Genomic DNA, 103,632 nt, shown 5'->3' with positions numbered 1-103,632 from the left:
TCACACATATCGAGGCTCTGGGCATGTCGGTAAATTGGGAGAAGAGCTTGTTGCGTCCTACGCAGCAGACCACCTTCATCGGCCTGTCCCTCGATTCCGTGTCAATGCAGGCACGCCTTACTGCAGAGCGGGCACAGCGGATTCAGGACCTGCTACGGTCCTTCCGCCTCGGGATGAGGTTGCCCGTCCACGCATGGCTCCGACTGCTGGGGATGCTGTCGGCGGCCTCAGCTGTGACACCTCTGGGGCTGCTGCACCTGCGCCCCCTGCAGATGTGGTTCAACAGCCTCCAGATGGACCCTCGCCTTCACAGGTGGGTCAAGGTCAAGGTTACCCACCAGTGCCTTATTCATCTCCACCGGTGGCGGGACAGCACCTTTCTATTGCACGGTGTTCCTCTCGGCTCAGTCCCTTCGAGGCGAGAGGTGGTGACAACAGATGCCTCACCTCAGGGTTGGGGTGCGGTATGGCAGAAGAGGTCAGTCCAGGGGATTTGGGGCCCTCTGTGGCGGGGACGGCACATCAATGTCCTAGAACTCCGGACTGTCTACTTGGCGCTGAGGCACTTCTTGCCCTTTCTCAGGGGCAAGCATGTCCTCGTCCGGACAGACAACACTTCGACAGTGTTTCATGTCAACCACCAGGGGGGAACCAGGTCGCTGGACTCCCTGAACGAGGCCCGGAGGTTGTGGATGTGGGCTCATCCTCAATTGGCCTCCTTGAGGGCAATGCACCTCCCTGGCAGAGCCAACGTGGTGGCGGATTCCCTCTCACGCCGGCAGCTGCCCCCAGGGGACTGGCGGTTGCACCCCCAGGTGGTGCGAATGATTTGGGATCGATACGGGGAAGCCCGTGTGGATCTGTTCGCCTCGGAGTGTACGACTCATTGTCCACTGTGGTTCTCCTTGGCAGAGACCAGTGCCCCGCTCGGGATGGACGCTCTCGCCAACATTTGGCCGAGAGGCCTCCTTTATGCGTTCCCTCCGATTCCCCTGGTGATGCCCACGCTTCACAGGGTGAGATTATCGGGTCACAGGGTCCTCCTGGTGGCGCCCAAGTGGCCCTCGAGGATTTGGTTCTCCACGCTCCTCAGCCTGTTGGACGGGGAGCCTTGGCAGCTCCCAGTACGGTCGGACCTCCTGTCCCAGCTGGGCGGGGAGGTATGGCATCCTTCTCCGAGCCTCCTTCAACTCTGGGCCTGGCCGTTGAGAGGGAAGGGTCATTCTTGACGCACCTTGAGCCCTCGGTATGTGAGACCTTGCAGAATGCTAGAGCTCCTTCCACAAGAAGGGTGTATTCGCATTGCTGGGCCGCTTTCTCCTCCTGGTGCAGGGACGGGGGTTTTGACCCGATCTCCTGTCCGTTACAAATTGTACTGCGGTACCTGCAGTATCTGTTTGAGGCGGGCCGGGCGGCCTCGACCTTGAAGGTGCACGTAGCGGCTATTTCTGTCCACCATGGCCACATCGATGGTAGACCAGTTGGTGCGCATTACTGGGTGGCACAGTTTCTGCGGGGTGCCAGGAGACTGCGCCCCCCCAGAGTGCAGCGTGCAGCAGCATGGGACCTGCCGCTGGTCCTGCAGGCCTTGGGCGAGGCCCCCTTTGAGCCTATGGCAGGGGGGTCCTTGAGGACGACGTCATGGAAGACCGCCTTTCTGTTGGCTGTTACGTCTGCCAAACGTGTGAGCGAGCTCCACGCCCTTTCAGTCAGTCCTACGTGCCTTCGGTGGAAGGCAGACAGCTCAGGAGTGACCCTGTGGCCAAATGTCGCTTTCCTGCCAAAGGTGTTACCCCCTGACCATGCCAATCAGGCCATAGAGTTGGCAGCATACCATCCTCCCCCGTTTGAGTCCCGGCTGGAGGAGCGGGCTAATTTGCTGTGCCCAGTCCGGGCGTTGCGGCTCTACCTTCAGGCAACACAGAGCTTTCGACGCTCTGAGCAATTGTTTGTGTGCTACAGGGGGGCGCACAAGGGCCGTGCCCTGTCGAAGCAACGTCTCTCCCACTGGATTGTTGAAGCAATCAAACAGGCTTATGACGTGGCAGGTAGACCTGCCCCTTCAGGCGTTGTCTGTCATTTCACCAGGGGTGTGGCCACTTCCTGGGCGGCAATGAGAGGGGTACCGTTGTCTGAGATCTGTGCAGCGGCATCCTGGACGGTGCCGTGCACCTTCTCCAGGTTCTATCGCCTTAACGTGGCCTCTGGGTCCACGCTGGCTTCGGCCGTTCTGCCTTTGGCTTCTACGGCTGACCACTAGGTGGGTGTTGTTCCTCGTGACAGTGCTGGTATGAGTCATCCACTCTGTTTACTGCCACTGGCAGTCTGGAAGGAATGAAACAGAACGTAAGTTACGGATGTAACTATGGTTCTGTGAATTCCTGGATGACTGCCAGTCACACCGGTCACTCCGAACTTCCTGCGAGAAGATTCTGGGAGGCCGGATGTAGTCTACCGGGCGGTATTTATAGACGCACAGGTAGCCTACACGTCACTCACGTGACACTGTTGTTATTAAATCTCGACCTGCGCGGAGCGCGAGGAGACATATCCACTCTGTTTACTGCCACTGGCAGTCATCCAGGAATTCACAGAACCATAGTTACATCCGTAACTTACGTTATAATTAAAGACATTTGACGATATGTCATTGGATGTTTGCACATATGCAGAGAATGAGGCAAACTATAAACAACAAGGGTTATATACAACATTTAAAGTATATATATATATATATATATATATATATATATATATATATATATATATATATATATATATAAGCAAGATTCTTCAAGTTAAAGTTTGGATGGACAACTGAATTTGAATTTTACATTGAGGGGACAAGTTATATTTTTTTTAAAAAAAAGTAGATTGCGATAGTATCATAATCAAATTGTTTGGAAATTATTATTTTTATCCCTTTCCAGGTTGGAAAAGCAGCAAAGTGCCAAAACATCAGCTTAAACAGAGATGTCCACATCTGCGGATAATCACTTCATTAGAGGTTTATGATTGGCTGTAGCAATAGATTGTAAAAAAACAAAGCTGCAAATTACTCTTGTGTAAACTGTGATAACAGTTACAGTCTATATGGTTATCTTTTTCTACTTTTTCTACAGGCAAAGAAAGAAATAAAAACAGAACGTGACCGTGAGTGTAAGGACCGAGTGTCTCCAGGTGGGGGCAGCATCGCCACCTTTAGGACGGAGACGGTCATTAAACCAGCGAACGAGAAAACCTGGTTTGTCCCTCCGCGGCGTCCGTACCGTTAGTTTGAATATTTGGCGCGTCCACGCTGCGTGCTTGAGTTTGTTGTGACGGCGAAGATTGAAGAAACTGGTAAAGATTATTCTGAATAAATAATGATCATGTTTAGGGTTTTGTTTATTATTAAAGCCGAGTTTTATGTAACGTGTCGAGCCAATCTGGCGTTAGTGTCACAGCTCTCCGGTGAAATAGTTTGTTCGTGTTAGTTTGGTTTACAGTCTTCGCCGTTGGCTTTATGTTTATGTAACATAAAGGAGTTTATGTAACATAAATTATGTTAGTGTTATATTGATGACATATTTGTGATATAATTGTTTTTGAAGCTTCAAAATATTGACACAATTTTTTCATTTAACGATAAATACTCATCGTTTCTCCCTTGGTGTGCCAGCCTTTAGTCAAAGATATGTATTTGACTAAAATATACACAGTAATAAGCAATTGTTGAAATTGTAGTTACTCACTTAAGCATGGGATGTTTTACATCTTGATTCGGCATCTCAGTGACCAGAGGTGTCAAAAGTATTCACATTCATTACTCAGGTAGAAGTATAGATACTACAGTTTAAAAATACTCCTGTTGAAGTATCAACTCAAGTAAAAGTATAAAAGTACTGGTTTCAAAACTACTTCAAGTATAAAAGTAAAAGTAATGTAAGGGGGAAAAAGCCATTAAGGACAAAAGCCATTGAAAATGAATGCATCTTAGTATAATGCAAATATATTAAAGAACCATATATGTGTACTATTGAGCATTAACATGTGTTTCAGAGAGCAGAAGATATGATGACTAGTTGCCTATAAGTATTGTAATGGTGCAAAAAGTCAAACTTCAGAGGCATGTTATCATTTATCCTAACCTTTATTGGAATGTACTTCCAAGTTTAGTTGCAGGAATCTGAGGGAACGGATGTAAGAACAAAACTGGACAAGAACATCTGAAACAACCACAACCAAATTCACTCTATCCGGATGGAGCAATTTAACTGGATAGTTGTTTTTTTTAAGGCCGAAATGAAATAGAGTAACGAGGCTGTTTTTAAAATGTAAGGAGTAAAAAGTAGAGATAATTGCGTGAAAATGTAAGGAGTAAAAGTAAAAAGTCGTCTGAAAAATAATTACTCCAGTGAAGTATAGATAACCAAAATTTCTACTTAAGTAAGGTAACGAAGTATTTGTACTTCGTTACTTGACACCTCTGTCAGTGACCATCAGTGTGGTGACCTCTTCTGACCTTATGCGTCACATTAACGCTCATCCCAGGTCACCTTTGTACAGACTCATTACTCCGGCACTTTAAAACCAACATGTTGTACATTTTTTCTTTTAATATTATTTGTTCTTTGGTATTGCTCCAATCACCACAGCAAATTCCTTGTGTGTGTGTTAAACTACTTGGCAATAAACTTCTTTCTGATTCTGATTCTGTTGTGTAGACAGGATGGCCTCCTCCTCCTCCAGCACCGATGAAGGAGCCTTCAAAACGCCTAAGAGTGTCCGAGTGAGGAGCTCCGGCAGCAGCGGGGCGGGGACGCCCATCACCATCCCCGCCTCGCCCTTCATGAAGAAGCTGGGCTGCGGGACCGGGGTCAGCGTTTACCTCATGAGCAGGTGGGTTTTCCTCCTCCAGTCAGGTTTCCCTTCAAATGGACACTTCATGCTCTTGTCATTTCTGCTTATTTATTTATTTATTTTTGAAATGTAATAGTTTCTTTATGCGGTTCTCTTGTTTATTGAAATAATATTGTACATATCTTGAGTACCTGTCCTATACTAAATATATATTTAGCTTTAACGTATTAAAACACTACAGACAATTTGAGGATCTCATTTTTGGCTTTAGCTCACCCTACGGTGCACATATTACTTATTGCACCTTCTAATAACCACGTGATAAAGGAAGTAATCTCAAATGTTTTAGTTAAAATTTAAAATAATTATATTTTTTAGTTACAGTTAGAGTGCATTAACATTTGAATATGCTTTTAAAATTAACGGCCATAATGAAGGACAATAAATCATTATGCTGTAAATCTATCTACAGTCAACTTTCCTTTTTACAAGCTGCAACATATGCAAAGTTTGTTTTTTTTTATCTCTGTACATGTAATAACAAAACTAAACACACAGTGTTTTCTTCTATATTTCACTTAGAATGGAAAAGCTAAATGCGTCACCGTGGGCCGTAAAGAAGATCAACACCAAATGTGCATCCAAACAGATGGCCGTTTTCCAGAAGCGTCTTAATGAAGAGGCGGAAATCCTGAAAGGAATCAGTCACCCAAACATTGTTGGTAAGACGAGCAGGAAGCACAGGCGTGTCTTATGGTGCTTGAACATATATTACTGCAGATATTTCTGTCAAAAATGAAACAGAAGATTGTGTGGAGTGTCCTGATAAGAGGCTTGTACCACAAGAGGAGCACATTTCTGTCAACAAAACAAACATTGTCAGAACTGGAGTTTCTAAAGCTGGATGGAGTTTAAACTGGGATAGCTGCAGCTACATTTATTGCTGCAGTTATATTTATTTAAAGTTACAGCAATAGTCATATTCCATACAGGGAGATTTAAAGAAGCAAGAAGAGAAATGTGGAAACTATTTAGGAGCTTCAGTGGTCAAACTACTTAATCTTCATCCTCAGAATATTCTTTTTATGTAAATTCAGGATTTAAACTCATACCCTTTTTATTTTTTGAATTATTGTATTTTACTTACAACTAAGGGGGTGTGAGGGCTGCTTACAGAAAAGGGGGCCCAGATAAGGCTCTGTCTCCATTTCTCCTTGAAGTCGGGAGCTTTGTTGAGAAGATGGAAACTTATGCAGTCTTTAGGACACAAAAGAGCTCAGACATTATGGACTTTACATATGAGATGGGGAGTCAAAACAAATCTTCTCTTTTCGGCTTTTCCCTTCAGGGGTCGCCACAGCGAATCAGTTGCCTCCATCTGAGCCTGTCTTCTGCATCCTCTTCTCTTACCCCAACTACCTTCATGTCCTCTTTCACTACATCTATAAACTCCTCTTTGGTTCCTCTGGGCCTCCTGCCTGGCAGTTCAAAACTCAGCATCCTCTACCAATATATTCACTATCTCTCCTCTGGACGTGTCTGAACCATCTCAGTCTGGCCTCCCTGACTTTATCTCCAAAGCCTCTAACATGTGCTGTCCCTCTGATGTTCTCATTCCTGATCCTATCCAGCCTGGCCACTCCCATAGAGAACCTCAGCATCTTCATCTCTGCTCCCTCCAGCTCTGCCTCCTGTCTTTTCCTCAGTGACACTGTCTCTAGACCAAACAACATCCCTGCTCTCACCACAGTTTTGTTCACCTTTCCTTTCCTTTTAGCTGAAACTCTTTTATCACACATCACACCTGGCACTTTTCTCCACCCTCTCCATCCCACTTGCACACGTTTCTTCACCTCTTTTTCACACTCTCCATTGCTCTGAACTGTTGACCCCAAGTACTTAAAATCCTCCACCTTCTCTATCTCTTCTCCCTGTAACCTCACTCTTCCACTTGGGTTCTTCTCATTCACACACATATACTCCGTCTTGCTGCGACTAAGAATCATTCCTCTCCTCTGAGTTAAAACAAATCAATTATTTATAATTCAATCACATTTTATTTATATAGCGTCTATTACAACACAAGTTGTCTCAAAGTGCTTTCCAGAGACTTAGAACATGACCCTCGAGCAATTATTACATAAACATAACGTAAACACTGGCATGTAAAAACTCCCCTAGTGGGAGGAAAACCTTAAGCCAAACAGTGGCAAAGAAAAACTCCAATTTAGGAGGGAAGAAAGCTTGAGCAGGACCTGGATCATAAGAGGGGGACCCTCCTGCCCGCTGGGCAGAGCAGGAAAAGAGAAAACAGACAGAGAATGAAGAACAGAGAAAGGAGAGAAACAAACACAATGGTACTACAGAGATACAGCAGACACTGAGGTTGTCCGAGGATGGACTGCAGGTTAGGAAGCAGCTCCTGAGGCTTAGGCCTGCAAACACACACAGAAGAGAAAAGGATGGACCAGCACAACAAACTACACGAACAATAATAATAGGAATCCAGTGGAAAAAAAGCTAAAATTGGAGAAATGTGATCCTTCCTGTCAAGTTTTCCTTGGAGCTGTTGCTGGCATGTTTTGGTTCAGTCAGAAGCTTTTTGGACACATTCTTTATAGAAAAGAAACATTCTTTTTTTCTTCTCATTCTTGCTTATTTTTACTTTTTATTTCATACAATGTGTTCCAAAAACTCATAATTGCTGCCAAGTGAAACGAGCTGTGTGTGATGCTTACATTGGAAGTGTAAACATATTATAGATCAGAAACTTTTTTTTTTTGGCTCATTTATACCTTTTATTTCATACATTGTGTTCCAAAATCTCAATTGCTGCCAAGTGAAACGAGCATCAACTCCCACAGTGAATCTGACCAACCGTCACAAGTGTCAGGGAGTTCGTCTGAATGTTGAATGTTTATATTTCAGAGGATTCAATGGAGGAGAGTTTTGATGAGGATGGGCTTGTACATTGATCTGAATCTGTAATTTGGGGAATATTATGTTAAAGTTACAGTTTATGCTGGTCATGTTAAAGATTAATGCAAAAACATCAATGTGAAACGTTATCCTCCAAGCACATGCATGTGGTGTTACAAGTCTGGAGCTTGTTGGAGTAGTCAAGTTGTCTGGCAGTCAGTTAAGTGTGGATTAATTGCTCTCTCTGTGCCATTGTCAAGGTTTCCGTGCCTTCGCCACAGCGAACGATGGTTCCAAGTGTCTGGCGATGGAATACGGAGGAGAGCAGTCCCTCAATGACCTCATAGAGGAGAGGAAGAACGGCGGTCTGGGAGCTTTTCCTGCTGCTCACATAGAGAAAGTGGCGCTGCATGTTGCTCGTGGCCTGCAGGTAAATCGTGCACGCAGACCTCGTTTCTGTTTGGTGTTACTGTCACCGTCACACCTGGACCAGATCCAGTTACAGCCGGGTTGATTTGTGTCCCTGAAGACCAGTTAAACTGGATCTTGTATTACTTCATTCACTCCTGCTTTATAAAAAAAAAAAATGGTCTTAGTAAGAGAGCAATGTTCATAGTAAACTTTGGTGTCCATGTAAAACACCAAGCCTCTCCAAATAACAGTTTTTTTTCTTGAATCATATTTGTCTCCTCAACATCAGCCAACTTTGGGGTTAGTGTAAGAAATTGGGGTTGTTTAACAAAATATGAACATATTATACTGTATGGTTGCATCGTGAGAGTTTAATTTGGAGTCTTTAATTTCTTTGCAGTATCTTCACAATGAGAAGAAGCTGCTCCACGGTGACATGAAGTCCTGTAATGTGGTCATCAAAGGTGACTTTGAGACTGTGAAGATCTGTGACGTTGGAGTTTCTCTGGAGCTCGATGAAAACATGAGAGGTAAATATTTACCGCCATCGTCAAAGCAACCAAGCAGCTTTGATGCGAGTACAGCTCTCCACACTGTTAGTATGTGGCTCCAGAAATGATATAACGAGGGCCGAAGAACATGACCTCCTATCTGCAAAATTGTCTGACTGGTGTTTTTCACTTTAGATGACATCACAAGGTGGGCTGCACCTAATCAGCCTGTCTGTACGTTATTTCCACACATATGTATAGAGGTATCCTTAAAAAAAATGGCATTCTACAACAACACAACACAGTTTTTTGTGTTTTCCCAAAAAAGTGAAATTTTCAGATAGGAGGCTATGTTCTTCGACCCTCGATAACATGAATTTGTTCATGGTTTTATTTCCATAATTCTGTAAAGTCTGAAACTGATAAGTAAAAACTGCTACAGTGTCTTCCACTTCTTTAATTGTTTTTTTTTTTTGTTTTTTTGTTCCTTCCTATCATATCTTTGTAATCTATACCTATTGTCAGGGAGCTTTGTTTGTATTTTACAACCATACTTTTAACTGTTGATGCTGATGTGGATGTGTAATGCTGCTGCTGATGCCAGTAAGGTTGCTGTGATTTGCATAATGGAAAGCTTTTCCTTTCTAGTCAAAACAAGTTGGAGTGGTAATTCAGACTGAAACTTTTATTTCAGGCTGCTCCATCTTTTGTTATAAGTACCAACCAGAGTTATTATAGTTAATGAAAACAAAGACTACGTTCACACTGCAGTTCAGATCTGATTTGTTTATGAACAGCACAAGTCACATGGAATCTGATCTTTTCAAATCAGATTCACGTCGCTTCCATATGTGGTTCTAAATCGGATAGAGGTCTGATGATTTGCAATGCGACCTCAGTGTGAACAGCCAGGTCGGAATTAATGCGACTTTGACGTCACTTGAGAGCGGGAGTCACTCGGAAAAGATGTTCATCACATCATGATCCCACCACTCCTGACTCCGAATCCGCATCTACACACACCTCTCTACAGACGAGGCAGCCATCGCTCCACAAAAAGCCATTATTAAAAATGCGGCTTTCTTTCTCCTCCTTCTCCTCTTCATTAACACTTGCTCACAGTTTCGTCGGCTTCCACCACACAACAACTTCAAAATATACCCATGTACGCTCACTCCTGTTGCCTCCAAGTTTACCGCCGTATGACGGCGTGCTGCGTGTGACGTCTTTGTTAATGTTCCTCTGCGCATGCTGATCAGTTCAGGGCCGTGATGCGTTCACACTCGAGTCTGATATAGGACACATTTTAAAAGATAATGTGAACAGCCACACAAAAAAATCAGATATGGGAAACAATCTGAATTGAGCATTAAGGCCTGCAGTGTGAACGTAGTCTAAGACCTTTACTGAAACTCTGAAAAATGTATCACGTTAACTGATAGTTTTCTAACATTTTTTCCTCAGACAAAAACTGAAATTAACGATGCAAAACCAACTAAAACGAAATAGAATCGTGTGTATATCTAACTTTTGTTTTCATTTTAGTTTCAAGCCTCGTTTTGTTTCTGGGTTTTTTAATATTACCGTATTCAAATTAAAGAATCAAGGATTTTAGTTCTGTATGACATTGTTGATAAGAGTCTTCAATCTAAATCCCTTAAAAACTAAAACTGCTGGTGCATTTGTTAAACTAAGTAAAACTAAACTGAGAAACAAAATAAAAATGGAAACTACTAAAAAATGAAAAACTATTAAAAACTCTGGCACCAACGTGGATTTCTAAGCAGTAAAACAAAACTGCAATCAGACAAATGGCATTGTCTTCATTTTTGTCACGCAATGTTCCTCTTGTGGTTCATTTTACTGCGTTGTTTTCCTGTTGATCATGCAGAGGGAGAGAGTGTTTACTTCATTTTTTTTCTTCCACAGAGTTCATCAGCCTCCCTCTAGACTCTTCCACATTTTATTGATCTATTGGATCATACTGCTGTAGTAAATCAAAATGTGTTTGTTTTGGACTGAAAAATGTTCTTTCCTCAGTGTCTGACCCAGACGCCGATTACATCGGCACAGAGCCGTGGAATCCGAAGGAAGCTTTCGAAGGAGAGGACGGAGAGAGAGGAGAGATCACCGACAAGGCGGACATCTTTGCGTACGGTCTGACTTTGTGGGAGATGATGACTCTGGCCATGCCTCACCTGGACATCTCGGAGGGGGACGATGATGATGATGATGAAGGTGAGATGTGGCCACATGAACTTTGCTCGAATGTATACTTACTCATAGGCCTGTGTTGAAAAAAATCGATTTCCCAATTCTAAATTGATTCTTATATTAATTCCTAAAAATCGATTCATATGTCTAAAGATCGATTTTTATTTTTTTAGGGTTTTTTTTTTAATTTTTTTCTTTTATTTATTTATGTATATATTTTTTTTCATCATTAAATTACAACTTTTGGTTATTTTTTTGTTTATCCCCAAAAAAGGAATGTTTTGTTGGACACGAGAATAACTGGTGCCATGTTTTTGCCTTTAAATATGTTTAAAGGTATGAAAACATTAAAGTGTTAGGTTATAATTGCATAAATTGTCTATATTTCATTACTTTATATACTGTCTTGGGGTTACATTTGCAAAAAATGCTAAAAACCAAATGCTCAAAAATTAAAAACCAAAATAGACCGAAAATGGAACAAATAAAAACGGAATGTGGGAAAAAATAAAACGATTTCATCCGTCTCTGTTTCCTCCCTGGATCTGTTTGGTAATTCTGCCCCACGATGTTTCTGAAAGCAGTTCTATCAGCATTCTGGGAGCTGATTGGTCCTTACAGCATCATTAGCTGCCAATACTTGCTGTTTAATCTCAATATAATACTAGTATTAATATTTTGCACAACTACAGTCATATAATTCATGCAACAGCTCAAAAAACAGTTTTAATAACACTAACCCAAATCATTATCTGAATCGAATTGGATCGAATCAAATCTTGATAATCGATTCTTGACATTGGAATCGATCCCCAGCCCTACTCACCTACGGAAGAAATTAAGAATCAGATACAGGTTTTCACATTTGGAGACTCGTTTGTTTTTAAATTGTTTTACAGTAAGTTGTTTTTCTTTTCCTTTAACAAGCATACATATAACTGTGTGTGATGCTTACATTGGAAGTGTAAACATATTATAGATCAGAAACTTTTTTTTTTGGCTCATTTCTACCTTTTATTTCATACATTGTGTTCCAAAATCTCAATTGCTGCCAAGTGAAACGAGCATCAACTCCCACAGTGAATCTGACCAACCGTCAAGTGTCAGGGAGTTCGTCTGAATGTTGAATGTTTGTGTTTCAGAGGATTCAATGGAGGAGAGTTTTGACGAGGATGCCTACTATGAGCGTCTGGGGACGCGGCCGGTTCTGGACGCTGAAGCTCTGGGAAGTTCGTACCGGAGGGCGGTGGAGCTCTTCTATCTCTGCACGGAGGAAGAGCCCAAGAAGAGACCGTCAGCAGCTCAGATCGTGCAGGCGTTGGAGAGCAACGCCCCGCTGGATAAGCCATCCTGCGATGTGATTGTTATCGACTGAGTTATTCCTTTGTGCATTTTCACTTTAGGAATGTTTTACAGTATTTAGTCTGCAAAATATAAAACATTAAGTAAATCATTATTTATATTCAAATTTGCAGAAATGACCCAAATCCAATGACGGTTCGAGTTTCACAAACTGAAACTAAACTTCAAGAAATGTTCAGGTTTAGCTTCCGTGGAAAAACTCATTTATTGGTTAAATTCTTCTCAGTTTGTTTGTCTCTATTATATATTCTTCCCACTATAATTGTTTTTTTTACTCGTTTGTAAAATGTTCTTGTCTTGTAGTTTGTATTTTCAACCCTGCAACTGTAAACCTTTTTTCCAGATATGAAATTAATGATTGAGACAAAACTATTTCTAAAGTCAAAATTAAAGTCTTCTTGTGACATCACATGATCTGGGCAACTTTTCTGACAGCTGAGTATATTTTACCTGGTTATTGCATCTAAATGGTTCATCTTTGGTTGCAACTTATGCGTATCAATTCAATTTTATTTATATAGCACCTATTACATAATACAAGTTTGTCTAGGTATTTTCCAGAGACCCAATGTGACCCCAGAGCAATTATTACAAACAATGGCAGGTAAAACTCCTTTAGGAGGGAAGAAACCTTGAGCATCACAAGATCATGTGCTGCAATGTTAACCAATTGGTATTGAAACATTACATGTAGGGATTTCTTTTTAATTCAGAAACTGAAACGTGTAGTAACCCAGATAACAATGAACCATTTCACACTTGCAGTAAAAGCTGAACAGGTGATGCCACTTGCAAATGAAAAGAATCTGAAAGACCAATACAACTTGTGCGCAAAAAAAAAAAAAGTTTATTAAAATTATGTACAAAAGTGGCATTTGCTTTTTAACAGGTCAGTTTTTCATCAATGTTAAAGATAAAAATTATGAACAGATGATATAAACTGGCTCAGCAACCACTAAAATTCATTTCAGCTTCTCAGGTCGCAAACACTTTTATAGGATGTAACGATGAAACAGGCAGCACTGAATATAAATACTGAATGAAGCATCATCTTTAAAAAACTCCATCTTGAACACAGACTGGCTGTATAATTATAACTACGGATGCACAGAACGACAACCTGAACAGCTCTGCTTATGAAACCAATGCTCAGCAGTTGCATCAGTGCTGCATCTTAAATCAACCTCTGAAATGTTTCCACATCTCACGCAACAAAGTTGTAAACGAGGAAGGTTGGCGTGTTGCAGTATTTGGTGGCAAACAGCTTTCCATCAACCGTTGGATCAGAGAAGGCGATTTCCTCCTTGGTTAGATGACTGCCGTACAAAAACGTGTTCCTGGAATTAAATAGGAATCAACATTTAATGCACAGCAATACAATTTAGATTGACTTGACCTCTTTGGAACATTGTTGCAAACTTTGAATCAAGGTGCTTTTGTAAAGAGGAAATACACAATCTGGAGATGAACTTCCTCCACATGAACGAATAACAGGCTGTACTCACATTAAAGCCACAAATCCAACTCTTAAACCATGCTAATATTACACTCTTAAGAGAAAGGGGGATGTTTGTGCATTTTGGTAAGGTGCACGTTTGAGTTTCAGTTACCATGACAACCACTGTAGCTTATGGAAAGATTGCACGTCTTGGTTATTACAGGCAGTAACTAAACCTGACCCTTATTTATATGAAAGAACAGTATCTCTTTACTGCTTTTATAGGATTTAAAGGAAAGTTTCAGCCAGGTGGTAATGATGAATTGATCATTAGTAGATGTGCAGATCTTTTTACAATTTACTGGTCTGGAGAATTCAGTATTTGATATAAAACTCACACATTGGAAATGCTGGAAATGCTATGGAAACCATTTCCAAACTATTTGGAGTTCAACATTGTAGGTTGAGAAAGAAGGGGAAAAAAAAAAAAAGCACAAGACACCGGCCTGTCTTCCCCGGAGTGGATATCCCAGGACATTTACCCCATGGTCACACCACACCAAATCACAAACCCAAGAGCTACAAATCAGACCCTGCAGGCGTCACTGAACATGTTAAATTATTAAAGTCCATGACAGCACCACTGAAAGACTGAACAAGTACTGCGTTTTTCTTGGGAGGATCGTCAAAATAAAAACCTCCATTTGTCTGAAAAGAACACGGAAGCACAACTGACGTCTGTTAACTTAAAAGAAAAATAATAATTAAAAAAAGAACCAGCATTGCAGCAGAAACTCCTCAGGACAAAGACTGGGGGTGCAGGGAGTTCATACAGTCACACCACCACAGTCACCTTGCAAGTGTCAACCACAAACTCCTTTATAGACCAGAATCCTCTGCAACAGGACAATGACCCGAAACACACGAGCAAATCTTAATAATGGCTGGGTAAAAAATACAAGTTTTGTCATGGCCTGGTCCAAGTCCAGACTGCAGGCCAGTTGAAACGGCAGAACCTCAGGAGAGATTTGCATAAGCGAATCAAGAATTGAGGGCTGAAATTTCTCCTTAATATCAAAGACTGATGCTCAAACAGGAAACAACTACTTCATATTTGACATCTTTTTTTTTTTTTAACCTTGTCTGCACATATATTAATGGTTAATACATGCTGGTAAGAACCTAAAGCGCATGCATATAATATATATATATATATATGTTTGCATTTCTGATAGAAAAATATATTTTTAAATATGTTGCATATATATATATATATATATATATGACATCTTTTTTGTTAAATAAAATGTCTATTTGAAGTTGTATTTGTCGAATATGAAAACCCAAAATTATCACGATTTTCCATTGTTTTTATTCCCCCCAAAACAAAAACACCACATGAATAAATGAGGGGATAACTAACTTTCGAACACAACAGTAGTAACAGTAAAGGTCTTTCTCCCTACCTGATTGTGTCTATCATGCGGGTAGCGATGCCTGTCCGTCTGGCCAGGCTAAAGACCCAGATCCGACTGATCCCACACAGAGCTTGTTCTGGGACGGTGGAGCAGCACCAGGCTCGGTGTCGCTCCATGAAGTTGTCTTTTGTCATGTCCTTGTGTTGATCCGGCTGTTCAAGGACCCTGTAAGCCTGAGAGACACACAAGACGTCAGCGAGAACAGTCTTCTTAAACTGAATGCATACGTCCCGGCAAAAACGCACACATGCCTACCTGTCGTATGGGTTCAGCAACGAGGCACCCCACCACCAGACGCTCTGCATTTATGAACAGGTAGGTTTTAGCCTGCGTTGGTTTGCTCAAAGTCATCTGCTGGAAGCCCAGCTCGTTGTCAGCAATTCGGCGCACATCCTCAGCCTGAAACCAAGCAGCAGAAGCCGTGAACACCAGGGTTCAATAACCGGACACACAATGACAGAGTAGGGCTGGGCGATATATCGAGATTATAATATATATCGATATATTTTTTAAACGCGATATGGTACGAGACAATATCGTTTATATCGATTTTTTTTTTAATGATTTTGATATAGCTTATTTTGTGACAAATTGACTTGAATGTTTTATTTGAGATTTGCACAAATGTTTTGTTATTTGCACAACTGTCAACCTCAGTGGAAAAGTCTGCCTGTTACTGTGTACATTGTATTAATTGCAGTGTATTTTAATTTAATTGTTATGCAGGAAAGGGATATCTGTTTTATTTTATTCAAGAAGCATTTTTATTCTATATATGCAGGCAGTTTATTTTTATTTCATTTGTTTTCTACATTTTGATATTGTGCAGACTTTTGTTAATAAAGTAACCTGTGTGACATTTGGCATGAAGTTTTGTATTAAAACTGACTGTTTTTTTAAGAGTTTGCCTCAGAATAATGAAGCTAACAGAGATGCTATGCTATAATGCTTTGGGGGAAACTCCAATTATGGCACAGAAAAAATATCGACATATATCGAGTATCGCCATTTAGCTAGAAAATATCGAGATATGACTTTTGGTCCATATCGCCCAGCCCTATGACAGAGCTACACTGCATCCACCTTTTTAACTGCGTATCTGGGATCATCTGGCAAGACCAGGAGAATTTTTCCATCCCAGAACTCGGCCACGACCCGCTCCTTCTTCCACCCCTGGAAACACGAGAAGAAGAAACAACAAAACAGCAGTTACAGGACAACAGCTTCACCTGCCAAACTTCTGTCAATAACTTCAAAGCAACTCCAGTGTCAGTAAATTTAAGTGCAGACACTTGAATAAAAACACTAAAACAATCATTTGTTAAACACTTAAGATGGTAAAATTTAAGATATTACATTTTTGATAGTGCTCTGACCAAGCTGTTCTCAAAAGTCCAACTACCTTCATCCTTGATTCAGCTCATTAAGATCAGGAAAAATGAACGGAGTAGATTCCCTAATGTACACGAAGACCCAACACTCTCTCAATCTCACATAATCAATTATAATAATATAAATATAAAAACAGCGTACTGAAAGTTAACACCTTCAAAAAACTTGCTCTTATCGGCCGACAACTTGACACAGACTTGAATAAAACCACAGCTAAGAATTTACTCTGCTTTATCAGATATTTGTCTTTATGTGTAGTGAGTAAAGAATGCCAGAAAAATAAGTACGACTGAGCACAAAGACCCTCCAGAGCTCCATAAACGTGTACGTGTGGAGAGTTAAAAGAGACGGGAGGAAGAGGGGAAGTCTCACCACAAATTTGATGGAGTTGATGAACCTCTGGTGGAACTGGGTGTGCTGGAAATTGTCCTCTGGGTTGTCTGCGCTGTAAACCATCCCACATGAGCTGCAGGTCGTGGCTCCGAACTGCTTCTGACCAGCATCCTGAAGAATATACACCAGTCAGATAAAACAGGAAAATGTCATCCCTAATCTCCTTTCAACCTTTTTTCCTTTCCCTCCCCTTTCTTAAATACATCAGTGATGCTGACTGGTGGGATAAATTACACCACGTGCCTCGTAAGAATACTGTCATGTCTGTCTGGTATCTGAAATCAGACGACAACCAGCGTAATAAAATATCGAGGAAAGAAATTCCAAGGTTGTCAAGACGATGACCGCATTTGTAATTTGATCATTTTATTGATGTGTCCAGTTTGAGTATTTTTGTGAAATAGCTGTAGTGTAAAAAGTTATATATATATATATATATATATATATATATATATATATATATATATATTAAAAAACACTGCACCATATATAAAAAAAAAAGTAGTAGTAAAGATGATATTTATGTGTCCGCCCCACATGAACAAAAAAACACAGAAAGAAGATTAACTTACAATGATGAGCTGGTCGTCGTCCTGCTTCTCTTTCTTCCTGCGAACGCTCCTCTCCTTCGTTGCTGGAGGAGTCGGTTGTGGCGCTGCAGAGCCAGGCGAGGTGCTGCAGGACACTGGGGGCTGCAGAGGTGGATTCTTTAACCTGTAGGACACGGAAAAATCTAATTAAAAGATCTAGAATACAATATTTCTTTGTTTTAGTTATTGTGAAATAACTAAAGAAGTCTTCTTGGTGCATCTTAAAGCATTCACTTCTCTTCCATGTAGTTGTTACAGGATAAAAATTATATTTTCAGCATCTTCATCTCAACTAATGCTGGATATGCAGCACATACTACACACATGAAATCCTATGTCACATTAAAATAAGTCCTAAAACTCACCTTTTGGAGGCCGAACCAAATATAGGATACACCGCAGCAGATTCTTGACAAAAATATAAAAGTAGACATTAGGATGAGTTAAAAAGAAGGCTGAATTTAGCATATGTATATATGTATGTATGTAAAATTATTTTTTATAGTTTACATTATTCAAATAATTTCCCTTTAGCGATCAAGAGCGTTATTCAACTGTATCTGGACTGAAACCGCGAGTAGGTAAACACACTGACCTTTCAGGGTGTTGGTGGGGCTTCTGTCTCTCAGGGTAAAGACCGACTCATCTCCTGTCAGACAATCATCCTGGACAAAAAAAAAAAAGAAAATCTTTAAAATGTAACATAAACCTAGAAAAGTCAATATACTTGTTTTTAAGCTACAAATACATGTGTTAGGATTACACTTAAAATATATGTTTTAAATGCGATTGTTTTGGAAAGAAATTGACATCAAACCCAAGACTTAATGGGATTCAAACCAACACAACTACAGGCCATCAAGTTACCTACAAACTATTATTATTAGTAAATTAATGATAATAAATAAATAAATAAATAAATAAATACATAAATACATTTCATAAGATCAGCAATGAAACCTGTGAAGAGTGTACCTGAGGACTGAAGAGGGAAGCAGCAGGTTCCACCCGTGTCGGGGTCCGGGTTAACACAATCCTAACCTCCCTGGTAACTTTATTTTTTGTCAATTCTTTAGGGGAGCTGAGGAACAGACAGGTTGGTCTTAAATCAACAGTTTGGTCACACAAAGCAAAGCTGTTCATCTCAGCATCACAAATCAAAAGACAGACAGCTACAGAAGTTGGGAAACATTTTTCTAAGAAAGTTTAAAACTACTAAAGTGAACTTCTAGTCAAGTACCTTGAAGGCTGAGGAGTCTGAGGCTCTTCCTCGTCAATCCAGTCAGTGGGATCAAACACTGTTCTCTGCTTGCTGCTCACTTCCTTCTCCACCTTCCTGATTTGCTGTGAAAAAGCAGGACAAAATATTTACATCGAACAGGATGTTGCATCAAAATCGAAAGTAGAAAACAGCATTGAGTTAATCAGAATAAGGAAACTGGAAAGATGCACAACAGACCACACACACAACAATTTCAGACATTACATATAAATTTAGCACAAAAGGTAGGACATTTGTGTTTGGTAGATTTCTTTGTTGTTGATACATCTTAAACCGTTGGGAAGCCTGTTTTTCCTCTTTTAAATGTTGCCACATTTGTAAGGAACGTGTATTTGAAGGATGAGCAGCAGAGCTGAGTATATGGGTCGTGTCCATGAAAAACTTGCCAAACCTTCTCTGACAACACCAACCACATAAAGAAATGTAAAATGGAAGTAATGGTGTTTAGCTAAAAACCTTCAGTTTCACTTTTTATAGGCCAAACTATATTAATCTAATATTCTTGATGTTGCACACTTAAGGCTGCCAAGAAGCCAGAAAGAGTCTACACATATTACAAACATTTACACACAAAAAGCCTGATCCATTGTTCTGCTTTAAATATCTGTCTTACTTGACTACAAGCATAATATGGTAAAATATTTTAGCGACGGGGCCCCAGACAGCTCAGTAGGTTTTAATGACACCATACAGAGGGTCTGCATTGACGTCACTTCCCCACTGGACCAGCCCCCTTACTCACACTGAGTGGCAAAACATCAGCAAAAATGGCTACAACTAGTGGAGAAGACGGGATAACAGCCGATTATCGGCTTAAACTTTACAGTGACCCGTACAGTTACCCCAAGAACCAGTGGTCCATGGACATTAATATTTGGCCACGAATCCAGTTTCCTGATATTTATATGAACTTAATTTCTACGCCGGGGAAATACACGAAGCAAAGCTTGAAGGCTTACAAAAGTCTTGACGCTTGGTCCAACTTCAAGGCAGGATTTGTTGGCAAAATTAAAGTGATGAGGACACCGAACTTTAGGATCTGACCATTTAACGTTAGCTACCCAAAAATCCAACATAACCTGGTACAAAATGGGAACCACAAATCCACGTTTAGGTGCCTGGAATCCAGTTGTTTCTGCGAATTGCAGCGATCCATTTGTCTCTCTTAAGCTTATTTTTCAGCAGTCTGTAAAACGTTAACTCCAATTTCTTGCTAAATCTATGAGTACAGTTGATCCCACAACAGTGCTTTCCCATTTTAGATGTTTTCCAGTTACTCAAACTGAAAGTTTACGCTGCCACTCAGTCTTTCTGCCACTCAGTGGGCGTAACCCGCTGTGTAGTCTCATCTGTGACATCATGCGTATTCCCTCTATACAGAGGCGATCGTCCTTGTGGGTGGCACAGGTTCAAATCCTGGCCTGTGGCTCTTCACTGCATGTCTTCCCCCCTCTCTCTACCGACTTTCAAAATAAAGGCCAGAAGAGCCACAAAAAAAATAAATAATCGTAAAATAAATAAGAAATGTTGGCGATATCTTATCAGCTGGCAGTCAGAGGCAGAGACAGACGCCTACCTGTTCTGGTTTGCTGGTCTCTTTAGCCGACTGCTGCTTTGGTTTTCCGCTCATCAGCCGTGGTAATGCAGCTTTGCTCTTGGCAGGAACAGAAGCTGCTCTGGCAGAAGGCTTGGGAGTAGATTTTTTGTACATGGATGGGGGTTTCTTCCCTGTACCAAAGAAAGCAGCTCCGACGTAGATGTTTGGCCTCGGCTTCCGGCAAAAATTGAAAATGGTGTTGTTCTTGGACTCTACCGGTTTACTGCTGGCGGGCTTAGAGGTGTCAGTGGGTGTTGGTTTATCAGCAATACTGTCAAATCAAATGATGGAAGAGATGTATAAATGAATGAGATGTACATGTTGAGCACTAATTATGAAGGGCGTGTGACTGGACAGTGACATGCATGACAACAAACCTGGGCAACTTCGCCTTCTTTGGTGGTGATGCAGAGCTTTTGATGCCAGTCTTTCCCTTTTTACCAAAACCCAGTGATGATTTCCTTTGTTTTTTATCTCCTTTCACTTTCTTTTTTATTTTCATCACTGGCTTTTTGTCCAAAGGAGGGGATGAAACCGTGGGGAGATGAGAGGGCAGGCACTCCTTTATCGCCTTCCTCTCAAGAGGGGTGAGATAGACGGATCTCTGGGTGCCATAGAAAGAGCTCGTCCGCACGGAACGTTTCGATGGAGATTTAACAGGTGAGCAGGATGGCGACCCTTGGAAAAAGCAGCAAAAATAAATAAATAAATAAAACATGCTGAAAATGTATATAACTTCAGAGTGAACGGGTGGTTTTCCGGTCCATAAAAGCAGCATAGTTGTCATCTTAATTGGCTTGTCCTACCTCCTAGTCTATGTGGGGATTTCTGTGGCGAGTAACGCTTTCTTGGAGATCTGCGCTTCTCCGGTGACATCTCCTGCTTCTTAGCCGGGTGGCTGATGTTAAAAGTCACAAAAGAGGCAGATCAGGAACAAGTACAAGTGACAAGGAAGAAAACCACAAGGTGAAAATAAAGTTGAGTGGCAATATTCAATATAAGAGCAAATTAGAGTCAACTAAAGAAATGTTTAAGACCTGTGCATTCACAGATTACCTGATTGAATCCGCAGATGAGAGTTTCCGCTTTCTGGAAATGGTGGGAATCATTTTCATAGCTCACCTAGAAAATGTGACATTATAAAAGTGCCGTCTCAGTTAAAAAGAAGTGATCACAACTTTAAATATCTACACTTTAGGTGTTTGTTGTTGTTTTTTTTAAATAGATCTACAGAATCTGCAACATGTTTATTATAAAATAATGCAAATAATGTATAAAGCTAAATTAAAGTTACTCCCTGTCTGTGTACAGCGGTTTTTCTCAATACACGAGTCAAAATATAATTTGTGTGATGTTTGTAAATTTGTTGTACAAAAAGCTAGAAAAGAGACTAAAAGGAGATGTAGGCTATATCTGTTGTGAGAGTTAAACTATGGAATGACACTAACCTAGATTTTCGAATGTGCAGCTCATTTTTGGTTTACAAAAAAAAGATTTGTAGAGCAATCTTCGAAAGCTATAAATGTTAATTTGTTTCTGTTCTTCTCTGATATTTATTAAAAAAAAATGTCTTTACTACTATATATGTAAACCTTATTGTGCCCCTTTTCCTCTGCTATTTTGAAAATGTCTTTATTACAATACTGGTAACCTTATTGGTTTCTTTTTTTCCTGTTTCTTTTTCTGGTTTGGCTCAATTTAGTTTTGTTTGTTTCCTTGTTTGTCAGTGGTTGTTGTCGTTTCTTTTTTAGTGTAAGTTTGTCTGTTTTTTTATATTGAAATAATTCTGGATAGATTGTTTTGGTATGTAGGACAGGCATTACAGTTTTTCTCAATTGGTTTGGTACATTTCTCACATCAGAATTGAAATTCTCAAAAGTTCTTGTTCAGTTTTCACATCATCATGCCATTTGTGCAGATGAAAAAGGCAGTTTCTCATTGCATTGAACAAATTGCAAATGCTTTTGTCCATCCATGCAAATGATTGTGTACAATTCTCAGTTTTTTCGTACATTATCAATTGCTTTTGTCATGCTAATCAAAATGCTTTGTTATAGGAATCTATCAAATAGTCTCTTTCCCCAAAACATTTAGGCTATAGTTCATCATATAAGTCTTCACATGCAAAATTATTTACCAAGCCATCATAACATGTCAAGCATATATACATTTCCATAAGACATTTGTCTGTAAATATGATCTAAATTGGTAAATTCCTCCCAGGTGAATCTAGACTTTCTCTAATGAAAAGAGTTGATCAACCAATGATCAACCCCATTGAGGAATTTTTCTCAGCCTGGAGGTGGAAGGTGTATGACTGAGAGCCACACACACAAGTGACCCTTCTGGCTGCAATGGATGCAGCATGCCAAGACATTACTGCAGATTTCTGCAGAGCATGGATTAGGCATGCAAGAAGATACTATCCACGCTGCCTTGCACGGGAGGACATCAGGTGTGACGTGGATGAGAATTTGTGGCCTAACAGACAGGAACGGGAAGAAGCTGAAGATCAGGATTGAGATTAGAATTTGGGGAGTTGTTCATATTTTTTTGTTTACCTACTGTATGACCTATGTTTATATTTTTTACCTATGTTTACACTTACGTATTGTATTTCACCTTTGTTATGTGCAGTGCTGTCTTTTTTTTTTCTTTACGGACTGCAATGTCAATGTTTGCCAATGAAGAAGTCATTCTGTAAATGTGAATTTTGTCTTTTCCAATCAATCTTACACGTATACATTATATGAGGTCAAATGTACGACACTTGTCATCACACCTAAACCACATTTTACATCAACATGTCCCTTCAAAGTGCCTTCAATTGTCAACATGACTAATGAATTTGACTGTCTTATCTGTACACAATGACACAATGATTAAACATTCTGATGGCACTGACAAGTATATTGACACAAAAACTTGCTTTTGAGGGATGGACTAAGGATTTTGAGCAAGAGACTGGCTTTTGCAGGTGATCCACAGTGTTTTGCTATTTGTTCAAACTGTTTTGAGAAATGCACTTGATCTTCTGCAAATTGCAAGAATGATTGGAAAAATGTACCAAAGTGATTGAGAAAAACTGTAATACAAGCACTTTGCTTCTGCCTGTGCCTTTTCAGTCACTATTTTGTCGATAATGTTTGCGTTGATAATGCTTGTAGTGTGATGTGACTGAATAAAGAATTTCAAACAAACATCTCCAAAAAAGCTGGAAACAGAGACCAGTATGTACAACATGTGTATGCTAACATGCACAAAGTGAGTAATATATATCACTGTGTGCATGTTTAAATGTTTTACACAGGCAACACGCTCTTATGGGCAGACCTTTGGTTGTAAAACTAACCAGACAAGAACTGGAGCAGCTTTGAAAGAAACACTGAAATAATCCCGAGATAACAGCGACAGAGACAGATTGTTAGCGATGCTGTCAATAATGGAGGTAAAACCCGAGGGAGCGCAAATATACGAGCAAATGCAGAATTGGCGGGATGAACTCTGTAAGTGTCCTGGTGTCCACAACAAACTACCAGCCCAGCCAGCATCGACAATGCTCATTTACACTTAAAAACATGTCGACTAACCGCGATTTGATTGAATTATACAGAAAAATAACGTTAAATCGTTCCTGTCAGACGGGTAAACACTTGTTACATTCCCGGTACGTACGCAAATAAAAACAAAATAAATACTTAAAAACGACATAAACGTATTACTATACAGCAAAAACATTCCCATAAAAGTAGTGTTCTTATAGCTTACCGAGGAGGTGAATGTGCCACCGATAGGATTAGAATCAGCACAGCAGAGTCAAACAGAGCAGAACCTGGACCAGCGCGCTTCTCTCCCGGGTTTGAACAGCGCGCCAGGATAAAAATAGCTGCACGACCCGACCGGAAGCGGAAGTAGAATACTCCGGGCCAGTGGCAGCGCGGATATGGCTGCGCTACTACGTTTCAAAGTAAAAGCTTTAAAGATTAGTGGACATTTATTTGCACCAAAGTATACACAAAAAAATAATGCTATTAATCCTTGTATTTGAGCCACTGAAGCTGTCCAGAAATCAGGTTTTATCACTTAACTTGCGATGTAAACTCTATAAACCTATATTTCTTCATAAATAGATAGCTAGATAGATAGATAGATAGATAGATAGATAGATAGATAGATAGATAGATAGATAGATAGATAGATAGATAGATAGATAGATAGATAGATAGATAGATAGATAGATAGATAGATAGATACTTTTACTACCTATTAGGGGTTGCAGCAGCAAGTAATGACACACTGTCTCAAATTAACAAAGTAAAATAGCAAACAAAAGATACATATCTATATACAAAATAATAAACAGAAATGGGTTCTCCAGAATACTTTAAAAACCAGAGGTGTCAAGTAACAAAGTACAAATACTTCGTTACCTTACTTAAGTAGAAATTTTGGTTATCTATACTTCACTGGAGTAATTATTTTTCAGACGAATTTTTACTTTTACTCCTTACATTTTCACACAATTATCTGTTCTTTTTATTCCTTACATTTTAACAACAACCTCATTACTCTATTTCATTTCGACCTTTAAATAAAAACTATCCAGTTAAATTGCTCCATCCGGATAGAGTGAATTTGGTTGTGGTTGTTTCAGATGTTCTTGTCCAGTTTTGTTCTTACATCCGTTCCCTCAGATTCCTGCAACTAAACTTGGATGTACATTCCAATAAAGGTTAGGATAAATGATAACATGCCTCTGAAGTTTGACTTTTTGCACCATTACAATACTTATAGGCAACTAGTCATCATATCTCCTGTTCTCTGAAACACATGTTAATGCTCAATAGTACACATATATGGTTCTTTAATATATTTGCATTATAAGATACATTCATTTTCAATGGCGTTTGTCCTTCGTGGCTTTTTTCCCCCTTACATTACTTTTATTTTAACACTTTAAGTAGTTTTGAAACGAGTACTTTTATACTTTTACTTGAGTAAAAAACTTGAGTTTATACTTCAACTTCTACAGGAGTATTTTTAAACTCTAGTATCTATACTTCTACCTGAGTAATGAATGTGAATACTTTTGACATCTCTGTTAAAAACAACAGACTTGCCAGACACGGTTTGAACTCATGATAAGCAGGGCTTTTATTTTGTAGGCTGGTGCCTGCTCTCTGTCTCCAGCTTCACCACAGACAACTAACAACTTCCTGGTTTATAACTCTCTGCATCCACACAGTGACAGCCGGGGCGATAGTTTGGCGTTCAGTTTAAGATATTTTTTTAGTATTATCTTTCGGACTGTTTGTTAAGAACAGAAGTATTGTTTTAATTTATTTTGAGCAGGTTTTAATCCCGGTAAAATGGTGTTCTACTTCACAAGTGCGGGTGAGTTGGGCAGCAGGGCAGTTAGCCGGTTAGCATCACACTCTTTACACATGTGTGACTGTTTCTCATTTAATACCAGCTGAGGGTTGACCTTCCTCTTACTAACTGATCTGCTGTTTCCCCCGCAGTGGTGGACCCTCCTTATACTATTTACATGGGGAAAGACAAATATGAAAGTAAGATTGTTGACACTTTTCTGCACATGCGACCACACGTAGTGATGTTTGATTGTTGTGTTAATTTGCTGTGAAGTAATGAACCACAGATGGTGCTTTATATCACTTAAAATGAAACCGTTTCTGACAACAGATGAGGATCTGATCAAGTACGGATGGCCTGAAGACATCTGGTAGGATTCTCCATGTGAAGTTTACCATTTATTTCTACACTTTTTCGATTAAAAGCAACACAAATGCAGTCAAGAACTGGCTCCCAGTTGACGTTATTTGATTGGAAATGAGCATGCTTGTATTCAAATATGGTGTTTATAATGGACAGATCGTGTCTGGCACAGACCTCTCATAACAGAAATCCACAGAGTCCAAATACATAAGATTGAAATGTTGTAGGTATAAATAAAAGTTGATATAAATGAATATCAACTATATTAACAAAAACACAACATGAAAACTATACGTTAGTTGACAGAACTAATAAAAGAACATTTTAGCTTTTTGGCAGCATTTTAAATGCAGTCTGTTCATTTGTTTGTGATGTATCTGGCAGTGTTTTAGCTTCAAAAAATCTCTAAATATGCAAGTTAAGAAGAAAATCTGCAAATTCACACAATATAAACTCTTATGGCTTTCATGGGAGGTTATTGATGAACACCTTCGTAAACACGAGTAAATCAAAATAAAATAACTCACAGACTGCACATATAAATAATACTCGTATGAGCTGAAGTGGAAATAGAATTACACAAATCATTAATTAATGTGTTCATTTTACTCATTCAATCCTTTTTTCGCTGTTAAATTAATTTTGTCTTGCTTTTTCCAAACATGTTTAGATAACTAATTTATTTCTGGGTTTTTTTTTTATTCTTAATTTTACATCTTCCCTGATATGAACTGATACCAATTGACACTTTTACTGTATTGTTTTCTGTTTCTAATCCTAAAATTGAACTGATTAGTTCTTTTAAAATGATATATCATTTGATCTCTCTCCATATATATGATATGTGTCTACATATATATATATATATATATATATATATATATATATTTTGCTTTTTTGGCATTCAGGTTTCATGTGGACAAACTGTCGTCGGCTCACGTTTATCTGAGAATGCCAAAGGTGAGCACTGCGGTCAGTTCAGCTCATGAGGACATCTCAGAAAAGCAGAAACTCAACCACACTCACAGTTTCACCTCCACAGTGATTGTTTTGATGTTATTATTCACCTCTTATGACAGTAACTAATTAACTAGCTGAAATGTGTACATTCAGGTACTGAAATGATGAAGTAATCGTATCCTGACGGTGTTCACTTCTAGGGTAAAACGATTGACGATATTCCTGCAGAGGTGCTGATAGACTGTGTGCAACTGGTGAAAAATAACAGCATTCAAGGTAAATCGGGATCATTCTGCCTGCAGATGCCACTTTCTGCTGTGTTGGTGCTGATTGTTTTGTTTGTTGTCAGGCTGTAAGATGAACAACCTCAATGTGGTCTACACACCCTGGGCCAACCTGAAGAAAACGGGAGACATGGACGTCGGACAGATTGGTTTCTTTAGGCAGAAAGAGGTGAGCCGGCCACTTGTGAAGTACTGGGACAAACACACACACACACACACACACACACACACACACACACACACACACACACACACACAGCAGTGAATACAACTTTGTTAAGTGGGCCATGTGACCTTTTCAGTGGAAAGTTTCAGTAAAAAGTAAAATCCAGAATCTAATGCTACATACCAAAAGTATAATACCTGGTCCCAACCTTGTTTATTTTGTTAACTTTCTTTCCTGGCCTGCTTCATGAATCTACTCGTTTACAAAGTAGTTTTGTGCCTTTTTGCAGGTGAAGCTCGTAGCGGTGGAGAAGAAGGTCAATGAGATCGTAAACCGTCTAGAGAAGACAAAAGCAGAGCGTTTCCCAGACCTGGCGGCAGAGAAGGAATCAAGAGACCGAGAGGAGAGGAACGAGAAGAAGGCTCAACTCCAGGAGCATAAGAGGAGAGAGAAGGAGGAGCAGAAGAAGAAGAAGGAGATGGAGGAGCTCAGGTGGGCCGCACGTCCAGGAGAAAGTTTATGTAAAATTATGTCACATCAAAAGGTTTTTCTATCAGACTAGAAGTAGATAAGGTTTAGACAGTTTCTCAGATTCACATGGTTGCTTTTACTGGCTTTGATTGATTATCACTTTAAGCCAAATGATGGACTATCTGCCAGATAATCAACTCTAAAACCATAACAAAGTGTAAATAACATCTCATATCAAAGCTGCAAATTCATCAGTTGTAGCTCCAGAGCTTGGATCACTCTCATCCATTAACAGATACTCTTTTTAAAATTTTCGTCTTCGATTTCTCTCTTCACCTACTTTCCTCTTTCCCTCCCTGCATTGTGAGCAGAGGAAAAGGGAAAAAAAAGTGATAAGTTGAGTCAACAGCTATTTAATAAAATGAGACATCTTTGCTTCAGTTGTCATTTAAAAGAAAAATAGTTAAATATGGCATTGCAAAGTTGTTATTGTCCCTCCATTCCTTTTGAGCATTAAATGAACATCTGGACTTAATACCATTTTATTATATGAAGAAGAGGAGGGGTACAAACTTTTGTTGGGGACCAAAACGACATCAATTGAGGCGGTTTTGAGTCAGAAAAATTGTGTTTGCTGTAAAATTCTAATTAATGTCGGCACATGAAGCATTAATCTGCATTGAAATAAATTGCCATTTTAAGCGCAGAAATATGATTTTGCTTAAAACATAGTGTGGGCAGGGTGCCTCAGGACAAACCGAGGTAGTTGTCTTTGTATGTGTATAAAAGGACTGCTTGTACGGAAGTCTTTGCTTCGTCAGAACATTTTTGAGTCACGTCAGAGGCTTAAATGGTCATTTATTTTGACCTCAGTGTACCACCTCCTGTGCTAATAGCTAAATTGTCATTTTGCTGCACAAACATATTCCATTTTAATTCAAAGTGCTTTCATTCAAGTCAATTTGATCTGTAATGAAAGTTTAAAGTTGTTACCATTGACTAATAGACCGAGGATGGCTTTAAGCCCAGATTGTTCCTTTAACAGTGCTAGTAGTAACTTGTGTATTTGTTTTATTTACTTTTTCTTTTTTCTTTGTAAGTGCATACTCATCTGGTTGGTTAATCTTTACCTTTCTCTCTGTAGGAGCTATTCTTCATTGATGACAGATGAAAATATGAAGACCAATGAGGTAAAGACATGATCCATAGCTGTTAAGCTAAATACACAGATTAGTCCGAGAATATTTTAACCACCTTTTTTTGTATCTTTTGACTGAATAGCAAGGCTTTTTTGTTTTTTAAAATGGAAAAGCATCTTAAATCTGCATTGCGTGCTTTCTGCAGGATGGATACGACTCTGATGACTTCATGTGAAAAGTGAACACGAGAGAACAAAGCAGATGGACGATTTGCTGTCAGGACTCTTCCTCTGCTGCTTTCTCTTGCTGTAATTCTATATGGACACTGAAAAAAAGAGAATAATCATAATTAAACAAAGACAAGTGGATAAAAAAATGTTTTGCTTTGGGACACTCGGAGCAGAAATCAACCCAGCGGGGGAAGGTGCAGCATATTCTCGTTCAGGGACTGTTTCCATTCTGAGCTGGCTGATCTCTTCCTCACATGATGACAGAGAGCTCAACAGGAATATTAAAGACTGAACAGTGTTCGATGCCATATTAATGATGATTAAACTGGCGTTGCCTGTATGTGTGCATTTGTGTTTAATGTCTCATAAGAGCAGCATCTTGTTGAAGCTGCAAATCCCCCAGATCCATTTCTAAAATATACTTATTTGTCTGCATGTCATGTTTTGATGATTACACTTCAGTCTTTGAATTAAAATAAAACATTTCTTTGTAACAGGTGCTTGCATTAAAATACACATACACAATTATTTGCAAGGCCTTAATGCCAAACAATGCTTTCTTAGTATTTTTGTTTTTATGTTTTTTTGTTTGTGTATGTGTATATATATAGCACAATATCTGTGTCCCAGGTCTTGCAACATTTTGTAATTTTTCATTAAGTGATTAAATTCAGATTCCTAAATGGAGAACGAGACGTTAACCCTAGATTTGAGTCACATGACGCTCAATCACATTTGGTACACTCACGTATAAACCTGATCAATGTTGATAGATGATGGTCTTATTAAATGTGGATAGCTCGAAGACGTTACACTTTATTGTAATTTTAAGAGCAACCTGGAGTTACGTGGGTTTCAAGGCATTTACAGCATCTTCCAAGTGGGACCAAAGTCACGGATTACACGGGTTAGTTATCGTGAGTTACATTTACCAGATTTTTCTTAATCTTTCATCTGCTGCTTCTCAAAGCAAAAACACACCAGTATGTGAAGGAATCGATTACTTTAATTTCAGTCATTCATCTGTTTTGCCTGAAGGGGGCAGCACAGACCGTTCATGGTCTAGTGTTTCAAAACACTGTCCAAGCAGCAAAACGATAAGCAACATTTATCCTAGCTCACTGAGCAATAATGGATAAAAACATGGACATGATAACACAAACGTCAATAGAAATATTTAGACAGGCCAACATTAAATTATGAAATTGGGACACTGGCCCTCAACCTCAGCAGCTGGACAGGAAATGGAGCCACAGACTCGTTCTATCCAAAAGCAAAGTTATGGGGTTGTGGTCATTTGTGCCCTCTACTATCTGACTGGGTTTTTTGACACTGAAAGAAAGGAATATTGTTGTAAAATGGCGAAAGATTGCGAAAAGAATTCGCTGGAGGATGCGGGCATCGATCCCGCTACCTCTCGCATGCTAAGCGAGCGCTCTACCATCTGAGCTAATCCCCCTCCGCGAGGTCCTGGCTGGGCGATAAAATTTTTATATGGTAACAAAGCACAATTTCACATTTTCTTCTATTTTGACAGACATTTAATATGTTTCTATTCGTTACTGTAAATATATATATTTTGTTGTTACTGTTGAATTCATATAGAGAGAACTGCAAACACAGGAGAACGTTTTATCACCCACTAAGAGACAAAAAAACAACTGGAGGATGCAGGTATCGAACTTTACTTCTCGCAGGCTACGCCAGCGGTCGACGGTGTCCCAACTTAATTAATGGATACCGCGTTTGACGAGGGTTTCAGTTCTCTCTCTATATATTCTACAGTGACAACTAAATATATATTCTAGAATAACGAGTAGAAACATATTAAAGGTTTCTCAAAATAGATAAAAACGTTACATTGGTTTACCTAATTAGAAATTTTATCTCCCGGTCAGGACCTTACGCAGGTGTCCCATCAACTTCGCCAAAGTGAGGCCACATTAGCCAATCACGTTCCTCCCTGGGGCTTACTTTTGACCAATCACCTTCCTCCCTGGGGCTTACTTTTGACCAATCACGTTCCTCCTTCTTTTGGCGTTCAGTTCTCAGCTTCTCGCCATCCCTCCAGCTAATAAGGTAAGTCGTGTTTTATTCTGATTGAATGTAGAATTCTAAGATTTTCTACAATAAAGAGAAAACGTGTCACTAAAGTTAATATAAAATGTAAAATATAAACATTCAAAAGTATCGCCTGCTGTGCAATAATTATGTGTGGATTCTGATTTGTTAGATGGAGTTGTGCCGGGCCCGGGAGAGGTGTTTAAATATTGATAATTCATGTTACTGCTTTTTAAAATGTAACCTAACCAGGTAAAGGTAAACGGGGTGGTGGAAATAAACCTGTACAAGTAGCCTAGGCTACTTCATACGTAATAGGCTACCGCAAATAAGTGTCCATTAGAGCAGTGTTTCCCAACCTTGTTCTGCATGTTTTACATGTTTCCCTGCAGCAACACACCTGATTCTAATTAATGGTCATCATGTCACCAAGGTCTGCACAACTCTGTTGATGACACAGGTACTTGTATCACGGTGTGCTGAACCAGGGAAACATCTAAAACAGGGGTCTGCAACCAAAAAAATGTTGAAAGAGCCATATTGGACCAAAAACACTAAAAACAAATATGTCTGGAGCCGCAAAAAATGAAAAGTCTTGTATAAGCCTTATAATGAAGGCAACACATGCTGCATGTATCTATATTAGTTATAACTGGGGGAAGATATATATTTTTTTCATTATGCACATCGAGAAAAATGTCAAAATTTTGAGAAAAAAGTCGAAATGTTGAGAAAAAAGTCAAAATTTTCGAGAAAAATGTCAATGTCGAGGAAAAAGGCAAAATGTCGAGAAAAAAGTCAAATGTTGAGAAAAAAGTCAAAATGTCGTGAAAAAAGTCAAAATGTCGTGAAAAAGTCAAAATGTCGTGAAAAAAGTCAAATGTCGTGAAAAAAGTCAAATGTCGTGAAAAAAGTCAAATGTCGTGAAAAAAGTCAAATGTCGAGAAAAAAGTCAAAATTCCGAGAAAAAAGTCAAAATTCCGAGAAAAAAGTCAATGTCGAGGAAAAAGGCAAAATGTCGTTAAAAAGTCAAAATGTCGAGAAAAAAGTCAAAATGTCGAGAAACAAGTTGAAATGTCGTGAAAAAAAGTCGAAATGTTGAGAAAAAAGTCAAAATTTCGAGAAAAAAGTCAATGTCGAGGAAAAAGGCAAAATGTCGAGAAAAAAGTCAAAATGTCGAGAAAAAAGTCAAAATGTCGAGAAAAAAGTCAAAATGTCGAGAAAAAAGTCAAAATGTCGTGAAAAAGTCAAAATGTCGAGAAAAAGTCAAAATGTCGTGAAAAAGTCAAAATGTCGAGAAAAAGTCAAAATGTCGTGGAAAAAGTCAAAATGTCGTGAAAAAAGTCAAAATGTCGTGAAAAAAGTCAAATGTCGAGAAAAAAGTCAAAATGTCGAGAAAAAAGTCAAAATGTCGAGAAAAAAGTCAAAATGTCGAGAAAAAAGTCAAAATGTCGTGAAAAAAGTCAAAATGTCGAGAAAAAAGTCAAAATGTCGAGAAAAAAGTTGAAATGTCGTGAAAAAAGTCAATGTCGAGGAAAAAGGCAAAATTTCGAGAAAGAAGTCGAAATGTTGAGAAAAGGAAAAAAAAGAAAGGGGAAAAAAAAAAGGTCACACATTTTTGAAAAAGCTCCAGGGAGCCACTAGGGCTGCGCTAAAGAGCTGCGGGTTGCCAACCCCTGATCTAAAACATGCATGAGAGGGGGTCCTGAGGACAGAGTTGAAAACCACTGCATTAGAGCATAGTTAAATGAAATTTCTACAATAAGTAAAGAGAAAAGAGTGTACAGTTAGTTAAAGGTATTGTGACATCATTTTTAACATGCTTTTAACACTATTAAAAGTCTTGGCCAACATCCCTCAAATGTGTCTAAAAGAGTGTAACAAGAAAAACTTCACTCTAGTACTCCATTCCTGGCTTTTTATGACAGTGTTTTTTTGCGCCGTGAAAAACGCTTCCTTTTCCCCCTTTCCTGTCAATCATTGCGCCGCTCCTCCTCCAAACAGCGGCGTCGGAGAGTTAAGCCGGGAGCGACAGGCGAAGCATGCACGGAAAAGCAGCAGGGCGAAGCAGTCCACCGCAAACAATCACAAAAATAAAGGCATGCAAGCAGCAGTGTCCCCTTATCTTAAGTCCAGTAAGGGGCCGCGGGTCTTTTTAGCAGTTGTCCTCCGGTGATTAGAACAAAAGAGGCTCTAAACAGCTCCGTGTTAAGCCTGATTTATGGTTCCGCGTTAAATCGACGCAGAGCCTACGCCGTAGGGTTCAGCGTACGGTGCGCGTCGCCGCGTAACCCTACGCCGTAGGCTCTGCGTCGGTGTAACGCGGAACCATAAATCAGCCTTTATGGTGCGCTGGGGAGGAGAGGAGGCAGGGAGCTGGGTGGAGGGGGCGGTGATTTAGCGGGTCTATACGTAACGGCCCGCCACCAAACCAGATGCGCCGTTTTTGCATAGTTATGCGGAAAATCCCAGAAAGCACACAATACACTGAATGTTAAAAGTTCGTTGTTTTTTGGGTGTAATTGATGTCAAGACACCCAACAAAACACAAAAAATCAAGAAAAATTTGTTTTTCATGTCACAATACCTTTAATGTCACAGCCGGACCCGGCCCTACTCTATGTGTCGCCCGCCTCCATCACTGATTTATATACATTACAAAAGAAATTGAATAGTATCGTTTTTACCATTGTCTTTAATTAATAATACAACATGTCACCCAATTTATATGCTTAACAAATTACAAATACACACACAAAAATAAATCTTAATACAATATAAATATTCTTACTGAAGTTGTGATATCTGTTGACGGCCCATTATTTGCAGAAGCTGGACTTAAATATCTCAAAAGTATATTTGAAGAGAGATGAGGAGTGTTACAGCTATGATATAAAAATAATGGTCCATAGAAAAAAAAAACTAATAGATTTTTGCCTACTCTGCATGCATAATATAAAATGTTTTCAGATATTCATATTAGATTAGATACAACTATTCTCTTCACAGTGAAGTGTTAATTAGCACATTTTTGTGTGTTTTTGCTTAACTCCATACAATTAACTCGTGCACCCATGTGCTCTGAAACAATCACCTGAATTTTCACAATTACTGTTAATAATTGCTGCTTTATTATTTCCTGTGTATATTGGCTCGATGGCTGAGCTACAAGACTTGCTATGGTCCCATACTTCTTACTTGTCTGACATTCTTGATTTGTGTCTGTGTGGTTAAACAGCCTTATTTTCAATACTCGAAACATGACCAATTCTATGCCAACGTCTTCTCGTACATTGAAACATAGGCAAGCCAAACATTTCTAACCAGCTCATTCACTTACTGCTTCTTGTACACACATCCGATGGATATAACAGCAAATAATTTACTTAATTTGTAAAGTCAACCCTTTATAATAAAGACTTTAGCCCCCAAAAAGCAGGTGAGGTTGCTTTTTCTTTTATTTTCATAAATATTTATCTCCATTAGGTCAACTTCACATTCTGGATCTTATTCACAGTCAGATCTTTCCTAATTGTAACTCTGGTAGTATACAACCGATATACTGCACCTTTAAGGCACAATTACAAATGTGGGACACAAGTGATTATTTAGTTGTTAGTGGTTTTCACTAATGTTGTTAATTTATTTTGAGGAGTTTGCAAGGAGTTTGCATGAAAATGTAAACAACCGCACATTCAGTAGTTTATTCATTCATCAAAATTGACTTTTGAAAGAAGAGTTGCTCATGTTGGAGAGCCTTTGCTAAACGACATACAATTTCACTCCTTCGACAGTCTCTTGCGCTGAGAGTCCGTTCAAGTTTTTTTCCATTTTAAAAACATCTTAAAAACAGTTAAAAAATGTTAGATATCATAAGCATAAGTCAATACTGTGTTTCAAATGTTTGAAACCACGTACAGTTTTTTCCCCATCAGCCCCTTCGATAGCTCAGTTGGTAGAGCGGAGGACTGTAGAGTTACTTCATAGACATCCTTAGGTCGCTGGTTCAAATCCGGCTCGAAGGAGGTAGTTTTTTTGCCATGATCTCTCTGTACACTTGAAACCAAGATTAATTCACTCATAGAACCATTAAATAAATTGGAGCCAATAGTCGCCTAATGACGGGAAAGTGTGCAGCATTCTTCTCGTTCAAGGACTGTTTCCATACTGAGCTTGCTGATCTCTTCTTCACATGATGACACAGAGGTCAAGAGGTCATCTCCCGGCTAGACCTTGCGGAGGGGGATTAGCTCAGATGGTAGAGCACTCGCTTAGCATGCGAGAGGTAGCGGGATCGATGCCCGCATCCTCCAGCAAAGGCTTTTAGCAGTCTTGCCATTTTACGACAATATTCCTTTCTATTATTATCAAAAAATCCCTGTTGATCAGTCAGATGGTAGAGGGCACAAATGACCACAACTCCATAACTTTGCTTTTGGATAGAACGAGTCTGTGGTTCCATTTCCTGTCCAACCGCTGAGGTTGAGGACCAGTGTCCTGATGTCAGAGAGCTGGACCAAACTGCCAGCTGCTTGCTGTGTTGTGGACGGGGAACCAAGTAGGGACTTCCTCTGTGTCCCTTGACATGAATGTCCTCTTCTTCCTGTTCAGACGGCTATCAATGTCTATGCTTGTCCATGGTTTATTGTTTCGGACGTGTCGTACAACAGTGTGTGACAGGCCCTCAATAGCATCTGCTGGATTTTATCACTGAATGAAAAATTACTCACTGTAATGTTTCAAGATCTTCAAGACCTGGAACACAGATGTTTTGTATTATATTTTAAACCTTAGTAACAACAAATAACATTAAAACAAAAGTACAAAGAAAGTATCGTTTGCTATTAAGGCCCTGCAACTAAATATATAGATACCAGTTTAATCATCATTAATATGGCATTGAACACCCCATCAAACGCTGCTGAGTCATCGCAGTCTTTAATATTCCTGTTCAGCTCTGTGTCGTCATGTGAAGAAGAGATCAGCCAGCTCAGCCTGGAAACAGTCCCTGAACAAGAAAATTCTGCACCTTCCTGGCGCTTATCTAGAGTTTTTGTCTGAATTTTCAGATTTCCTTTCTGGATTATTGATCAGTACAGATCTAGTAGCAGTTACAGTGATTCTGACAGTTGGGGAAAAAACTTCAGAGTGTTACCTTTCAAAAGAGACCAGAACCATCCATGTACGTCAAACGTTTCAAGAACAGCTTTCAATTTACTTTGGGTATGCCTTGGATAGGCGTTTTTGGCAACCTTTACAAGTGTGGGAAGAGGTTAAATAAATTGGAGCCAATAGTCGCCTAATGACGGGAAAATGTGCAGCATTTTTTCTCGTTCAAGGACTGTTTCCATACTGAGCTGGCTGATCTCTTCTTCACATGATGACACAGAGGTCAAGAGGTCATCTCCCGGCTAGACCTTACGGAGGGGGATTAGCTCAGATGGTAGAGCGCTCGCTTAGCATGCGAGAGGTAGCGGGATCGATGCCCGCATCCTCCAGCAAAGGCTTTTAGCAGTCTTGCCATTTAACAACAATATTCCTTTCTATTATTATCAAACAATCCCTGTTGATCAGTCAGATGGTAGAGGGCACAAATGACCACAACCCCATAACTTTGCTTTTGGATAGAACGAGTCTGTGGTTCCATTTCCTGTCCAACCGCTGAGGTTGAGGACCAGTGTCCTGATGTCAGAGAGCTGGACCAAACTGCCAGCTGCTTGCTGTGTTGTGGACGGGGAACCAAGTAGGGACTTCCTCTGTGTCCCTTGACATGAATGTCCTCTTCTTCCTGTTCAGACGGCTATCAATGTCTATGCTGGTCCATGGTTTATTGTTTTGGACGTGTCGTACAACAGTGTGTGACAGGCCCTCAATAGCATCTGCTGGATTTTATCACTGAATGAAAAATGACTCACTGTAATGTTTCAAGATCTTCAAGACCTGGAACACAGATGTTTTGTATTATATTTTAAACCTTATTAACAACAAATAACATTAAAACAAAAGTACAAAGAAAGTATCATTGGCCCTGCAACTAAATATACATATACAATATAGATACCAGTTTAATCATCATTAATATGGCATTGAACACCCCATCAAACGCTGCTGCAGTCATCTCAGTCTTTAATATTCCTGTTCAGCTCTGTGTCGTCATGTGAAGAAGAGATCAGCCAGCTCAGCCTGGAAACAGTCCCTGAACAAGAAAATGCTGCATCTTCCCCCACTAGGTTTTCTTAATGTCCCAAAGCAAAAAAGAAAAGTTATCCATTTGTCTTTGTTATATTCTTATCTCTGTTTTTACAGTGGTAGCTTAAGCGAGTGCTCTACCGTTTGAGCTAATCTCTCCATTGATATGACTTGTCTTAACCATTGGTCATTTTTCCTCATCATTTCGGAGAAATGACGAGAAAAATGCTGCACATTTTTCCGTCATTTAGGCGACTATTGGCTCCAAATTATTTAATGGTTCTATTAGTGAATTAATCTTGGTTTCAATTGTACAGAGAGATCATGGCAAAAACTACCTCCTTCGAGCCGGATTTGAACCAGCGACCTAAGGATGTCTATGAAGCAACTCTACAGTCCTCCGCTCTACCAACTGAGCTATCGAAGGGGCTGATGGGAAAAAACGGTACGTGCTTTCAAATATTTCAAACAAAGTATTGACCATACTTATGATATCTAACGTTTTTTAACTGTTTTTAAGATGCTTTTAAAATGAAAAAAAGTTGAACGGCCTCTCAGCGCAAGAGACTGTCGAAGGAGTGAAATCGTATGTCGTTTACCAAATGCTCTCCAACATGAGCAACTCTTTTATAAATGAATAAACTACTGCTGATTGGGTAACGTATTGCGTCACGCATCGCGTCACTTCCTGGTGTTTGTGGTCTGTTGCTGCTGCACGGCGTGCAGGCTCAGATCTCTCCCGACTTTTTTGTCTAAAACTTAGATTGTTTTCTGGTAAAATAGCACTATATCTGGTACATTACTGTCTTTATTTCAACACTCGCTCATTTTCTCTTCCGTAACTTTCACTGTCACCAATCACCGATACATTTTCTGTCCGTTAGCCTCTGTTAGCATTTTAGCATGGCCTCTCCATCTTCCACCGTTTCACCTCTTTGCTGCTCAGTGTGTGAAATGTTTAGCCATTCCTCTGCCTCCTTTAGTGAAGACGGTAAGTGCTTAAAATGTAGTTTATTTGCAGGGCTGGAGGAGAGGCTCAGTCAGTTAGAGGTCCGGTTCTGCCAATTTGACCATAGTCCGATAGCCTCCTCAGCTAACCAGGCTAAGCTAGCGGCGGACCGGCCCATAGCAGCTGAGCGTAGCCGCTCCCCTGCAGCTCCCGAGCAGCCGGCCAGTCAGGGCCGGTGGGTGACGGTTCGGAGGAAGCGTAGTCCTAAAGGGCTCACGGAACACCACCACCCGCTTCATGTGTCTAACCAATTTTCCCCACTCAGCGACACACCCGTTGAGAAGCCGACCCTGGTGATTGGCGACTCCATAGTCAGGCATGTGAGGCCGACTCCAGCGACCATAGTTAGGTGTATCCCGGGGGCCAGAGCGGGCGACATAGAAGCAAATTTGAAGCTACTGGCAAAGGGTAACCGTAAATATGGTAAAGTTATCATCAATGTCGGAGCTAATGACTCCCGTCTTCGCCAGTCGGAAGTGACCAAAATGAATATTGTCTCGGTGTGTAACTACGCCAAAACCATGTCGGACTCCGTAGGTTTCTCTGGTCCCCTCCCCAATCTGACCAGCGATGACATGTTTAGTCGCATGCTCTCGCTCCGTCGCTGGTTGTATCGGTGGTGTTCAGAAAACGACGTGGCCTTTATTGACAATTGGGAAACGTTCTGGGGAAAGCCCGGTCTGATTAGAAGAGACGGCATTCATCCCACCCGGGTTGGTGCTGCTCTTGTCTCTAGTAATTTGGCCTGTTTCATTAGACCCTCTCCCTGACATCGCAGGGTCCAGGCCAGGATGCAGAGCTGTAGTTTAACATGCTTCTCGAGGACCAATGCCTGCCAACAAAACTGTAGGATTGCATTATGTAATTGGCGACTCTAAAACTATAGGATTACATGATGTAATTGGTAACTCTAACCAGGTGCCTAGCAAATTGAAGTGGTTGCAGTTCCGCGCCCTCCAAAAGTTCACCAGGTGCGGCGTTATAGAGGCGTTAACCAAAATAATCTTGTAAAAATTAAAACCAATGCACATTTGGTACCAATAAGAGACCGAAAAATTAGATGCGGACTACTAAATATACGATTGTTAAGCTCCAAGTCTCTGTTAGTGAATGATATAATTACAGAGAGTAGGAGTGATGTTTTCTGCTTAACAGAAACATGGTTACAGGAGGAAGAGTATGTTAGTTTGAATTAATCGACTCCGCCCGGCTACTTTAATCATCACATTCCTAGAAATACGGGCCGAGGCGGAGGAGTCGCAGCAATTAGTCGGAAATTTCCGAGCTGGAAATCAGAGAAGTCAGTTGTGTTAGTGGTAGTGTATTGGCCCCCTGCTGGCGCTTATCTAGAGTTTTTGTCTGAATTTTCAGATTTCCTTTCTGGATTATTGATCAGTACAGATAAATTCATCATAGTGGGTGATTTTAATATTCATATGGATGTTGAAAGCGATAATCTTAAATTAGCTTTCAATTCTCTTCTAGAATCAATGGGTATCTCACAAAAAGTGGACGGGCCGAGGCATTGTTTTAATCATACTCTCGATCTCGTTCTCACCTACGATGTTGAAACTGATGATCTGTTGGTGTCACCTGTACACTCCCTTTTATCCGACCATTATTTAATAACGTTTGAATTTAATGTTGTCGATGTTGAAGTGCAGGGCAGGAGGTATTATTTTAGCAGATGTTTGTCTGATGAAGCTATTGCTAAATTTAAGGAGGCCATTGCTCATCTTGCGACAGTGGAAAATACTGAAGTTTCTACTGAAGCAATAAAGGCCAGTGACCTGGGTTCTTCCTCTGATGTGGATGTTGATTTTCTTGTTAGTAACACTGCTGATCTGTTGCGCTCAGCTTTAGATGAAGTTGCTCCTTTGAAAAGGAGGGTTTCTAGCCACAGGAGCTTAACTCCCTGGTATAATTCAGATATTCGCATGTTGAAACAAAGCGTGCGTAAAATGGAGAGGAAGTGGCACTCTTGTAAGTCTGTAGACTCCTATCGTGAATGGAAAGATATTCTAATAGTATATAAAAAAGCGATTTGCAAAGCCAGAACAGCTTATTATTCAACGTTGAGGATAACAAAAGTAAACCACGTTTTCTGTTCAGCACTGTAGCCAGGCTGACAAAGAGTCACAACTCTGTTGAGCCGTGCATTCCTGCAGCTCTCAGTAGTGAGGACTTTATGGGCTTCTTCAACAGTAAAATCGCAAGAATTAGAGAAGAAATCAACCAGCCGGTTGTAGGTGTTTCTTCAGCTTTAGCGACTTCCCTAGGCTCTGACTTGTCTCTAGACTGTTTTGATCCTATAGACCTCCCTGAGCTGACCTCACTCTTTAATAGAGCTAAGTCTACCACATGTATGTCAGACCCCATCCCAACTCGACTATTCAAAAAATTTTTTTCTCTTATTGGTGCGACAATACTGGACCAAATCAACCAATCCCTAAGCTTAGGATATGTACCACAGGCTTTCAAAGTGGCAGTAATCAAACCTTTACTTAAAAAACCTTCTCTTGACCCAGACACCTTAGCTAATTATAGGCCAATTTCCAACCTTCTATTTGTATCTAAAATTCTCGAAAAGGCAGTTTCAAGCCAGTTATGTGACTATTTGTATAGAAATGATCTTTTTGAAGTCTTTCAGTCAGGGTTCAGAATGCATCATAGCACATAGACAGCACTGGTTCGAGTCACAAATGACCTCCTTATGGCCTCAGATAAGGGATTAGTTTCCATACTGGTTCTACTGGACCTCAGATAAGGGATTAGTGTCCATACTGGTTCTACTGGACCTCAGTGCTGCTTTTGACACTGTAGATCATGGCATTTTACTGCACAGGTTAGAGCATGTTGTTGGGATTAAAGGGACAGCTCTACGTTGGTTTAAATCATATCTATCTGACAGGTTCCAGTTTGTTCATGTACATGAGGTTTCTTCAGAACAGTCAAGGGTCTGTTATGGTGTTCCGCAGGGTTCAGTGCTAGGGCCAATCTTGTTCAGTTTATACATGCAGCCATTGGGAAGTATAATCCAGAATCACGGCATACACTTTCATTGTTATGCTGATGATACGCAGCTCTATTTGTCTACGAAGCCGGATGAGACAGAACCGTTAGCTAAACTTCAGGCATGTCTTAGGGACATCAAGGACTGGATGTCCAGAAATTTCTTGCTTCTAAATTCAGATAAAACAGAGGTTATCATTCTTGGTCCAGAGCATTCTAGGAAGGCATTAGATGGTGTTGCGATGGCTTCCAGTGCAACTGTGAGAAACCTTGGTGTTGTTTTCGATCAGGATTTGTCGTTTAAACCATATGTTAATCAGGTTTGTAAAATAGCGTTTTTCCATCTCCGTAATATTGCAAAAATTAGGAAAATCCTCTCGCAGAGTGATGCAGAAAAACTAGTTCATGCGTTTGTATCTTCTAGACTGGATTACTGTAATGTGTTGTTAGCAGGATGTCCAAGTAATTTGCTGAATAGGCTCCAGCTGATCCAGAATGCAGCAGCACGAGTACTGACAGGAATCAGCAGGAGAGAGTCTGGAGGGACGTGGTCTCTCGGAGAGACCACGTCTCTCCAGTGTTAGCGTCGCTCCATTGGCTACCTGTAAAATTCAGAATCCAATTTAAAATTTTATTACTTGCATATAAAGCTCAAAACGGCTTAGCTCCGCAGTATTTACAAGATTTGATAGTGTCTTATGTTCCTGGCAGAGCTCTCCGTTCTCGGAGTGCAGGTTTACTCGTAGTTCCTAGAGTATCCAAATGTAGATTTGGAGGGTGGGCGTTCTGCTATCAGGCACCATTACTATGGAACCAACTTCCAATCTGGGTTAAGGAGGCTGACACCACCTCCACCTTTAAAATTAACCTTAAAAACTTTCTGTTTAGTAAAGCCTATAGTTACTGTTTAGTAAACCTCTAGCGGGTGTTGGTAAATCTCTAGTTAGTGTAAACTCTAGTGTGTTAGAGTCAGTAGTCATAGTTGCAGCTATAGAACAAGACTATAATAGTTAGTCTCAAATATAGCTTCGCAGTAGATATGCTGCTATAGGCTTATGCTGCAGGGGGGCACGGACATGATCCGCTGGGCGGTGCCTCTCACCCTTCTTCTTCTCTCCTTTTCCCTTCCTCTCTTCTCCATTACCATTTTTATTTATTATAAATATCTCATAGCTATCATTTTTGTACATCGTTCCTGTAGTTTCTTGTGCCGGCCCCCCTTTTTTTCTCTTTTGTGCATGTTTGCAGGCCGGAGCCTCAGGAGCTGCTTTCTGGCCTGCGTTCCCGGTCCCCCCCCCCCATCCACGGTCATCCCATTGCTGCTTCCACCTGCCTACGTGGATGTTTGCTGTGTGCTGCTGACACTTACCCTCATAAAAGGATCAGTGCCCACAGTACGGACCCGGCAACTGCACACAAGTCAGCGGTAAGTGACGTTATTTTTTTTATGTTATTTATATTTGTCTACAAGTATGATCTTTGCATGGGCTAAGTATTTAGCTGAGCTCCGGAGCACCGGAGCCCCGGACCGGACCGGTTAGGAGCCCCGGCAGCTCCAGTGTTACCTAACGGAGCTCTATTAGTACCGTAATACATTTTTCTTCTGTTTATGGTTTCAGATCTTCCAAGCAAAGCACCTGAAGCTGTTCAACAACACCTTCAGAAGACGCACGGTCCTTCCTTGAGCCAGCAATAGTGCATGCATGTTATTTATATACAACTTATGTTTTATTTTTTTAACAATAAAGTTGCGATTTGTGAAAATTCAGTGTTGTGATTTCTTTACAGTTAACATGATTCATTTGTCTTGTAACATAAGAAGTGAAATGATGAAGAATCTGAGTAAATAACTGTGGTGTACCTGTTTAGAATTCAATTAAATCTTCCTCTGCGAATTAGTGTGAAGACGAAGTGACCCAGTCAGGGAACTAAAGGCTGATTTATGGTTCCGCGTTACACCAACGCAGAGCCTACGGCGTAGGGTACCCGTCGATTTAACGCAGAACCGTAATTCAGGGTTAAGATCCATTTACACCGTGTCATAACCAGGGGTGGATTGGCCATAGGGAATACCGGGAGTTTTCCCGGTGGGCCGTTCAATAATGGGCCGCCAGTGGCAGCCCGTTTTTTTTTTTTTTTTTTTTTTTTTTTTTTTTTTTTTTTTTTTTTTTTTTTTTGCTTCGTCTTGCCATGATCTCTCACACATCACTCATAGGCCCAGTGACTTGCCTGTCTAAAGAATACCTGGCTGGCCCAATGACAGGCTACAGAGGCCCGTGACTCCCAACCATTCATGTACTAGACCCCCCTCGTCCAATCACCTTTAATGATGAGCAATCGTTATGAGCGGTAGAGAGCGAGAGAGAAAGAAAGAAAGAAAGAAAGAAAGAAAGAAAGAAAGAAAGAAAGAAAGAAAGAAAGAAAGAAAGAAACAGCACACAGACAAGCAAAATGGAGAAAAAACGAAAAGGCGGTGCTGAAAAGTCATTCTTTTTACTTACTTTCTTCTCCTTTGCTTTTAACTTTTAATTTGTACTTCTTATCCTTTCTTTGTTGTAGAAAGGATAAATACCTCCCCCCCTGACTAAACAATGACTTGTAATGTTTTCTTTGTCTCTGATAATATAATAACAACAATAAAATGTGTCTTCAAAGACTGTGGGACAATATGGAGCTTTTATTGATGAAGCATAGGCTGAAGGGGCTTTCAAATAGAACGTGGTTTGCGCCTTGCTCACCGCCGGGGTGGGCGCAGAGCAGGGTGCAGAGCAGGGTGCAGAGCCGGGCGCACATATTTGTTGCAAGTTGCTTGGCGACCGAAAAAAAGCTGTCGGTCTGCCGCCGTTTTCCCACTTGTTTGGACGTACAGTAGCTACAGCTCGGTTTGCAAAATCCATCTGTCCCTGCTTCAAAGAAAAGCCCTGGCTTTAGTTCTTCTGAGGAGGAGGAGACAAGCAGCAGCAGGAGGGTCCATGAAATACTCAGGAGAAGACAGGATTTGGGGGAATACAGGCTCGGGAGCTACAGCTCCATGATGAGCTTCTACGTCAGGCTGAACAGGGAGCAGTTTGACAGCCTGTTGGGGAGAGTTGGAGCTTCAGCAGGATCAACCAACTTCAGGCTTCATCACTACGACTGAACGCCTGGCCTCTCTTCCTCTCCCTTATATAATCTGTCTCTCTAGTTTTTCCATTTTTTCTTCAAGTCATCTACTGTAAATAGTTAAAAACATATTTTATTAAAAAACCTTTCTGAACTATGTTGTTGTTTTTTAGCTCATGTCAGTCATCTAAATTTTTAGATATAATGAGTAGACATGTAAAGTATGTGCTTCAGTTTACAAAAGTATTGACACGTGGTCTTTTCATAACCATATATTGATAAATGATTCAATTGATCCTGATATGAGGTATGGAAATGCTATATTTTATTTTAAACTAACATTTTATTGTTTTTGTTATATTTATTTACCGCCACCTCCACATTCTGTGCACTATCCATTACACCATTGCCGTTCTGTCACTCAGACACTCAGGATCACCTCAGAGTTTCCTTCCTGGTGGTGAGCTAATAATAATAATAATAATAACTTTATTTATCCGTTAGGAACTTTGTGTAAAAGCATCAGCATTAGTGCATATACAGTTAACATATGTAACAGGACAATACAAAAACAAACCACACAATCAATGTAAAGCAACATCCATTGGGCAATCACAAGTACTGCTTAGACTTAGATGCTGTAAACCATAGCATAGATAAAATAAGAGAACAAAGAGATAAAAATAAGTCCCCATAGTAAGTGCATGATAAATACAATGATTTTAAAAATATGTTTAAAAGCGGGTACAAAAAATAAATGGGTAAATCAGCTATTTATGAGTGTGATGGATGAGGGCACAAAGCTTGACATGGCTCTGTTTGTCCTGAATGTTAGTGATCTGTATCTGTGACCTGAGGGGAGGAGCTTATACTGACTGTAGAGTGAGTGTGTGATGTCTATTTGTTGTCCCTTTCGTTTAGTCCTTCTGTTATAGATGCCAATCAGGGATTCCTGCTTCTGTTCAATTATTTTACTGCTCAATGTAATAATTTTGTTTAATGGATTGCGGTGAATGTTAGATAAAGATCCGAACCAAGCTGTTATGTTGAAAGTTAAAACTGATTCAATGAAACACTTGTAAAATGCTGTCAGGACTGATTGGTGGACTTGAAGTTTACGGAGTTTCCTAAGAAAAAAGAGGCGTTGCTGGCACTTTGAGAAAATTGATTCAGTTCTAGGTTGGAAGGTGAGCTTGTGGTCAATTACTGTCCCCAAATATCTGTATGAGTCCACCCTCTCTATAGGCTGATTGTTGACAGACAGAGTGGGGATGTTGGATGGACCTCTCCGAAAGTCAACAACCAGTTCCTTTAGTCTTGGTGGTGTTGAGGTCCAGGCAGTTCTGCCTGCACCACTCTGCAAAAATGTCCATCTCAGCCTGCAGCTGACCCTCTGAGTTAGTAGTGTCTACAATAACAGTGTCATCAGAGTATTTCATGTATGTTATGCCAGGGCTCGTGCTCCTACAGTCATTTGTGTATAGAGTGTAAATTACCGGTGAGATAACAGAGCCTTGGGGGGCTCCTGTGGAAAGTAACTTTGATGAACTGAGGTGACCATTGACTCGAACCCTTTGATGTCTGTCTGTTAAAAATGAGAGGGCCCAGAGGATCATATGCGGATTTGTGTCCACCAGCACCCTGCCCGCTGTTCTCTGCGGGGCGCTGCGGGGAGACGCGCCCGATTCGGGGGAAATGTCGCCATCTGCTGGACGAGAAAATGCACCGCAACAACAAACGGATAAATGGATAAAACAGATCCGCGGGTCCCAACCCAATCTTCTCGCCCGCTGCGCAAGCATAACCACACACAAAAATTCCGAATAATGCAATTTCAACTACAATATACCCAGATACTAAATTCAGGTCATATCTCTGTTCATTATGGGAGCTTTTGACTTTCATGTTAAAAGAGGCACCTGGCGTGAGCTGGATTCGAACCAGCGATCTCCGGAACAACTTTGTGTTAGGCAGGGTTGGGTGTAGCGGTAACGCCCTAATGATTAGTCATTTTATCTTATCTTCTTTCTTCTTACTTTATTCTCATTTGCTTTTAACTTTTACATTGTGCTTTTTATTACTTCTTTTTTTGTACTGGTTTTATATGTACTTTTCAATTTTAATTTTATTCATTTATAAATATTGTTTATTTTCTTTTTCTGATTTTATGTATCTGTAAAGCTCTTTGAATGGCTTTGTGTATGAATGTGCTCTACAAATAAACTATATGCCTTGCGTATTGCTTATCTGTTTTTTGTTATAAATATAATAATAATAGAACCCCCCCCCCCCCCCCCCCCTTGCTAGACAGTGACTTGTAATGTTCCTTTGTCTCTGTTAATATAATGATAGCAATAAAATGTGTCTTCAAAGACAGTGGGACAATATGGACCTTTTTTTGATGAAGCACAGAGTCTTAGATGTTGGTATGATTAGATTTATTATATAAGATGTAAAATAAACAAGTATTGAAATTAACACAAACACACACACTTCAAAAAACTATATACATAATATGAAAGGAACTATACATGAAAGTAAATGGAAGTAATGTACAATAATTACAAGCAAAACCTTATTTTGCTGATCTCTGTTCTTCCAACCACTCCTCCAGAGATTTGCCATTTGAGGCACCAGACAAAACGTAGCACTGCCATAACGGCTGTGCCCAAACTCCTTGGTCTTAGGCCGCCCACACTGGCTACAAATGTTAAAAGATACTTTTCTCTCTTCTTTTTTTCTTTCTGTGTGAACCGGGACACAGGAGCAGCAGGAGCAGGGACAAGTGGAGCTGGGCCTGGATGCTGAGGCTCCAGGAGCTGACAGTACCAGTGACACAGTCTTGTTGAGGATGAAAGTCCCAAACCGAGCAGACTGTGCAGGTTCTGGTGCTGTGAGGGTTGGTGCAGTGGGTTGCTCCCTGGTAGCAGTGCAGACGTTATGTTTGGCGTAAAAGCAACCCAGCTCATCACCCTCAACACACCATCCCCACTGTCAAACATGGTGGTGGTAGCATCGTGGTTTGGGCCTGCTTTTCTTCAGCAGGGACAGATGGTTAAAATTGATGGGAAGATGGATGGAGCCAAATACAGGACCATTGTGGAATAAAACCTGATGGAGTCTGCAAAAGACCTGAGACTGGGACGGAGATTTGTCTTCCAACAAGACAATGATCCAAAACATAAAGCAAAATCTACAATGGAATGGTTCACAAAAAATATATCCAGGTGTTAGAATGGCCAAGTCAAAGTCCAGACCTGAATCCAATGGAGAATTTGTGGAAAGAACTGAAAACTGCTGTTCACAAACGCTCTCCATCCAACCTCACTGAGCTCGAGCTGTTTTGCAAGGAGGAATGGGCAAAAATTTCAGTCTCTCGATGTGCAAAACTGATAGAGACAAACCCCAAGCGACTTACAGCTGTAATCGCAGCAAAAGGTGGTGCTACAAAGTATTAACTTAAGGGGGCTGAATAATTTTGCACGCCCAATTTTTCAGTGTTTTATTTGTTAAAAAAGTTTGAAATATCCAATACATTTCTGGAGGCTTCTTTGTGAACTTCTCCACTTCCTCTGTCACCTCTTTGATTTGGGAAGTGTACTGCAGGAACATCTGCTTATTTTGGGAGAGAGGGGTGGCCTGTGCTCTTTCTTTTGATGTGCTATGTATGATATACTATGTTTTTTTCTGATATGCATATTAGATTAGATACGACTTTGTCATTACAGTGAAATGTTAATTAGCTCACGCAAATAATTTTCTATTTTTTAAATGAGGGGAGAGAGCCTCTGTTACAGTTGAATGTATACACTTGATATATACAGGTACCTGTTCAGATCACCAGAAGTAACAGTCTTTTTCTTATTTTCCATCCATCCATTGTCCACCGCATTATCCGAGTCCGGGTCGCGGGGGCAGCAGTCGGAGCAGGGATCCCCAGACTTCCCTCTCCCCGGACACTTCCTCCAGCTCTTCCGGGGGACTCCAAGGCGTTCCCAGGCCAGCCGAGTGACGTAGTCACTCCAGCGTGTCCTGGGTCTTCCTCGGGGCCTCTTCCCGGTGGGACATGCCCGGAACACCTCACTAGGGAGGCGTCCAGGGGGCATCCTATACAGGTGCCCGAGCCACCTCAGCTGGCTCCTCTCGACGTGGAGGAGCAGCGGCTCGACTCCGAGCTCCTCCCGGGTGACAGAGCTCCTCACCCTATCTCTAAGGGAGCGTCCAGCCACCCTGCGGAGGAAACTCATTTCGGCCGCTTGTATCCGGGATCCCGTTCTTTCGGTCATGACCCAGAGTTCATGACCATAGGTGAGGGTGGGAACGTAGATCGACCGGTAAACCGAGAGCTTTGCCTTTCGGCTCAGCTCCCTCTTCACCACGACGGGCCGATACAATGACGGCATTACTGCGGCCGCCGCACCGATCCGCCTGTCGATCTCGCGCTCCGTTCTCCCCTCACTCGTGAACAAGACCCCAAGATACTTAAACTCCTCCACCTGAGGCAGGAACTCTCCCCCAACCTGGAGGGTGCAAGCCACCTTTTTCCGGTCGAGAACCATGGCCTCAGACTTAGAGGTGCTGATTCTCATCCCAGCTGCTTCACACTCGGCTGCAAACCGCCCCAGTGCATGCTGAAGGTCCTGGCTCGAGGGAGCCAACAAGACCACATCATCTGCAAAAAGCAGAGATGAAATCAAGTGGCTCCCGAACCGTACCCCCTCCGGCCCCTGGCTGCGCCTAGAAATTCTGTCCATAAAAATAATGAACAGAACCGGTGACAAAGGGCAGCCCTGCCGGAGTCCAACATGCACTGGGAACAAGTCTGACTTACTGCCGGCAATGCGAACCAAACTCCTGCTCCGGTCATACAGGGACCGTACAGCCCTCAGCAGAGGGCCTCCGACCCCATACTCTCGGAGCACCCCCCACAGGATGCCACGTGGGACACGGTCGAAAGCCTTCTCCAAGTCCACAAAACACATGTGGACTGGTTGGGCAAACTCCCATGCGCCCTCGAGCACCCTGCGGAGGGTGTAGAGCTGGTCCAGCTTTCCACGGCCAGGGCGAAAACCTTTTTCTTATTTTCATTCAGAAAATGTATGCCTCCAGTTTTTCGCCGCCAGTCAGCCAGGTCAACTCGAGTTTGATGGCACCATCTGAGGAGGCAAAGAGCTTGCAAAAAAACTCTGGTCTGGAAGGGCTAGACCAGAGGAGGAGGTGCTGGCAGAGGCCAGAGCGTTTGTCTCTGGCCACGGCGGAGACCCAGCTCACAGGTTTCTGGTCCTGGCTCACTGTCAGCTTCAGTTCAGGATGTACCAGGGCCAGAGACTTAGATGGCTCCTGGAGAACAGTTTGGGCTATGCTCTGTATATCATAGCTGTAACCCTCCTCTTCTATCCTCAGACATATTTTTAAGATATTTAAGTCCAGCTTCTACAAATGTTGGGCAGATATCACAACTACTGGGGTATTCATATTGTATTACAGATTTTTTTCAAATGTATTTTTAATGTGTTAACCATGCAAACTGGGTAACATGTTATCTTATGAATCAAAGATGATGGTAAAAACAATGTTTTACTATTCCATTTCTTTTGTAATCGTGTGTAAATCCGTGATGGGGGGGTCTGACAGCGGAGCAGCGAAAAGTAAAGCTTGAGTAATAATAATGTCTATGCGGGTCCATGGTTTATTGTCTAGGACGTGTCAAACCACTCTGGATTTTACAACAGTGTGTGACAGCCCCATCTGCTGGATTTTATCATTAAATGAAAAATTACTCACAACTAAATATACATACTAGTTTAATCATCATTAATATGGCATTGAACACCCCATCAAACGCTGCTGAGTCATCTCAGTCTTTAATATTCCTGTTCAGCTCTGTGTCATCATGTGAAGAAGAGATCAGCCAGCTCAGCCTGGAAACAGTCCCTGAACGAGAAAATGCGGAGCATTTTCCCGTCATTTTGGCGACTATTGGCTCCAAATAATTGAACGGTGTCTATGAGTGAATTAATCTTGGTTTCAAGTGTACAGAGAGACAATCGCAAAAAATTCCACCTCCTTCGAGCCGGATTTGAACCAGCGACCTAAGGATGTCTATGTATCACCACTACAGTCCTCCGCTCTACCAACTGAGCTATCGAAGGGGCTGATGGGAAAACACGCTACATGCTTTCAAATATCTCATACACAGTATTGACAATACTTACCACATCTAACATTCTGTTTTTGAGACGCCTTTAAAATGAAAAGAAGCAGAACGGACTCTCAGCGTAAAAGACGAAGTGGAAGGACTGGAGAGAACTCTTACGTCGTTTACCAAATGCTCTCCAACATGAGAACTTTTCTTCCAAAAGTCAATTTTATAAATGAATAAACTACTGAATGTGTGGTTTTTTACATTTGCATGCAAACTCCTCAAAATAAATTAACAAACAGTGGAAACTTTAGCGGGACACTTAAAAAGTCCACTAACAACTAAACAATCACAATGTGTCCCACATTTGTAATTGTGCCTTAAAGGTGCAGTGTACCAGTTATATACTAGCAGTTAGAATTAGGAAAGATCTGACTGTGAATAAGATCCAGAATGTGAAGTTGACCTAATGGAGATAAAGATTTATGAAAATAAAAACAAAAAGCAACCTCACCTGCTTTTTTGGGGGGCTAGTCTTTATTATAAAGGATTGACTTTACAAATTAAGACAATATTTGCTGTTATATCCATCGGATGTGTGTACAAGAAGCAGTAAGTGAATGAGCTGGTCAGAAAATGTTTGCCTTGCCTATGTTTCAATGCATGAGAAGACGTTGGCATAGAATTGGTCATGTTTCGAGTATTGAAAATAAGGCTGTTTAACCACACACACAAATCAAGAATGTCAGTCAAGTAAAAGTACGGGACCATAGCAAGTCTTGTAGCTCAGCCATCGAGCAACTAAAGCACAATAAACAGGAAAGAATGAAGCAGCAAAGACGAGACGATGAGGAACGGCAGGCAGACTTCTGGACTGATGTGAGACTCTTCTCCTGGGTTACGGTGTCCACTCCCAACTCCCTGGAGGAGCCAGTCCACCAGCAGATGTGACTCCTTCCTTGTTGTTTTTCACGTAGACAGGTTTTCATTGTGACACGTTTTTAAGCTTAACGAAAACTGAGCAAGACAAAGTTGGCGATGAAGCAGCCCTCAGTTTTACTGATGACATCTTCAGTGGTTTGTTTATTGCCCTTTTCCTGCCTTTGATCAAGTTTCCTTGGAATATTTTCAATTATCTTTAAATAAAAATGGCGTAGAAATCTACAAACCTACATTTATATAAATTACACTTTTATCCCAGAAGTTAAAGCAAGACCTGAAATTTGCAGTAGAAAACTCAGGGAGAGAGAAAAATACATCCTCCACATCCAGCAGTGACAAAAAGATTGGTAGAAAAAAAAGACATCTATACAACAGCAAACTGATCAATTTCAGCCCAAATCGGAGACAAAAGCGTCTTTTTTTGTTTGAAGTTTGTTTGTGTCCAAGTCCAAAGTGTCCAATCGTGGCTTCAGAGCAGCCGATGCACTGAAAGGCAGCGTCACACCGGGCCAGTGCGTGTATGAACAGTACATCACTGCACACACGGTGTGTATTGTGTGTAAATCAGTCAGCGTCGGTAGAGTTATCCTGCTCGTGTCAGCAGATCCTGAGCCCACGTCTTGATGGCTGAGGTCGTATGCTGGAGCATCTGCCATGTTGAGTTTGTGAAAGACAGCGCATGGCCCTGCAGACACGACACAGACACCTCCCCACTGCAAGAAACACAAACAGAACAACAGTTTGTTACTTTGTCACTGCCTCTTTAAATGAAAGCACTGAGAGACACTCTTAAGGCGGGTGGCTCTTATTTAGTGGAGTTTTAAAAATGTGACTTTCAGGTTCAACACCAAAAAGAGATAAAAGCATGTTGGTCTTGCTTCAGCATCACTTCGCTGGTTCCAAGATTGAATTTAAGTTATTATATTCAAAACCTTGGCTGTTCTTCAGAGAAGCAAAGCTTTTAAAAATCTGTGTTGAAAATATCTCTGTCCATATTACATAATCGTAAAAGCGCATCAGAGGCAGCCGTGCTCATTTAGCATAAAAACAGGCTTAAAAATGCTTTTCCAATGTGTCGTCTTCTGTGCATATTGGCAGTTGCTGTATTACTAAATGCAAATTTTGGATGTATACAGGTGGACACATTTGTTGATATCTCTCATTAAAGAAAAAACAGGCTGAGTGCAATCCTGTGTCACACAGTCAAAATACAGCGTGTCGATGTACGCAAGGTCTGGCGGACGATAAAGCTTGATAAAGTCCAGGGGCCTCATTTATGAAGCTCACTTGCGCACAAAACAGGGCTTGAAAGATGCGCAAGCCACCTTCTACGCAAAGGTTGGGATTTAAAAAGACGAAACTAACTAAAAAAATGTGCGTATCCCTACGCCAACCCTGACCCTCCCGTAGGAACAGTCTGAAGATATGGAGAACTGGCGACGCAGGCAGTGAGGTGGTGAAATGAAGCCAGATTCATGTCATACTCTTAATGTCATCACATATCAGACTAATAGATCCATGTACACCCAAGCCGGTGTTCTGCCGAGGTGTCCTACCTTCGCAGAAAATACTACCGTACGATCCCCGTTTCTTTTATCTCAGTTTTTTTTTTTTCCAAAGGCTTTTTCATGCAAATAAGACAGAAGCGTGATCTGACGGGGGATTTTCATCCGTCAAATCATCCTACCTGCATTTGCTGCAGAACGGAGCGATTCAGGAGATCCTTCGTCCCCACAGCAATAAGACTGTTTAACTCCTCCTGAACTCAGTCACACACACACTCACCTCTGCCACGACTGGACTATATTTTAGTTTGCACTTTATATGTTATTTTTAAACCTTATATTTCATGTTTATTTTAATATTAATGTGCTTTTATTGTCTAAAGTGTGGTTGTTTTTTATGTTTTGATGAGCTGCTGGACAGTTGAATTTCCCTTCGGGGATGAATAAAGTTCTATCTATCTATCTATCTATCTATGCCAAAGCGTGATTTGACAGGTTTTTTTCTTCCGCCAAAGCGTCGTACACATGGATCTATGTGGAAGCACATTCTGACTTCCTGCTGTTAAATCGTCTATTTGCATGAAAAAGCCTTTGAAAGAAAACAAACTGAGATAAAAGAAACGGGGATTGTACGGTAGTATTTTCTGCCAAGCTAGGACAACTCGGCAGAACACCGGCTTGACACACGTCTCATTCATCCCGACGCACAGCGGAAACAGGCTGCAGGAAGCCGCTGCGCATGCTCAGCAGTCTCATTCATATGCAAATACAGTCATAAAGTAGTTTGCATTGCCCATTTATGGTAGAATGTGGGCGTTTAGAGGGCGGGATGTGAGGAGAATTCACCTGCACAACCTTACAGCTGGACTGTGATTTATAAGTGTGCGTGCACACGGTTTTATAAATCCGGATTTTTTTTGCGCCCGCCATTTTCGGCTTTTGGGTTTACGTGCACTTTTAGTATGAATCCTACGCACTCTTTTATAAATGAGGCCCCTGTTCATTATCAATGTATCTGTAATGGACCAAAGGACACATCGCAGTAAAAATCCCCTGAACAGTAAAACTATGTACAGCTTTCTTTTTCCCAAATCTGTGGGGCACCAAACAAAGTGGTGTAGCCCCATTTGTTTTCTGTTTGTTCTCCTGATTTTTTTTTTTACATCTTTAAAAAACAGAAGGAGTGAAATACTGGTATAAGTACTGACTTGCAGGATTCCTGAAGTTTGGTCCATGCTCGTTGTAGCAGATCAGATACGTATGCCAGCGCTGGCAAGACATAGTGCTGATGGATGAAGAGTAGGAGCTCCTTCAAGTATGTCAACACTTGAAACACACTGTCCGGAGTGTTGGTGTTTATCTGGTCAAAGACAAATGCAGGTTCCAACCAAGTGTCAGGATACTGTTTCCAATAAAGTTCTTAATAGATGCAGGTTTATTGGAAAAGAAATAAAACACACATGCTTAAATTTCCTAAATCATTTGTCAGTATTTAAAGTTACAAATGTTTCTCCAAGCATCATGAGTGATATACACAGTCTTACCCATTCAATGACCAATGGTGTCGTCTCTTTGACCCACAGAATAAAGTTTGTGGTGTTTTCAGAGATCACGACCACTGCTGCCTTTGCATTTTCTAAACCTTGTTCCATTAATGGCCCCGAAACTCTCACAAACTCAGAGTAATAATACGGAGTGTTTTTTTCCAACCAACTACAGAGGAAACAAAAACACAAGGGTTAACTTCAATTACAAGAAAATTGCATCCAAGTTCTGATTTTATGTTGCACTTCATATCTGAGTAAACTCATTTACTATTAACAAGCAGCTATTCATCAAATTATGCAAACAAATGTTATCTGTAAGACATAAAACCAGCCACTATATTATCAGGTACACCACCAAATCTGCTCACCCACAGCATTTGAAGAATATTACAAAATTCAGTGTGTTCACTTTTTGTTGACATTCAGCGCCTCAGTTTTCCTCAAACTTTTTCATGTTGTTTAGTATTATTCTGCTTTACATATTGGGTGGCCACAGAATGTATCAGCTATTTATTACAGCTGTAATGAGAGGAGCAGACAGGAGACCCCTACCCGAAGCCCTGTTTTGAGTAGACTGTTATTTTGCTCCAGGCTTGCTGAGACACAGCTGTGACTCCTGATGTGTGCAGATACTTGGCTGTGGTGGAATCTGAAACAACAAACGTCACGTGATGAGCAGGATTTGCCATCAAGGCTACTCATAATGCTGAGGAACCTCGAGTCAGTCTGACCTGCAAATGAGCCACGAGATCTGACGTCTTGGGCGATAAATCCAGCACCAAACACCAGCAGAACCATGAGAAGTTTGGACCAAGGGAACCCATGACCGCGCATCTTTACCTGAAGATTCTGGACACCCAAGTAAAGAGCGTTATTGGGACAATGTTAATATAACTTTCATGTTTAACTTAACAAAAGTCCCTTAAAAAATATATCTGATATTTTTCAGGCCTTGATCTTACCTGGCATAAATTATTGCAATCCTGAAGGTCTTGAGATTCAACTGTCTCTTTCAACTCTTCATTGGTCACTCTGAATGACTGGATTGTTTCCTGCAAGTTCTTCCGCAGCTATGAATTACAGTAAAAAAAAACAAAAACAACTTTTAAGAACAATCAAAATTGAAATAAATGAAAGGAAAACCTCTATAGTTAAACAGTGGCTTGATGTGTGAGCAGAAGTGTGTGTATGTATGCATGTACAGTATATATATATATATATATATATATACACACCACGGTCTGTGTGAATACTCTATTCTGATTGGCTGGCAGGTGGAGGTTATAAGTGATAACCTACACTTAGGTGTAGGTTATCACTTATAACCTACTGTAGAAAACAAGTTTGGTCAAATTGCCTGATAACTTTAATATCATTGCGCTGGATCAACTGCCAGGTGGTAACCACGGCAACGGAGATTAGAGAAGAAGAGCCGGCTACCGCAGGATGGCGACACGAGTGATTTTGTAATTTCTTTTAATTTATTTGGTGAATTTAACAATTTTGATGACTGGGATGGAGAAGAGGAGAGAAAAGAAAATGAAAAGAAACCGGAGAAACGGCACAAGGAGGTGACATAGCCTCCGGAGTACAGCTGTAGTCGTCTCTCTGATGCTGGGATGGAAACTCGCCAGATCATGTTGGTTACGGGTCATCGCTGTGAGAGCAGCCTGCAGGTTTACTGGGCTCCATCAGTACAGGAGAGACGGAAATGGAGCAACATTTTATCATCTCCCAATGCTCAAGCAAGCAGCGGCGAGGATCGCGAGCCACAAACTTTAAACGAAAAAGCGGCTGCAGACGAGAGATTAAATAGTCGCTCAGCCGCGGCTTGTTATAAAACTAATGATTTCAACTGAAAACACATTAAAGCATGAATAACTGACTTAATATTTATGTTTTTTGGTAAGTGACCGTGGTATAAGCGGGATAATGCCCTTCGAGGTGAACATTAACATAAATATATGGACTTTGCGGAGGCAAACCGTCCTCCGCTTCGTGTTGGACGGTTCACGCCCCCGCGCATTATATATATATATATATATATATATATATATATTTATTTATTAATTTATTTACACATACATACAAGTTCAGCATATCAATATCATACCTTTGGTGGCAAAATGTTCCAAGACTTCAATAAGTGGTTCAGTAGCAGACTGAAGAAAAAAAAAAAAGAAGATCGACTATTGATACCATCCTATAGAATTTTGTCACAAAGTATTACAGAGAAGTAAAAATAAAACAAGCATTTCACCTGGACTGGGGTAAGTGTTTCATGTAGAGCTGCCTCCACACTCCTAGACTCTGTACATCCACGCACAAACACTCCGTCATACTGCTGAGCAGCTGCAAACAGCACAGGACAAACAACCAACGTTAGAGCGACAGCTTCCACTTTTGTCCTGACAAGACACAGCCAAGTAGTCAGTTTTTAGAAAGACTGAATTTGTAGAAACAAAATGACATTCCAGTAAACCAGACCAGGAAGTAATAATATCTGACAGTCAGTGGATTTCCAAACTTGGAAAAAACAAACATTTTAACAGTTTAAGCGAGGCCTTAGCTTTAACATTTTTAGTCAGTATTTTTATCTTGAGTGCTTACCAAGATAAAGCTGTAACACGTCTGTTATTCATATATCAATTGTTTCATAAGGCTGTATTACATGCAGGTCCCATGTCTGTAGCAGCAGTTAGTATTTTGGCCTCACCTCTCTCTTCATGTCATCTGGGCAGTACGGCGTGGCTCTGGATAGAAAAGATGGCAGGTACGTGTGCAACGTGTTCTCAGGTTTGGCTCCAAATGCGAGGACCTTCAGTCGAGGATACAAACGTCTCAGCTGCTCCTGCAAACTGCATGCAGCCAAATAGAAATGTTTTTACTCCTTACAACATGAAGCACACATCCATTGAGATGATATTAAAACAATATCAGTAAAATCTCACAAAGCCATGGTCTATGCTGCTAAAAGATTTTACTTTTTGAGTTATATCTTTATTAATAACTGCCAATTGTGAATGACTATACTCCATTAATGGTTTATGTCTTCAAAAAAATGGGACCTTAGAAGTGGGAGATGTATGAATGGAAATGAAAACAATCACCTTGATTGTCCTTTTCACATATGACTCTCTCAAACTCACACCTCGTGGGTGTTTTAGCAGGTATAATTTAATCATTTAGTCTAAACTGTTACCCATTTCAATCTTTTACAAGGCCAATTCACCACCCCCCAAAAAAAGCAAACAAGTTCAACACTACTCAAATGAAATACAGTCCAGCTCAAACCAATTTAACTCCAATTAAATACATTTTTGTACAATCTTATTATATTATAATTATTCCCAATTCAATCCAATGTATTATAATTGCATTCATACAATGGCAAAGATCACTAGCAAAGGAAAACAATGAAAGTAAGTAAGTAAGTAAGTAACAATAAAATTGCATAAAATATTTGCTACACTATGTAAATCAGCGGGATTACACACCCAACATTAGACAAATTCACATTTACCCTGGTGTCAAGGAGTTTTTAGGCATGAAGGCAAAATCAAGCAGTGGAAAGAACTCTTTTGGTCCCATGATGCCAAATCCCTTAGTCAGGTTTGCATGAAGTCTGAAAAAGAGAGAGGGGGGGGGTTACTGTCAAAAACCTCAAGAATCTACTATCAGCTTTAAGTCCATGTTAAGACTTTCATAGTTATCTAACATGTTCAAATGAATGAAAATAATTCAACACAAAAAGGAGCCACAATTTACTGGGGGCAGTTAACTAAAGTTTTTGTTACGTACAATAACTGAAAATAAAATGTAAAAACTGAAATAATCCACATATTTTTCAACCAGACTTACAAGAGCAGTCTTTCTAGATATGCAATGGCATATGAAGACAAGGCCTTTACTCCAAGCACAGGAAGCATGATACCCAGCCACACTGCAGCACAATAAAGAAACACAAATTAATCAATAATCATTTGGAAACAACCATATTCAAGAAAAAGAATATTCAACTTTTATTTGTGGAATAAAAGATGAATGAACCCAGTGCAGCCATTTTTGCTGATTTCCAATTCTTGATTGTTTGTTCAATTGGATCAATCCTTGGTCTTACCTTTTGAAATCCCGCCCCCTAAATTTTCAGATTTTTCCTTTTAGAATTATTAATCAACTGAATTTGTTATTATAATCAAGAATGAAAGACAGGGGCTGCAGGCGGTATGATTTACACATTTTTAGCTTCATCACATTCAGCAGAGTGATGCCGCTTGAAGTATTGGCTTATGTTTTTTTTTATCCCAAACATAATGCTTCATAAGACAACTCAAAAAGTTATGCAATGCTGGATTCAAAATGCCTACTTTAGCTCACCAGGTGAGTAGTTGGATAGGACTAGCTTGGTAACTGTAATATCCTAATTATTTAAGTCTGGAAAATCCCACCTGGAAAACTGCAATGTGGTTATTATGAAAGGCTATGGTTTTCAGAGGTGGCACTGATGTTGCTAAAAAATAACATGAGCAACATTATTGGTCATTCAAGGAATCGTCACCAAATTAAGCATAAGTTTATATCAAGGCAAAGGGAAAGAGGGACAAACCGCAGCAGCAAACTGTGGAATTAGCTTTTCAGGAAAGAGGGAAATTCCCCAAAGAAAGTTAGAAAGCAATGATGAACTGTAGAAGTCTTTGTGCTAGATGATGATGAAACTGCTAAAAGAAATGGAGAAAATAAGATTTCTGACTGACATTTGGACTTCCATTGTGTTCAAATGTCAAAATAAAAATGCATTTTTCACTTTAAATATTTGTGGCTACACTATAAATTAAATTTGTAGAGTACTTTGTTGAATTTTATAGAAAAATAATGAATTTATTTTTAATAATAAATTAAATGACACTGGTATTGGACCTGAATGATCCAATCAGCCGATCCTCAATATCCAACTATTGTAAAGAAAAGAAAAAAGATGGTACAGGAACATTTGTAGATGGACGGATCATGTGAATGAAAGACCTGAGTCTAAGATGCTTGATTCATAAGAAAAGCAGGAAGACTGAAGAATACAAATATCATTAAACAACCACAGAAAGCTGCTCAACTTTCAACTTGGATCTGAAAAACTTGATGTTGTCCTGATGCTGTTCATACAAAAGTTTTATTGTTTGAATTTCACAGCTAATCCCCAATATACTAATATATCACATCAGACTGTGAACACTGAATAGTTTTACACAAGTTGGTCCATAGGAGCTTGTGTCTTTCTGTTCCCTCTGAAAGATACATTTTCTTGAAAACCTTATTCTCCAACCCTAAAGGCTGAAATATGCTTCTGCGTCACACCAACGCAGAGCACACGCCGCAGCCGTGACGCCGTGCTGAACCCTTCGGACTTCTCCGTCACTCCATTTGGTCGCGGTGCAGTACCCCCCGCGGCCGCTAGTTAGCGATCTTTTTCTGAATGGTTTATCCGACTTTTTCCGGTCACAGTAAATCAAAGAGATAAGGACAACTATTGTGCAAAAAAAAAAAAAAAAAAAAAAAAAAAATCACATATAAACGAAGAAAAGAGCCCTGGAAGTTCACTACTGCTTCAAACCGGAAACCGGAAATGCTTCGCTTCCAAGCGAACCTATCACAGCCCTCTCCGTCTGCGTGTGGTCTGCGTCTCCTCGACGCGTAGTTACAATTTTCGGGAAGTGCACGTCAGTGACGGCGTGTCGTCTGCGTCGACTCAAACCACACGCCGTAGGCACGGCGCCATTTTGACGCAGAAGCATAATTCAGCCTTTAAGTTTCATTAAATATCAGACTACGACCTGAAGCAACAGTTGGCCATCAGAGGACGGGTTCCTGCTTTAACTATTGCTCCAGTGAATCCTAACCCAGAATTTGCACATATGTGCACATCTCTGTGCACATATTGTTGGGTAAATGGGAGAAAGGCTAAACCAACACAGACAGACTAATACTAATACAGTTTAGATGATGTCAACATATCTGAAGGATCATATGGCATATATGCAAAATAATATGCAAATCATTTTTTGATGGCGAGTTAAACTCCTACCTCTTAGTCCCTGGCTGAGGTCATAGAAGCCAGCTTGACCCAAAGCCCACATGATGGTCAAACATTTCACTGGACGATTTTGAACTGACCGCAATGACTCCAAATACTGAAGGAGAAGGACAGAGGGTGGATTTCAACATTCTCTTGCAAGATTATTGCAAAAAACCAACTTACTTCTACATTTGACATTTAAACTGGATATGGAAAAATAAATGTGGCCAATATTTTGTCCAAAACAACTTTACAGCTAGATATTTTAAAATTAATTACATGTGGAGTAAAAAGGGGCAATGCAGCAGTAAATTGTTATCACAGAAACTCACCTCAGGCAGGTTTTGAGTGGCTATTTTGGGTTTGTCCTGTAGGATTGCCTGAATGCAAACTCTGTACCCATGCAGAGGTTCACCTGGAAAGAAAAAGGAAAGAGATTCTGAGGAGATCGTTTTTTTCGGCCTGGATTTCCCCACTCTCACCTCCAAAGTGACCAGAAGACAATATGAATCTAATTTAATCTTTAATTTTAAATAATACTGAAAGTGAGTATTGTGATAGTACACAATAGAGAGTGCTGAAGCCACCAGGACAGCGCCAAGTGAGCCCTCAGGCTGTACCTGACTGTCTGTCCAGCTCCCTGAGCATAGTGTGAACACAGTGGTCGAAGAAATCTGGCAGAACGCTGCTGCAACGTCCAATGAGGCTTTTGATAATACCCTTCAGCTCTTTTCCTGTAAGGCAGTACGGGTAGTCTGGCACAAAAAGGAGAAAAACAGGAGATGGATATAAGTTGTGTGCTGGCATGACCAAGCATTTGATATTGACCTAAAATGAGAGGCTGAGTTTGACCAACCGTGAGCGTAGCTGCTGAGAGTTGGCTCGTTCTCAGGGGCGGTCAGATGGAGGTTAAGGTATCCTGCCAGGTCTTTGACCCAGACTGAAGGGTTTTCTGGGAACAAGGTTTGACTGCGAGCCAACTGCTGCTTCAGGTCCCCAATGTCCAGCTAAAGATTGAACCAGACAGCAAAGATCATTGTATTCTCAGAAACAAAACATTCCTTATCCCAAAACCGATGTGCTTCACAACATGTGACACTCTGACACAAATATTTTACAATGTTGCTTTGTGTGTGGATTTCTGTCAGAAATTTTTGGCTTTGAATGTTTAGCTGCATTTCGTTTTACACCAAAAAGGCTATTACCAATACAAATGATGATCAAGTCATTTTTTAGGTAACATTTTTGATCAAACTCATGGGGCAAAAAATTACAAATCTTCACAGTATCCAAGTTTTCTTCACATTAAAGTCCAAGATGCAACACATTTCAGCTTGGCTTGAGCCAGATATGAACACCAGCGCAAACTAAAAGAAACCGGTAGAGGATGCTTTACTCACAGCTTTGAAGGCTTCTTCCAGAGTTTTGTGACTTGCAGGTGTGACTGTATTGCTGGAGAAAGATTTCTTGGATGGTTTACTTGATGGGGGCTTCTTATTTTGAGGATCGGCTGGTGGTGGAACCTGCTCCTTGTTCTGTTTCTTCCCCATCTTCTCAAAGCTGTCATACAGAGTCTCTGACATCTTAATGGGGACTGAAGAGAAAAAACAAGGCAGCGAAGGTAAGATATCTCTTGTGAAACGAAGCATCTGTCTGACTATTTAATTTTCAGCAACAGTTTCTTCTACTCTTACCCTGCCCTGCTAATCAAGTCACAGGATGAGACCACAGTATTTGCCTTTTGGATTGCTCTGTCCTCACATTGAACACAACTTATCACTTCAACCCTCCCATCATTGCTTGTGCAATAGGCTTTTATTAGCCAAAGTAATATTCCGCAAGCATCAGCGGCATTTCAGATATCCCCGTATATTGGTTGACGAAACTAATGTAAAAATTATGATAGCCTAAAGCATTAGTTTAACTTTTGAAAGTGCCAATACCAGCTGTTTGAGGTCTTATTCAACAGATTTGTGATTCTGGCTCTGAGCTGCCACTGGTCTGTAGGACGTAGCGAAAGCGAGCAGCTGCTGGTTTATCTTTTTTTGGTGATCTTTTTTGCATAATGCTGTTTGGAAGGGGTTAACACCTGGTCTGGGTAGACATTAAAGACATACTGGACTTTACTGAATGAGAAAGAAGACACTGAACAACATTTGTGTATGAATGCCGTTAGAAAGTTGGAACATTAAAGCCAATACAACCTCAACTCATCCTGCAAGACATCTACAACTTCACACAAGAATCCAGTCAGACCTATCCACAAATGTGAGCAGCTGTTCACTAATCATTCAGCTGTGCATGTCAATGAGAAATCTAAATTCATATCCAGTCTTTATGTGTCTGCCAAACACACTGAAACACATTAATCAGTCGTGGTTTATCATCTAGGTTCCATACAGACTATCAGTTTAACTATCCCCATCCTAAAAGTTGTGTTAGTCAAAACTTATCTTCACGTTACTTAAATAAAATTATGAGGAACACTTTCTAAACATGTCCCAACTAAAACTCCAGCTGTAATCTGTGAATGTCCCACAAGCATCAAAAAGGAAGTGTGACGACAAACAGTTGCGTAAGCATCCCATTAGTTATTGAAAAAAAAAAAAAAAAAAAAAAAGCCAGAACAAAAATCCCCTGAGGCTGCAACTGAACAAGTCTTGAAAAAAATACAAGACAAAAAAGCAGGACTGTAACTTTGAAGCACATTTACTGTACAACACCTTATTACAGCAAGGAGTCAATGGCTACCTAGATGCATGTTCAAAGTTTGTATATTTACAATAAAATATTTTTTCCCTTAAATTTCCGACTGCTGGTGTTTCGATGATGGAGAGATTTGAGGTTCACTGTTAATATTTAGACAACCATTTGCTGAAATTATTTTTAGCTCTTTAAACACCACAGAGAATGAAAATCTCTTCTTCCTTTACTCCACCATTATCACCTTATCAAGCATGTTAACAATAGGATTTGACACAAACATATACACAGACAGAAAAGTGTTAATGTCCTTTCAAATGAGACGTACTAAGTTCTCACTGGTCAAAAATGTGCACAAGTTAAACAAAAAGCAAAGAGGAGCATCTATCCAGGTGACTGTGTTAGACATGCACACAAAGGAGGAAAATTAGTGCTACAAAAATACAGACAGTACAAACTATAAAATTTGAAAATCTCTATGCGTATGTTCCAGCGACTGAGGAAAAGTCTTGTACTTCTTATCGTCACAGAATTTGAGAAGTTTTTTTTTATATATAAAATTGTTTCAATGATATAGAATAGTAAAATGTACTGTTCATATTATCGATATTTTGGGTGCACTCGCATACATTCTTAATTTTATAGACAACAATTAGCAGGTAACATCACTAAAACTGGATATGTACTTGCACTATTATGAAAAGTTTAGTTTATATATTTTATGGAGCTTTGATTTGTTTTACCTTGTAAGTGGGTATGCAGAAATGCAAAAATATTTAAATGTTAAAGTAGGTGCTATGTTCAAGCACTTTGTCAATTTATTACAGAAACAGAAAAATATTTATATAAAGAAACAATAATTTGGAATATATTGGTTATTGCTTTTATTTGTATCCAAAAAATAACTTAAATTAACTTTATGGTAAGTGAGTTTGTACCAGGTGTTTTCAATTGTAGTCTTCATTTTTGTAATCATATGCCATATATATATTTATATATAATATAATCAATGCGAAGTATTGTAAAAGTATTCAAAATACAATACTCTGATTAGACAAAGTAACGGAATACGTTACAAAATACATTTTAAGTTAAGCATTCAGTAACTACATACAGTTTCAAAGTATTAACTGTATTAATAGTAGTTTTTTTTTTTAGATCTAATCAGAGATGCTCCACAGCACCTAATGTGGCCTCTACAGTGTACATTCAAAAACATTTTATAACATTTACAGTGCACATAATATTGACATCAGTGAGTGGCAGGTTCTACATCACACTTTATTTGGAGCAGAGACGAGGCAAATCTGTTTCATAACATGTTTACTTACCACTCACGTTTATAAAATATAAAGCAATTAAATCTATCTATTATGACGGTGCTTTGTTTTCTTCTCAGACATATAATGTGAGACTGTTTATCACACAAAAATCCAACCTCTTGCTGTATATAAACAGCAACAGAACGATGTTATAAGTTTTTTAATAATGAAAAGGTGAGGTAAATAATAAATGATAACTAAGTTTAGAATCTGTTAGATAACATTTCCCATTTTTAACAGTAAAAAAAACAAAAAAAAAACTAAAAGTCTTGTGATTATGATAAAGTGATGAAAGCCTTTAACAAACTAAATTTGGTAAAATTGAGTTTTAAGGATTGTCCACACAAAGACCAAGGATAAAGGTTACAAATATCTACTGCTGAGTGATAACCTGATGGCATCCTGTCAAAACAGTCACTACGTTCACATGCACTGACAAAAAACTCGAATTATTGCCTTAGTGCCCTAATGTTTATTCTTGTCCGGGCATTTAGCTTGTTACTCTCCCGCTTTCCTTTTTCGCCTCCTCCGATAAAACTTTTATTTTCTTCGGTTTTTTCGCTACTTCGGCCGTGATACCAGCTTCTGCTGAGCTCTGCGCTCCACGCCCCGCCCAGCTTTCGTCTCGACTATGAATCGGGAAGGAGGGGGAAGTGACGTATGCCGTAAAGCAGCCGTAAAAATGTGTAGTTTTTTAGTGTGGCAGGGTTCCTACCACCATGCACCTCAGAGTTACATAGTGCCAGTGAAGGCGATACAGACCCCTCAGACCATGACAGAGGTTCATTAAACCTGTTGGAAGTTGATGTACCATCACAATGACTCTGGAAATATTATATTAAGGTGGAAAAGTTACATAGTGCTGCTTTAAAGGCACGGTTTACCCGCAACCGTGTGCGCATGATCAGGATGGAGCCACCTCTGCCTCAATTAGAGCCAGGAAAAACCCTGGTTAAATCCTTAGCTAGATTGTTGCCAATAGCTTGATTTAGATGTGCATGTAACCACACTTAATGTTGCAAAGCTCATGCTTGAAGCTTCGGCTTTATCCAGAGCCCAATAATGCATTCTATCATGACAACTTTGGAGAACCTATCACTACGTGGTTTGCCATTCAAATTTTTAATTAATGTTTTCATTTGGGTCACAAGCAGTGTGATGAAATCCTCACAAATGTTAAAGGACATCAGTATGGGATAAACCTCAGAGATCCTGATTGTGCCATGTACTAATTAGCAAGCAATCAATATATAATCTGAAGCTTCTTTTTAAATGTAACTTTCAGCCTAATAAAACATTCATTCAACATATAATGAATGATAACTTATTGCATAAGACTATTGTGAAGCAATAATCTTTTGAGCGCCATGGAGCAGAAAGTCTTAGCCTTAGTATTTCGATTGATTGACCTTTTTTTTGTGATCAATTATCAAAATGCTTTAAACACGAGTCCAACAAAACAGTCTGCCATTATCACTTTGACAGTAACGTGGTTTGGAGTCTATCCTCTATAATGGGAACATTATTTATACGTACCCATTTAGAGTTATTCTTGGTTCCAACACCCTTTTAATGAAGAACAGGTCACTTGGTTAACAGCAGTGTGAACATTTTATTTTTTGTGAGTCTTTTACCATTAAGTGAATTTAATCTATCTATTTTGTATAGATAAAACCTTTACTCTGCCTCCCCACTGATACAGCATGGTCACTGCTATCAGACAGACAGACTTTGGACCTGATGATTCAGCGATAAAAGTGTTGTTAAAACCAATCTGAGTGGAAGAGTGAAATAATTATTTAATTAACAGCCATGTTTTTAAAAATGACCGACAGTCTAACTGCTGCCCAGTTTAGTGAAAGGAAAGCATGTTGGCGAATACAAAGATTAAAAAAAGTCAGCAATTACATACTGGTAGATCAATTTATGACTGAATTAATCATATTAACATGATGAAATACCAAAAGTAAATTTTCAACAAATAGGACTTCAATTCAATCAATGTGGCAGGCACTTTGTATATTTTTATGTCAGATGATAAGCTTTAGTTATGTGGTAAAAGTGTATTGCACTGACTGGTCCTTACATGCTGATTCACAACATAATTGGCCACTTTGCGTTAATGGTAATTTTGCTAAATGTTACCCTCATTGAATCTGCAGAGTCTGTGCATTTAATTAGTTTATTTAGCTGAATCTGTGCGTTTTAAGCTTTCCTTGTTTTCTTTAAAACAGGGGGGACCAAATTATGAGCTCCTAAAAACTTTAAATCTTAAAAATGAACATGCATTTCTCCACGCGTGCAATGCTTGTATTATGGATAACTATAGTTATCACTCTTATTTCTTAAAAGGTAAGGGCAATATTTCATATTAGTATTGGAGTCATTGAAGATGTGTAAAATAATAATCCGTTAGTCAACCTTACAATTTGCTAACAGTCTCTGTAACACTCAAAGTTGAGTACACTGTCTCTAAAAGCAGCCAATAATAGTGAAAATTATTTTCCAGGAAAGCTTGAGATTCTTGTTTTAGGGAAATATTACTTGAACAAGGGGGGGGATTTTGTTGGCCTTTGGAGTTCTCTGAAACGTGCTACTTTCAGATTTAAAATCACCCTTCCGATTGATAATCACATGAAATACTAAGCTATAACTATGTGGGCTAAATGGCAACAGCTCTAGGGTTGCCAACCGTCCCTTGAAAAACCGAATCGTCTCGTATTTATAAACTAAAGTGCGCGTCCCATATTGAGCTGAAAAGGGACGCACTTTGGCACTGAAAATGGCATTGAGCTGTTGAGTTCATAAGTTATATTTTTCTGTTTTACTACAACTGTAGCTACAGTCATGGCCTTTGAGGCACAAATATGTTTACAAGTTTTCTACACACATTCTGTTTGCACTTTTGTTATTGCACTAAAAATGTGCACTATTACAGAATGGATGTTCTGCTTTCTTTCTATTGTTTTATATTAATTTATACAATTTTAAGTTAAGCAGGACAAGTTTCTGTTTAAGAAAGATACTTATTTTATTCAGTTCATTTTGTTATTTTGTATTAAAGTGAATTGCTGGATAATAATTTGTTTTCCATGTGTTCATGGCATTCAAAAATATGCATCTAATTCAATTCAGGTTCGAGTCAAAGAGTTAAAAATCGTTTCACTCACAAAAAAAATGAGCTAAAAAAAAAAAAAAAAAAAAATCACCACGCCAGGAAGGGTGAAGGTGTCCCTTATTTATTTTTCTGGGAGTTGGCAACCCTACACAGCTCTGTGCTGCCTAACTTTTATTATTTTGATAAAAAAAAGTACCTAAACCAGTTGAGATGCGGTTCAAAGTACATGAGCATGAGTCAAAAAGCAGAAATCAGCTCAAAAAGCAGAAATCAGGTCAAAAAGCAGAAATTAGGTCAAAAAGCAGAAACCAGCTCCTCTAGTGATGACGTTGACTTTGTTGCTAGAAAGCTGCTAATGAACATATTGTATATTGCTGATTCTGTCTTTTCTGATTTTCATCTTTACTATAAGAATGTTATTTCTGGTTTTCATAATTTTAATCACAAAGACAGTGACGCTTTCTTTTTATAAATCTATCTTTATTTTTAGCAAAGTTTCACATACATAAGTGCAAATTCATCCACAGAAAGCCTGAACTCTTTATACTCAAAAAAATAACTTGGACAATATATGAGGACGATCTACTCATTGAAAAACACAAAGGCACAAAAGACCATCTGCATCTGTAAATCGCTGAATTTGTTAACATGAAACTCTCGCACATTATGCTGTTTTTACTTTTATTAATTTATCTTTTTTATTTACCTTCAACTGTCTTGTCCTTTATATATATATTTTTTGTTTATTTCATTTCAATTTGGTGTTGGAATCTATTTGTATTTTGCCTTTGATCTTAATCTTTCATTGTATTTCAAGATTTGAAATAAAAAAAAAAAAAAGAAAAGGCTGCTAACGTGCTAACGGCGTGCTAACGTGTTTCAGTGTTTATAACAGAACCGACACCAGCCAGAGAGCTGTTTGTGGCAAGTTAATGTGTGTAAAGTATTGACTTTAAGAAAATATGCAACTAGTCAAACCGACACCTGCAAAAACAGGACATATAACAGAGAATGAGGAAGAAAGGAAGTGCTACGACACTTAGCTGCTCAGAGATGACAGCGACTCAAGGCTGATTCATGGTACTGCGTTACATCGACGCAGCGCTACGGCGTAGGGTGCGCGTCGATTTAACTCACGTCTGGCCGGCTGGTTGGACTCCCCCAGGGCTCTCCTCCCGCCGTCGCCGGGCTTCCTCTCGCTCTTCCCTCCGCCGGAGCTGCTGCTGCTGTTGCTGTTTTTCTTCCCTTTCTTTACTACCTCCCATTTGCCGCCGGAGCTGTTGTTTGAGGCCATGTTCTGAGTCCAGGTGGGCTGGTATTATTCGTCGGGGCACCGTGGCTTCTCGCTGGCTCCTCGACGCAGTGACACCAGCGGGAACGCGCATGCGCGGACGTCGGCGTGCCACGTCTCCGTTGTTCGTGACGTCACCTCCAGGGGCCTCATAGGAGGGGGGGCAGAGGGGGCCACTCATGCCCCGTTTTTACCAGGCCCCCGGTCTCGCACTCAGAAGGCACGCCGATTTTTTCCAGTGGTCAGCCGCGGTACTGCAACAAAAAATCCCATGGGGCCCAAAAAGCTTTTTTCCCATAGACCGCAATAGTAAAAGAGAAGCCTCTTAAACTGTTAACAGGACACCTCCAACTGTAATCACCGGCAATTACTGATCTTTGTATTCTATATTTTTAAGTCATGGACTTTATATCCGTCAAAAATGTTTTCTAACGGCCAGAAAAGTCAAAGAAAAGTCTCTTTCTGGTGCGGCTGTGTCCGTGCACTCCATGGATGTTATAATTAATATATTATATTAATACTGTGGCAGAGTGGAGAGGTTGATGGGACACGCGCACCTGTGTCCCATCCGCCTGAGTGGCTGCAGCACTCCACCCTGCCTGCCTTTATAAGGCAGAGCTGGACAGCAGCGAGGGGTCGGAGGAGCTGCTGGCGTGAGGTGCTTGTGCACTGGGTGTTGTGTGGTAAATAAAAAGGGTTCTGCACAAAACTCCGTGTCTCTCCATCCTGTCGGTCGGGCCCCCGTGGCACTCACACTGCTACAAATACATATTATATTAATACTCGTTCTCATTGCCCCGGGGCATGCTGAGAGGCCCCAGAGCATCATGGGAGGTGACTCAACTGCGCATTCTCTATGGGCCCCACAATGCGGAAGTAAACCCAGAAGTCAGGAACTTTTTTTGGCGTATGCGCCAGGCAAGCAACTTCCATTGAAATGAACGGCAGCCATTTTCCGGTCCGGTATCCAGGTTAATATAATACATCCATGGTTTATACACGTAGCAAAAAAAACGGTGGTGTTTTCATGCGTTTTGGCCGTTCGTTTACACGAAAACGAAGCTCAAAGTCACCAAAAATGATCGTTTCTGAAAACTCCGGCCAAAGTGAAGATTGGCAAAACCTCCGTCTTCACGTTTGATTGTAAACAGAGGAAAACTGACATTTACGGTGCGTCCGAAATGCCATACTAAACAGTATATACTAAAAAGTATTCTTAAATTTGGCACACTTTTGAGTAAATATCAGTAGTATGCATTAATTGGGACGTACTATTCAGAGCGCAAACGTCACTTCCTGCCGTTGGGAGGAAGTGACGTGTCACAGCAGCAGTAGCAGCGTAGCAGCGCACCGCTCCGCAACTTCCCATTTATCCTGGCCGAAACAAGATTACATTATATAATATTATTATATACGAATATTATAATATTAATATTATATAATAATATTATTATACTTAATATTATACTTATGACAGACATATACGTATCACTTAGCAACCAAACACCGCTGCATTGCATTGTGGGAAGTTTCTGCTCGGCTAGTGTCCATTAATCCACACTAATACATTTCTCCGGAATGAGTATGGATATAGCTACTATTGAGTACGTTCTAATGTTTCGGACGCACTAAAAAAATCTTGCATACTCATTTTGCATACTCATTAGGGTGGAAGTATGCAATTTCGGACGCAGCCTTAGGCTTCAGAACGTCACATTATGCGACAGAAACGTCACCAGCGTCACATGTGCGACCTGTGTTTACAATTTGTTTGGCCACCGTCAATATTTGCTTGTATTTTACTTGTTTTATATTCTAACGTCACACTTAAAAGTAACTCCACTTCTCTGTCACTCCAAACGAAAGACTCTCGTTCATCTTGGAAGTTACTCGTATTCATTTGTTGATGTTTTTTTCCAGGATTCCGATTGGCTAGCGTGACTTTATGCTTCTCGTTACACTGCCTCCTGTAGGTTTGGCTGCTCATAGCACCTTAACAGTGTATTTATGCGGGTTTGTGTAAATGATGGTATTTTTCAAAACGTAGAGAGGGGAAATATCAGTTTTTCTACATACCCGGCCACAGTATGGGCCTGATTTACTAAAGGTTTGCGTGTGTAAAAACGTGTGCAAACTTGACAGCACCCGCAAACCAATGTGCAAGCTGATCTACTAACAGCGTGCAAAGAGGACTGCGCCTCTCAAATGCGCAAAATAGCACACGCTATTCATTTAGTACTTTTGCCCTGATGAATAATCAATATGGGGCGTACCCGCCAGAAATCGCTAAATACTGGGAGGGGAAGATGCAAATTGGTCCATTTACCACGCGCAATGAGATTTACCAAGCCTGAAAGTTTTTGCGGGGATTGTGATTGCGTCTGTATTTAATACGTTCGAAAGGAAGGTGCTAATCTCCACATGCAAAAGGAGAAATATTTTATTTGAATGTTAAATCAAGTATTATTCAGCAAAAGGTTGCCACAGGAGGCACATTCATTTTTTTATTTGTGATGATAAATAAATCACGTGTTTTCATGGAGAAAAAAGTGTTTCTTATTGTGCGCCTGTTCTGCAGTTGTCACACCCCGGTGTTGTGCCGTATTCAGCACCCCTGCCGTGAAAAGCACCCCCTCGTCTGACAAAAATGATATTCTCATTCCGTGTCATGTTCTGTTTAGCGTCCAGTTTTGTGTTAATGATTCATGTTTAAATGCGCTCATGGATTCCACAATAGTCATATACTTTCCCACAATCACAGTAACAAAAATCGGGTAAATGGCTATTGATGTCATTAATTAATCAACTGTGTTGTCTTCCATAATATTTGTAAATATATATAATATAAACTCCTAAGTATGTGTTTGTGTGAGTGTGTATATATAAATATATTGAAGTGTCAGTGTGTTGTTTTTTTTCTTGGTCTACTTATCATTGAATATACGAGGGGGTGCTTTTCACGGCAGGGGTGCTGAATACGGCACAACAATTTGCCTCTTCCACTAATATCTCTAACTCCAACTCGTCAAATTTCATTTTGCGCTTGCGACTATATCCTGCTTTCCATCCAGACTCTCCATGGCGCAAAGTTTGCGCCGCAAACCGTAAGACGCGCAACACCTCATTTAAATACTGAGGTTTGCACCTGTTATCAATTGCGCACGCAATCTTAGTTGATCACCCGCAAAACACACAACAACAGCACGTGCAAACTTTTTCAGTGCACACGCAATTTAGTACTCTTTATTTAGGATCTTAGTAAATCGGGCCCTATGTGTAAACGTGGCCTAAATTCTTGGGGTGGACACCAAAACTAAAAGCCATCATTACAGGATTTTATTATACTGCTGTAGTATACAGGCTCAGAAATACTTTTCTTTTTGTTACTTTCTAACTTGTCTGCATATATATTAATGGTTAATACCATGTTGGTAAAAACCTATATATATATATATATATATATATATATATATATATATATATATATATATATATATATATATATATATATATATATATATATATATATATATATATATATATATATATATATATATATATATATACATACTGTTTAATATATAATATATATCATATATTTATTTTATTAATATATATATATGTATATATATATTTTTTTATTTATTAAAAAAAATAATTGTATTTATTTATTTTATTTTATTTTTTATTAGGCTCAGAAATACTTAAAGAAACGCCTACTGATATGCATTTGGCCCAAATGATTTGGGATGAAACACGTGGTATGAAGTGTTTTCCCACTGATTTAGAAGACTGATATCGTTACTTACCCCTTGTATGATGGACTTTGTTGTATTATTTTACTTAAATGTCAAGTATTTAATTTATTTATTATTGTTTGTACCTTATTTTCATATTATATTACTGTATAATTGTCATGGGACATTCAATCTCTATACACTTTATTGTCATGTTTACATACAGTGTCCAATCTACTGTTCCCTTTATCAACCTTGATTCGATTATAAATGTATTTGTATGGAATGTATATTTGCCATGTTTGTTTTATAATGAACCTTTGACAAGAATAATAAAACAAAAATCAGAGAGATGGATGGATGTAACGACAAAGAAAACGTTCTGCCAAAAAAGCAAAGACTTCGTGTAAATATCTCTAAAAATGGGAAACCGAATTTACTTTCCCAAAGAGAAGCATGAACAGTTACGAGTTCTGAAAGTTATTTCATGTGTCGTGTGTCTGTGTCATCAGTCTATAATGCCAAGAGAGCCACATGAGTGAAAATGACAAATTAAAATAAAATGTAAATGTTTCACTAGAAGACAATCAATGCGTATATACACTGAAAATATTTCAAATAAATAAATGTGCTTCAATTCACTTGTGTTTTCATTTAGGCTCTATTATAGGAATTACATACATAGCAATGTCCACAGCATTTCAGTGTCAACAAAGGTCACTATCAGGTTCTGAGCTCATAATTGTAGTTTGTAAGTGGTTGACAGGTAGTTATTTCAGATTTCTCGTAAATCTGTCTTAAAATGTAATACTGGACCTCGGTAGGACTGGTGGGACAGCGGCGGAAAATTTCCCTTATTTTTAAATCCAAAACTTGACAGGTATGGTTGGTAGGTGCGTTTTTGTCGTATTGGCTCAAATTGACAATATTTTCTCAAAAGATTGCGTAAACTAGGTGCTTTTAGATACACATATATTTAGTTATACGCCCATGACAACTCTGGTGGATTTTTTTGTACTATGCCAGAACAATTTATGTAAAGCATTACATTTAGTTCTAATACTGTTGATTGACAGTCAGCTCAGCCAATGGCCAGCCATTATTACTTCTTCGTCGGTAATCTTCATGTAAAGCGCTTAGCGTTTAACCGTGTCCGTCATTTATGATTTTGCCATTGAGACAACATGTTAAACAGTATATTTCGCCATAAACGGCAGATCTGGAGATATTTTGGTGGGGTTTGACTGAATGAGAGAGAGCTAAACTTTGACATGCAGTGTTCCGGTGAGTTTCTTGACCTGATGCTTCATCCATTGTTTTATACAGTCTATGGTGCTGGCACCAGAGACATATATGTCGTGTATATGTCATATATACATGTATATATGTCTACAGTCTATGGCTGGCACAGCAAGGAGTGTAAAAACAACGAATCAAGCATTAGTCACATGACCCTTTAGTTTCTGAAGAGAAGTTTTGAAGCCTCCTTTTCTTCTTACTGCATGTTACCGGGGAAACCAAAGGGAATCCTCCCATCCCTTGTCAATCACAAGCACCTTTTACATTGGCAAAGACCCAGCGTTTAAAATGAAATGAGAATGTCCTCAAGGTCCCCATCCTCTCAGCTGTGGAGGTCATAAATCAGTACATACAAAACCTTAATAAGCAACTGGTTACTTACACGACGGACAGTGGCTTTGTAAGACACTAAAGTGGGGTCATTAACAAACTGAAGAGCCTTAGAAAGAAGTTATTTGACAGATGCATCAGTAGAAAGCAAGTTGCTGCCGTCTGTCAGTCAACCACATTTTGCAAGACTTTGAAAAGGAAATAAAAATACAACAAGAATAAAATAAAAATGCTTAGCGAAATAAAACGCTTGGCGCTTCAGCAGCGGCTTACCTTACCTCAGAGTTTAGAAATGACCTTCACCACTGTGAAGCCACCGCTGCTTGATCCCACTGACTAGAGCAGTTGAATAATAGCGGATAACTAATGAAATATAATTCTAAATAATTTAATTACCATAATAATATTTCAGGCTCTGCGCTGCAGAATAGTCAGGAGGAGGGTTGGAATTGAGAAGAACGGTCAAAAGAAAATTACTTTGTAGTTTGAAATATATAAAGATTTTTTTATTCCCTTTTTATCTCTCCCAAAACTCCCTAAAGTCCTCTCACCTACAGCATCCATAATTACGTACACTTTTTTTTAAATTATATTTCTTTTTATTGAGAAGAAGTTATGTATAAAGAACATCATGAGTACATCAAGGCTTGTACTCATCTATGACTCAAAAGTGGACAGGGAACCTCAAAGAGGACCCCTCTTTTGAACCGGTCCCATCTGGCAGGTACCGGACCAGGACTAACAAGCATCGAGGCACTTTCGTCTCCCTACTCAACGATAACTGGCACCATTTTTCCTTTATTTTGCACCATTATTGTACATAGGCTATGTATATTTTTGCATTAGGATTTTTCTTTAAAAAAAATTTTTTTTATTCTCAATTTTTTTTCTTTATTTAATATTTACTACATTTCATTAACTAAAGACAACAACTGCTGGCAAATAATTTCTTGTGTGTCTATGTACTTGGCCAATAAATGACTCTTTCTTTCTGAAACATAAAATTGTATTTGGCCCAAAAGTGTTTTGTAAATTGGTCCAATTTTACTTTTTGATAGAATAACCTTAACAATTTCAACATCATGGAATTAGGTAATTCATAATTTTTGACATTTATAATTATAAACAACATTTTTTGTGTACATATTGTCAAAGTCAAAATGTTAACAAGACGGCAAAGCTATGTACAGTAGTTTGCAGAACAGACTATTTTACATTTATAGATTTAGGTGACAGAAGTTCTGTCTCAAATGAAGCCATGAGGATCATATATAGAGGGTCTGCATTGACTGTCACTTTCCCACTGGACCAGCCCCCTTACTCACACTGAGTGGCAAAAACAGCTGCAACTGGTGGAGAATACGGGATAACAGCCGATTATGGGCTTAAATCAAAGGCAGTTGGACTTGACAGTGACCCGTCCAGTTACCTGAAGAACCAGTGGTCCATGGACATTAATATTTGGCCCCGAATCCAGTTTCCTTTCCTGACCAAATTCTGCAGTGTCTGTACAGCCGCCCGCATGATCCATCCAGTGTGATGTGGATCTACGAGCCGTTCAGATTCTGCGCCTGTCGTTACGTAAAGACGGGCACGATTTACATCGGTTGGCCTCCGATGCGTGAAACCACACCCACAACTAACTCCGCCGGCCGGAGCTTCCGCCATTTTTTCATAGCGGTGTATCGCGTCATTCAGGCAGCCAATCAGCACAGAGCCTCATTATCATAGCCCCGCCCACTCAGAATCCTGCATAGATAAATAGGTTAGAGAATGGGAAGATAAAGACATGGCTCAGAGGCTGAATTTCTAATTTATTTCGCAAAAACAATCAAAAGCTTGTTTTTAAGACATTCAAGGCCTGTTTAAAATAGGTATTAGATGCCTTAATAGGTCCCCTTTGAGCTTATTTTTCGGCAGTCTGTAAAACGACAACTCAGATTTCTTGCTAAATTTATGAGTAGTCGATCGCACAACAGCTTTTTCCCATTTTAGATGTTTTCGAGTTGCTCAAACTGAAAGTTTATGCTGCCACTCAGTCTCTCTGCCACTCAGTGGGCGAAACCCGCTGTGAAGTTGCATCTGTGACGTCATGCGCATTCCCTCTCTATACCCATACCCATACATGTCATCTGGAATAACCACTCTGACCAGGACCTGGAGTCCCGCACTGCCAGTAGGCAACCTGCCTGTATGCCTGAACTGCCTGCTGTCCTTTCCTTCATCTGGAAGATCAACCCCAGCATGCAGGTCCTCCCAAAGCCACCTAAATAAATACATGGAGTCGGTTGCAGCACATCTGGCAGGTTCAGGATGATGGCTGCGCCTTCCCCTGCTTCTCAAACTGGTCAGTCTGACAAACTATGAATTTAAACAGCAAACACAGCTGGATCTCTGTCCTCTATTCAACAGGTCCGGAGTGAAGAAATACACTCCTTAATGTCAATTATTTAGTTTAATGACAGAGATGAAGAAGCCCTGCAGAAAAAGTCAACAATAAACATAAGCAGGCTGAATCTCACATGAAAATAATATAGGAATTTGTTTAAATAAGATTATAATATATATCAATCGTTGTATTGTTTATATAACATATAAGTAACCAAATCCTGAAATAAAATAATAACAAAATAAAGTAACAAAAACTATACCATATAGTTTCATATAACCAATGAGCAATATATTGTAAATGTACAACTATAATGTGGAGAGCTCTCCCAACCAACACTACTGCATCTCTGATTGAACATGAACCTCACACACAACCATGCCTGTAACATACTGCCCCCTAGTGGACGGCATAAAACCTTTCACGGAGGACAAAACACGGACCATACTTATCGTTTTTAGGTCAATATGTTAATTATGTACACTGTACTTCACAATACCCAACCTTTGGGAAAATATTATAATTACAATTTAGTAACTGCGCAGACTTTTATGCACCTACCCTCGTGTTTGATCGGAGTTATCACCGCCCCTTCGATAGCTCAGTTGGTAGAGCGGAGGACTGTAGTTGTACTTCATAGATATCCTTAGGTCGCTGGTTCAAATCCGGCTCGAAGGAGGTGACTTTTGCGTTAGAGTACCTTAATGATTGGCAATATTACCTCGCAGATCATAAGACTCCTGATTAACACAGGCGATGTTTTTGTGTGGAGTTTACATGTTTTATAACGGGATATTTCGTCTGCTCAAACTGTCAGCTCCTTTACATCAGGACTAAAAACATTAGTTTACTGAAGCGTACTAGATTAAATACTTACCTGCTGTACTCTACTGCCCTTACTGTTTAACAACTTGTGCTTTTTATTATTTTACCTCTTTTCTTATCATTTTATTTGTTATTTACTGTTTAATTGTGTCTTGCCGCTTTTAAGGTTAATGTAAAGCACTTTGAATTACCTTGTGTTGAATTGTGCTATACAAATAAACTTGCCTGGCCTTCATTCCACAGCTCAAAAGCATCTACCAGATGTGATGTAAATAGAAAAATAAGTGATAAAGACTCCAGCTTCAGGAATCATCAATGATGGTTAACAGTGAAAAAGACACGGAGACTCTTGTGTTCTTGAAATCTCAGAGCTTTATTTCATTCCAGCAGTATATCTAAATGATGCAACATCTTCACATGGCTGCCATGGTAACAAACAGTTAGAAAGGGTCTGATGTTTCCTCCTCTCCGATCGGTCAGACACCTAAACCATTCATTTCCTTAGTAGCCACAGTGGTGCCTTAATGTTATGTAACATGTCAGTTCAAATACAGCAACGATAGCAGCTAAAATGTTTAACTCCATTAACAGTCAAAACGTTAGTGTTTAGTAGTGTATGGACTGTTATTTGTTTGTATGTTCATTTGTAGAATTCATAGCCTGATATTTATCTGATAAACAAGTTTTACACCTTTATTTCTGGCTCGGCCATGAGGAATTCAATAAAAACAAAAATAAAAACAAATCTATTTTTAAAATAAATCTACAAAATATAAAATTGCATCTTCCTATATCTTTGATGGCATGAGCCAATAACTGCATGTTGGCATTTTGTATCATGTCGTTTTGCTACAACTAGTGCAAGACCTTAAATCTCCCCAAATCCAAACCTTTTTTTTCCCCCAGAAACTGAATAGAGCAGATTAAAAAAGAAAAACTTCAATAAATAAAACATAAATACACCGTGCCTAAACATGCTTTCAAAACATGACATAGCTGCTGTTCCATTGATAAACCCTGTCTGTTAGGACAACTCGATGAATAAGAACTCATCTGTGATGCTTTATCTATAAAACAATAACTTCATTTAAACATGTACTGTACATGTGAGCAGTTCAACGTCTGCGATATGTCTGTGTGCTAATGTTCACATGTACCATCACATGTAATGTGATCAAAATATATCCACGTGCAGGCCTCTCTCCCAAAGGGCTTCACACTTTTCCTAATTCGGACATGTGAAACTTGGTGAAAACCGGTCACCTTTTGTAAAGCATTTCATAGCTCTTAAATAAACTCTCTAGAGAATCCTGAATCATGTTTGTGCATCTGTGCAGTGACCGATCAGAACATGTGTAGCGTGAGAAAGTGACCTGCCTCTTCACACAGACAGGTTCATAGCAGTTTAGCTTCAATGCTGTTTATTTCAAACTTCTGACAGTCTAGTAGACTGAGCTTGTCTTGCAGTGCAGCTGTCCTCTCTGATAAAAGGTTAGAATTAGGTGATTAAGCCAAGCCAGGCTGCTGCGCTGTAGTCCTGACAGATTTTGGTTAAATGTCTTTTTACAAGTAAGACTTTGCGAAGCGAGGCTGTACAATAAAGTTTCATGGATATGTACAGCCATAAAAAAAGTGAGACATGTCAAGGGAGATTGTAAAAATGAACTTCTGGAGGGTAAAATTTAAAAAGAATGTTTTTTCGGATTAAACAATGAGAGATGAGAGAGGACGATGAAGGGGAGAGAAAGAGTTCAAAACTCCTCCTGGTCTCCTCGTGTTTCTTCTTCTAATTCATCCTCTTCTGGGGGTGCAAATCCATCCTGCAAGAAAACCCCCCAAAAAGAGAAAAAAACTCAGGTTGGTTGGAGTTTGGGCTGCTGTTGAACCCATCACATCTCGTTGCTTTCAGACATCTATTTACAGTGGGGAGAACAAGTATTTGATACACTGCCGATTTTGCAGGTTTTCCCACTTGTAAAGCATGTAGAAGTCTGTAATTTTTATCATAGGTACTCCAACTGTGAGTGATGGAATCTAAAAAAAAAATCCAGAAAATCACATTGTATGATTTTTAAGTAATTCATTTGCATTTTATTGCATGACATAAGTATTTGATACATCAGAAAAACAGAACTTAATATTTGGTACAGAAACCTTTGTTTGCAATTACAGAGATCAGACGTTTCCTGTAGTTCTTGACCAGGTTTGCACACACTGCAGCAGGGATTTTGGCCCACTCCTCCATACAGATCTTCTCCAGATCCTTCAGGTTTCGGGGCTGTCGCTGGGCAATACGGACTTTCAGCTCCCTCCAAAGATTCTCTATTGGGTTCAGGTCTGGAGACTGGCTAGGCCACTCCAGGACCTTGAAATGCTTCTTACGGAGCCCCTCCTTAGTTGCCCAGGCTGTGTGTTTCGGGTCGTTGTCATGCTGGAAGACCCAGCCACGACCCATCTTCAATGCTCTTACTGAGGGAAGGAGGTTGTTGGCCAAGATCTGGCGATACATGGCCCCATCCATCCTCCCCTCAATACGGTGCAGTCGTCCTGTCCCCTTTGCAGAAAAGCATCCCCAAATAATTATGTTTCCACCTCGATGCTTCACGGTTGGGATGGTGTTCTTGGGGTTGTACTCATCCTTCTTCTTCCTCCAAACACGGCGAATGGAGTTTAGACCAAAAAGCTCTATTTTAGTCTCATCAGACCACATGACCTTCTCCCATTCCTCCTTTGGATCATCCAGATGGTCATTGGCAAACTTCAGACGGGCCTTGACATGCACTGGCTTGAGCAGGGGGACCTTGCGTGCGCTGCAGGATTTTAATCCATGACGGCGTAGTGTGTTACTAATGGTTTTCTTTGAGACTGTGGTCCCAGCTCTCTTCAGGTCATTGACCAGGTCCTGCCGTGTAGTTCTGGGCTGATCCCTCACCTTCCTCATGATCATTGATGCCCCACCAGGTGAGATTTTGCATGGAGCCCCAGACCGAGGGAGATTGACCGTCATCTTGAACTTCTTCCATTTTCTAATAATTGTGCCAACAGTTGTTGCCTTCTCACCAAGCTGCTTGCCTATTGTCCTGTAGCCCATCCCAGCCTTGTGCAGGTCTACAATTTTATCCCTGATGTCCTTACACAGCTCTCTGGTCTTGGCCATTGTGGAGAGGTTGGAGTTTGTTTGATTGAGTGTGTGGACAGGTGTCTTTTATACAGGTAACGAGTTCAAACAGGTGCAGTTAATACAGGTAATGAGTGGAGAACAGGAGGGCTTCTTAAAGAAGAACTAACAGGTCTGTGAGAGCCGGAAGTCTTACTGGTTGACAGGTGATCAAATACTTGTCATGTAATAAAATGCAAATTAATTAATTAAAAATCATACAATGTGATTTTCTGGATTTTTTTTTTAGATTCCATCACTCACAGTTGAAGAGTACCTATGATAAAAATTACAGACTTCTACATGCTTTTCAAGTGGGAAAACCTGCAAAATCGGCAGTGTATCAAATACTTGTTCTCCCCCCTGTATATTGTATGTGATAAATGAAAAATATCAAATGGATAATATTGTCATCTGTGTGGTTATGAGGTGTGTGTGGAGGACTGCGTTTACCTCTGTCGCGTACAGAACGTCCATGATTTTGCTGAGGACTGTGCTGGTTTCACAGCCGTTGTCCTGGCAGATCAGCTCAATGTCTCTCAGCTTTCCAAAGTAGAAGTCTCTCTCCTTCTCCAGTCCGTCTATAGTCAGCTTCATATCCAGAATCTAGGACCGTTTACAGCCCAGAGAAAAACAACAGAAGGGCCAATCAAACAGGTTACCGGTAGTGGTTCAAATAAATATAAACAAATTGAAGAGAAGTGAAGAAAAAAAATGAGCAAAGGTGGTGATTAAATACCATATTCAACAAAATGCACACAAAGGACACACAAAAGTGGTTTAACACATTTTACTAATGAAGATAATTACATAAGAATATGTTGGATCAGCTCACTGGGACCTGCACAGTTTTTATCATGGAACGGTGTGGGAACAGTGACGTTGTGCTGATCATTTCTTTCATGGATTTCCGTATTGATTCAAGTCATTTTGAGTCCTCAACTCGGCACTGCATGACCAACAAAAGGATTCATACAGGATAGTACAGGGGTCGGCAACCCGCGGCTCTAGAGCCGCATGCGGCTCTTTAGCGCCGTCCTAGTGGCTCCTGGAGCTTTTTCAAAAATGTTTGACCTTTTTTTTCCCTTTTTTCTCCTTTTTTTCTCTTTTTTTTCTTCTTTTTTTCTTCCTTTTTCCTTTCCTTTTTAATCTCGACATTTGGACTTTTTTCTCGACATTAGGACTTTTTCTCTACTTTTTTCTCAACATTTCGACTTTTTCCTCGACATTTTGACTTTTTTCTCGACATTTCGACTTTTTTCTCAAGATTGTACTTCAACATTAATCTCGACATTTCGACTTCTTTCTCGGCATTTCGACTTTTTTCTCGACATTTCGACTTTTTTCTTGAAATTTCGACTTTTTTCTCGAAGTGCATAATGAAAAAAAATCTTCCCCCAGTTATAACTAATATAGAAACATGCAGCATGTGTTGTCTTCATTCTAAGACTTTTCATTTTTTGCGGCTCCAGACATATTTGTTTTTTGTGTTTTTGGTCCAATATGGCTCTTGCAACATTTTGGGTTGCCGACCCCTGGGATAGGATAAGAGATAGGATACATCCAAACTTTTACAGCCTAAATGAACGTTGAAGGTTTCCTCTGAGGACATAAGGTGATGGGGGATTTCTCCAGACGTCTACAGGGAGATGGTAGTGAAGGTTGAACAGGTGGGATCACCGGTACCTGCTGGTTGAGCTCTACGAGCTCGCTGTCTCCTCCGTTTCGGGCGACTGGAACATTCCTGCGGACCGGCACGTTGACCTGCCTCTGTGGGGGCGGTACGCTCTTTGGTACCGTGGGCGAGGTTCTCATGGGGACTAAAAGAGAGACACACATATTTTTAATTTCTAAATCTTTTTGGATTTTGTCTTTAATCCATAACTAAAGTAAAAAGCACACTATAAGCAGCACTTAAGACACATCCCTTGCAAAATAAGAAATGACAATCACTTGACCAGGTGGTCTGGAGGCTGTTTAAATAGAAGTTCTCTATCGTAGTTTTTAATGAATGATTTTATGTTTTGATCACTGACATTATGTCTTAAAAGCAGCAGAATAACTTGCATCCTATTGCAGTCCGTTTAGTCATGTTCTTTTTTTAAACTTTGTAAAACACTAGTTTTTGAAGCATTAAAGGATAAATAATGACAATTCAGACACTTTTCAATATATTATAGCAACCAAAAAAAACAACGTTTCATTACACCTTTATAAATGTCACCATAGGCATGTTTCTATGTTTGAACTTTATGTTTTAATCATGTGTTTGTACACATAGGGCCCGATTTACTAAGATCCTAAATAAAGAGTACTAAATTGCGTGTGCACTGAAAAAGTTTGCGCGTGCTGTTGTTGTGTGTTTTGCGGGTGATCAACTAAGATTGCGTGCGCAATTGATAACAGGTGCAAACCGCAGTATTTAAATGAGCTGTTGCGTGTCTTACGGTTTGCGAGCGCAACATGAAATTTGACGAGTTGGAGTTAGAGATATTAGTGGAAGAGGCAAATTGTTGTGCCGTATTCAGCACCCCTGCCGTGAAAAGCACCCCCTCGTATATTCAATGATAAGTAGACCAAGAAAAAAAACAACACACTGACACTTCAATATATTTATATATACACACTCACACAAACACATACTTAGGAGCTATTAATTAATGACATCAATAACCATTTACCCGATTTTTGTTATCTGTGACTATGATTGTGGGAAAGTATGACTATTGTGGAATCCATGAGCGCATTTAAACATGAATCATTAACACAAAACTGGACGCTAAACAGAACGTGACACAGAATGAGAATATAATTTTTGTCAGACGAGGGGGTTCTTTTCACGGCAGGGGTGCTGAATACGGCACAACACCGGGGTATGACAACTGCAGAACAGGCGCAAAATAAGAAACACTTTTTTCTCCATGAAAACACGTGATTTATTTATTATCACAAATAAAAAAATGAAGGTGCCTCCTGTGGCAACCTTTTGCTGAATAATACTCGATTTAACATTCAAATAAAATATTTCTCCTTTTGCATGTGGAGAATCCTCACCACAAGTTGAGCCATCCCCACCCCAGTCCTCAAATCAGGCACCAACAAGCATCGGTGCGTAATGCTGGGCAGATTAGCACCTTCCTTTCGAACGTATTAAATACAGACGCAATCACAATCCCCGCAAAAACTTTCAGGCTTGGTAAATCTCATTGCGCGTGGTAAATGGACCTATTTGCATTTTCCCCTCCCAGTATTTAGCGATTTCTGGCGGGTACGCCCCATATTGATTATTCATCAGGGCAAAAGTACTAAATGAATAGCGTGTGCTATTTTGCTCATTTGAGAGCCGCAGTCCTCTTTGCACGCTGTTAGTAGATCAGCTTGCACTTTGGTTTGCGGGTGATGTCAAGTTTGCACACGTTTTTACGCACGCAAACCTTTAATAAATCAGGCCCATAGTTGGGAGTTTTGTAAAATGTTTCTGATCTCCATATATCTTCTATTTAAATAGTTGCAGTGCAGATGCTTAAAACACAGTAGAGGACACTGCTGATGTGCCCTGGATCGGTTGTTTTTGCTGTTTCTTTTGGTATACACTAGAAACCCCAAACACTAACCTCTCCGTTAATGAAATTCAGATCTAAACTTAATCTTCAGCCAAGTCCAAACCTCAACATGACCCTCAACAATTATACCGGATAAAGTGCACAAAGGAGAACATGATGCATAAAGCCACAGAAATATACACGCGCAGCACATCGAAGAGACTAAATGTGGTTCTTCACCTTGCTATTATTAACTATTTTTGCATCGACACTAGGGTTGGGCAACATGCCTTCAAACAATATTACCATGAACTGAGCAATTGATTATGATTAGTGTTGTTTTATTATTATTATTTTTCAGCTCATAGAACATTGACAATATCTTTCCAATAAACATGCTAAACTAATGAAACTGGGACATTTGGTTTAAATTTGTGGTGTACATGAATACACACAGTGAGCAAAGTAATGAATTAAGGAAAATAATTGAAATAACTGACATGTGGAGGATTATGTTGGTTCTCAGTTTTGAATATCACTTTTGATTAATTGCTCGGCCCTAATTGATATCTACACTACCACGTTTTTGTTTTTGTTTTCAGTTATTTCCTTCTAAAAAATGTTTAGGGTGGCAGAATATGTGCAGAAACAGAAGCGATGGCGCAAGCACACACATGCCTATACAAATTCATCCTTACATGGATAGTTTTAATATTTGTTTGGATTTATGCTGGATGTATCATATTAATTAAATAAAATATGTACAATTAACCAATTTATTCATAATGATACAAAAAATATTATTTAGAAACTGTTAAAACAAAATTTGAGGTGTTTTTCATTTCAATACATAATAAACACTGTATTTTGTCATATGCAGGTTTTACTGGGTAAAAGAAGAATACTGACATTTTGGAAAACATTTACTACAATGACTTTGTACTTCAAATTACTGTGAATCCTTCTTGTGTAAAGCACATTTGAGTCAATCATGATTACAGACCAGACATGCTAATCATTCTCTGATTTAGTTACTAAGCAGAGCCCTCAGTTTTCCCTTTGACGGTTTTACTCCTGTTTTCCTCTTTTTTTTTAAAGCATACATCACATTTACAGGCACTCCACATTTTGTTAAACTGATTGGTTTAATGTGTGTGAAAAGGAACTCTGAAAATGTGCCCAGATACTTTATCTAGGTGTTGACCAATAGCTGTACCTGTTACTTGTCCCCCTTTTCTAAAAAGGTGTACATAATTAGTTAAAGGGGACCTATTATGAAAGACAAGTTTTTTCTTGCTTCAACATAAATAAAGTGGTCTCCCCTCACCCTGACAACTCAGAGAAGGAGGAAAGAAACCAAATTCTGCAGTGTCTGTCCAGCCGCCCAGATGAATCTTCCAGTGTCATGTGACTTCTACGAGCCGTTCAGATTCTGCTCCCGTCGTTACGTAACGACGGGAGCAGATTTCCATAGGTCGGCCTCCGCTGCTGAAACCACGCCCACAACTAACTCCGCCGGCTGGAGCTTCAGCCATTGTTTGGAAGCGGTGGCTGTTTCCACAGCGAGAGACAGTTTTTGCATCGACATTTACCCTCATAAAAGGATCAGTTCCAACAGTACGGACCCGTACTGGTACCCGGTAAGTGACATTATTTTTTTATGTTATTTATATTGGTCTACAACAGGGCTCTCAAGTTTCATGAAAAGTTTGGAGTGAGATTACATCTATTAGGGCTGGTGCGACTTGAAATTCTGTGCGTTTTGGCCGCAGCGGCCCCTCGGCCCAATCTAGACTCCCAATTATTTTTGCTACTTAAAAACCAGTTCAAGTTTACATACTGTTTTATAATTGACCAGCATAAATAAAAATTAAAAGAATGGGTTAATCCAATAAGACAAATCCAGCTAAATAAAATAAATTGTTTTATTAATACATTTAAGAAAAAAACCAACAACAAATGGATAATAAGTAAGACACTTTTCACAACAGCAGTGCTCAACATTTTTTGTGTGTGTGTGTGTGTGTGTGTGTGTGTGTGTGTGTGTGTGTGTGTGTGTGTGTGTGTGTGTGTGTGTGTGTGTGTGTGTGTGTGTGTGTGTGTGTGTGTATTGATGGTGTTGTGTGTTGTAAGTGTTTGCAGCAGATTTTGATGCCTTGATGACAGAGCTAGGGGGCTCCCATTTAAAGCACTGTGGCTCAAGGCCAGCCATTTTCACAGTCATAATGGATGAGAGCGTTCCATCCAGGGCCAAACTGTTTCTTGTTTTGGTTTTGTTCAGTCCCACCATGGAGAACACTCTCTCCGCATCTGCATTTGAGTGTGGAAGCACTAACACCAGTTTGGCAATCTCAGACAGCCGTCCAAATCTGCTCAAACCAGTCACCTTTGAAAAAATGTACCAAGGAGGCCTTATTACACTCATATTTGCATTTATAAAGTTGATAAAGTAAATGTGTATGTCAGATGGTGCAGAATATTTCTTACCCTGTTCTTCAGTGATGACATATTCCCCCAGAAAGCCTCAGTGTCAAACGTGGCTGGGTCTTGGGGCATAGGGATGTCCATCAGTTGATAGTCCAGGAACTCCTCACTGAGCTGATCATGCTCTTGGGGTCCGTGGAATGGAAGCAGTTCAGGAAACCTAAAGAACACAATGTGTACTGAATTGATAAAGCTACAGTAGGAGAAACAACAAGGTTTGTTTTTCAGATGTGATCATCAAACTTCACAATCTATTCAAAATGTGAAACCCTTACCTTTCAACAAAGTACAGAGCATCTTCCACTCCACACTCTGTCCTCTGCTGGACATCAACAAACTTAGCATGTTTGAGCAGGGTCTCTCTCAGGGGTAGCTTATTCATGGCGTACTCCACAGCCCTTAACAGAAATGCCAGTGCAGCCTGCTGGAACCTCTCCACTTGCTGTGGTGTAATGTCTCCCGCATCAAGGAGCCTGTTGAGCGTAGCTCGAGTAATGAATCCAATGTTCAGCTTTTCTCCTACCAGAGAGATAGAGTAAACAAGAGACTTTACCCTTAGGAACAGGTAAGTTCACAATAATAGTTGTTTTCTATATGTTTCCTTAACAGAGTTCATTAGCAACAAAGAACAACCACAACTGCTAATCTGCATAACCCTCGTAAATGTATATCCCATGACATCAAGGACATCAGTCTCATATAACTGAATGAGCAGTCCTCTCACAAACAGTCTATTTGTGGTCAGTGGGTGGACATTGTATGTGTATCTGCCTATGAGAAACTTGGGAATATTACCTGGCAGTTGGTTTGATGGGTCCTTGTATTGGATTTCATGAACATCTTGGTTCTGCAGTGCTGCAAGCTTCAGAAACTTTGCACACAACTTGCGGATGAACTTTGTCATCTACAAAGTTGTAATTCAGAAAAGATTTTCAAATGACATTTGAACAATATGTATGAGCAAATGAAAAAATGACCAAGTACAGCACATTATTTGCAGAAGCATAGCTCAACCCTTCCATTTTACCTCTTCATGTAGAAGGAAGATTGAGGACTTCTCTCTCTGGAGTAGGAGGTTTAAGGTGGAGAAGGCTGGCAATGTTGCCTGGTAGAAGAGGAGGTACACCTCTGTTAGCGGGTTAGAAAATGCACCCACCAGCCTTCTAAACCTTGGTTGTTTCTCATCTGTAAATACAAAAGTATAGGTTGTGCATACCAAATATGTTTTCATTTCAGTCTTGTAGTAATCTTGCATTTATGTCAGTGAAATATGCAGCTTACTTAATGACTTGAAGTAGCTGGTGAGTGGCTCATACTGCTGCAGAAGGCGAGTCAAACATCTCTCCAGGCTCAGCCAACGAATGGAAATGTGTTGAAGTATTTCCATGTACTCGCTTCCATGGAACTCACAGAATTCTGTGACAAGAATGTAACATCCTACATTTCAGTCTAATTAAAGTCTTCTTCATGTCATTTGTACTACACTGGTGCTGTTTAAATCACAAACCTGACAGGTAACCCTTACGGTTGGTGCTACCCTTAAACCAGTATCCAACATCCACAGCCAGATCCTCTGGATCAAATCCAGTCACCTGCAATACATGATGTTTTATAATGACATTAGATTCAATCACATCACAGATTCATTACACCACAGCTTAACAAACTATTTAACCTGGGATTAGGCTCAACTGATAGGTCACTGAAAGCATAGATGATCAAACTTACTTCCAAAAATCTCAGTCCAGCTTCTTTGGCGGTATTGTGGATAATGTGGCAGGGGCACCCATGGATGTATGTGTTGGCATTTTCATTCAGAATCCTGGATGCAATGGAATTTCTTGCTCCTGTATTCACAGGTGCGTTGTCAATTGATAAGCTAACACAATTTCCCCAAGGTATGGCGTGTTTCTGTAAGACCTCGTTCATTTTTTGGAAGATTACTTCCGCTGTGCCACAGCTACGCCCACTTGTTGTGCACATATCCAAAAATCTATGGACAACTTTTCCAGAATCACTGTCAAAAACTCGCACAGTGAGCGGGTTCATCTTCTCTTGTCCTGCAATGATGAGTTACATGTTTTACAAGATTACACACCACACTAAAATGTTCTGTGAAGAAATAGGTACTGGAAAGTGTGGAAAACAAGCAAATGTATACAATGGCTATCAAAACAATACCTGTATCATTTGACCCATCAGTGATCAAGGTGAATGGATTGTCCCTCATCTTCATGACCAATTTGTTCTTAAAATGAGGTGCCACTGCTTCATTTATTATGCACGTTGTTTTCGTGCTGGCACATTTGAAATTTTGTGCTGTGGTGGAATCTCTGAAGCACTCCTTTAATAATGGGCTGAAATGGTCAGAGACAGCAAATGGCACATTATGCTGCACCATTGCCACAGCCACTTTTACTTCAGCTCTCCTTGTCTGCAACAGAAAGGGATGAATTTAAGCACCAAATCATATAAACATTCCATGCAGTATTAAGTGTTTTGTTACTTTTTTATTATTAATATAACCTACAATGTTACGAAAAATGCAAACGAACGTTATCACAAGCTTTTTACTTTTCATATGTACCTTGGCCTCTTGTGCTGTTATGCCACACACAGAAGCTGGGGCAAAAAAAGTAGTAATGCCGCTTGTGGACTGGATAGCCTGCTCTTTAGCCTGATGTCCTTTGCTTTTAATATGTCTGTGCACGTCTGTTACACCTTGATGGGCACAGGAGTTTTCCTGTCTGCAGACAGAGCACCAGTAGTAGGAGCTGGTGGTGCCTACGGTGATGAATGGCCATTTTGCTGACCATTCACTTTTAAAAGTGCACCTATAGGTGGCAGCTCCACTTAATGGCCGCTTTTTCACCGTTTCTGCTGTCTCCTCTGCTGTCTCCTCTGCTGTCTCCTCCGCCGTCTCCTTCATTCTCTCCTCCACCATCTCCTCCACTGTCTCCTCAACTGTCTTCTCCACTCTCTCCTCCTCTGTAGTCTCCGCTGTCACTATCTCCCCTACAGTCTCCCTTTCCGTCTTCTCCATTGTCTCTTCCACCATCTCCTCTGACCTGGCAACCTTTTTAGGGGGCTGACTCTTTGCTGCCCAGAATGACCGAATGCTCTTTTGCTTCTTCCCTGACATCTTTGAAATAGACAAAGGCAAACAGTAAAAAATAGGCACACTTTCTGTTCATCGTTTACTCTTTACTCTTCAGACTAAAACTATAATCCAGTGGCGGACCGTCAGGGCCGTCTAGACCTTCTCTGAAGGCCTAACTATTATCAAAATAATGAAAAAATATGGTGTCTTTAATAATACTTTAGTTTACATATTGTTAGACTTATCTGAGTTTATACATATTGCCGGCTTGCATTAGAACAAGTATAAGCACCTTATTTACTTAACATTGAGTTGACAGTGTGGCTGTGGCTTAATCCACAGACATGTAGCTCTGTTTCCTTATGGTTTGTGGAGAAAGCACTGGCTTAGAATAGGGGAGAGCTGCTCTCCAAGCTCAAATAATGTTATACACAATTGTGGGCTATTTGGCTTTTTTCTAGGGCTGTCAAGCGATGAATTTTTCTTTAATCGTGATTAATGGCTGAATTTCAGTAATTAATCACATATTTGCATGTATAAAATTCTATTATTTTGCATTTCACAACAGTTTTTAAAACCATATTAACAATGTAAAGCAACTCCTACCAGTGTATGTTGATTGGGAATCAAATGAATGCAAAGAAAGTTACTTTATGAACTCAACTTTTGGATTTATTTCAAATAGAACACACATAAATTGTGGTTTATTTGGTAGTGTGACTCATTTTAATTTGATTTGCATCATTAGGTTTCCATACAAAACAGGTGCACTAGCTTCCCCTATTCTTTTTTTGGTCAATAAACAAAGCATCAGTGAAGGCCAGACTACAAAACCGCCGCTGAATTAATAAAACCAACATTAGGAGACCCAATAAGTGAAGACTTACAGTTTGCCAATGACTAACTTAGTGAATGATAATAAATGAAGTAGTTACCTACCGTATACCTTGCTTTGCTTTTCCAACTCGTCTGCAACCTGTGCGTGCCCGCGCATCCACGGAACGAGCACGCAGCGGGAAAAAAAACTGCCCAGCAACAAGACATACTATTTTCTGATTGGCTGGTAGGTCGCTGACGCGGGACCGCTGTAAACTCAGCGGAGAAATCCTCCTCCGCCCCGCCCGTTCAGTATTAATTTCTGTGCGCTCGACTTTATCACCTCTCAGCGTGAGAAATGTCAGGTGTGGCGTGTGAGCGTGTGAACTGGTTGAAATGCGTGTGTCTCACGCTCAATGCGTGAGACTTGAGAGCTTTGCTACAAGTATGACCTTTGCATGGGCTAAGTATTTAGCTTAGCTCCGGAGCACCGGGGCCCCTCACCGGACCGGATCGGTGAGGAGCCCCGGTGGCTCCAGGGTTCCCTAACGGAGCCTCTCACTCGTTAGGTAACACCGGAGCTCTATTAGTAATACATTTTTCTTCTGTTCATGGTTTCAGATCTTCCAAGTACCTGAAGCTGTTCAACGACACCTTCAGAAGACGCACGGCCCTTCCTTGAGCCAGCAATAGTGCATAAATGTTATTTATATACAACTTATGTTCTTTTATTTTTTTAACAATAAAGTTGTCATTTGTGAACATTCAGTGTTGTGATTTCTTTACAGTTAACATGATTCATTTGTCTTGTAACATAAGAAATGAAATGAAATGAGGAATCAGAGTAAATAACTGTGGTGTAACTGTTTAGAATTCAATTACATCTTCCTGTGTGAATTAGTGTGAAGACGAGGTGACCCAGTCAAGGATTTAACGCAGAACCATAAATCAGGCTTTAAGATCCGTGTAACTGAATGCGAGCGTCCGACTATCGCGTCGAGCTGCGTGACATCGGACGCTCTCTGTCCACACTGAAACTGTTAAACTCGCGGCCAGTTAGGACAGTCCAATACAAAAAAAGTAAAGCCATGGAATTGATTTTGTCGCAGAAGCTCGCTCATATGGGACACGCTTTGTGTACGCAGCCGGCTTTTCAGCCCGGAGAGGCTTTGTTCCCTCCCCTGCTACACGTCATTCAAGCAGCCAATCAGGACAGAGCCTCATTATCATAGACTCCCCTTAGAATGAAGCACAGAAAATGGGGTTAGAAGCGGTCACCTAGAGACATGGCCCACAGACTGAATTTCTGTTTTATGTAGAAAAAACAAGCTTTAGATTGTTTTTAAGACATTTAAGGCCTATTTAAAATATACATTAAATGCCATAATAGGTCCCTTTTAACCTAATTTTTTTTGCTTTTAACTAACAGAATACAATTATGCTGAACCTGTTCGGTGTAAGATTATAGTTTTTAAATCTATTTTTTAAAACCCAGTAAATAATTATGATGTGATATATAAAATCTTATAACTGAAAGAGGGTGTACTTTGATTATCACATGACTTTATGCAACTTCTCTTTACAGCTCTGCATTTGCATTCAATTATCTCACAACCAGAATAAACCAAAAAACTAATGAAACTAAGGACACTGGAAACCACAAGCTTGGACATGAGATAAAGACGTGCAGATGGAGGGGGTGTTACCTGGCCGGGGGGGTCTGGTAGTAGTTCTAGGGTGGATGGGCTGACCTGGTTTAGAGGTTGGGATGTTGCATGAAGAGGTGGAAGCAATGAAACGAAGCTGACAATGACCGTGTTTACATGCAGTTAATAACCCTTTTAAAACCCGAATATTAGCAATAACCCGGTTTTGCACGGCCATTTAAACACCAATAACCCCTTTGAATAACCCGATTTTTGCTCATATTCTGGTTGTTAAAAACCTGAATATGACCCCTGGTTTACTCCTTTTAAAACCCGAATATTCGGTCGTGTAAACACCAAACGGAATATCACGATCAAACGGAACATGAATTTGTTTTCTGCGCATGTTCTTTTCACAAGGAATCTTGGTCTTTTGAGTCCAGGAAGTTCTTATAAACACGGAGAAACCAAGACCAGGAGGAGACTAATCACTTCATAGATGTAATGAAGGATATGAACATTTTGGCATTTGTAGACGGTAGAAAGTACCGTGATAGCGAGATTTACAAGAAGGAGAGCGAAAAGTTGCACAAAGTAGCATTTTTTTTGAATTTGGATACAGGAAGAAGAAGCGGAAATGACTGGAATTGCGTCATGATGTTCTCCGTGCGTCGCTGGTTTGATCCAGATATCCCAAATGATTAATTACCATGTAAACAGGGATAACCCAGTTTGCTCACGCATGGAAACAGATTATTCCCAATGTTTCAGTAACCGGAATATTAGCAATAACCCACATTTTGACTGCATGTAAACGTAGTCTGTGTCACACATGCGAGGAATTCCTACCTTGGTTAGGTGGTGTTGGCGTTCCTTCCTGGCCCTGCCTCATCAGTAGAGGATCGTATTCCTTCCCATCGTAGTTGGCATCAAAAAACTTCTTAAACCACTGGAGGAATTCAAAGTTGTCCTGGAACTTTCCTTTCACCAATCTCTCCACGGGGATGATCTGAGACGGATAACGGATGACACAAGCACTGAAAGGATGAAAGGCAAAACGCCCAAAGGAAGAGACTTCTAAATACAGCAGCTGCTGTGATTCAAAATGCTTTTTGGACCCATGCATACAGGAATGATGTCTTTTTGTGGTACTTGGCCACATCTTTGAGATGGTGAGTGGTTATTGTCACAAATATTACTTTTATCTCACTAACCTTGCTTATCCAAAGTTTCTATAATTAAAAACTACACATTTCTTTTCTGACAGCCAACTAGATAATACTTTATATCATCTACTTTAGAGAGTGGTCCATAAACAATGAGGCATTAGAAAGCAAGACTGCTTACCCTTTTACAAATAAATGAATAACCTGGAGTATTTTTGAGACCAAACAACAGCATGGCTAACCAGCTCTCACCTTGTCCACATTCATTCTCTTGAAGGAAGCCTGCAAGACTTTGAAATTGTGAATGTATTCATGCTCCAATTTAGCATTAAATTTGACTTTCTTCAGCAATATGCACCCTGGAAACAGCATGTCCATGAACTGGCAATAAGCAGAACCTATGACAAAAACAGGGGTCATGTTTTTGCGAGCGAAATATTCATTTTGAAACGATTGGAAGATCAAGATGAAAGTTGTTTACCTGTACAGAGCTGCTCGATCTTTGTAAATGTGAGCTGCAGGGAGTCGTTGCACCAGGCCAGCATGTCATGGCGACTCAGGTTCTCTGCGCTCATAGAGGTGGAGTAAACATTCACCGCCATCCTCCTGCTTCACACAAACACACTCATATTATTGGATATCATTTGAATTACAAATTAGAGAGGAGCTACTCTTTTCAGTGATATTCATGTTTAAACTGCATAATGTACTCAGTTAAACAAATCATGTTCAGATGAAAAGGCAAACACAATAAAAATATTGTTGTTTTTTTACAGTGATCATATGTCTCAGGTCCAACACCAAACAAATATTTTACTCACTGTTGTGTGTGATGTTGTGGACTGTTAAGAAATGGGTTGTGTTTAACCGCCCAAGAGAAAGACCTGGAGGACAGAAACCAAAACTATGTGAGATATATGGCCATTCATATCTACTGTGAAGATGAAGATTTACCTTCTCTAGCAGGGAAATCTTAGAAATGGTCATTTAAAGTAAATGCATATTGAATTTTTTATTTTATAACTTTTCTTAAAGATCCCACACACATGTTGCAGTACCTGGCCATAGTGAACAGTTGTTTTTATTATGGTTGGTAAGCAGTAAGGGTCATTACTGCCACCTTGTTGTGGTACTAATACACTGCTTCCAGGTGCCAGAAAATCTAAAACGACATAAAATCTAAAACAAAATGATAGCTGCTTCAAATATTACTTTTAATAATTATTTCAAAATTCTAAAATCATGATCCATCACTACTTTGTAAATCATATCTAAACCAATGTTTTTTCTAACACTGATACTATTCCAAAATCCAGAATCCCAAAGTTCATCAGTTTGTGTTGACGTAAAACACACAGAAACAATCACATCCTTACAATATCACTCACAATTGTCTTCAAAAACTAAATTATTCCTAAAGACCAAAAATCTCTCAGCTTAGCAGCCACTTATATTTTGTTGCAGATAAACCAGCAGCCGGTATTTTACTCACTGGGTCACTAATCTTTTCTTCAGTTAATCCCTTTATCCAGGGTGTTTAACATGCTCTGAAACAGTTCACCTCAAAAGGTCGGTAGTTACATCCAACAGGATCCAGAATCAGGACATGAAAGCCTTCAATAAGGAATATTCCAGCAATACTGAAGCATTTCCTGTCAGCTGACACTGTCCACAATAAACACAATAAACACCCCACAGGACGGTGTTAAAAAATCACTTCCTGACTGTAGGACTTCACAGGCATCACGTTGTCTGACAGGCAAATGCTGCTAATTTAGCTGTGGCAGGTGAATAAGCCTGTTACTCCAGTCAGGCGAACAATGGACAATGTCTTAATATGATATCCCAGGATTAGACTTTGATCAGTCCATGATCACAGCCAAACAAGACGCTGTGTTATTTACCGTGATGGCCTTATCCACACTGTGAACATGACACTATAGCAGCTCACAAATTATTGATATTTACCTTTTCACAGTAAAATAACAAATGCTTGCTCATTCCAGTTAAAACAATGAAGGCATAATTTTAAGGTCTGAAATTTGACTGATATGTGGACAAGGGAGGTTTTTTTTAGGATAAAATGACAGTGAAAAGAGTAATTTAGTTGTATCCCTAGTTTTACAACAGACACTTAGCAGACAAATGATGCCAGTTTATTTGAATTAAACCAAACTATCCAGATTTACAGTTAGGTCCAGAAGTAATTGGACAACGACAGAGTTTTTATGATTTTTGCCTTTATAAGCACCAGATTGAAACTGAAATAAAACCATTAAGATGTAGTTAAAATGTAAACTTTCATCTTTAATTTAAGAGGTTTCACAAATCATGTGGTATTTGCAGCCATTATGAGCAAAATACCTCTACTTTCAGCGGCTCAGAAGTATTTTGACAATTGACTGAAAAGAAGTTCATGGGTCAGGTTTGGTTCGTTGCCCTTTTTCATTCCACGACAAAAGAAGCAGATAAAAGTTCTGGTGTCGATATGAGGTAGTGAGTTGGCATTTGGTAGCTGTTTTAGGGGAGCTGCCAATATAAAGTCCAATAGAATCTCAATGTCAGTGAAGGAGGCTATCAATAAGATGAAAAAAAGTAATGCACATTGACAGGAGAGATAGTAAAAACCTCAAGTGTGGCCAAATTAACAGTTAAGTAAATTCTCAAAAAGCGATAAAGCCTCAATGAGTTTAGCAAAGCCTAAAAGGTCTGGAAGAGCATGGAAGATCAAAGCAACCTTTTCTTGGTGAAGAAAATCCTCATCACAGCGTTAACAGAAGTCAAGACCATTCTGAAGTAGCTAGGTGTCTCATTGTCAAAACATAGGCTACCAACAAGCAGACGTGTCAAGTAACGAAGTACAAATACTTTGTTATCTTACTTAAGTAGAAATTTTGGTTATCTATACTTCACTGGAGTAATTATTTTTCAGACGACTTTTAACTTTTACTCCTTACATTTTAAAAACCTCGTTACTCTATTTCATTTCGGCCTTTTAAAAAAAACTATCCAGTTAAATTGCTCCATCCGGATAGAGTGAATTTGGTTGTGGTTGTTTCAGATGTTCTTGTCCAGTTTTGTTCTTACATCCGTTCCCTCAGATTCCTGCAACTAAACTTGGATGTACATTCCAATAAAGGTTAGGATAAATGATAACATGCCTCTGAAGTTTGACTTTTTGCACCATTACAATACTTATAGGCAACTAGTCATCATATCTCCTGCTCTCTGAAACACATGTTAATGCTCAATAGTACACATATATGCTTCTTTAATATATTTACATTATACTAAGATGAATTAATTTTCAATGGCTTTTTCCCCCCTTACAATACTTTTACTTTTATACTTTAAGTAGTTTTGAAACCAGTACTTTTATACTTTTACTTGAGTAAAAAACTTGAGTTGATACTTCAACTTCTACAGGAGTATTTTTAAACTCTAGTATCTATACTTCTACCTGAGTAATGAATGTGAATACTTTTGACACCTCTGCCATCAAGAGACACATTCATGAATTTAAATACGGAGGGTTGACATCCATCCATCCATCCATCCATCCATCCATCCATCCATCCATCCATCCATCCATCCATCCATCCATATAGGTACATATACACATATAGACAAACAAGCACGCACACTCACTCCTATGGGCGACTAGAAACACTGAAGATAAGGTAAGAAACTACTTTCCAGAAAACACCCGAAAAGCCTCCCATGTTATTTGGATAAAAGAAACAAAGATAAACTTGTCTCAAAACGATGGGTACAGATAAGGATGGAAAAGGGAGAGTTAATGATCCGAAGCATACCACATCAGATATAAAACATGGGGGAAGCAGTTTCATGGCCTGGCTGCCAACAGAACGGACTCACTGGTGTTATTGATGATGTGACAGCTGAGAGGGGTAGAAAGATGAATTCTGAGGCGCTTAGGACTATAATCTCTTCTCACATTCAGCCAGATGCTACAAAAGCAATAGGACAGAGCTTCAACAGTGCAGATGGAAAATGACCCTGAACATACTGCGAGGAAATTTGCTGATGTCCATGCGCTCCAGACTTCACGCAGACATTTACTATAAAGGATTTTCATCAACAGATTATTTAAAATTGTGGTCATAGTCTCAATTATGTCACTTTGTCCAAATATCACTAGTAAAATGAGTTACTTTGCTTCAGAACAATCCCTATGGATCTTGAACATATCGTAGTCTGTATTTTTGCATTTAACCCATCTATCTGTTTATCATTATCACATACATGCAGACAGACACTGAATGTATTTGTTATCTTTCTATGCTATATTCAAACAACCTAATCTTACCAGTAGTAATATATTATTTTGATTTAAAAACGTATAATGATAATCCAAAATATGGAGAATTTACCTTTTTGGGGAAAAAATCTTAACATCTTTAGTTCTGCAACATCCTGACACTGTTCTCCACCCACTCCACCCTAAACTCTCTTGACCTATTTCTTATATTGCTCTAAAGCATTTAAACCCCTGAATCTTCTCCCTCTCTGCTTCTTCCCTCCTCACTGTTCCACCTGCTTCCTTTTCACTTACACCCGTGGACTCAGTCTACTGCAGTTGACAAATATTGATAAATGAGTGAGCCGCATGAAAACATCTACATAAGAATGTTTCTGGTATCACAGTCTTCAAAACATAACCCATTCTGTACATTCAAGGTCCAGCACTAAACCTGATCTACTTGTCATTTATCCATCTATCCATCCATTTTTTCCTACCCGTTTAATCCTGTACAGGGTCACGTGACTTGTCATTTAATCAATTTCAAATATATAGATGGGACTGATCCTATCCAACTGTGGGCCAATACTGACATAATTCATTGATCGGATATAGAAATGGTGGCATCACTCAAAAATTCAATTAACATTCAAACCTTAACAATTTTACAGTTGCAATAGCCCTACATAAATTACCATGTTCAGATGAAGCATTGCTGTCTTTTAGTGGAAGATTTGGATAATGTAGTAGATGTTTATATTTTTCTACCGTTTTGGCAGAATCTGACTGAAACTCAAAAGGTGGATCAGTGCATCTCTAATTTCCAGCTAAAAATGCCAAATACTCGTTGGGTCCAGCTTTTTAACTTAAGATTTCCTGCTTGTCTTTGATGTGTTTAGTGCCTTTAGGACTTTATAATGGAAAACGGCTACAGGAATCAGTGATTAGACCAAAACACAAATCAATTTGGGGGCGTGTGTAATATTACAGAGGTACCATCTTTTAAAAGCGCAAAGTCAAGCAACAACTTAAAAAAAGCTTAATTGCATCACAAAATATCATGGCTGGATGCATGCATATATATATATATAAACTCAAATTGGAATTAATAAAAAAAAGAGCATGAGCACAAATTTGGTGCATGAAGTGACTACTTAATCAAAATTCAAACATAGCACAATTCTGTCACTGAAAATATGTAGGGCAGGGCATTGTGGCATCACAGACCCAGATCAGAAAATAATTATTCAATATTTGAATATATCCACCCAGCTTTAGACTTAGAACATGACAAGACACAGACTTGGGTCAGAGTCTGGGTTGTAACTAGGTTGTGACCCCCATTTTAAAAGACACACCCCGCAGAAGAAGGAGTGAAGATGCTCACTCCACTGCATAAAACTGTCCACTATGTACTGAGCTGTGAAAACAAAGTTTAAATGGGGCGGGGTTGAGCGGTATTCCTGCAGGATTTTCAGCTAAATGTGCAACAGAGATTTTACTAAGAAGTCAGGAAATGTATTTGTTTTTTTAAAAGGGCAAAACACTGCATGTGTCTTTGATCAAAAATACAGTAAGAAGCAGAAAAATACATAATGATAATAATGCCACTTAAAGGTTGGATAAGAAGATGAGTAAACAGTGCCAAATCAGACTAGATAGCAATTCTAATCACATAACAAATCAACATCCATCCATCCATTATCTAAACCCGCTTTATCCTTTTGCAGGGTGACGGGGGTCTGCTGGAGGGGGGTGTACTGCACCCTGGACAGGTCACCAGTCCATCGCAGGGCCACATATATACACACAACCAGACACACTCACACTCACACCTACGGGCCATTTAGAATCATCAATTAACCTACTACGCATGTTTTTGTACTGTGGGTAGCCGGTTGCAACAAAGGGACAATTACCTTTAGAAGATGTTTTTAACCAAGCAGTGGCGCCACCAGGGGGGGGGCGGGGGGCAGGGGTGGCCACGCCCCCCCCCCCTACAAATTTACTGGCCACCCCACTGGCCTCAATAAAAAAAACAAAAAACACTTGCCGGTCACATAGATTCTATCGTCAGTCATGCGTTTCAACCCAAATCATTTGGGTCAAATGCATATCAGTAGGCGTTTCTTTAAGTATTTCTGAGCCTGTATATGGGTCAATGACGTGACGCCTATATTTTCTGAAAAACTGATTTTTTTTCAATTCAAAAAAGGTTTAAATGGATAAAAAAAATACCATATATATGAACTACCTGTACCACATATGGACTCACTTGAATTTGACAAAAATACTAGTTATTTGGGATTTTGTTGTTGTTTTAAGCGTCAAAATGTCATGTGGTGCGACCGTCTGACCACGACTTGTTTTGAAAACTTTTTTTGAAATCACTCTAAATGTATTTAAATCAATCTTCTGCCCTATCTGGCATGATTTCTGAACTGTCTTGTAGTGTGTAAGATTGCAACACATTTGTATTTATATTTCCATCATAATATACAAAGTTTGACTGATGATTTTATGAAATATCATGTGGCGCGACCATTAAAAAAACAACCATTTTTGTATAATACTGAAAACTTGTAAAAAAAAAAAAGATGTTAAGGAAATTAATTTATTTTAATATGAATCATGGTTGCACCACATGACCTTTTTTAAGGCTAGTGCCAATTCATCTTGACAAAAAACTCACTAAATCACTTAATTTAAAATTTGTATATGAATTTATGTGTACACAACATTCTTAATGTTTGAACTACTGCAATAGATATTCTTTTTTTTTATTACTTTAAAATTTACCTGTTGAAAATCCTTATTCGTCATTGACCCATATTACAACATTGTAGTGGCCACTCACGAGCAGGACACTGTTTAACTGTTTAACTGTTTAGGTTAGAATTCACAAGAATCTAGCCGTTATTAATGATGACGATGTGTTTTCTGTTGGTGTTCTGTTACCGTTGGTAACGGTCAGTTAGTAACGAGAGACTGGATTAAACAACACAAGTTTTTTCTTCGTCCACAAAAAGCGTTTCTCTGCTCTTTTGTTCCCAAACTCCTACAACTGTATAATAAAATCCTGTAATGATGGCTTTCAGTTTTGGTGTTCACCCCAAGAATTGAAGTGGCCCCTCTGGCCCCCACTATGAACATTTTTAGAGGCGCCCCTGTAACCAAGAAGAAGAAAAAAGTTGTTTTTCCTGAAATATGTTTTGCTTAAAGTGTAAAACAATTAAAAAATATATATTTTCTAAAGTGAAAACTCTACAAACTCCACAATCTGTTCTATAGAAAGAAAGTAAACAATTTGTCTAATCAGTTTTTTTTAAATCCACTGACAGCAACAGTGCTTTGTGTGTTTGTGTTGGTGTCAGCAGATGTAGTTAAGGCTGATTTATGGTTCCGCGTTACACCGACGCAGAGCCTACGGCGTACGGTGCGCGTCGCCGCGTACCCTACGGCGTAAGCTCTGCGTCGCTTTAACGCTGAACCATAATTCAGGCTTTCCACGGATCTCAACCTGCAGCAGTGCGTGTTGTTCTGCAGCGCTGGGCTGGATGTTGCGGGCTGAGCCTGGTCGGACCGGCCTGCAGCTGTAATTGCGGGTGTTTTTCCAGCCCGTGTGTGAGCATCCAGCCCGCAGGCAGCAGCGCAGCTGAGCCGACCTAACCCCCTCTGCAGGCCTGACAGATACTACACACAAGCCCGGCTCTGCCGGGACACTGGGGATGTTCACCCGACACCAGCATCAAACACCAGCTCAAATAACACTACTCTCGCACCACAGAAGATGATTTTGTGTGTGATTTGTGGTCGTAATTACTCACTTGAGCACCACGTTATCCCTGGAGCGGCGGGTCGTCGTTGCTGTGCACAGGCTTGTCCCGTTGCTATGCTATAACCCAGCCTAAGCTGGCCCGCACTGCGCAGGCGCAGCACGGCAGCACGGCAACGGGCTGCTCGATGATTTGGATTTGATTTTGTACATGTAAAGAACAACAATTAAAGAGAAGATAAGAAAACAAAACAACAAAACAAAGAATGTCATACTTTATATGCACTATTACACTTAATATGTGCAAAAAGGAGTAGGAAGAAGTGTAAATTGATTTATTCTTACCCCCATTCACTAATCATTTATTAACACGTATTTATTTTTGATTTGATTTGATTTATTTTATTTTTTGTACATGTAAAAAAAAAGAAACAACACTTCATGAGAAGTTTAAGAAAACAACAACAACAAAACAAAACAAGGAATTTCATCCTTTAAAACTTGCTAACTTGAATTATATGTGCCAAAAAAGTAGGAAGTAGTGTAAACTTATTTAGTCCTACCCCCATTCACTGATCATTTAACCTGTATTTATAATTATTCACACACTGTACTCACACTGCTAAGTAACAGTATTGTTATTATTATTATTATTATTATTATTATTATTATTATTATTATTATTATTATTATTATTATTATTATTATTATTATTATTATATACTATAATTAAACAAAACAAAGTAACAAAACAAAGAATGTCATACTTTTACACTTAATATGTGCCAAAAGGAGTAGGAAGACGTGTAAACTTATTTAATCCTACCCCCATTCACTAATCATTTATTAACACGTATTTATAATAACTATACTATAATTATACTCACACACTGTACTCACACACTTACATACATACATACATAGTTGAGTATTTCTATATATTTGTACACACATGCCCATATAAATATTTATATAAATATACTTATTTACACCATACTCTATATTATATTTGCACCATACTCTCTATATTAACTCCATCTGCTCTATATCTATATATATCTATATCTATATCTATATCTATATCTATATATATATATATATATATATATATATATATATATATATATATACTTACACAAGTATTCACACACACATATATATAGATAGAAATAGATAGAATGTCTTTATTGTCATTTGTACAGGTACAACGAAATTGGATGCTATCTTCTTTAAGGTGCATGGTTTAAAAAATAGATATATTAAAACAACAACAACTATACAAATAAATAATCTCTAAAAGGACACAAACAGGAAGACAACATACAGTATTCACATTTGGCAGGTATTGCATGATTCTATGGCAGGTATTGCTCGGTTCGGTCAGTATTGCACATGGAAAAAGTCAGTTTGAGTATTTAGCAGTATTGAGTGTAGTTATGGCTCTGGCATAGAAACTGTTCTTGAGTCTGTTTGTGCCTGATTTCAGTGTCCTGAAACGTCTGCCTGATGGCAACAGTTCAAAGAGTGAGTGTCCGGGGTGAGATGGGTCCTTGATGATTTTCGATGATTATATAAACATATCCATACACATACACCCATACATACACACACACACACACACACACACACACACACACACACACACACACACACACACACACACACACACACACACACACACACACACACACACACAC

The 103,632-nt window shown here is 39.7% G+C and overlaps 6 protein-coding genes and 7 non-coding genes across 18 annotated transcripts; 6 read left to right on the top strand and 7 right to left on the bottom strand.

The window, feature by feature from the left end:
• The first annotated feature begins 3,256 nt into the window (after window positions 1-3,256).
• Window positions 3,257-12,636, top strand: pbk (PDZ binding kinase). The gene is made up of 7 exons (XM_061747124.1): window positions 3,257-3,342; window positions 4,707-4,881; window positions 5,425-5,564; window positions 8,022-8,191; window positions 8,573-8,702; window positions 10,704-10,901; window positions 12,020-12,636. The coding sequence occupies exons 2-7, from the start codon at window positions 4,712-4,714 to the stop codon at window positions 12,250-12,252; spliced, it is 1,041 nt and encodes a 346-aa protein (XP_061603108.1). The 5' UTR covers window positions 3,257-3,342; window positions 4,707-4,711; the 3' UTR covers window positions 12,253-12,636.
• A 190-nt stretch (window positions 12,637-12,826) lies between these two features.
• On the bottom strand, window positions 12,827-24,278 carry esco2 (establishment of sister chromatid cohesion N-acetyltransferase 2). Its single transcript, XM_061747123.1, has 15 exons — window positions 24,178-24,278; window positions 21,466-21,531; window positions 21,216-21,307; window positions 20,787-21,087; window positions 20,389-20,680; window positions 18,771-18,874; window positions 18,506-18,611; window positions 18,126-18,195; window positions 17,896-17,938; window positions 17,513-17,654; window positions 16,920-17,051; window positions 16,239-16,328; window positions 15,411-15,554; window positions 15,144-15,328; window positions 12,827-13,576 (listed from the first exon to the last, which is right to left on the bottom strand). The coding sequence occupies exons 2-15, from the start codon at window positions 21,522-21,524 to the stop codon at window positions 13,444-13,446; spliced, it is 1,893 nt and encodes a 630-aa protein (XP_061603107.1). The 5' UTR covers window positions 21,525-21,531; window positions 24,178-24,278; the 3' UTR covers window positions 12,827-13,443.
• Window positions 24,279-25,624: 1,346 nt separating this feature from the next.
• ccdc25 (coiled-coil domain containing 25) lies at window positions 25,625-30,141 on the top strand. The gene is made up of 9 exons (XM_061746561.1): window positions 25,625-25,803; window positions 25,932-25,979; window positions 26,113-26,152; window positions 27,054-27,105; window positions 27,306-27,381; window positions 27,455-27,558; window positions 27,845-28,047; window positions 29,171-29,216; window positions 29,371-30,141. The coding sequence occupies exons 1-9, from the start codon at window positions 25,779-25,781 to the stop codon at window positions 29,398-29,400; spliced, it is 624 nt and encodes a 207-aa protein (XP_061602545.1). The 5' UTR covers window positions 25,625-25,778; the 3' UTR covers window positions 29,401-30,141.
• Window positions 30,142-30,781: 640 nt separating this feature from the next.
• Window positions 30,782-30,854, bottom strand: trnaa-agc (transfer RNA alanine (anticodon AGC)). Its single transcript has one exon. It is a non-coding gene; the product is annotated as a tRNA-Ala (tRNA).
• Window positions 30,855-35,393: 4,539 nt separating this feature from the next.
• trnay-gua (transfer RNA tyrosine (anticodon GUA)) lies at window positions 35,394-35,481 on the top strand. The gene is given in 2 exon segments: window positions 35,394-35,430; window positions 35,446-35,481. It is a non-coding gene; the product is annotated as a tRNA-Tyr (tRNA).
• A 215-nt stretch (window positions 35,482-35,696) lies between these two features.
• Window positions 35,697-35,769, top strand: trnaa-agc (transfer RNA alanine (anticodon AGC)). Its single transcript has one exon. It is a non-coding gene; the product is annotated as a tRNA-Ala (tRNA).
• Window positions 35,770-36,881: 1,112 nt separating this feature from the next.
• On the top strand, window positions 36,882-36,954 carry trnaa-agc (transfer RNA alanine (anticodon AGC)). Its single transcript has one exon. It is a non-coding gene; the product is annotated as a tRNA-Ala (tRNA).
• A 1,030-nt stretch (window positions 36,955-37,984) lies between these two features.
• Window positions 37,985-38,072, bottom strand: trnay-gua (transfer RNA tyrosine (anticodon GUA)). Its single transcript is given in 2 exon segments — window positions 37,985-38,020; window positions 38,036-38,072. It is a non-coding gene; the product is annotated as a tRNA-Tyr (tRNA).
• Window positions 38,073-50,832: 12,760 nt separating this feature from the next.
• On the bottom strand, window positions 50,833-50,920 carry trnay-gua (transfer RNA tyrosine (anticodon GUA)). Its single transcript is given in 2 exon segments — window positions 50,833-50,868; window positions 50,884-50,920. It is a non-coding gene; the product is annotated as a tRNA-Tyr (tRNA).
• A 510-nt stretch (window positions 50,921-51,430) lies between these two features.
• tmem214 (transmembrane protein 214) lies at window positions 51,431-69,506 on the bottom strand. The gene is made up of 17 exons (XM_061707259.1): window positions 69,252-69,506; window positions 62,372-62,565; window positions 61,828-61,978; window positions 61,592-61,726; window positions 61,304-61,386; window positions 60,981-61,086; window positions 58,766-58,847; window positions 58,428-58,529; window positions 57,621-57,762; window positions 57,165-57,256; window positions 57,018-57,066; window positions 55,867-55,974; window positions 55,636-55,753; window positions 55,457-55,553; window positions 54,902-55,070; window positions 54,566-54,717; window positions 51,431-52,565 (listed from the first exon to the last, which is right to left on the bottom strand). Exons 1-17 carry the CDS (start codon window positions 69,406-69,408, stop codon window positions 52,436-52,438), a joined length of 2,067 nt encoding a protein of 688 aa, XP_061563243.1. The 5' UTR covers window positions 69,409-69,506; the 3' UTR covers window positions 51,431-52,435.
• Window positions 69,507-77,750: 8,244 nt separating this feature from the next.
• trnay-gua (transfer RNA tyrosine (anticodon GUA)) lies at window positions 77,751-77,838 on the top strand. Its single transcript is given in 2 exon segments — window positions 77,751-77,787; window positions 77,803-77,838. It is a non-coding gene; the product is annotated as a tRNA-Tyr (tRNA).
• Window positions 77,839-78,343: 505 nt separating this feature from the next.
• On the bottom strand, window positions 78,344-102,091 carry LOC133464764 (microtubule-associated protein RP/EB family member 3-like). 6 transcript variants are annotated; one of them, XM_061746944.1, is made up of 9 exons: window positions 101,988-102,091; window positions 94,718-94,780; window positions 94,378-94,505; window positions 94,149-94,294; window positions 93,580-93,739; window positions 92,791-92,835; window positions 82,829-82,962; window positions 81,596-81,748; window positions 78,344-79,805 (listed from the first exon to the last, which is right to left on the bottom strand). In XM_061746944.1, exons 3-9 carry the CDS (start codon window positions 94,496-94,498, stop codon window positions 79,737-79,739), a joined length of 828 nt encoding a protein of 275 aa, XP_061602928.1. In that variant the 5' UTR covers window positions 94,499-94,505; window positions 94,718-94,780; window positions 101,988-102,091; the 3' UTR covers window positions 78,344-79,736. The 6 variants fall into 6 exon arrangements, with proteins under 6 accessions (XP_061602928.1, XP_061602930.1, XP_061602932.1 ...); XM_061746946.1 differs by having other exon boundaries at window positions 94,378-94,502; XM_061746948.1 differs by lacking the exon at window positions 101,988-102,091 and adding an exon at window positions 95,389-95,507 and having other exon boundaries at window positions 94,378-94,502.
• On the bottom strand, window positions 88,324-89,597 carry LOC133464765 (zinc finger BED domain-containing protein 5-like). Its single transcript, XM_061746950.1, has 4 exons — window positions 89,350-89,597; window positions 88,897-89,228; window positions 88,676-88,760; window positions 88,324-88,584 (listed from the first exon to the last, which is right to left on the bottom strand). The coding sequence occupies exons 1-4, from the start codon at window positions 89,567-89,569 to the stop codon at window positions 88,424-88,426; spliced, it is 798 nt and encodes a 265-aa protein (XP_061602934.1). The 5' UTR covers window positions 89,570-89,597; the 3' UTR covers window positions 88,324-88,423.
• Window positions 102,092-103,632: the final 1,541 nt, after the last annotated feature.

This window comes from Cololabis saira, chromosome 18 (genome assembly GCF_033807715.1).
Source record: "Cololabis saira isolate AMF1-May2022 chromosome 18, fColSai1.1, whole genome shotgun sequence".
Classification (NCBI taxonomy): Eukaryota; Metazoa; Chordata; class Actinopteri; order Beloniformes; family Belonidae; genus Cololabis; species Cololabis saira.
Note: the sequence above shows the minus strand (reverse complement) of the source record. Positions and strands in the feature narration are given on the sequence as shown.

Bases quoted from the DNA above. Each gene is read 5' to 3' on its own strand.
- ccdc25 (XM_061746561.1), top strand. From the start codon at position 25,779: ATGGTGTTCTACTTCACAAGTGCGG. The intron at 25,980-26,112 runs GTAAGATTGTTG...TTCTGACAACAG, and splicing joins GGGGAAAGACAAATATGAAA to ATGAGGATCTGATCAAGTAC. The intron at 27,559-27,844 runs GTGAGCCGGCCA...GCCTTTTTGCAG, and splicing joins GTTTCTTTAGGCAGAAAGAG to GTGAAGCTCGTAGCGGTGGA.
- esco2 (XM_061747123.1), bottom strand. From the start codon at position 21,524: ATGAAAATGATTCCCACCATTTCCAGAAAGCGGAAACTCTCATCTGCG. The intron at 17,939-18,125 runs GTCAGTGTGTTT...ATTTTTGTCAAG, and splicing joins CCCCACCAACACCCTGAAAG to AATCTGCTGCGGTGTATCCT. The intron at 17,655-17,895 runs GTGAGTTTTAGG...CGTGTCCTACAG, and splicing joins TTTGGTTCGGCCTCCAAAAG to GTTAAAGAATCCACCTCTGC.
- LOC133464765 (XM_061746950.1), bottom strand. From the start codon at position 89,569: ATGGTGCAGCATAATGTGCCATTTGCTGTCTCTGACCATTTCAGCCCA. The intron at 88,761-88,896 runs GTAAGTTTGATC...CATGTATTGCAG, and splicing joins CTGGACTGAGATTTTTGGAA to GTGACTGGATTTGATCCAGA. The intron at 88,585-88,675 runs GTTTGTGATTTA...TTCTTGTCACAG, and splicing joins CCGTAAGGGTTACCTGTCAG to AATTCTGTGAGTTCCATGGA.
- LOC133464764 (XM_061746944.1), bottom strand. From the start codon at position 94,498: ATGGCGGTGAATGTTTACTCCACCTCTATGAGCGCAGAGAACCTGAGT. The intron at 92,836-93,579 runs GTAGGAATTCCT...CCTCTAAACCAG, and splicing joins GCCAACACCACCTAACCAAG to GTCAGCCCATCCACCCTAGA. The intron at 82,963-92,790 runs GTAACACCCCCT...TCTCTCTTTTAG, and splicing joins TACCAGACCCCCCCGGCCAG to TCCCCATGAGAACCTCGCCC.
- tmem214 (XM_061707259.1), bottom strand. From the start codon at position 69,408: ATGGCCTCAAACAACAGCTCCGGCGGCAAATGGGAGGTAGTAAAGAAA. The intron at 61,979-62,371 runs GTGAGTAAAGCA...TTCAATCTTTAG, and splicing joins TGGAAGAAGCCTTCAAAGCT to CTGGACATTGGGGACCTGAA. The intron at 58,848-60,980 runs GTAGGAGTTTAA...ATTGTGCTGCAG, and splicing joins CCTCAGCCAGGGACTAAGAG to TGTGGCTGGGTATCATGCTT.
- pbk (XM_061747124.1), top strand. From the start codon at position 4,712: ATGGCCTCCTCCTCCTCCAGCACCGATGAAGGAGCCTTCAAAACGCCT. The intron at 5,565-8,021 runs GTAAGACGAGCA...GCCATTGTCAAG, and splicing joins CAGTCACCCAAACATTGTTG to GTTTCCGTGCCTTCGCCACA. The intron at 8,703-10,703 runs GTAAATATTTAC...TTCTTTCCTCAG, and splicing joins GCTCGATGAAAACATGAGAG to TGTCTGACCCAGACGCCGAT.